The sequence below is a fragment of the Arvicanthis niloticus genome, chromosome 1, assembly GCF_011762505.2.
Source record: "Arvicanthis niloticus isolate mArvNil1 chromosome 1, mArvNil1.pat.X, whole genome shotgun sequence".
Classification (NCBI taxonomy): domain Eukaryota; kingdom Metazoa; phylum Chordata; class Mammalia; order Rodentia; family Muridae; genus Arvicanthis; species Arvicanthis niloticus.
In genome coordinates, this window is record NC_047658.1 from 114468531 (window position 1) to 114602995 (window position 134465).

Genomic DNA, 134465 nt, shown 5'->3' on the forward strand with positions numbered 1-134465 from the left:
TATTAATTGGTCATGTTAAAATTACTCTTGTTTCTTCTATGGTATTTAATGTAAGATATACTGATTGTACACTTTCTAGTTACGTTACTATATTGAAATTTGGCAAAAACAAAATAAAACAAAATGCCAGGCAGTGGTGGTGCATGCCTTTAATCCCAGCACTTGGGAGGCAGAGGCAGGTGGATTTCTGAGTTTAAGGCCAGCCTGGTTTACAGAGTGAGTTCCAGGACAGCCAGGGCTATACAGAGAAATCCTGTCTCGAAAAAACCAAAAACAAAACAAGAAATCTGGCATGTCTGTTATGGTGGTCTATCAACCAGCTTTTGTTTTACTACCTATGAGTATAACAGGACACTGGTATTCTGAAAAAAAGCTTACAAATATTGGAAGAAATGAGTCAGGCTTTAAGTACCAGCAAGGGGGTAGTAGGCTTGATTATTGCCAGTTTAGCAGCTTTGATTACATTAATAGCTAGTGCCATTGCTTCTGCAATTGCCTTGATGGAAGAAGATAAGACAGCCACTTTTGTAAATCATTTAGCAAAAAAAAAAATGTTATTAATGTTCTTAGTATTCAAGAGGACTTAGGCATTTGGAACAAGGAATTGATGCTCTTTATAATACTATTCAAATTATTGGAGAGGAGGTTCAGAGTTTCAGAGTAAGAAGTCATCTCGAGTGTGATGCTAAATATCAATAATTTGTGTCACTTCTAAAATTTACAATGACAGTCACTATAATTTGGAGAAAACTCAGAGACACAGGGTATTTGACATAATTCTAATGCCTCTCTGGATATTTAAACTTTGCATATCAAGACTATGAATTTAAAGAATGCTGCTCGAAGCTTTGATGCTGTGGATATTGTTGTTAAATTATTCGTGGCTTAAGGTCAGTATTTTCATCTTGGTCAAGCTTCAAGAATGGCTTATATAGCTTGATCATCTTGGTCCTTCTTGTCCTGAGAATACTTTTTTTTTTTTTTTTTTTTTTTTTTTTGATTTTGAGACAGGGTTTCTCTGTGTAGCCTTGGCTGTCCTGGAACTCACTCTGAAGACCAGGCTGACCTTGAACTCAGAAATCCGCCTGCCTCTGCCTCCCAAGTGCTGGGATTACAGGTGTGCGCTACCTCTGCCTGGCCTGAGAATACTTTTATTCCTGCCCATTTTGATAAAACCTTGCCTTTAACAACATCAACATGTTAGTGGCCAAAATTCATGGCTTGACACTTAAAATGGATCCCCAGACAAAGACATCAATTTAACAGGCTGGCAGTCAATGATGGGTAAGATCCTGCACAGAGCCTTACCAACCTAAGACATAAATGCATCGCCTTTGATAATGCATTTCAGTGGTAGGTATGGAAGGCATTCTTATCAAAACAACCTAAGATAGCCACACCTTGTTTACAAAATAAAAGGGGGAGACATGGAGGGCTTTTGGTGCCACTTCTAAGAAATTGTCAAGAATATTTAACATTGGGCTAGGACAAGAAAGTTATACAGTTGAGGACTGTATTCCTTATATCTTGATCATCTTGATAAGTCACTAGAAACAGTGATCTCAGAACCTTTGTTTATCCTTGTTTGTTCCTTGACTACTTTATTTATGCCTTCCAACTGGCCATATTCTTTGCATGTACCTAGAATAATATAAAAACAAACTGGAAAAAATAAACTCAATTCAGCACTTGCTGGGGTCAAACTATAATGTTGTCTAATTCCCTATTTTTTTAAAAAAATTATTTAATCCTTGCTCCCTCCCTGAAGACCTGGTTGACTGACTGAGCTGGTTTGTTTTTTTTTTTTTTTTTTTTTTTTTTTTTTTGATTTACTTAACTATTTATTTAAAAGATTTATTAAAAAAAATTTAAAGGGCTGGTGAGATGGCTCAGTGGTTAAGAGCACTGACTGCTCTTCCGGAGGTCGTGAGTTCAAATCCCAGCAACTATATGGTGGCTCACAACCATCTGTAATGAGATCTGATGCCCTCTTATGGGGTGTCTGAAGACAGCGACAGTGTACTTACATATAATAAATAAATAAATAAATTGTTTTAAGATTTAAAAAAAAATTTAAAGATTTCCCTTTGAAAGATTTAATACCTTTATTAGATTTTTAAAATAATTTAAAATTACTTATTTAAATAGCTTTAAAGAAGTATACATTTATTTAAAAGTAGATACATCTAAAGATTTATTTATTATGTAAAGTGTTCTGCCTGCATGCCAGAAGAGGGCATTGGATCCCATTATAGGTGGTTGTGAGCCACATGTGGTGGTTGGGAACCAAACTCAGTACCTCTGGAAGAATCAGTGCTTTTAACCTCTGAGCATCTCTTCAGCCCTATTTCTTTTATTCTTTTTCTTTTTTCTTCTTCTTTGACAAGGTCTCACTGGCTGTCCTGGATTGATATAGACCAAACTGGCCTTGAACTCACAGAGATCTGCCTGTCTTATAAGTGTAATGTATTAAGTTGTTTTCGGCTCAGAAAATGGCTTAGCTTGGTAAATGCTCCATGTGCACTTAAGAAAAACAGGGCTCTGGGTGGTGCACACCTGCATTATGGCCTGCACGAAGATGAAGCACAGGATGGGTTCCAGGCCACACAGGGCCTGATGTCAACAGGAGTCTGCAAGCTCAAGGTCACACTGAACCACAGAAAGGGTTCCAGGCCACACATGGCTACCAAGTGAAACCTTGTTTTAAACCAACAACACAGCCAACTGTTGCAAGATATTGATTACACTGTGATCCCCAAGATTGTGTTATTTACAAAAAAAAAAAAAAAAAAAAAAAAAAAAAAAGCCGTTTCTAGTTGTGGTGTGGCTCAGTCTTAGCACATACCTTTAATCCCAAGCAATGAAGGTAAAGTTTGTTTGTTGAAGGAAGTACCTGTGTTTGAAAGTGATTTCTAATAGAATGGCAGACAAAGTGACAAATCAGAGAAAGATTTGATAGAATAGGGTACACCCACCTCTCACAAGAAGAGAGAAAAGGGAAGCTACTTAAAGAAGAGCAGGGGTCGGAAGGCAGTTTCCCCAGGACAGGTGTACAGAGGCAGCTTGCAGAAGGGGAACAAGCTAGACACAGGTGAAGACAGAGTGAGCCAAGAGAATGAGAAGGACCCAGAAGATTACAACAGACTTCCAGAGTTAGTTTGAGGCCAGAATTATCAGTCATAGGCTGAGAGAGAGAGGCCAGATTAAATCAGTCAGCTTGAAGAAGAGTTTGGGCCAGAACAGCTGAGTTGAATCAGTCAGGCAGAGCTCAGAAAGAACTACAAAAGGGTGAGCTTATTCAGCAGTAAGTCACAGAGGCTGAAAACATCCTAGGCCTAGATTAGCTTAAATAGTGTCTAGAAACTTCCAGGACTAGGCTTAGATTATCAGAAGGAGGCAGTAAGCCTCAGGAGAATAAAGTTACTTTTATGACCAATTAACTAGAAAGATGAAGACATTTAAAGAAATCATAGGGCTGGAAAAGATGGCTCAGTGGTTAGAGCACTGACTGCTTTTCTAGAGGTCCTGGGTTCAATTCCCAGCAACTGCATGGTGGCTCACAACCATCTGTAATGGGATCCAATTCCCTTCACTGGTGTGTCTAAACAGAGTGACTATGTATTCACATATATAAAATAAGCAAGTGAATAAATTAAAAAAAAAAGGGCCGGGCGGTGGTGGCCCACGCCTTTAATCCCAGCACTTGGGAGGCAGAGGCAGGAGGATTTCTGTGTTCGAGGCCAGCCTGGTCTACAGAGTGAGTTCCAGGACAGCCAGGGCTACACAGAGAAACCCTGTCTCGAAAAACCAAAAAAAAAAAAAAAAAAAAAAAAATTAAAATTAAAAAAAAAAAGAAACAATAAAGTCTGCTCTTGTTTGGTGGAGCAGAGTATTAATGTCAGGGATGCCCGACCAGGTTGGTCATGTTGGTGTTTTCCCAATTGTTGGGGAAGAACAATGGAAATATTTGTTCAATCACATTTATTTATTTATTTATTTATTTATTTATTTATGGTTTGAAGCTCATTTTCAGCAAATATTTAGGATTGCTATAGTTGTGTGATTACCATTATCATCATTATCATCATGGGTTTTAGAGACAGAGTTTCTCTGTGTAGCCCTGACTGACTGGAACTTGCTCTGTAGACCCTACTGGCCTTGAACGCACAGAGATCCACCTGCCTCTGCTTCCTGGGATTAAAGGTGTGTGCCACCACTGCCCAACACATTTTTACGTTTAAAAGAATATCCTTATTTTTTTCTGGCATGGTGCCAAATGATTTTAATCCAAGCACTCGGAAGGCAGAGGCAGGCAGATCTGAGTTTGAGGCCACCCTGGCCTACAGAGTGAGTTCTATGATGGCCAAAACTACATAATAAGACCCTATATTGAAAACACACACACACACACTTTTCCCGGTATGGGTGTTTTGCCAGTGTCTGTGTGTGTGTACCACATACATGCATGATGCTCTCAGAAGCCAGAAAAAAAGCATTGGATCTCCTAGGATTAGTTGTCAGCAGCTGTGAGCCACCCTGTAGGTGCTGCTATGGTCCTCTGCAGGAGCAAGGAGTGCTCTTAAGCACTGAGCTACTTCTCAGCCTGTGACCTTCTTCAACACTGGTATTCTTTATTCAGAATCCTATTTGTTGGTTCTGTTTGAAAACAAAACAAAGCAAACGCACTGTGGTTCCCGGTCTGTGTAAGGTAGTCTGAGGTCCATAGCCAATTCCAGCATGTTAGGGAATTCCCGTGGTGCAGTTTGACAATGGGCTTTTCAGTCATGTAGCTGCCACCTGTACTCCAGGAAGCTCGGCCCTCACCTGTGCTCCTGCAATGAACCTCAATAAGCCCGCTGGTTCAAACTAGATTATTTCTTTGCTCAGTGGTTGCCCCATCTGGAGTGAACAGGCATCTTCATGCATCTCTCTAGGAAAAACGGCACAACGAATCAAGTTGAGTGTAGGAAAAGAGACTGTTGCTTTCGGCCTGGCCTGTGAGGTCTGTGTCAGTGCAGCCGTGGAGGAGATGGCAAGAAAATGCGACTCTACAGATGCTGAGGCTGTAGGCTCCAAAGGACTTCCTCTCTTGCCTAATGCATGGCAAAACCTCACTGCTGCCACTCTTGCTGCCCACCCCACCAGGCTCTATTCCCACAGAGGCCCTGGAGAGAGCCCTTTAGACCCGAGTCAAGCATCTCCCCCTTTACCTCCTCCGGTGGGCGCTCAACTTCAGAGTAGGGGCCCATGATGTAACCCTGGACCGACCGAACCCTCACCTATTAGCCACTCTTCACTAACCTTCAACAAACCAGAACCTGTGTCCCTGCCACTGGAGCTCTGCCCAGACACCCATCTGCTGCACCTTCTCAGTGTTCCCTCTTCAGTGAGGCCTACCCTATGCTAACTGATTATCCCACCCTGAAGCCAGCACCTCCATATGCCTGGTATCTTTTCCATTTTTCTTTGTGTGCTCTAAGTGTCTTATCCTATGCTGTCACTGTGTACCCTATTCTCTTGAGACCTGGGGCTTTCAAGGAACCTGGAGCAAGGCTGGCAGCCTGTGAGCAGAACCTCCTCTCTGTCTTCCCACAGAACAAGGATTATAGGCTTGTGACTACACCCTGTTTTTTTTTTTAATTTGGTGCTGAGGATTTGAACTTGGGTCCTCATGATGGGGCAGCACACACATTTACTTCCTGAGTCTTCTCCCAACTCTCCAGTAGTCTTTCTTTCCCTTTTCTTTCTTTTTTTTGGGGGGTGGGGTGGGGTGGGGTGGGGTAGAGTTTCCCTGCATAGCCCTTCCTGTCCTAGAATACATTCTGAAGACCAGGTTGGCCTCGAACTCAGAGATCCACTTGCCTCTGACCCCAAATTTCTGGGATTAAAGGCATGTGCCACGCCTGACCAGTAGCATTTCTAACCTCCTAATTTTTAAGTAATTCACTAACATTACTAATATTAAGTTCCCCGGGGAGGCCTTGAACATTTGATTGTCCTGCTTCAGCGTTTAAGGGGAGATGGAATTACAGGCTGTACTGTCATGCCTGGCATTGCTTTTAAAGTTACATTTGTGTGTGAGTCTGCTCATATACATGGGAGGAGCGCCCTCTAGCTGATAAACTTGAGTAGCAAATGGTTTACTAAGTTGTAGAGGTCAGAGAACAACTTGTGGGAGTCGGCTGTCTCCTTCCACCATATGGGTCTTGGTGACTAGATTCTTGTCATTAGACTGAGAGCAAATGCCTTTTAACCCTCAAGACATAGAGATCCTGCCCCCCCCCTTAAAGATAGGCTCTCACTCTATAGCTCTAGACTATTTAAATTTATGGTGATCTTCATGCCTCCCATTTTTCTGGGACTACAGGAGCGGGCCACTATGCTCTGCTCACTACATGATTTCAAAGGTCAAGTAGACCTGAGCTGAAGACCAGACAAGGGAGCCCTCGCCATCTTGAGGCCAGGGAAGTTGAATCTAAAGGAGCAGAGGAGATGCTGCAAGAAAAAAAGGCCGAGAGGGACACAGAATTTAATAAAATGATGGACAGAGGAAGTGAGGCAGATACACACCGGGGGCGGGGGAAACTGCCACAAAACTTAGGAGATTTTCAAGAATCGGGGAGGCTGAGTGTGTAGGATTCAAGGTAACCAGCAGAATGGGAAGAAGTGGAGAGCCAACTCAGGACTGAACTGTTAAATCAACAGGTGGTGCTGAAGAGGGCTGAGACCAAGCGCACAGGGACTGAGGGGCAGACAGTCACTCACTCGGTGACCCTTTAATACAGTTCCTCATGCTCTAGTGACCCCCACCCATAACATCATTTCGTTGCTGCTTCATAACTGTAATTTTGCTACTGTTATGAATTGTAATGTAAATATCTGATATGCAGGATATCTGCTATGCGACCCCTGTGAAAGGGTTTGATTCCCAAAGGGCTTACGACTTCTGCCTTAAAGACTCCTAGGACCAGTTTTCTTAGGCCTCTGAATTCGAAAATGGGAGGAGCACCCTCTAGCTGATAAACCTGGGTAATGAGGTGGACGCTGTAAGTCTCCATTCTGTTTGCGACTATACTGATTGCCTAAGTCCTACCAGACAGAAACAGCTCTGAACAGAGGGTCTGGCTCTCTCAGGGATGAACTCGCACGCTGACTGAGCTTTTGGGGTGTTGAAAAGTCAACGTCTTCGCACAGAACTCTCCACCCAAACCTTGCAATAACTGGCTCTCTGCTTCATGTCAGTCCAGACACACCCAAGCGCTGCTCCTTTTGCGGGCGCGGTAAGCGTTCCCCCAGGCGGGATAGGGATCCCTGGCCTACCGACTGTGCTTTTTGTGCTAGCTGGGGTAGGTGGCAGTCCAGGGCAACTCTGCCTACTGACCCTAGTAACCACTCACCTGCTCTTCTTTCCCTATAGGCCAGAAATTTTTCTTTTCTTTTCTCATTGGTCCGCGTAACTTTATCGCAACCAATCAGCGGTAGCCACGGGAACAAACTCACTCCTACACAACCTGCGTTGGGGGGAGGTGACCTGGGAAGACATATATCTGATTTCTGCATCGTTTTTTTTTTTTTTTCGAGAAGCACTTTACTCCTTACCGTGTCGTAGCTATCCCTGGAATGAGGCGCCTACACATTTTATTTCTTTCATGCCTGACATAAAGTCTGGCCCTTGCTTGTTCCTGCCACCCCTCCAAATGACTTGGCCCGCGGAATGCCCCATCTTCTAGGCACTTTAAGAGCCGGAGTCTTAGAGGAGTTTAGGGTGGTGATTCTACAACGGTGACTGGCAAGTGGGGGACTTCAGCCCTCCTCCGCTGCCCTCTTTGTCGCGACCACACATCACGTCTCTTGATCGTCCCGGCTGCCTCCGCACGGGCCCCAGTAGCGCGGGCGAAATCGGTGCGCGCAAAGCGTACTTGGTACAGTCCACTCCGCCGCGCCCCGCGCCGCCGGAAGTGAGGTGTCTTACCCCCGAAGTTCCGGTTCGCAGGGGGTGGGGAGTGTTGTTAACCAGAGCGGCTGCCGCAGTCGCGGTGATTGAGTGTGCTCGCGGCGCTGGGCTCCTGGTGAGTGGTCCGAAGTCTGGTCCAGATTGCGGTTGGGGTTGGGGGGTCGGCGCCTAGGACCTTGCCCTTTGGAGTCACTGAGATCAGCCCGCACCCCCCTGCGTTCCGCCGCCAGTTTTCGGCCTGTCAGATGGCTGGAGACCTCAGGCGGCGGCGCGGCCACGGTAACAGAGGCCGGGCCCCGCCTGCGAGGTTCGCAACTCCTAGCGTTCACAGGTGCGCGAATGTGAGGCAGCCTGAGTGGTTCTCGATCCCACCGCTGCACCCTGGCGGTCGGCCGTTTCTCCGGTTCTCCGAGTGGACACTGCTGGGGGGCCGCCAGGGTTCCAGACTGACGTACCCCGCTGGGCGCGCGTCTGCGCTGACCACCCTGGCACAGCTGCCACTGGTGGTGCTGCCTTCTCAAGTTGTGCCCTCTGCACCTTGCCTCCTCCACCCCTGGTGGGCCCAGCGTTCCCGCCTCTAAAGCCTATCATCCCAGCTTCTTCAGAGGGTCAGCGGACGCAGCCCCCTTCCTCTCAACATTGCTGCTTTGCCTCATTGACTCCCTAGAGGTGTCTTGGCAGGCGCGTGGAAAGATTCCTAGATTTGAAATGAGACCGACCCAAGTTCTAAGCCTTGCATCCGTGTGAGCCTCTAACCCCTTTGAGTCCCAGTTTCTCGTTTGTGAAACAGGGAGTATATGCTGCTTTGAATCTAATGGCTGTCACAGTGAAATGAGTGTTTACCCTTACACTCAGCCAGGTGCTAGGTTTACACAGTATGGCTATCACAAATGTCATTTTTCTTGTGCAGGTCTCTGGGCCAGGGCAATGTTCCGCACCGCAGTGATGATGGCGGCCAGCCTGGCACTGACCGGGGCAGTGGTGGCTCACGCCTACTACCTCAAACACCAGTTCTACCCCACTGTCGTGTATTTGACCAAGTCCAGCCCCAGCATGGCAGTGAGTTCAGGGCTCAGGGAAGGAGGACTGCCCAGGGAGGGAAGGAGAAGTCTACCTGGGGCAGAGATGGGGCTCCATGTCATAGAAGTAAGGGAGAAAGAGCCTCTGGCTGCCTAACTTGGAACACTCTGTGACAGTCTTGGGGACCTGTCAGAATGATGAGCCCCAGACAGAGGGAAGCAGAAATGACCTCCAACCACGGCCTTTCCTCACCCTAGGTCCTGTACATCCAGGCCTTTGTCCTTGTCTTCCTCCTGGGCAAGGTGATGGGCAAGGTGTTCTTTGGGCAGCTGAGGGCAGCAGAGATGGAGGTAATATGTTGGTGGCCCCAAAGGACAGTGTCCAGAGCCAGGCACACAATGACTGGGTTCCATATCATCCCCTGCTCACTCCACAGCACCTACTGGAACGGTCCTGGTATGCTGTCACTGAGACTTGTTTGGCCTTCACCGTTTTTCGGGATGACTTCAGCCCTCGCTTCGTGGCACTCTTTACGCTCCTTCTCTTCCTCAAGTGTTTCCATTGGTTGGCTGAAGACCGTGTGGACTTTGTAAGTCAGGAGTGGTGGATGGGCACGCCCTTGGATTGGGTATGGGGCGACCCAACCATCTTGATGGTCTCCTCTCCGCTCTGCCTCAGATGGAGCGCAGCCCCAACATCTCCTGGCTCTTCCACTGCCGCATCGTCTGTAAGTGAGGCTCGAAGGAGAAGGGGCCACTGAGGAGTGGATGTGAAAAGTGGACACCTTTGAGCCAGTACCCAGAGCCCTGCTGCCCCTCAGTCCACAGCTGCACAGGAAAGATAATTTAAGAAGTTAATTTGCATAGTCTCTACCCTGTTCCACTCCAGAGCTTCTTAAATGCCTGGGCACTCAGCTCTCTGCCTTCTCCCTGGGCCTGGGTAGCCCCAACACCCTGCCTGGGCAAAAGTAGTTCCCAGGGGGCTGATTCCGCTCGGTACACATCTAAGTAGATGGCGGGGTCTGTGGCCATGATGCACATGAGGGTGGGACTGTCCTAGAGCAGGAAGCCATTGTCAGACCTTGGCTGACCTCACGTTCCTCCCTTTGGGGTCTCTACAGCTCTTATGCTCCTCCTGGGTATTCTGGACTTCCTCTTCGTCAGCCACGCTTATCATAGCATCCTGACCCGTGGAGCCTCTGTGCAGCTGGTATTTGGCTTTGAGGTAAAACTGGTTTGGGGGAACAAAGCTGAGATGGTACTGCATGTGCAGTGAGCAGTCCTACAAGTGCTTCCTGAGGACCTGCTATGTCTCCACCCCCTTACTGGCCACCAGAGAGTCTCTGCCATTTAGTCCCGGCCTCCCTCATATACTTCTAGGCTATTGCAAAAGGATACAAGTAAAGGCTGGAATGGCATAGAAGATTCTTGACCTGAGCACCTTAGCAAGCAAGCCTTCCTGGAGGCTGATGTCACAGCTGGCTGTGAATGGAAAAGAGAAAATTGCTGGGTAGATCACCCAGGAGACCTGGCCCAGCTCTCATTTGCTGAGTGCTCGGCACGTGCTGGGCCCCGTGCTGTGCTCATGAGTCACATCTCAGAATCAACAGTGTGTTATAGATGACAGTTAATGCATTGGAGGTTGAGTCAGTTTCTTTGGTCCCAGGCTGGTAGGACCCCAGCCGTGTCGGTGGGTGTTACTGCACCTGCTGTACTGCAGTCCGGGCCTGGTAGGGCAAGGGGAAGCTGGTGCTTACACTGTCTCCTATCCCTCCAGTACGCCATCCTGATGACCATGGTGCTTACCATCTTCATCAAGTACGTGCTTCACTCCGTGGACCTCCAGAGCGAAAACCCCTGGGACAACAAGGCCGTGTACATGCTCTACACAGAGCTGTTTACAGGTGACAGGGTCCTGGGCCGCTCCTGATCCACACCTGCATCCCTCGGTGTGTCTGCCGGCCCTGTGGCCAGCTGCGGTCTCCCTTTGTTCCTCAGGCTTTATCAAGGTCCTGCTTTACATGGCCTTCATGACCATCATGATCAAGGTGCACACATTTCCGCTCTTCGCCATCAGGCCCATGTACCTGGCCATGAGGTGAGTCCAGCTCGTACCTTTACTTTCTCAGACTGATCTCTCCCATGTCTTACACTCACTGACTTGTCTCTTCAGGCAGTTCAAGAAAGCTGTGACAGATGCCATCATGTCTCGCCGAGCCATCCGCAACATGAACACACTGTAAGTGGGCTTATTCTGGCTACTCTCCCAAACTCCCTTTGCTCCCAGTTCTGGTCTTGACATGCATTCTGCCATCTTAACTTAGGTACCCGGATGCCACCCCCGAGGAGCTCCAGGCAATGGATAATGTCTGTATTATCTGCAGAGAAGAAATGGTGACTGGTGCTAAGAGATTGCCTTGCAACCACATCTTTCACACGAGGTGGGAGAAGGTCTGGGGGACCTGCATCGTGGACATAGGCTCATGGGGACCTGCTGACCACTGCCTGATTTTACTTCCAGCTGCCTGCGCTCCTGGTTCCAGAGACAGCAGACCTGCCCAACATGCCGAATGGATGTCCTGCGGGCATCATTGCCAGCCCAGTCACCACCACCTCCTGAGCCTGCTGACCAAGGACCACCCCCTGCCCCTCATCCCCCACCACTGCTGCCACAGCCCCCTAATTGTAAGTGGTCCTTCATTTGCCCACAGAGGACCTTCCTTGTCCTCAGGTACTTGTCCTGGGCTAAGTACTGACAATGCTGGGGAGTCCCAACTGTCTCCTCTGCAGAAGTTCATTCTGGGTGGGAAGGGGCGAGAAGATGGGAAATAGACAGATGATGAGTGGTAAGGAGGGCCTGCCAGAGCGGAGGACAGCTCCTAGTAGCCAGCACCCTGCCTGGGGTGGGACCGTCAGCCCACCCCTCTTCTCACTACTGCTTTTATCTCTGCAGTCCCCCAGGGCCTCCTGCCTCCTTTTCCTCCAGGCATGTTCCCACTGTGGCCCCCAATGGGTCCCTTTCCACCGGTCCCACCTCCCCCAAGCTCAGGAGAAGCTGCGGCCCCTCCATCCACCAGCGCAGGTGAGCCTTTTGCATGCCAAGGCAGCTGGGGGTGGCAAAGTCAGATCTAGAGACCTGGAGACTGACTTCCTTCTGTGTTTTGCCAGCTGTTTCTCGGCCCAGTGGAACAGCCACCACCACAGCTGCTGGCACCAGTACTTCTGCCCCAGCGTCTGGCTCTGTACCTGGGCCAGAGGCTGGTCCTGCCCCTGGCTTTCCTTTCCCTCCTCCTTGGATAGGTATGCCTCTGCCTCCACCTTTTGGTAAGTGGGTCACTCTCTGGGATGTTTAGGCTAAAGAGGTGAGGCCCAGGTAGCTCATACTGACCTTTGTATCTCCTGCCAGCCTTCCCCCCAATGCCTGTGCCACCTGCGGGCTTTGCTGGCCTAACCCCAGAGGAGCTGCGGGCGCTGGAGGGCCATGAGCGACAGCACCTGGAGGCCCGGCTACAGAGTCTGCGTAACATACATACACTGCTGGACGCTGCCATGCTGCAAATCAACCAGTACCTCACTGTGCTGGCCTCCCTGGGGTATGCCTGCCAGATTCTAGTAGAGCTCACAAAGATCCCTTGTAGTTTTTGACATTTGTCTTCCGTGTACCCTGTAATACATTCTGCTGCCTCAGGCCACATGTCTACAGGCATGCTCAAGAGCTCTTAGCCATGCCTGCTGCTTTCATCCTTCATTCCAGGAAGTGCATCACAGCCATGTAGGATCAATTTATTAGCAAGTTGATTGTGAAACTTACTTGTTTTTTTCTAAGCTCAAATTATTCCTGACATTCGCTGCTATAGCTCATCACTTCACACGTCTGCCAGTGCTGACACTGAGGGAGGGAGCAGAAAACAGTCACCTGAAGCCAGCCTGACCCATGTTCAAGTGCTAGTGTCATCACTTGCTTGAAGTCTTCCTGTACATTAGGATAAATATCAAATTCCTAGTCATAGGTGACATGTGCAGAGGGCTGACAGGAAGCTGGAGTCTAAGGCTTGAGTGTTCTGACCTGCTCAGTAAAAACCCTCTACAGTGCCCACCTCTCAGTGGAGATGGAAGAGTAACAGCAACGTGTCTGCTGTCTGCCTGCTAGTGACAGACTCCACGGGGCTGAATCACTTGACCCACTTGATAATCCAATCCACCTATTCACTTACGCCTACTCCTCACAAGGACTCAAGGACAGCTTGCCTTAGCACCTGTACTGCAGGGCTCATGGTGGTGGGTAGAATCTGGGCAGCTCAGGATGCCAAGGTCAGGCCTCTTGTCCCTTCTCTTGGCCAGGCCCCCCAGGCCAGCTACTTCAGTGAACCCCACTGAAGAGACTGCTTCTACAGTGGTATCTGCTGCCCCTTCCACCAGCATCTCCAGCTCTGAGACTCCTACCCCATCCCCAGGAGCTTCCCCACCAATTCCTGAAGCTGAAAAACCTTCTGGTAAGTGAGTAACCTTTAGGGGTGGGATGAAGAGTTCTCTGGGCTTCACCTCTGTTGTCTCTTCCTAGCTCCCGAGTCAGTGGGCACTGCAGAGGAGTTTCCTGAGGATGGAGAGCCTGATGCTGCAGAACTCCGCCGGCGTCGCCTACAGAAGTTGGAGTCCCCTGTTGCCCACTGACACTGCCCAGCCTGGCCCTGCTCTCGAGTGGCCCTCACTGGAACATGTCCTGCCACCAAGTGCCAGCTCCCTCTCTGCTTGCACCAGGGAGTAATAACCCCAGTTGAGAAAGGCAGGATCTCTGAGGATCAAGAAGTGTCTGGGCTTCCAGTTGATCCATCCCCAGCTCCCCTGGCAGCCATGGGGATGCTGGTCAGCTCTAACCTTCCTCCTCCACTTCTGCCATGTTCTACTGGGGCCTTGAAAGTAGAAGCTGAATCTCTGGTAAGCCTTTTCTCCCATGCTTTCTGGGAGAAGGTGAAGCCCCTCCAAGCCCTGCTTGTGAGTATGGGACCATGCTGCAGTGCCGAACAGTATTAGCTTCTGTTCCCAAGTGTGGAGACCCAGAGGGGCTGAAGACAGACCAGGACCTGGCCCCACCCTCCTGCCAAGACTGCTACGTCTCTTTCCTCTACCCCAGTCTTCCCAGACCCCCCCTTTGTGATGGTGGCTGTGCCCCCTAAGCCCTGTGGCATTTCCATGTCTTACTGGCAACCACACAACTCAGGGAAAGGAGTGCCGGGGGTGGGGCACAGGCGGGCAGCACTGAGGGACCCTGCCCTGCTCCTCCCCAGCCCCTTTCCCCATCTCACCCAGCAGCCACTGCCTGGTGGGCCTGGCTGAGGGTGTATGCTGCTCCTTAAACCGCTGTTCCCCAGAACCCAAGGCAGGCCACCTCCAACCTGTGGGACTTGAGTTCAGGATTGGAACTATTTCTGCACCTACTGGCTTTGGGCTTAAATTTTGTCTTTTGAATTTGAGTGCTTGATCCCAGGAAGGAGGAGCAGGTGTGGGGCTAAGTACCTGGACTTTCTAGTTTAGAACATGCTCTGGGCCAGGCAGGGACCATGGAGCCAAGGCCTAGCTGCTTCTTTCTTTTGGTTTTGTGTTACAGGAGTTTCTGGAGAGTTTCAGATGATTATTTAATTTGTAAATATTGTATAAATTTTAATAGCTTAAATTGTATATACAGCTAAATAAAAACTTGCATTAATGACTGGTGGAACTTGTCACTTAGCTTCAGGGCTGGGCTCTTTCCTTGCTCAGTCTGCAGACTTAGGAATGGCTTGCAGTTTCTGGGATTAGAATGCAACAAGAGAGCACTGGGAGGTTGGTGCCTCTACCTTAGATCTGAGGTCAAACAGGGTAGCCAGGTTCTGAACACACTGTTTAACATTGTTTAGCCAGTTTAATGGTGGGTTGGACATGTGGCTGGTGGGGTGGGCCCCGGAAGGGAAAGGTCTACATTTTTGTCTTCGAACCCTTGTGTAGTTGATTCCCCAACCCTAAGATATCCTTCTGTCTCATCCAGTCCATATCATTGTCCTGTATTGTGTCATGTTTCCCATAGCTTCCACCACACCCCATCTACAGCAAAAGCTCCAGGCCAAGAATAGCTTCCCTGATGGGTCTTTCCTGGGAAGCCCCCAGAACAGGCTTGGGTGGTTGCTTCCAGAATGGTTGACATAAAGAAATATACCAGTTTATAAAGGGACAGCAGTTTGTAATCCTGTACTTTTATACTGGCGTCCCAGTTCCCGAATTATGACTTAAAGGCTCTTTTGTATGGAAAATGCTTACAGCCTTCAACTAGGCTTGTTCCCACTAGTCCATTTAACCCGTTAAACTATATTATATCTGCCACATGGCTGGTTAGTTACCTCTCCTCAGTTTCATACATCCTGCTTCCTCAAAGTCCAGGGCGAATCTCCCTGTCAGATTTCCCACAATCTAATCCTGCCTCAGCTCACCGGCCATCAGCTTTTTATTGACAAGTGATGCTTCCACATAATGCACAAGAGGATTATCTGCACAGCAGTTAATGTCTGCTTTTGTTAGCTGGAGTGTTGCTGTGTCCTCCCATGTTGGACAGCTCTCAAGTGGACACTTGTACATACACGTCTACTTCCCCTTTAAGAAAGCAAGGCCTTATCTCAAAGCCCTTTCATCCTAAGTACTCAACCCTGTTCTTTGTGTCCCATTCCAGAGACTCCAAATCCACTTCTCTGGATGCCAATCTGTGGAGAGCACTGCCACATGGGCTGACCATCAGGCCTCAGAAGCCTTTCTCAAGAAGCCAGGCTTTAAGCTGCTCATCAAAGTAGCCCTTAATTCGAAGAGTACCTGTCACCTCATTAACCTGGGTGACAGGTGTCTTTCCCAGCAGTGGGCTCAAAAATTCTTCCACATCCTTCTGTAGAGCCTGGGGAAAGATAAACTCCAGTCATCAGTTTCTAATTACAGGACCCCACTCCTTCAGCCCTGGAAGAATCAGGTACATACCCAAGCCACTTACCCAGATGTCACCTTCCACCTTTCGAATCAAGGTCATCTGTCGGTTGCCGTGTGTGATCGCCTTGTAGACAGGGATGTTGTGCATCCGAGAGCGACGAACAAAGTAGGGCAAGCTGGGAAGGGGATCTATAAAGCGATACAGTATAAAAAGCCAGCTTATTATAGCCTCGTCCACCTGAACCAAGGCCTTTCCCCTCACAAAAGCTGAAAAGGGCTCTGTCGGGGTTTGTTGGTGTCAAACTCTTCATGGAGCTAAGACCTTGAACTTGCAATCCTCCGGTCTCCACCTCCCAAGTTCCAGGATTATAGGCCTACTGCACCTGCTATAGAATGTATTGAATCTTACTGGACAAGACTGCCTCAGATTTCAGATCAGAGCAGCTCCTTTGCCCTTCAGTTCATAGAGTCAAGGCTGAATTTTCACCTTGGTCCTCTAAGGTCCCACACAGACCCGCTACCATCTAAATGCTCAAGAAGAAAAAAGCTGGGCACAACTATTCATGCCCAGAAGTCAGAAGCTGAGCATGTTGGCTTACACCTTTAATACCAGCACCCTGGAGGCAGAGGCAGGTGTTATCTCTGATCCCAGCCTGGTCTACAAAGTGAATTCCAGAACAACCATAGCTACACAGAGAAACCCTATCTACAAACAAGCAAACCAATGAAGGCAGGCATGGTGGTACATTCCTTTAATCCCAGCAGAGGAATTTCTGAGTTTGGAGCCAGTCTGATCTACAGATTAAAGTCCAGACTAGCCAGGGTTACACAGACGCTTCTTTAAAAACAAATAGAAACAGTTTACTAGAGTGTATATATCTCTGCATCTCTGGGGACTCCCCCCACCCCACCCCCCACTACTCTCTCCTTTCCCATTGACCCAGTGAGACTGACAACTTCTGGAACAAAGAGATGGGAGTTAAAGGGATTCTTTTTGTTTTTTATGTGAATTACTGGTTTGCCTACACATCTATGTCTGTGTGAGGCTGTCAGATCACCCGGAATTGGAGCTACACATGATTGTGAGCTGCCAAGTGAGTGGGTGCTGGGAACCGAACCTGAGTTCGCTGGGAGAGGAGCTAGTGCTCTTAATCGATGAGCCATCTCTTCAGCACCCTTGGTTTGTTTGAGACAAAGTCTCTCTGTAGCTCCAACTGTCCTAAACCTTGTACTGGCAATGAGACTACAAACATCACACAATGGACTCTGTTAAGGTTTTACATACTGAGCACATGATACCCACTTTGCTGAATTTGAGGTTAGGAGAAGCTACATGTCTAAAGAAGTCACACCAACAATGAAGGACAGAGGCAAATTCAAAACAGGTGCTCCAGAGCCTTACCTGTCTGCTAAGCTGCATTCTGTTACACATGGTCAGTTGAACTGAAAGAAGAGAACTCCAAACACAATGTCTTCTTCTTCTTTTTCACCACAAGAGAAGACTTCACCCCAGGAACTGGGGGTACTAACCCTCCTACATCTTAGAATTTGTACGCCCACTGGAAAATCCAAAGCCTCTATCGTTCAACTCACCTCTAGGAGGCTGCCAACCACTAGGTGTGGGATAATGTTTATGCTTTGGTGGCTCTGGGATTCTGGTAGGGGGCAGCAGGCGCTCCACAAACTGGTATTCATCCACAGACTCCACAAAGCCGGGGTTATCAGGAGGCCTCTGGGTCTGGCTCTAAGGTAAAACAAACAAACCATCTTTCTTTTAATCAATACAGATGAGCTTTAGTTTAAAAAACTAAAGACTTGAACTGGGAAAGCACCAGACTTCGATTTTTCCATTGTGCATGATACCGGGGGACTAGGAAGGGGAGAGGACTGTAAAAACAACTCTCAGTCATAATCCCAAGACTTCTTCAAGACTCAAATGGCAAACGTGCAAATTCCTGAAAAGCCGATTAATCATACGACTGACCAATACAGTTTTCTTCAGTAATTTTCTCTGAAACTCTTAACTCGGCCGGGCGGTGGTGGCGCACGCCTTTAATCCCAGCACTTGGGAGGCAGAGGCAGGCGGACTTCTGAGTTCGAGGCTAGCCTGGTCTACAGAGTGAGTTCCAGGACAGCCAGGACTACACAGAGAAACCCTTTCTCGAAAAACCAAAAAAAAAAAAAAAAGAAAATAAAAAAAGAAAGAAAGAAAAAAGAAACCCTTAACTCCGAATAACGTGCTTAACCAACCAGGCACCGAGCGGGGACATATAGCTAGCTGCTCTCGGTCTTAACCAACTAGAGGGATGCAGCCGCCACATTCCAAAACCCAGACTCTGCAAGTGCAGTCCAGGCTCTGCACCTGCCCTCTCCAGCCTGCATGTATCCTACAGACAAGTATCAAGTGGAGTAAACAGGAAAACTAAGGCCTCGTGAGGGAATACAAAGTTCAAGGTGGTCATGATTAACAGTGAGGCTCGCACACAGCCTTTTGTCCTCCGGGCTCTCACCAGCTGCCGATGCCCGTAGCTCCAAAGGACGCAGCGCCTCCAGTGCTGCAAAGCGATCCGGAACACAGTCGCTGCCATCTTGGACAGGCAACTGAGTATCGTCTGCGCGCGCAGCCGGATACGCCCGCCTCGTAAAGCGTAAGGGGCGGGCTAGGACGGCGGTGGGCGGTACAAACAACCAGCGATCCGCGCGGTCGCGCAGCAGTGACGTAACACGCAGCAGGCGGTGAGGACGTGCGCGCCCCCGCTTCTTCCTCTTTCTTGACTCCATCTTCGCGGTAGCAGCAGCGGCGTCCGCGGGTTAGGTGAGACGCGGGGAACTGCTGGGTCTGGAGCGGGTGGTAGCAAGCTGTCTTCGGGCTCAGAGGGGGCGGGGAAAGCAAAATGCAAGAGCGGATCTGTGGCCTTCTCTCTCTCTTCATCCGGGTCCCTGGCGAGCCCGGCCTTTCGCATGTGAGACCGCGCAATCCCCTGCCCCCATGCCCCGGCCTTTCTTTTGGGATAGTCCCTATCTTCACTCACAAGGCTTTCTTTCTTCAGTAGCCAACATGCAGCTCTTTGTCCGCGCCCAGGAACTACACACCCTCGAGGTGACCGGCCAGGAGACGGTCGCCCAGATCAAAGTAAGTATGTAATGATCCTAACTCTTCTCCTTTATCCCTAGGCCCACGGGGAAATTTTGTCTACTTATAAACATTGCTCCTTTTTTGCCTTTAGGCTCATGTGGCCTCACTGGAAGGCATTGCCCCCGAAGATCAAGTCGTGCTTCTGGCAGGCTCGCCGCTGGAGGATGAGGCCACCCTAGGCCAGTGTGGTGTAGAGGCCCTGACCACTCTGGAAGTAGCAGGCCGCATGCTGGGAGGTGAGTGCTTTTTTTCAGTGTGAGTTAATGGAATGTTTGTAGTTAAACCATTTCTCTGATAGTACACTTGTGCCTTCTAGGGACTTTAGATCATAGTGATGCTTCAGTCTTTTTAACCAGACTCTGGTTCTCAGTGTCCTCACTAAAACTTTGAAACCTGGTGGTAGCCTTCCTTTAATCTTACTACTTGGGAGGCAGCAAGGCAGGCGGATCACTGTGTGTTCTGCGACAACCAGGGCTACACAGAAGCTGTCTAGTAAAAAGGCAAAACAAAAGTAATATAATAAAGTCTGGTTTATTAGATTCTCAGTGTGATCCTGTTTCTGTTCTGTGTGTAGGATATAGCTAGGGGTGTGGGTTGGTTTGTACAGTCCTTGCCTTAGTGTCTGTCAACCCTGCATAAACTGTTTGGGACTTGAAGTGGGAGACAACCACAGACAGCTATTTTGTGATCCTGTCTCTAAATCTGTGCACTTACATTTCTTTGTTGGGCCCAACTTGTCTGAGAGTTGAGGGAGGAAGAGTTGCTCTGAGTGTGACCTTGCTGCTCACCTCCTGCCTTCCTCCCACCCCCAACACAGGTAAAGTTCATGGCTCCCTGGCTCGTGCTGGAAAAGTGAGGGGTCAGACTCCCAAGGTAAGCCACAGGATTGGTGTTTGGACTTTGTTTCTTTCTATCACAGCAAAGTGAAGACCTTTGGATTCCCTGTTTGTGTTCTCTGTTATGGAGAGGAACTGGTGGAAAAGATGCCAGGGGTGGGAGAGGTCAACCAGGGTCTGATCAGTCCTTCCTTTTCCCAGGTGGCCAAACAGGAAAAGAAGAAGAAGAAGACAGGCCGGGCCAAGAGGCGAATGCAGTACAACCGACGCTTTGTCAACGTTGTGCCCACCTTTGGCAAGAAGAAGGGCCCCAATGCTAATTCCTAAGTCCTGTTGTGACCCTGCCACGTAATAAAGCCACTTTGCCCAGGCTTCTTGTGCTTTCTTTATTTGTAAGGCGGTAGCCAATTTGAGGCTGGTGAAGTGCCTTGGTCATCAGGAAGGGTCATCAGAGTCAGTCAGCACAAAGGCCAGCTTCAGGTGATGACAGCGCACATGCCTTCTAGTTCCAGCATTGGGAAGCTGAGACAAGTAGATCTGAGTTCAAGGCCACCCTAGTCTACATAGTGATTTTAGGAAAGCCAGGGCTATGCAGAGACTTTTCAACCAACCAAACAGACTTAGTGACAAGGCTTTTGTGTTGTAGGGGCAACAGTGGAAGAGGGAAGGGTTTGGGGTAGAAGATCTTCCCTGAGTTCCAGCTATAGTCCAAAGTATGAGGGACTTCAGAAACCAGTACAGCCTGACTACCGTTTCAATCTTATCCGGCCTCACTTAGTCACCACTGTGACAACTGATAAATGGTTCCACTCCTGGACGCCATTTTGCTCATCTGTTTGCAACCTACTGCTTCTTGGAATGCAGCATAACCATGGAGTAAGGTTAAGTTTGGATGCTCCATCCATTTCAGCCTCTGATGCTTTGAGACCTGTGTCTGGCCCATTGCAGATGTGACTATGTATTTGTTGTATAATGGATGTGGATATGTCCTATATTCATGTGAGGGTTAGTGCATCTTTCAGTATGTATGGAACTAAGGTTGTCAGGAATTAGAGGCAAGTTCATGATTGGTATTTATTTTGAAACTCAAGGCCAGGCTACTTTTGAACCTCCAAAGTACTGGTGTGAATAAAACCAGGCTTCAGTGCTACTCAAGGCTCAAACGCAGGAGCTCATATCCCCAACTCAGGTTCTTTGTAGAGAAAAAGTACAAAACTAGAGTGAGCCAGGAATAGTGGCACATTACCTTTAATCCTAGCATAGGGAAGGCAATCAGAGTTTGAGGTCAGTGTGGTCTACATAGTTGAGCCAAAGCCACACTGAAAATCAGCCTATGGCTGGGCTGTAGTGGACTTGAGTCCCAGCACTGGATCCCAGGAGGGGAGGCCTGGAAGTTGAGGCCAGCTTGGTCTACAGAGAGTTCCAAGACAGCCAGAGCTACACAGAAAAACCCTAACTTGAAAACAGTTAAGTGTGGTAGCCCGAAAACCCCGAGGGCTGTACTGGGTTGGGTTATTGGCCTTTGTTTTCGGAAGACTGTCCCTAGGAAAATCTTAGTAAGCCTGTAATCCCAATACTGGGAAGGTGGAGCCAGGAAGTTGAAGTCAAGATCATCCCCTGCTATGGAGGCAGTTTGAGAGGAGCCTGAGTTTGAGACCTTGTCTCACAAAAAAAGCAAAGTCCTTAGAAGGTCACAGAGGATGTTATTGAGACTGGAAAACCAGAGCTGAACTGAACTATAGAAATCTTGACAAGTGGTATTGGGAAGTTACAGATCCCACAGGCTTCACCAGACAGCTTTTGAGTTTATGTTGGTCCATTTTCCATAATGACTGGACATACAGTGTTTCTGTCACAGGCACGCCCTACTAGTTTATGAGCGGATTATCCACTAAGGCAGAGCATTTGACCCATCTACCTCTCAATATGCCTCATAATATTTATCAATACAAACTGAATTTCAACACAACTTGAGGGAGATTGTTTTGTTGTGTTTTTGTTACGTTTGAGACAAGATCTTAGGTAGGCCCAGGCTGGACTCAATTTGATATGCTTACGTTATGTATTTTGAACTGCAGATTTGTTAAACATGTCTGGTTTATTAATTTATTTTTGTCTGTTGTTATTTTGTTGGCCTTTTGTTTTGTTTTGTTTTCAAAATAGGGCATCACTATGTAGCTCTGACTATCCTGGAACACACTAACTCAGAAATCAGCCTACCTTTGCCAACCCAATCATGCGATTAAAGAAAGAGGTGCGGCGCGCCTTTAATCCCAGCACTTGGGAGGCAGAGGCAGGCGGATTTCTGAGTTCAAGGCCAGCCTGGTCTACAGAGTGAATTCCAGGACAGCCAGGACTATACAGAGAAACCCTGTCTCGAAAAACCAAAAAAAAAAAAAAAAAGTGCGGCGCTATGCCCTGCTAAAACCCTGGTGTTTTGTTTGTTTGTTTGGTGGTGGTGGTTGGTTTTGTTATTTAATAGGTAGTTTGTTTTTGCACAATTTGATAGAACAACAAAAAACAAGCTGGTATTAGCGACACAATTTTTCTGAACTCCGCTAGCCGTCGTGTTGGGAAGTGCTTGGACGACTTCTGCGCTTGCTCAAAGAGGTACTCAGGAAACTAAAGTTACGGAGAAGTCTCGGAAATGTGCCGAAAGGAGGCTACGCCTCCCTCCGCCCCAACTGTACATAAAAGCGGAAATAACCAAAGAAGCGCCGGAAGTGGCGGAGCTGGTACCGGACAAGCGGCACCAGTTTCCATGGAGCCCGTAGGGCTGTGCGGCTTCTGCCCGGCCGGGGAAGCGCATCCAGCGCGTTACACCTGCCCGCGCTGCAACGCTCCCTACTGCTCGCTGCGCTGCTACCGGGCGCACGGCGCCTGCGCCGAAGACTTTTACCGAGACCAAGTGCTGCGAGAGCTCCGTGGCCGAAGCGCTTCGCCCAGCCGTCTGGCGGGCGCATTACGCCGGCTGCGTGAACAACGCGAGGCCGAGGATGAGCCCGAAGAAGCAGGCCTCCGGCCGGGCAAAAGACCGGGCGGTCATTCTGGACTTTGGGACCGTTTAGCGCCGTCTGAGAAGGCGGCATTCGAGCGGCTGCTCAGTCGTGGCGAAGCCGGACGCCTTCTGCCTCCGTGGCGGCCCTGGTGGTGGGGCCGCGGCACCGGCCCACGTTTTCTAGAGGAGCTAGATCATGCGGGGAACAGTGACCTTGCAAACCCAGAACCCGCCCCTGCGAGGACCGCGCTGGAGTCCGTGGACGATGCCGCCGCTGCTGAGCCACTTGCTGAAGACTCCAGTGTCTTCAGACCGCCCGCATTCCCTGCCCGCATCCCTGCACTGGCCAGTCTGAGCTGCAGCCCGCCATCGCCACTGGTGCGCTTCCAGCTGCCCAATGTGCTATTCGCCTACGCTCATACTCTCGCCCTGTATCATGGAGGGGACGACGACGTGCTACTCTCTGACTTCTGTGCCACTCTGCTCGATGTTTCTGGGGCCCTGGGAGCCCAGCAAGTTTTTGACTCTACAGAGGAAGCCCTGCAGGCCGCAGCCCACGTTCTGGAAGCGGGCGAGCACCCACCTGGACCCCTGGGTACGCGGGGTGCTATGCAAGAAGTTGCCCGCATCCTGCTGGGCGAGGGTCCTGTCAATCAGAAAGGCTATACGCTGACAGCACTGGGGCACCTGGCTCAGACCCTGGGACGAGCCAGGAAACAGGCTGTTGATGAAGAGCGAGATCGTCTTTACCGGGCTCGGAAGAAGTGCCAGTTCCTGCTGGCTTGGACCAACGAAAATGAGGCTGCCCTCACACCCCTGGCTCTAGACTGTGCCAGAGCCCACCGAGCCCATGCTGTGACAGCTGAGGAGATGGCAACCCTTACTGGGGAGCTAGAACGGCTTTGGGGAGGCCCAGTACCACCCTCTCCAAGGACTCTCATTGAGGAGCTCCCTGGCTGAGCTGGGTATCCATGTCATTAATAAAGATGTGTCTGGTCTGCCCAAATATTGGCAGTGCCTTTCTTTTTTTTAAAGATGGTGTCCTGTCCTAGGCTTCTCTTGAAGTTGATGTGTAGTTGAGGATTACCTTGAACTGATCTGCCTCCCACCTTGACAGTGGGAGGTTACAGGTGTTAGCCACCTTGCTAATATACACGGTGCTGAATAGCAAAGGCTTCCTGTGTGCTACACAAGCACTCTGTAACTGAGCTACACCCCCAGGCCTGAAGTGCCCATTTCTGAAAGTAACCTGTTGTCTCACTCAGATGTTTGGACCCACAACCCACTTTTGGCTTTCCTTAGTCAACTAGTCATCCCCAAGCCTCAAGTCACTGACTGCAGGATAGAAGAAAAACTGCAAAGGTTGGAAACATTTATTCCATAGGGAAAAATAATTTAATTCTGGGAGCAGAGTTCCCTTTGCTTTAAACCCCTTCTGTGAGGCTGAGCAGCCTGCTGCGCAGAACTGGTTAGATGGATCTCTGTCAGTACACATAGGGCACGATTCGGTAAGGCACGCGCTTGCAGTACTCCTGCCAGGCACGGCCATACTTTCGGAGACACTGCTGCTCATCTCGGGCCTCGCGGTGCACCAGCAGTGCAGTGAAGTAGAGGACGTAGAAGTAGGGCAGCATATGGGATAGCCCTGTAGGGAAGGGGCTGCATGGTCAGGCACCAGCTCATACAGCTTTCAGAGCTAACAGTATACAGGGTGTCAGGGTTCATAGGCCCTGGATCCCCACCAGGCACACCGACCCACTCCAAAACCCACTCACCACAGGGCAAGGACCAGGCCAGAGCCATGATAAGGTCTCCCAGGTAGTTGGGGTGTCGAACCATACCCCACCACCCAGACACCAGCAGCTGTCTCCCTGTGGCAGTAGGAATGGTCTCAAGACCTAGAGAAAGACAGCTAATGAGCCACAAAGCCTTGCTGTTTCATCTCACCCGTAACCTCTAAGAGACCCAGCTTACCAGCCACACTGGGGTCAGAAGGATTCTTTCTGAATGTGTTTTTCTGGGAGTTGGCCCCTCGAAAGATGTAGTAACCAATAGCTGAGGGAAAGTATGAGCAGGTGGTGAGGTGGGAGTCCCAGCCTTTTGCCTAATGCTGACCAAAGCCTATCCAAATCTCTGGCTGCTATGATACCCAGCAGCCAGCTCCCAGCCTTAGAGGAGCATCAGAGCCTGGGACCTACCTGATGGGTACTGAATAAAGTATGAATGAAGGGGAAGGGGAAATGAAGGGCCCTCCTACTGACCCTTAATGAGGCAGATGAGCAAGGCCATGGGCAACTCCAGAGGCTGTGGGTGGTACAACAGGAACTGGGCCTGCAGGCTGTAGGTGAATGGTACCCAGGCTAGGTCTCCAAAGACCAGCATGAAGCCAAACCCATCATGTACTATGTCCATGGTGGTGAGGACAGACTCCTGCAGGAACATGCCCAAGACACTGGCTTAGTCCAGACGACATCCTCAGGATCCCCTACTTGCCTCCCACTGTCCAATCTAGCCTCACCTCATACCAGAGGGCATCACCCACATACAGCAACTGGAAGCCATTGACCAGCCACATAGCCAGTGAAGGACTCCCCCGAAGCTCTGCCTCCTGCATCAGCAGGGCCAGGTTAATGAAGACCTAAGGGAAGGGAGGGCCATTGTCTGAATGGGAGCATCTGAGTAGAACAATGCCAACCTTTCCCCTCCTTTCAGCTGTCCACATGTTGACTGAATCCAGATCCTGGACACACAAAACACTGGATTGCATACAACTCTGCCTTAACTTAAAACTCCTGCTTTTGAACATGAACTTTGTCGTTTGGGCAGAATATGTATCTTTGCTAAAGTTCACTTCCCCACTGCCATGTGAAAAATAGGAATAAACAGGGCCCTGCCTTGAGTTCTTATTTGAAAACTAATATGTTTGTACAGCTAAGGATTGGCTTATTATGAACCTAAACTTTGCATCATCTTCTTCCTCTTCCTCCTCCTCTTCCTTCTCCCCCTTTTCTTCTTTTTCTTTATGCGACAGGGGTTCTTTGTGTATCCCTGGCTGTCCTGGAACTTCTGTAGACCAGGCTAGCTTCGAACTCACAGAGATCCATCTGTCTCTACCAAAGTGCTGGATTAAAGGTGTGCACCGCCACTGCCTGGCTTTGCACCCTTATTTTATTAGCTCCAGTGGCCTGAAGAATGTAGCTTCTTCAGTAATACTGATGTGGTATTTTCTTTAAAAAAAAAAAAAAAAAAAAAAAAAAAAAAAAAAAAAAAAAAAAAAAGTCTCACTAAATAGCCTTGGTTGACCTGGAACCATACAGACCAGGCTGGCCTTGAACTCACAGAGATCAATGGAGTTGCCTGCCATTGCCTCTGGAGTGCTGGGATTAAAGGTAAGGCCCACTACGTGCAGTCCACATATGCAATCTTAGAAGAAAATTTCATCCCATCCTGTTTTACGAGTGAAAAATAACCTTATAGTCTTGAACATAAGTGGGCAGGCCAGTCTCCAGATTCACGATGGGACTAGGCCTGGTGGGATTGCAGTAACTGTAATCCTAGTTACTTGACTAGCTGAGAGAAGTAGAAGGGACCTTGATTTTGAGACTAGTCTGGATTATCCTCGTGAGACTTGTTTTAAAACTAAACCAAACCCAAACTCAGATTCAGCGGACATTGGCACTCCTGCCACCATATAGGATCTCTGTGGTGAATGCAGGAGCCTGCCTGAGTCCCTTTGGAGCTCTCCGGCCACCACCCATGTTTGTATGATCTTTTTTTTTTTTTCAATCTTTTTTAAAATTTCTCTCTCTCTCTCTCTCTCTCTCTCTCTCTCTCTCTCTCTCTCTCTCTCTCTTCAGATCTGAGGACTGAACCCAGGGTCTTGCGCTTGCTAGGCAAGTGCTCTACCACTGAGCTAAATCCCCAACCCCATATGTGTGATCTTAATACAAGAAGAGCTGGTGTGTTGTCAAAGCCACCAGTGACAAGATCTTAAACCCCATAATCCCTGGAGGCAGATGCCTGGTCCTCAAGCCTTTCCTTAGCCATCATTGAAGTCAGGTTTGTCTTCAATGAAGGTTTGGCTGCTACATCCAAAGCTGCCTGTGCTCGTCCAACTCCCTGCCTGCTGTGCTTCCCCCACACAACCTGTCATCACTGTCATGCTGTATAGATTGTTTTGTGGTGCTAGGGTTGGAACCTAGGGGCTTTATGTGTGCTAGCCAAATGTGTTTTCTCTCTCTCTCTCTCTGTGTTTCTCTGTCTCTCTCTTAAAGATTTGGTATTAAAACCTCTCTTGGTCTGAATGTTAAAGCAAAACCATGGGTTTATAGCAAAGCAACATACTGGCAAGTGGATGAATGATGATTGGATGATTGCTGTGCACCCAGCAATGCTAACCCACTCTGCTCTTCACCTGGCCCAAGACCAGCACAGTTAAGCCCAGTATGCCCAGCATACCCAGCCGATGAGGCCAGGTCTCAGCTCACAGAAATATTTCAAGTCAAAGGAACCGAGGCGAGGGTTCAGCTCCCGTCCCAGAAAGAAGTCATACACAGAATTTCCTGAGGAACAATGGAGAGTGAAGGCACAACAGGTAGGCATCCCACCCACCTCACCCCTACCTCACTGGGACCCTTCTCACCTGAGTTTCCCCCAGGAGCCAGGGCCGAGGCAGGAGCTACCAAAGCTTTCGCATAGAGAAGGAGGCTGAAGATAAAGCTGGTGAGAGTGGTCGCAAAAGCCAAGGGCAGGAGCATTCCAGGGAGTGCTCCCAGGGGCAGCCCAACTGACACTCCCAGCCCCACCAACAGGGCTGTTAGCACCAGAGCCTGGAAGCCTGAACCACAGCAGAGTGAGCCCTGGGTTGGCTTGCATACTTCCACAGCCAAAACACCCACCCACACACGCACACAGTTCTGGGAGGACATTGGCCTGGAGCTGAGTAGCATGTCATCAGAGCTAGTCCATAAACCTCCCACTACCCTTGGAACCCACCCCAACCCATGTAACTCCGAGTCAGGGAGGAGGGAAAACCCCAGGCACCATTAATAGGGTAGCGCAGGCGACTCTTGTCCTTCAGTTCTAGCCCTTCGGCCACCTGCGGGTACAGGGCAGGTTTTATAAGGGATACGGAGGCCTTCCCCCTGGTCCAGCCCTCCCTGCACCCTCCTCCCTGGTGCATTAAAACAGAGCGCACACACACCTTGCGTGCAGGCAGCAAATAGAGCGCCACCTGCAGGCCGAGCCAGATGAACAATAGCAGCAGAGCCTGTGGACTCCATAACTCGTCCAGCCCAGGCAGATAGGCCGGTAGGGCCAAGAGGCGCGCCGGAACTGAGCGGGCCGCCAGGAGCAGGTGGAACATGGTGGCAGGTAGCAGGATCAGCATCGCTGTGACGCCTGGGGAGAGGGTCATTGTGTCTTGTGACTGCTCCCCAGAGCTCTCTCAGGTCCTCAGGCGCCTTGAGTCACCTGCCTGTTTAGCGGGTTCCCAGCGCCATACTCCTACCTTGGTTTTCACCTTGGTCTTCTGCCCTCTTGTCATTCCCATCCTGCTCTTCCAACTGTCTTTCACTAAACCAACTCCCTGCTGTGCAGCTGTCAGCACCGGTCCCTCCTCTCCTGCAGACACCCGGCCACCCATGCACCGATCCTTCTGCCAAACTTCCCCAAAACCTTCGATAGAGCTTGTCTCCTACCCCGCTCCCGTTAAGTAGCATCGGTTCAGCCTTCATCCCAAACATTCCCATTTACCCAACGGCCCCCCGAATTCCAGTGGGGCCTGGGAGGCCTCACGAAAAGTCATGATCTCTGCTTTGCCGGCGAACGAACAATGGTTCACAAATGTCGATCAAGAAAACACAGCCCGCCCCGTGCCGATAGCCTGGTTAAGCCTCTGCATCAGTCTGGACACCGAGGTGGGGAATACTGCTCTTGTTCAGTGATCTTTAAATGGACGCGCCCTCTGCCCATCCTGGGCCCAGCACAGTAGCCAATCAGCGCTGGGAGGCGGGCCCTGTGCTGGGGACTCAGAAGCTTCGGCATTGAAACCCAACCCCAGGCAGGTCCCGCCCCTGTAGGCAAGAGGAAGGAGGAGGACACATAACTTTATTACAAGGATCCATAAACCCGCCAGCGGGGAAGGGTCTCCAGGGTGAGAACAGGGCACAGGGAGGACAGGGCGATACGGCTGCTACGGGACTCGTCGGCGGGTTCTAGCCACGCTCGCAGATGACCTCGACAACACTGGGTTCCATGGGCACTGGGTCGGGACAGCGCAGGGCAGCTGAGGCTACTACTTCGTCTAGCAGCAGGTGCACTAGCTCCTCGTCAGCCACAAAGCGCCACAAGTAGAGCTGCAGGAAGTGGCAGTCCACCTGCACCTGCTGCAGCCCGAATCGCCCAAACGTGCGTAAACGCACGCACTCCAGTAGTGTCTTCAAGCTGATCTTAATGATGCCAGTCAGCACCGACACCTGCAGGTGAACACATATGGATACAGCTGTGACTGCAGGCTTTGGGGGAGGGGCATACTTCCAAATTTTGAGCAGAGGCAAGGGAGATAAAGACAGAAATTTCTAGGGCTCAGGTAAGGAGAGAGCAATCCTCCTTCATGTTGCCACCATGAAGGAGAGGGGCAGATAAGTCCCAGTGGTCAGATCAGAGATGGGGCAGCATGAATATGACGGGCAGGAGTCACCACTGACTACAAAGTAGAAATGAAGGAAAAAGAGATCTCTGAGTTTGGGCTGCGGTGGGGCAGAGATCAAGATTTGATTGGGAACCCCTGAAGCCTCCCTGAAGCCTCAAGACTATTTTGGAGAATAGAGTTGAGAGCAAAGAAGCCTTGAAATGAGATCCAGATGGACAAGGTGGCTATGCTCTGGATCACCTAGAGACGGACTAGATAGAGTGACCACTGGTTAAGTTCAGATGGGGTCCTAGGACTCCCTGGATGGATGTGGAGCCAGCCTTCCCCTGAGATCTAGAGGAGAAGGCGCTTCAGACCTTATTGAACTCCACAGGGCTGAACACATCAATTCGTTCAGAGAACAGCTTCTGAATATTGCTCAAGAGGTTTGTGTCCATCGGAGCACTGCAAGGGGGAAGGAAGGAGTCAGAAACCACTCTGCCCACCCTCCCTCTTTTGTCTATCTCAGGGAGGTTCCCTCCTTGCCAGACCTGGGTGTGTAGCTAGGTGCATAGCGGCCCTGCTGCCGGGAGCTGCTGTATACAGAGAAGGTCCTTTTGCTGGAGTCACTGCTCTGGGCCTTGCGGACACCCTCTTCATACAGGAGCCCCACCTGGTGGAGAAACGAAGTGCTGCAAGGCCAGAGCAGGCCTTACTGACAGAACTTCCCTTACCTGTTGTTGAAGAATCATAGGTATGGTCACCACTTACACAATCAGGGGAGGAGAACAACGGCAGAGCAAAGCCCAGTCTGAAACCCAATTTTTTAGCTCATCCTTATTTCAGCTTTTTGGGTGACTTTGGGCCTGCACATTCCCATAGGTATGAAATAGGGGTTCTAGTGGCACAACATGGGTACAGCTAGACCCCTTTTATCTTGGGTTTTGGAGAGCCGTTACCTAGGAACCCAACATGTATTAGGGTTCCACCAGCTAGCCTGTGGCAGCACCTGTACATCAATAGCTGTCGTGTCCTCCACCACACGCTTCATGACAGCTCGCACATTCCGGGGCTCCAGAGTACTGAGCCAGTCCCGTGTTTCCACACTCTTGCGTAACATCTGCGATATGACCAGGCCTTGCACCTTCACATAGTGAGTTAGCAGCCGCCGCGCTGTCTCTCTGGCCTCTGCACACAGTGTACTCACAGGTGTAACGGGAGACTGATCCTGAGCCGGGAAAGCAGAGGACGAGGGTTGGAGGCACTAGAGCTAGACTACCAATGAGAGGTAAACAAAGCTTGGGAAGCGGAGGCTGAGCTGGGTGCAGACCACCAGTCTCCTTCTGGCAACAGGAGACTGACTATCAGCCTCTGGGTTACCAGCATTAGCGCCCTTTCCCCTCTCCTGAGCCATTTTACCTGCACCAGAAACTGTTCATCAGTGAGTGTGAGGATGTAGGAGATGGTGGCTGTCTCATAATCCAGGCAGAGGCGAGAGAGCAGCAGGAGCAGGGCAGGGGGCGTGGCACCTCCCTTTTCTCCCGGGCTGTCGCAGAAGCTCTGGGCTGTCTGGCACATGGAGCGGATGAAACCCACGATGAGGCCCTCACGGACTCCCTGGCTGCAGAACTCGCCCTGTGAAGGGAAGCCCAGACACACTCCCAGTCCTTCCTCCTATGCTGGAGAGGTTCAGCCGTCAGGACACAGGACTCTTCCGTGCTCTTTGCCTTAACCTACTCTAAGGGCCAGCCCCACCCTGCTTCCCTGCCTAGCAGTGGGTAAGGCTGGCAGCAGTGAGGTCCCTGCTACCCTTCTATCTTTAGCCCAGCTACATAGCATCTTCTCCTCCAGACTGCCTCCTGAGAATGTAAGTCCACATGCAGAGTACTTGGGATAGCACTGTGTGAGGCTGGTAACATGTTCCCAGGTTCCCCAAACACTAGTAAAAGGGTGCTGGGTGCCAGTTAGCATAACTAACCAAAGCCCAAGGACAGACATACCCGGAAGTAGGGCTTATTGGAGAAGGACACTTCCTTGGCAGTGAAGAGATGCACAGAGGCCAGTGAGGCCTTAATGTGGCTCAGGATGGAGCTGGCCACATTGGCCAGCAGCTCAGCCAGGCTGGGGCCCTCCTTCCCGGCTAGGCGAGGTGCTGCCAGGGCCTGGCGAACATCAGTCAGGCAGCTCAGGAAGGCAGCCTTCAGACCCTGCAGATGGTGGCTCAGGCGTTCCCGGGCCACTCGCTCCACAATCTCTGTGGCCGACTCTGAAAGCCCAGCGGTGGCCAGCAGGGCCCCAGGTGCTCGCAGGCGGCGGTGGAAGCGATCTAGTGCCCGCACCAGCAGTGAGTTGTCACTACCACCTTGCTCCTGTGCCAACCGCCGCTCAACCAGTGCAAAGTAGCGGCCGCCCAACTCTTGCGCAAAGGCTGCCAGCTTCTCTGCACCAGCAGGGCCCTGAGCAGCAAACAGTTCTTGGTAGGCTGCTGCCACCTGGCAGAGGCCACCCACAAAACCACTGCCACCACGGTCAGTGAACTCTAGTACATCAGGCGCTGGAGGAGAGGGCCCCAGCTCTGACTCCAGGCTGCTGAGTTCTTCCTCCAGCCGTCCCCGAGCATGTGCCAGAAACTCCTCACACAGCTCCTCAGCCGGCTCACCTAGGGCCAGCAGCAGCTCCACGCACTCTGCCTGCTCTGGGGCACCTGAGCAGCCTTCCCTGTGGTGACAGAGATACAGTGAGGAAAGCTTCTGGGCTTCGGGGGAGGAAAAAAGGTGTGTGTGTGGGGGGCGGGGGGGCACTTGATATGATTGGAGAACAACGACCAGACCCGGAAACCACACCTGAAGCGTTGCCGCAGCTGCTGGGCCAAACGGGCTGTGATGACCTGGCAATCATCCTGGATGGCGCGGAAGGAGGGCAGGTGCTGGTACTGCTGCAGCACGGCCCTGGCACGACCCTGGTAGCGCACAGCCTGCCCATAGGCACCTAACTCCACGCACTTGGTGAGGCGCGAAGGCAGCTCAAAAAGGAACTGTAGCTTCCGCAGTAGCGCATGTACCCCTAGGTGACAGGAAGGGCATGTGGGCTACAGAGCTCAGGGTGGTTGGCTGCAGGACCTGGCCAGGAGAGAGCCTACCTGCCAGCTTGGTGAGACGCTCATGTCGGTCTTGTAGTGTGGCACTGATCCGTGCGCTGAAGTTGGTGATTACTGCCATGTTGGTGGCCAGCCGGTCCATCTCGTCTTCCATCTTCCGGAAGTCATTCTTCATCTTTCTAATGGTGTCTAGAAGGGCAAGAGCCGAGAGAGGGAAATGGAGACAACTAAGGCGGGGAAGTGCAACTCTCACTGATACCAGTGATGTGACTGAAATGGACTGGGTCCCCAGCATCAGCATGTGTGGGCAAGAAGGTTACGATTGACTTCACTTTGTCCAAGTTTGCTCTCCAGTTTTCTTTTCCAGCTCATTTTGTTTTAGAAGTGAACTGGTCCCTGGTACCGTCAGTACCCAGCAGACCTGAACCTATATGTGCATCAGAGCTCCGGGCCCTTAGCCTGACAGAGGTTGCTGCTTTTGTCCTCTCATATATAATCCTGGAGTTACCGACTAAAACTCAAATGTGGAAGACCAGCTCTCACCCAAGCTCAGGCAAACGGAGAGTAAACTCATTTCACTTTCCTCTCTGTCTTCATTCTCTCAGGATGATGCGCTCCAAGCTACTCTTTGAGAACCCTTAGAAGTGAACCCAGGAACAGACTTCTGGTACCAATCTCTCCCTCAGACAGTATCCAGATCCCAACAACAGCCAGAAACACTTTGCACTGGCCAGAACTCCTTTTGATTCATTATAACATAAGCTCTGCAGAGGCAGGGACCACCTGAGCATTCACTTCTGGGACATCCTCTGCACCCAGCAGGTCAGACAATAAACTCAGACCTCCTTCCAAAATGGCCCAGATTGTCAGTGGACTTCTAGAACATGCTGCATCTTCTGTAAAGTCCTTCCCCTTTCAGCCAGACTGAAATCTGTGTTAGAAGGCTATTTTTCCTTGCAAATGCCTCAGGGCCTGGCCCCTTAATGCTTCTAACTGTCTCTATGTCTTGTCTCTGCAAATCCCATTTTAGAAGACCACGTCTCACCCTTCTGTTGCCAACCCTACTATGCCACGCCCACTGGCCTCCTCTCGCCTCCTTACTATCACTGCCTGCACATCAACAATTTGAATGAGCCTCTGGCTATTCTTGACTGGTCACCTAGGTCACCAATCCCACCTATTCTTGCCTCTGGTCCACATCTCTTGACCATCATCCAACTACCCCTCAACCTCAAGCCCTGCCCCATTCTATAATCCCACCACAATCGTAACTCAAGCTGAACATTTATTTTATTCTGGCTTTTTGAGACATGGTCTCCCAGTTTAGCCTTGGCTGGCCTGCTACTTGCTATTTAGACCAAGAAAGTCTCTAATTTACTGTGATGTGCTTGTGTTTACCTCCCAAGCAAGAACTGGAATTATATTCACACATCAACAACTCAGTTTAACTTTTCTTTCTTTTTTGTTTTAGTTTGTTTTTGAGACAGGGTCTTATTATGTAGTTCTGACCTGGAACTTACTCTGTAGACCAAACCAGCCTTGAACTCACAGAGGTTCTTCTGCCTCTGCCTCCCAAGTGCTGGGATTAAAGGTATGAGCCACTATGCCTGGCTTGAACTCCTATTTTTGACTTCAAAAACATGAAGAACATGGGGCTGGAGAGATGGTTCAGCAGTTAAGAGAACCTGTGGCTCTTACAAAAGATCTGGTTTTCTAACCCCCACATGGTGACTCACAACCATCCATCTATAACTCCAGTCCCAGATTATCTGATGCCCTCTTCTGGCTTCTGCTGGTACTACATGCATGTGGTACATAGACATAACACTGCACTGCGGGCAGTGGTGGCGCATGCCTTTAATCCCAGCACTTGGGAGGCAGAGGCAGGGGGATTTGTGAGTTCGAGGCCAGCCTGGTCTACAGAGTGAGTTCCAGGACAGCCAGGGCTACACAGAGAAACCCTGTCTCGAAAAAACCAAAAAACCAAAAACCAAAAACCAAAAACCAAAAAACCACTGCACTGACAGACAGATGCACGCATGCATGCAATGCACCCACCCACAGTATTTTTTAAATAGCAAAAACAAAGAATAAATTAAAAAACCTATAGACCTAACACTTGCAAAACAATGAGATTTTAATTTTTTTCCACAAAGAAGTTGGTTATCAATAGTGAAGGGAACTCTTTACATCAGCCACATAACACATGAAGCAAAAACACTCCTGCTGCCCCCTTCCCATACATACTGAGCTTGAACCCAAGGCCTCTCTAATGCTAGGTTAGTTCTCTACCACTGTGCCACAGCCTTAACCCTCACCATTCTTACTAAGTTTATGGTTCGACAGCAAGGATGGTTATTATAAAATAAAAATGCCAGATGTAAGTTACATATGAGCAGCAGAGCTGGGAGAGGGGCTGTCCTGAGACAACCCAGCCCGAGAGTATCAGCCTGACAAGTTATTGTAAACACTGGTCCCAGGTAAAGTCCCAGGCCAGTCAGGACTACATAGTGTGGTACTGTCTCAAAAAACAACACAGCCAAGTGTTGGTTATGGTGGCAGCAGAGGTGCACGCCTTTAATATCAGAGCACTAGGGAGGAAGAAGCAGGCAGATTTCTGAGTTCGAGGCCAGCCTGGTCTACAGAGTGAGTTCCAGGACAGCCAGGGCTACACAGAGAAACCCTGTCTCAAAATTTGGCTCCCTAACCATGCCCCTCAAAAAGAAAATACCATAATGAAACACATCCCTTCACATGCTAACTTACTACTTTTTAAAAAAGCAGACTTCAAGGCTGGAGAAATGGCTCAGTGGTTAAGAGCACTGACTGAACCCAGGTTCAATTCCCAGCACCACATAGCAGCTCATGACTGTCTGTAACTCCAGGATTTGACACTCTCACACAGACATATACTTAGGCAAAACACAAATGCACAAATGCACAAATGCAAAAACAAAACAAAAAAAAAAAAAAAAAACCCAAAAACACAAGGCCCTGCAGTGCAGTGGTAGACACTCCTTCAATCCTAACACTAAGTGGACAGAGACAAAGTGAGTTCCAGGAGAAACCCTGTCTCAAAAAAAAAAGAAAGAAAGAAAGAAAGAAAGAAAGAAAGAAAGAAAGAAAGAAAGAAAGAGAAAAAAAGAAAAGGAAGAAAAAGAGAGAAGAAAAATCAATTCAACACATTCATTTTCTCCTCTGACCTTTTTTCTTTTTGAAGTAGCATCTCTCTATGTAGCTCTGACTGGCTCAAAACTCCACCTGCCTCGGGTTTCTTGAGTGCTAGGGTTAAAGGCGTGCACCACCACACTCAGTCTTGTCTGATGTCTTTTCTTAACTCAGTCCATCTCACTTTTTTAGGACTGACTAACACTGTTGCTGGGTCACATCACTTATTTATCCATTTACACAGTTGACAGCTATTTGGATTGCTTCTACTTTTTGGCTACAAAAATTGTATATGAAGTTCTGTGGGAACACGTTTTCAGTTTTTTGGTTTTTAAAAATTTGTGTGTGTACACATGTGAGCATATACACAAAGACATGCATAGCATACGGATCTATGCACATGTGTGGGACGTCCTCACCACACATACACACATGCAAGTCAGAGGCTGACGACAGGTGTCTTCCTCTTTTGTGTGTGTCTGTGTGCAGGTATGTGTGCAAGAAGCCAAAGGGGCCAGACAGAATCCCTGTAAGCCAGAGGTCCAGGCATCTGTAGGCTGCCTAGGATCTGAAATGCAGTCCTTTGATAAAGCAAACTACTGTACCATCTCCCCAGCCTTCTTTTTACAGACAGGGTTTCTCAGTGACCTAGATGTTCTCATTTCACCTCAGCTGGCTGGTCATCCAGGAAATCCAGGGACACACCTGTTCCACCTCACAGACTGGGGTTTCAGATGTGCGCTGCTACACTATTTTCTGTTTGTTTGTTAGAGGCGGGGTCTCATTACGTATACCTGGCTGGCTCAGAACTCACTATGTAGACCATGTTGGCCTCAAACTCATGACAACCTTCCTTGCTCAGCCTCTAAGGAGCTGGGATACAGGTGTCTTGTAGCCAGTGCCAGCATATTTCTTGAGTAAATGTAAAACTCTGTAGTGTTTGCAGATTGACAATCTCAACTCTCCTAACATTCACTTTATGATTTTCTCCTTAGAAAAAAGTTCAAAAAAAATCAAGCCATCTCTATTAATCAACAAATAAATGTTAAACACTATACATATTCCAACAAATGAGAAAGTATAATACTGGTAAAATTCCTATGGAAAATTCCTCTACACAGAAATCACTATCTCTTTACATCTTGAAGCTAGCATTAACAGATGAACGCTTACTCACTGAATCGGGTTCACATGAGAGAAAAGAACAGGGAGGATGTGTTACCATGGCTGCACTGTGGTTCTGGCAGAGCAGTACGCCCTGTGAGAACACAACCCCAGATGTGAACATTCTCTATGGTCTGCCTCCTGGACATGGGGTTTAATGTTACTACACAAACGTCACGGGCATCATCTGAAAGGCAGATAGACAGCAGTGTGAGGAGACCTGAACTATCTAGTAGTAGGGCTGGAGAGATGGCTCAACAGCTGAGAGTGCACACTGCTCTTGTACAAGACCTGAATTTAATACCCAGCATCCTGTTTGCAGGCTCCCAACTGACTCCAGCTCCAGAGGATCCAGGACATCTGCCTTCACATGGCCACACCCCATACACATAACTAAATGCTGCTGCTGCTGCTGCTGCTGCTGCAGCCTGCTTCCCTGCCCTGATCCTTGGCATAACTATAGCCATTTTGCTTCAGGCCTGCCAGCCATCCCATATTGCTGACATAAAAAGTAGACACAGTTTAGCTCAGACTGAGGTCAGGCTGATCATATATCCAATTCTGAGGTTTATTACTCTTCTTGGAAATCCGCCAGCCGTGGCCTTCAGGCAAAGCCAAGCTAGATTCCCCAACCATGGCCTTCACTCAGAGCCAAGCTAGAAAAGGGTTAGTTTGACCATTATGTCTAAACTACTAACAAGCTTTGAAAAAAGGCAGAGCACCCTGCAGCCAACCTTGTATCTGCTTATGAGCTCATTATGTTTTTTCCTTATATAAACTGACCCTGGGCAGTGTACAGGTCCACAGCTTTCAGCTCCTGAATCTGTGGGCTGTTGCCCTAATCAATCAGTCTTGGAATGTGCATTCAATAACCACCCCTATCCGACTGAGATTGGTGTTCATGTGGTTTTGTGGGGCAACTTCTGGTCCCTAAAAACTGCTATTACTAAATTTTGGAGAATGAACCGGGCAGTGGTGGTGCACGCCTTTAATCCCAGCACTTGGGAGGCAGAGGCAGGCGGATTTCTGAGTTCGAGGCCAGCCTGGTCTACAGAGTGAGTTCCAGGACAGCCAGGACTACACAGAGAAACCCTGTCTCGAAAAACCAAAATCCTGGAGAATGAGGATGCAGACAGAAAGGAAAGGAGTGACAAGTCTGCTCTCAAGGCAGACTGACAAGAAACAAAAGTTACCACTAATAAGCATTTTTAAAATTTTTTCATTGACTGTGAGACGGCTTAGCAGCAGGTAAATGTGTCTGTCATCGAGCCTGATAACCTAAGTTCAATCCCTGGGACCCTCATGGTGGAAGAAAAGTAGACTCCTGAAAGTTGTCCTCTGACCCACACACAGATGTTGTGGCCCCCACACATACATGTACATAAAACCAAAGCTAAAGCTTACTGAAATGCCTTAGTGCTTCCTAAGTGCCGCAGCTCTGGTCCTTAGGACAACCCTCCCACAGGGGTCATCACTTCAGCAGCAGTGGATTAAGATTGGGACCCAACTGTAATCTGGGTCTCTTTCCTCTAATCCCTGTTTTTCTCAGCATGGATTGGGAGTGGGGGTGTAAGCCTGTGAGGAGTGTGTCCCAGTGAGATCACCTGTAGCTGAGATGAACTTGTTGTAGTTCTCATAGACCAGGGTCTGCATGTCGCTGTCTAGAGCCCGGATCTGCCGCACCATGTCCGTCTCACTGTCCATCAGCTGGGCCAGAGGACATTCTCTACGCAGCTAGAGAAGCAGGTAGTAACATTCAGTGTTAGTGCTCACTCATGTTCCCCTGCCTTGCTGTAGGTTAGTTGGCTTTCCGTGCAAGACAACCCTGATTCCACCCTTACCAGGAATTCCATATATGGAACCTTTAAGTGGCATACAAGTCACTAGATAAGATCCAATTTGGGATTTGTCAGCTTTTAAAGTCTTCAGGCTTAGTTTAAAGCCCAGCCTAACGCCTATCAGAACATAGGCACGCCCACTACCCCGGGTCTATCAAAACAGCATCCAGAACTCAGACCCAGTAACACCTCAAGTCAACCCTAACTGGCCCAGGCTTCCTTATCCTCCAGATCTGACTCTATTGCCTAGTAAGGACTGTTTTTCTCTTATGAACCCTAGGTCCCGTCACCACATCAATGAAATTGAGAGTATGATCAAGGGTCTAGTATATTTGGGGTCTGGACCAGCCCCACTTCACACACACACACACACACTCACACACACACACACAAACACACACACACACACACACACCTTGTCCAGATAAACTTCACACACACACACACACACACACCTTGTCCAGATAAACTTCACACACACACACACACCTTGTCCAGATAAACTTCACACACACACACACACACACACACACACACACACCTTGTCCAGATAAACTTCCGGGTCGAAGTGCGCCCCGTTGAGATCTGTTGGGTCTAGAGGGTCAGGACCCGCGGTGTGCCCCGTCGCCTCCCCCTCCGAAAGGCCGTAGTAAAGCTTCAGCATCCCGTGAGCCTTCCGCCGACGCTCTGGAGCGTCCGCCTCAGAACCTTCTGGGGAGTCCCCAGGCCCGGACCCTAGGCCAGGACCCACAGATGCCGCGGCCGCCATAGCTCCAACCTCAACACTAGGGGGTGAGGCAAGGGAGGGGAAGGAAAGCACTTCCGGGGACCATAAACTTGTTGAAACCAGACGGTCCTTCAAGTGAAACATTCCTCCGCAGCTGTAGGATATGTGAAACTAAAGTTCCGTCTTGTGCTCCTCCTTCTGGAGCACAGAGGTTTTGTTGAGCTTCCCGCTCGTTGAGCATCTGTGATTTTGCTGTGCTTCATGGGCGAATCGTGGCATCTGAATCCTGCATCCGCACAGGAAAGAGACTGGCGGAAGATCGAATATGCGTCACAGGGGGTCTGCAAGGTTCAAATGTCTACTCAGTAGCCTGCAATATGGCTTTAACGCAGTGTTTCCCAAGGTCCTGTCTCCAAGGGGTCATTCAATATAGGAAACTCTATTCTACTTAGAGAACAGATCCTGTTAGTCTTAAGAAGTTTCTGGAATGTAATATGAACAGTTGGGATCGTAGATAATTTGTAAGTTTTAAAGATACAGGCATAGAGACGAAGCTCTTAAGAGAGTGAATGAGGTCAGATTGGTATATGCTGAGTTAAATAGAATGACACTTTACTAATGATGTAAACGTTACCGAAGATAGTCTGGTAGGATGCTGGGCTGCCAGGAGTTTCAGCAGACCAAACACTATCATCTGTTTTTATCTGAAAACTAGGATTTTTAAAAAATCTAAATAGAATAATTTTTATTGTTTTTTCAAGACAGGGTTTCTCTGCTTAGCCCTGACTGTCCTGGAACTGGCCCTGTAGACCAACCTAGTGTGGACATCTGCCTGTCTCTGCCTCCTGAGTGTTGGGACTAAAGGCATGTGATACCACTGTCACCAGCTCTACTGCCCAGATAAAAACAGTTCTGAATGGTATTAAAATTAACTTGCCATCTGTCCAGCCCACAGAATTTATTATTTTTAATTATGTATATTTGTGTGTGCAGAGGCCAGGGGCCAGAAAAATGTTGGATACCTCAAAGCTGTAGTTACAGTTGGTTGTGTGAGCTGCCCACCATGACACTGGGGACCAAAGTGCAAGAGCAGTGCACATCCTTCACCACGAGCCATCTTTCCAACTCAAACTCCTCTCATCTTTCTTTCTGTTTCTTCCTCTTTGAGATACGGTCTCACTGTGGAACTCTGAGACCTGAAACTACTGTAGACCAGACTGGCCTCAAACTCAGAGATCTAACCACCTCTGCCTCCTTAGTGCTAGGACTAAAGGTCTATGCTACCATGCCCAGAGCCCACTTCTTGACCTATCATTTACGGCTGCTTTTGTCACAGACTAAGTGGCTCATAAAACTTAAAGCATTTATTCACTTGGTTGTGGACCAAAAAAGTTTCTTGACTTCTTATTCAGTGAGCTATTTAGAACTGTACGTATGAGGATCTCACCCCACAAAGCTTTAAGAAAGTGAATTTGAGCTGGAGAGATGGTTTCACAGTTAAAAGCACTTGCTGCTCTTCCTGATGACCCAGGTTCAATTCCCAAGCTCACAACTGTCTAACACCCGGGGGATCCACTGTCTTTTTGGCCTCTATGGGGAGCAGAAATACATGTGCATGCAGGCAAAATACTCAGACATAAAGGAAAATTTTTTAAATTTTCAAAATAAAAAAGATAAAGCAGGCATGGTGATGTGCACCTGCCTAGAACATTGTGGGCAGATGATCAGGTCAAGGTCATCCGTGTGAGCCTGAAGCAGCCTGGGCTGCTGAAGGATGTGTACTGCTCTTGCACTTTGGTCCCCAGCATCATGGGTACTTTTTGGGAGACCAAAAGCTGAATAAACAACAAATGGGCTGGAGAGATGGCTCAGTAGTCAAGAGTGGATTCCTGAAAGTTGTCTTCTGACTATCACATATGCACTGTGGCACTGCGAACACTCACTTCACCCACACTAAAATAAATGAGGCTGGGCATGGTAGCACAATCCTTTGATCCAGGCAGGTAAATCTCTGTGAGTTCGAGGGCAGCCTGGTCTACAAAAATGAGTTCGGGGTAACCAGGGCTGCCTAGTGAGTCCTTGTCTCAAACAAAACCAACTCTGGGTTAATTAGAATTAAATGTGATCATCTTTTAAAACCCTGTTTATCTTTCATGCTATAAAAATACAAGGGCCTTGGGAGGATACAAACCAGCACTACACAGAGACAAGGAAGGAAAAGCACAGGACCCAGGTGACAGGAAGCACCAACACCACAGGACTCAGACAAGGCTGACTGCCCAATCAGAGGGAAGACTACATTTTGCTCTTTCTGATTTCCTATGATATCTGGTGGCCAAAACAGAGGGGGAAGGCAGATTTGCTGGGCTTGGGGGAATTAATCTGTAGTCATCCCAGAATACTATCTAAAGAAAGGGGCAATTTAGATTCATTTCCTGTCTCTGCTCATTGAAGTTTGTGGTAACAAGCCGAGTTAACTCTAGTGATTCAACTAGAGCCTAGGATGTGGCCAAAGCCTTCCTTTGCTTGGAAACCTTCAGCTATTCACCTAGGCCCTAATCATCTGCCTAAACCTTGCTTGTGGAGCTAGGACATACCCCGCTCCCTTTCTGAGCCTGGCCTGTTCCCTGTACAATGTCCCCTGAGGAAATACTGAGCTGCCCACAAAGTGCAGAGGATGGAATGCTGTCCCTTCTGTACACCACAAGTTTCTGCAATTCAGCACATTTTGCCCACCCCTCGACAATGGAACATCCTCAAATACCCAGACACATTCTAGTTGTTGGAATCAGGCTACATTCTAGAACCTTGCCCTCTCCAATTCCTTCCTCACTCTGGAATACACTGCTGTTTCCAACAGAACACCCTAGCATGGCAGGATTTTGCTGGCCCTGGACAGTGACCACTTGCTCCAGTTCCTGGGTCTGACTTGAGAGCAGGTTGTAAGCAGGATGCGGTGGCGGGACCGCATAGCTGTGTTATACTTCCCTCCAGGCCTGATGCTCACTGTAGCTGCACTCATACTCCTCTTCATACACTTGGGTGTCTTTGCTAGTGATGTTCACAACTTCTGTGTCATCCACCACTACGACCGCATGAGCTTCCCTTACACGGTTGTACTGATAGTAGGTCTGGGGTGGGGCTCAAGGGCTGGCTGGGAAAAACTGAAGGGCTGATGGGAGTGTTTGTTATGTCAAGGGGCCACTCTCCCATTGGATTGGTCTCCCAGTTCTCCCAGGTGATCAGCATCGGCTGGGCTGCTATGGGGTCACTCTACGCAGAGATGACTGGTGACAAGATTCTTAGATGCTTTGCTTTGACCATCCTGAGTGAGTGGGGAGGTGTGCTACAAGGAGGGGGAGTTTTGAAACCCTGAGATATGGCAAGGAGGGGACAAAGATGTTGAGCTGATGGGCTCTCTCCTCTACCCAGTCCTCAATGGAGCCATGTTCTTCAACCGCCTGTCCCTGGAGTTTCTGGCCATCAATTACCGAGAGGAGAGACACTGAGGCTTGGGGATTGGGGACAGGACTAAGAAGGGAGATGGAAAAAGCTGCTTCAGATGTTTTAATAAAGTCTGTTGTTTATTTGCACCTGTCTGCTCCTTTGAGGGTTGAAGTAGGATGGAGACCCAGAGGCAAGCAGGTGAAGACCAATTTGATCCAAAGGGCTACACACCTGGCCTTACAGCCTCAGCCTCCAACTGACTTGGCCCAGGGGATCTTAGTGTCTCAGGACTGAGGGAGAGGAGTAGAGAAAAGCCCTCGAGCCTTCCCACCTTCTCTCCCTAGGACTCCAGGTCCTAAGCTGGCCCAAACACGATCGAGCAAGGGCTCAGGAAGGACCTACTCGGATGTGAGGGTTCATGAGCGGGTCCAGATTGGGATCACTGTCCGCTGCAGCCCGGCCCAGTCGAGACATGAGGGCGAGGAGCGCCAGGAAGCCCAGCAGCCCCAACAGGAGCAGCAACCCTGCCCGCTGGAGCAGAGTCAGTGGCCGCTTCCGGGACCCAGCCCGGCTTCTAAGAGAAATGAGAGAAAAGTCAGGTCAGGCCTTGGGTCCCTGCCCTGGCACAGAGAACAGCCTTAGTCACCACCTTTGTGGACTGGGACTGGGCACCCTGTCTCCTGTATTCGCCATCCTACTGTGTTATTATGAAGCTTTAGTTGGACACATCATCCCGGAAGCCTGAGTGTGTTAAGCATGAGGGGTACTTAGAGAAATCAGGTGGAATCACAGCAGGAAGAAACCTCCGAGCCCAAGTCCAAACCTCCTATAGGAGGAAAGGGCAGAGTCCCTGGGGAGGACACAACACACTAAAGCTGCCTGTCAAGCCAGGGCCTCACCGTGGCCCTGGTACTGAGTGCTGTTAGTCCCCAGAACAAGTTCCACTGTCATCAAATTGTCCATTGTGGGGCCTCTCCTTCCTGACATCCCACCCTTGTGTCTCTGTGTACCTGAGCAATTGGGCCAGCCAGCCCAGAGCAGGCCGGCGGCGGTATTTGTCATCATCGCAATCTCCATGAATGCCTGCTGTCCGGTTATCATCCCGTGTGTCATATACTTTCCTTGGGGCTGTAGAGACAGAGACACCAGCATCAACATGCTCAGACAAACTGCTGCTGTAGCATGGCTGGAGGTGGCAGCAAAGATCTCCTGCCCTCCCAACCTAACAAGGTACCTTAAGGAACTGTGGGAGGCAATATCTGAACTTGGAGTGCGGAAGAGCTATTCCACATGGGGCTCCTGACCTCATTCCACCCAAATCACCCACTGTTTTCTATTCTCTAACTGGGAAAATTCCCCAGCTCACCGTGTGTCAGGGCTTCAGTACTTCCCATGTGTATGACCGTGTGCTGCTCGGGACGGCTTGGGGAAGGAGGAGGGCGGGGAGCCTGGCTGTAGAAAGCTGGAGCAGCTGGAGTGCTATCTCTCTCCTCTTGCACAGGGGTAGTGGTGGCTATGGAAAGAGAGAAAGCTCAGTGGAGCAGGGAGGCAAGGTTCAGACAGTAGATGGAGGCCACCACTTACCATTAAAGCTGGACCAGTCAGAGAAGTCTGAGGAATTGAGGGGCTCGGGCTCTGGGCTTATCACCTCATCAATCTGCAGAAAGGAATCTCAGTCAGTAGCCTGCCCACTCCTGCTGCTAACCCATCTGATCTGCCTCAGAAGAGGCCAGCACAAACAGATGTTAGACAGACAGAAAGAGAGACTCTCACCAGAGGGAGGCCCAGTCCTGCCCGGGCCCAGTTGACTGTGGCTAGCTTTTCTCTCAGTGCTGAAGCCACTGGGCCAGCGAGGTTGGCTGGGGGGAAGATGGGGCCATTACAGCTGGGGCACTGGTAGCCTGCAGGCGCTGTGTTTCGTGGTAGCTGGGCAGCACGTTCATTGATACAAGCCCAGTGAAAGAGATCTTAGGACCCATGAAATAAGAAAGGACAGACATGAGAGAGGCAATTCTTTGAGCTCTTATCCTTGGCCTAGCAGTCCCATACCCCAGAGGCCCAGTTCACTGCAGGAATGAATTTTGGACATATGTGTGGATGCCCAGGGCTATTCCTTTTCTTCTCACTCCAGGTCCCTAATGCCACTGAACCAAATCAAGGTAGAGTCTACCAACTTGGCCAGCTCCTAAGAACTGGTGTGACTGGGAAAGGAGAAAATACCTTCTACCCTTTTGCAAGTCTTCTCTGGCCTAAAATCATACTCCTTGGGCTAATGACTACACAGCAATAGTTTTTGGCTGGGTGTGGTGGCAGTGCCTATAATAATTCTAGCACTTGGGAGGTGAAGGCAGGAGTATTAAGATTTCAAGGTCAGCCCCATGAAATCTCAGTCTCAAAAAAAAAAAAAAAAAAAAGGGGCTGGAGAGATGGCTCAGTGGTTAAGAGCACTGACTGCTCTGCCAGAGGTCCTGAGTTCAATTCCCAGCAACCACATGGTGGTTCACAACCATCTGTAATGTTATTCGATGCACTTTTCTAGTGTGTGTCTGAAGACACCTCCAGTGTACTCGTATAAATAAAAATAAATAAATAAGTAATAATAATAATAAAAAGACTACATACAAGAACACTTTCAGGAAAGCTTCTCAGACAGACACATGCAGATATCCGAAGGCACAAATACACATGAACTTATAAATACACAAGCAACCCAAGAGCCATTCCCTCAATGTATACTAGTACAATGTACTAGTAGTGTAAGATGTACACATCTGAACACTCATGTCCCCTAATACTCAACCCCCCACCTTCATGTCATGAATTCCATGGGCCATGCGCTCATATATACTCACTACCCAGCTACTCACCCACAGTTACTAATCCAGGTATACATTCGTATGAGTGGACACAGAATTTCACATAAAGAGATACAGGTGAAGCTGCCCCTTTTGGACCAGTACCTTGGAAAACTTAAACTGAGGCTTTTATACTAGGCTGACTACTGACTCCAAGCTTAATGTAATGGCAGCTTCCACTCTGTTCAGTCTTAGAGTCAGCAACGTTCCCTAAAATGGATCTTGCTCACAGCCACTGCTCATAGTCATATCTAGCTCTGCAAGACTAGCAGAGCGGGAAGGGGCTTTAACTTTTAGGGAAGATTCCAAGGCCTAAGGAGGGAAACAGCTTGCAAAGAATCAGGATCTGAGGCTCTGCCCTCCAGACTCCAGGGGCTCACTGTCTTGCTGATTGAAAGGTGCTATCAAACCAGTCTCCAAGCTGGGTCCCAGGGCTGCCCTGACCCCTTCCCAGGCCTCACCATAGCAGACAAGACGGGTGGTCTCCCGACTGGCCAGGGGTGTGTTGCACAGGCGGCAATTGGGGTTGTAGTCACTATCTTGTAGCCACTGCAAATAGGACTGCACGATGCACTGGAGTGGGAGAGAAATGTCACAACTGGTGCCCCAGGCTCCACGATGAGCATACCACTCCAAGGCCTAACTGCCTTGTTTCTCTCATCAAACTCATCATTTCTTTTTTTTTTTTTTTTTTTTTTTTTGGTTTTTCGAGACAGGGTTTCTTTGTGTAGTCCTGGCTGTCCTGGAACTCACTCTGTAGACCAGGCTGGCCTCGAACTCAGAAATCCGCCTGCCTCTGCCTCCCAAGTGCTGGGATTAAAGATGTGCTCCACCACCGCCTGGAAAACTCATCATTTCATCTGTTCAGTCAATGAACATTTATTGAGCAGCTACTGAAGGCATAGCAGAGAGCATTATACACCAAGTTCTTGCCCTGTGGAGCTTACAGTGTAGCATAGGGCATGGATTAGGAAGTAGCCAATTTTGTCTGCCCACCCACCCTGCTCAGACACTGCTATAAACGTCCCACCTTGGCGTGATTGGCTACCAGGCAGTGTTCGCAGACGTTAACTCGGTGTTCGAAGCAGAACAGGTTCGTCACCTTCCTCTTGGGGCACTTGCAAAGTCCCATGACCGATTCTAGGGAGAGGAAATCAGTTAGCAGTAAGTCAGGTTCTGGTGGCTGCCACTTTGTTCTCGCCAACGCAGTTCGTTTCTTCTTTTAAATCTCCCAGTCCCGTTCCACACCAAATTACAGCATACTGCCTCAGCAAGGGAAAAGCCACGTCCCTTGTACATGTAGTACCACAAACGACCGATCCCTCATTCCATCAAGACGCAAGCCTTAGCCAGATCTTGCCACAACGCCAATAGCACCAGCCCCGCCCCCCAGACCCCACCCCCTCTTGACTCGCCACCAGCTGGCAGACCACATTCTGGATGTCAGCGAACCTCAGCGATGCCGGTCGGGACCGGTGCGTACAGTAATGGAAAGCGCCAAAGGCCAGGGACTGCGCTCGCCAACTCCGATAGTTGCAGCTCCGCTCCCTTCGGCTCCGGCCTGATTATTCCCTCCGCTGCCACGTCTCTTCCGGGTGCGGCGCACGCTGATGACGCCACAGCGCCGCCCGGACACGCCTCTGCTTTACGCTAGTCGTAAAACCTGTAGTGACAAAGGATTACACGGGTCGGCCTCCTGCCTTGCGTCACTTCCGCTTTTTCAATAGCCAGGCGGGTAATTTGAACGTTTGAAGACACAAACTTCCCAGTTGGCGCGAGCCTTAGTAGGCGACTGTGGCGGATCCTGAGCTCGACCGTAGACATGTCGGAGCGGCGGACACGATCCGGAGGGGCCGCCCAGCGGTCTGGTGAGCGAAGGGAGCGCGGGAGCAGTGGGGCTGGGTTTGGGGAACAAAACTTGGCTCCCGGTGAAAGATGCCCCAAATGGGTAGATGGAAAACGACTTTTGCTTTTCCGAACTCATCAAGCATCTTGTTTGGTTTGGTTGTTGTCTTTTCTTCGAACAAAGTTTTGCTCATTATTAAACGTGTTTTCCTTTCTAGGGCCCAAGACTCCACTTACTAAGCCTTCGAAGTCGTCCAAGCGGAAATCTGGCTCAGATCTCCCGAACACGTTCCCAGAAGTCTGGCCGAGGGTAAGTTCCTAGTTCCTCAGGTGGTGGGGTTGGTCTTGTGCACTGTGTATTCAGATGCTAATTTCCATGCCCCGCTGTCTGTAGTCAGGCTAACAAGGTCAAGGTCTCACTGTTTTCTGTCATCTGATTGGTTGATAAGGAGCTTATCAGCCTATGGCTGGGCAGGAAGGACAGAAGGCGGGGACATCTGAGCCCAGTGAAGAATCCCAAAGCTACCAGAGAGAGAAGTGGAAGATGGGGAGACAGGGAAGGACCAGATGGCTTCACTATGAGGTTGAGAGGAGAGAGCAGTCATGAGGACACACATGGACAAGAGTGAGTTAGGGCAAAACTCAGATGCAGGTAGAGGACCATGTGGTTGGTCGATAGGGAGGCTGAGAGGGTTAGAGTAGCTCAGAACCTGCCCAGCATAATGCCAGCACCTTTTAATAATACCCCTGTGTCATTTACTCGGGAGGTAGAGCGGTAGAGGAGGAAGAGATGCTCTGCAGTTATTTGGGAACAAAGGGGTCAAAGAACTCCCCACCCAGTGCTTCCACAGATGGTGCCCAACATGGAGCTAGAACTTACACAAAATAAAAACTTAGAACCAGGCTTAGAGCCCGAAAGAGCTTGGGTAGAAAGTGAGGAAAGCTTTTCTTAGCAGGCTCCCCTCCCCCCCAAATTACTTTTACACTGACCTAGAGGGCTTTGAACTAATGTAAAGCTTGTGGATAATACTTTTATTTTTTAGACAACTCCAGCAGCTCCAGTCAGAAAGGCCATCATCTTGAAGAAGATCGTAGCTCATGCAGTAGAGGTGAGGGGCTGAGGGAGGATTTGGGAGTGAGATGTCAAAACTGGGCTTAGCTATTGATTGATCGGCTGATGTTATCCCTGCAGGTCCCAGAAGTCCACACGCTTCGCAGGAGTCCTAGGGTGAGTTCAGTTCCATCTGTTTTTTTGTGTAGGATTTCATTAGTTCGCCTTAGCTGGTAGGCATACTAAACACTCACTTCTACCTAGGCAGTGACTTCATGGCTTGTCAGTTTAGGTCTCACTGTGTAACACTGTTTTCTGAACTGGAAGTTACCACAGACCAGACTGTCCTCAGATTCACAGAGATCCACCTAGATTAGTCTCTGAAGATTGATTTAAATATTAGAGATGGGCATACTACCAGTACTGGCTATAATTATATAATTACAATTCTTGTTTTCTGCCTGCTGGTGTCAATTAATTCTTAGTTCTTTATGCTCCGAGCATTTTCATTCTTGGTTTTTCGAGACAGGGTTTCTCTGTGTAGCCCTGGCTGTCCTGGAACTCACTCTGTAGACCAGGCTGGCCTCGAACTCAGAAATCCGCCTGCCTCTGCCTCCCAAGTGTTGGGATTAAAGGCGTGCGCCACCACCGCCCGGCTTCACTCTTTTTCTTAAAAAGTTATGCCTTGACCACTGGTCTTCTGTAAACTGTTTTGCCTCCAGGTGGTTGTGGTACACACCTTTGATTCCAAGACTTGGGAGGCAGGGGCAGGCAGATCTCTTGAGTTTGAGGCCAGCCTGATCTACAGAGGGATTCTAGGACAGCCAGGGCTACTAAAAGGGGGCATCTAAAAAAAACAAAACTAAAAGTTTGTTTTGTTCTTAGCATTTGTATATGGTTCTAGAATGCATTATGTTTAGGGGCTAGAAAGATGGCTCTGGGTAAGAGCAGTTTTCAGATTATACCAGATGGTTCCTAAACACCTAAAGCTTCAGTTTTAGAGTATCCAGTGCCCTCCTCTTAACCTGCATGAATACATTAATACACAACGTAAAAGATGCTGGGTGGTGATGCACACCTTTAACCTCAGCACTCAAAAGGCAGACAGATCTGTGTTACAGGCTAGCCTGGTCTACAGAGTGAGTTTCAAGACAGGCAGGGTTTACATTTGGCCTAGTCTGGCCCTGAATTTAGTATGTGCTTAAAGCTGGTTTTGAATTCCTGATTCTCAATCTCCCAAGTGCCGGAATTACAGGTGAGCACCCTGTGATATTTTGTTCTTTGAACGGGGCTGTGTTGTTGTAGCTGGCTTTGGTACTCTGAGTACCATATGCTGGCCTTGTGCTCAAGGTTACCTTCCTTCCTCTGTCTCAGTGCGCTGGAGAGGCAAAGTGCCCAGTTTGGCTTGTTATTCTGATGTGTGTGGTGCTGAAGAACAATCCCAGGACACAATCCTAGGTCCATACTAAGCAGGTACCCTGCTGGTGAGATAATCCCAGCCATCTTTTTTGGGGGTGGGGTAGGTTCAAGACAATGTTTTTCTAGGTAACAACCCTGTCCTAGCACTTGCTTTGTAGACCAAGCAGGCCTTAAGCTCAGAGATTCACTACCCCCAGCCCTGTCCTAGTGCTAGGATTAAAGGCATCCATCACCACGCCTAGCTTCCCAACCAGCTTTTAACCAGAGTACTGACATAGTAAAGCTGGAGCACTATAGAGAGATTTTTCTGTGAATGATTTCACTGGAATCCTAGGAGCAAGGGGAGAGTTAAATGGTGAGGGCCCAAGTAAGATCATGGTGGGGTGAATATCTTATCACATCTCCCGGAGGTCTTCCTGATCACCTCATTGCCACCACTGACACATTTCTCTGCAGTGTCTTTATCAACATCTAGTATGGTACTTATTTACATGTTTGATGTCTTTCCCCTCTAAATATAACCTTCAGAGCAGGAACTTCTGCATTCAAGGCCAGCCTGGTCTACATAGAGAGACCATGCCTCAAAAATAAAAATCTGCTGACTTGAGCTGCAGAGGATTGAAGTAGTGGTCAGGGGTTGCCCCTCTTCTGATTAGCATCCCTTTGTTAAGGTTTTCCAGAGCTTATGCCCAGGAAATCTCTTGATGACTTTTTTGTTTGTTTGATTGTTTGTTTTGTTTTTCAAAACAGGGTTTCTCTGTGTATCCCTGGCTGTCCTGGAGCTCACTCTGTAGACCAGGCTGGCCTCGAACTCAGAAATCCACCTGCCTCTGCCTCCCAAGTGCTGGGATTAAAGGCGTGTGCCACCACTGCCCAGGTTGATGACTTCTTTGTATTAAAGCACAAGTGTCCTTAAGTTTGTCCTTTTACTATTTTACTAGGTCTCAGCCTCTAGAAAACTAGGTGCCAAGTTTCATGTCCATTAATTCAGTAAGCCTCTAGTATGCATCATTCTGCTATGCATGCTGGGCACTGACAGAGTTGTGGGCCCTGAAGCTTCCCTGTCTGGATGACATGACTGAATTAACCCGTCAACAGGCCAACTTGAGATAGCTAGACTGTGATAGTAGGAGTAAAGGAGTATCGTGATGGTCTAGTTGCAGATAAAAGGCTGGGCTGGGCTGGGTCTCAGTATGAACAGTTCCCTGAGCAGGAACTATTTGAACAAAGAGTGGGGGTATGAGTAACGATACATTAGCCTCAAGAACATAGACCAGGGTAAGCTTTTGCTGTTGACAGCTTTGCCATGGCTCCACTGGCCTTGGGCCAGAGTCCTTTCTTATGATGGCCACATACATATACATAGAAGTGGTATTGTAGTGTGCTGTGATGCCACTTGTGTTATATCTTCATCTTCGGTTTCTGGATCATTATTTCCTGACCTCAGCCACACTGGCCTCTATTGTTTCTTGACCCTAACTGAAACACCTCGTCCTCAAGGCTTTTGTATCTCCTCTTCCCACCCACTACCTAGAACACAGTTACTCCAGATGGCCACACAACTCTGCTCCATACCTTCAAACCATGGTTCGTGTCCCCTTCTCAGTGATATTACAGTCTCAACCTACCCCTAAGTTTTGTTCTGCAGCCCTAGCTGGCCTGCAACTCAGAGATCTGCCTGCCTCTACATCCCATGTGCTGGGATAAAGGCATGTGCATGTGACACCACCACTGCCATCATCCAGCTTGTTCTGTTTCTCTCTCACACACACACACACACACTCCACTCGTTTTCCTCATTGTGTTCTTACTTTTCTTACTGCTACACTGGGAGCACTGAAGTGCTATGGCTTTTCCTTGATGTATTCACAGTACCCAAAACAGTCCCTGGCATAGGACAGGTCACCAATAGATAATTGGCCAAATGAACATTTTTGAAAAATCTTTAGCAGTTATGTAGCTGATGGCCCGTAAAGGGTGAGCCTGGCTGAGCAGTGGTGGCGCACGCCTTTAATCCCAGTGCTTGGGAGACAGAGGCAGGCGGATTTCTGAGTTCAAGGACAGCCAGGGCTACACAGAGAAACCCTGTCTTGAAAAAAAAAAGGGGGGGGGGTGAGCCTGGATGCAGGCAAAGTAATTCAGAGGCTATCATATCAAGCCAGTCTAGATATATTGAGATTTTTACATCAGCTAAAAAGTGGTAGCTATATACCAGGGTTCAGCTGGTGGTAGCAGCAGCAGATAGCCTCGTCACAAGTGCAGCTCCTCAGGAACAATGTGATCCTCTTTCTTCTGACAGTGGGCCTGGGACCCAGGGCTTATGCACTGTGGGCATGTGTTCATGGCTCTGTTTGTTGCTTTAAATCTCATGGGCTGGGGGTGAAGCTTTAAATTTAAAGCACAGTGTTTGCTGAACTTGGACAAGATCCTGGGCTCCATCCCTACACCATGAAGTACAAAGAAACAGTAGAAATCGTGTGTCCTATAGGCAGTCTTTGCATCCTGAGTCCCCGAGCTGACAAGACTTCTCTCCTGTCCTGATACAGATCTCTTTTATCTTGGAAAAAGAAAACCACCCTCCGCTCAAGGTGCCCACTAAAGAGGACCTCTTCAAGACTTGTACTGTCCCTGGTACCCCCTCCAGTACCCCCGTGCTATACACTCAGAATGCTGACTCGAACTCTGGAGAAGTGGAGCTGGACACCAGAGACTTGGAAATGTCTCAGAAAGTCAGGCGGTCATACAGTCGGCTGCAGAGCCTTGGATGTGCCCCAACCTCCACCCCTGGCCGCCGATCCTTTTTTGGCTTTGAGGGACCTGAAGACTTGCCTGGAGTTTCACCTGTCGTATGTTCAAAGTTAATCGAAACCCCAAAGGTACCTGTGAAGCACTTGGTTCCAGATAGAACGCTTCCTGGAATCTCTCCTCCAGTTGTGAAAGAGAAACGAAAGAAGAAGGTTCCTGAGATAACGGTGAGTCAACAAGCAGGGGGTGTACAGGGTGTGAGTCAACAAGCAGGGGGTGTACAGGGGCAAACGGTTCTGGCCCTTGAGGGAAGGCAATGCCTAAGGGTATGGTAGAGTGCTCTGGCCAACATGACTGCTCTTCCCTTCCCGCTCATGTGCTCCATTTCTTTCCACCAGAAATCAGAGCTGGATAAGTGGGCTATGGCCATGAATGCTGAATTTGAAGCTGCTGAGCAGTTTGATCTTCTGATTGAATGAGATGAGCTGGGATGCCAGTCACTGAATGGGATGAGCTGGGGTGCCAATCATTGAATGGGATGAGCTGGCTGCTTCTCCCCTCTTGCTGTACATATTGCCCTTTGAGTAGAGCAGGACATAGAATCCTCTTCAGTTGCCTTGTTACCCACGAAGGTGTGGGTGGCCCCTTGTGTCTAGTTGCCCTGGACTTTGTACCTCAACAATGTTGGATGAGAAGCTACTTGTGCTGTGAGCCGGAACTTTGAGAAACAGGTTTAGCCATACATAGGCTGTCTCTGCTGTGGCGTCCAAGACACCGACCTAAAGAGGTTTTGTGCTGTGCTTTGGAGTTTTTCGAGTTGAGAGAACACAAAGGCCGGGGAGACAGTTGATGCTTGAGAGTGGATCATCTAGACATTGAGTCTGTGCAGTCCAGGATATGAAAGGAGAAGGGAGGCATAGATGGTTTTTAACACAGTGACTGTTATGTGGGAACTGGTCCTTGTCTGTGCTCTGCTGTTGACTTTTGTGAATGGGGTACACTTGATAGTGTGGGTCTCAGATGTACCATCATCGGAAGGTTTATATTCTGCTTGAACTCTTTCCTCACCCACGTCTGTCTCTTTAAACACAAGCTTCGTTGTCTCAGCTCTGGACATCATGTCACAACATCTCTCAAGTGCTAGACAGAGCACTGATGGCAGCTTTGGTTGTGAGCTTAAAACTACTGAGACCATTCCCAGGGGCTTGCTGGGAACAAAAGTGGATGTATCATGGTTTCTGAGGTTCCTTCCTGCCTACTACCTCCTCTCAATTATGGTAAAAGCTATGGTTTAAAGGCCATTGGACTTCCAACATTTACAAGTTCATGGGAATAAAAGCTGTGGCAAATGAGAACTCAAGTAAGCACCTGTTCTACCAGGATGGTTTTAGTGGAACACCCCTGCAGGATTTGTCCTCACCTATTCTGCTGAATTGCTACCATCACTACAGACCTGTCTGCTGTTGAGGATTTAATGCACAGCCTTAAGGAAAAGATGGCTTAATTTCAAATAAACTTTTTAGAAGTTTCTACCTGTTTGTAGACTGCTTTTTATTTGGTAGAAGATAGAGCCACTGCTATGAAGCCTTAGATGTCATGTGTTTGGGCTATATCACCTATACACGCTGCCAGCCTGGCCTCCTTCCAATGACTCTGGTCTCAGTTTCTTCCTCCAAGCTAGGGCTTCCTCAGGAGAGAAGAACTTGGCTCTAAGTAAAGCTGCTGAGCTTTACTGGGAAAGGCATATGGAATCAACTACAGCTAGCCCATCCAATGGAGGAGCCTATGGCCTGGGTATAATAGCCCCTCCTGGATGTTACCCAGCAACTAGGCTTTGGCATCCCTGAGAAGCTGACCGAAGATATGGGACTCCTAGGTCTGTTGTGTAGCTGTGTCTATAGCTCATCCTCTGGTGAAACCTAGGCCATTAACATTTTCTCCAGAGCTCTTGGCTGAACCTAGAATACCATTTTAGCTATTACCTCTTCCCCGGCTCTAGGGTTACAGATAACATGCTACCACATCTGGCTGCTATGTTTGTGTTGGGAACCTGAACTCAGATCCTCATGCTTGCGCAGTAAGCACTTTATTCACTGAGTCATCTCTCCTTTGCCCCACCATCATGTTGCATGCTTAAAATACATCCGCATTGTCATAATTTAAAATGACACTGGTCAGATGTGGTGGCACACACCTTTAATCCCAACACTAGGGAGGCAGAGGCAAGAGGATCTCTGGGTCTCAGGACACCCTAGTTAGTCTTCATAGTTCCAGGTCAGGCAGAGCTACATAGGGAAACCCCGTCTTATAAAACAAAAAAGACCCAGTCCATGGTGGTACATGCCTTTAATCTCAGCACTTGAGAGGTAGAGACAGGCAAATTTCTGAGTTCAAGGCTACACAAAGAAATTCTGTCTTGGAAAAACAATAGCTGGACACTGGTTGGAGCTTGGTCCTGTAAGGACCTGGCATTGGCCCCTCTTTAGTGTTGTTGATGTTCTTGAGAGATCAGCCAGCCCATTCACAGGTATGATTATGACAGTACTGAAGGAAGGGAGAACAGGTAGCAGGCAGCTTCAGGCTGTGACTTGAGGAGATGTTTTATTTCCATCCCAATAGACAGGACACCTGTACAGAGTAGGAAACAGCCTTCAAGTAAGCCCACTATCATAGACAGGGTCTTCAGGGAGAGATGTTTGCTCAGCAGGGAAAAGTGCAGAATAAGTTGGCAGAGTGGACAGGAAACTTGTAGAAACATTGATTGATAAGCACAGGGTACTGGGACAAATTTGCAATTATATTAAAAAGAAGCCTTGTTCTGAGCGAGAAAATTATGTGAAGTTGAAAACAATGTCAGTCAGCTGTAGTGGTGCATATGTGTAGTCACTGCTCTTGTGGGGTTGGGGGAGGAGCTCCAAGCTGAGACCAGCCAGGGCTACACCAGACTTTCTCAAAAACAAGAACAAAGACAAATCTTTTTAGTGTAAGTGCACCCCTGTCCTGTACGTTTGAGATGTGTTTATGTGCTAGGAAATCCTTCTGCAGCTGGAGCTCAGAGGTAGATTGCCTAATCAAAGGCCAAAACACATGGGCCTTTGGGTTTTGTCTCCAGTACCATTTACATGAAATGATTCAATATCTGAAACTAAAATGCCCTGCCTGCCTGCCTTCATTCTGTTTTTCGAGACAAGGTTTCTGTGTACCCCTGGCCTCCCTGGAACTCAATTCAGTAGACCAGGCTGGCCTTGAACTCAAGAGATCTACCTGTCTCTGCCTCCTGCGTGCTGATGGGATTAAAGGTGTGTGCCACCACCTTGCAAATATCCTGAATTTGGTCTGGTGATTTTTACCAACGTTTCAGGAAGCAGAATTTTGTCAGGTACCTTCCATCAAAAAAAGCAAAACCAAAAAACAACCTTCCAAAAAAACCTACCAGAGCTGGGAGAAAGAAGGAAGGGGTGATAATATTTAAGGCAACCCTACTGTTGTATGAATGGGGTATCACCTTCATTTGCAGTATCAGGTGGGCACTGAGGAACAAGGCAAAGATGGCGCCTGAGCCCTTTTGTTCCAGTGCTTTGTTTCATATGATCGTTTTCTGTTTTTCCAAATAGGGTTTCATGTAACCCAAGCTGGCCTTTATGCTGTTATTTACCTGAAAGGTGGCCTTAAAGTCTTTATTCTCCTGCCTCCACTTCTAAGTACTAAGACTACAGCTGTGTCTAAAATATTCACTTTTGGGGTATAATTGAATATATACCCTGGAGATGGTTGTGGACTCTGGAAATGACTCAAGGTGTATAAACCTCAACCGAACAAGCCTAACAACCCCAAATTTGTTCCTTGAAGTCAATAGTGGAAGAAAAAAAACGGATTCCCGAAAATTTTTCTTCTGATCTCCACATATGGGCCATACACACATGCACCTGCACTCACAGTGGTAATAAAGATTTTTTAAACACTGGGTGTATTGATTCCTTTTTTTTTTTTTTTTTTTTTTTCCCCTTATGACAGACAAAACAGGTCAGTAAGGAAGAGTTTATCCTGGCTCACAGTCTGAGGGTATAGTCCTTCGCCCAAGGAGCAACGGCAGCAGGCCTTGAGGAGTCTGCTCGCATAGCATCTGAGATGCAGGGACAGATGAGGGCCGGTGTGTTGTGGTAAATCTCTTGTCTATAGGGAGTCCATAGAATAACGACACAAGTCAATAAGTATCAAATGAATGTTGTATGTCTAGATTGGGCAGATTTACCATTAAACTACACTATTTCCCCGGCTAAGAAAGCTCTTAACAACTTGTGGTTTCCTAGGTCAAGGCCTTCTTCGTCTTCTCTCCCTCCACTTCGACCAACTGATATGTTGGGCGCCAATTTGTTGTGGTAAATCTCTCGCCCATTGGAAGTCCATAGAATAACGACACAAGTCAATAAGTATCAAATGAATGCTGCATGCCTAGATTGGGCAGATTTACCATTAAACTACACCATTCCCCGGTGAACAGTGAATTGAGGGCTCCAAACCAGATAATTTTTTAATATTAAAAAAAACATATTTTGATAAAGATGACAAAAACAATGGATATCTTTTGGGCTTTATATGATGATATTTCAAATGGTTTGACAGAAATCAACTTAGGAGAGAGAGGAGGGAGAGAGGGCGGCGTGGAGTTGGCAGTTGGTCGAAGCCAGAGGGCAGTTGGTGGAGGGAGAGAAGACGAAGAAGGCCTTGACCTAAGAAACCACAAGTTGTTAAGAGCTCTCATAGCCAGGGAATGGTGTAGTTTAATGGTAAATCTGCCCAATCTAGGCATGCAGCATTCATTTGATACTTATTGACTTGTGTCGTTATTCTATGGACTTCCAATGGGCGAGAGATTTACCACAACACTGGTGCTCAGTTCTCTTTCTGCTTTTCATTCTGTCCAGGACCCCAGCCCATGGAGCAGAGCATCCTCCAGCAGGGGTCTTCCTCCTCAGTTAACTTACTCTAGGAACTTCTTTATAGGCATGCCAGGAAATTTGTCTCCTAGGTGACTGTAGATTGTCAAGGTGACAATATTAACCATCAACACTGGGCATCCAGTATTTTACTTGCTGTGGGCCTTACCATCTGGGCTGGGCTTTGGGCTGGCAACACTAGCTCTGGGGCCGCTGGCTTGCTGAATATTACTGGTAATAGGCTCTAGACCATTACAACTGAGACCAATTACTATCCATCCCAAGGAAAACAAGCTTGTTAGAAAAGGCAGGGAAATAAGATATGGGAAGTGGGTCACCAACCAGGTCTGTGTCTCCTTCAGTCTTCCACAGGCAGGCAGAGTGCCCACGCCAAGCAGGTCTTGAAAACAGCCATGCAGCCTGCTGAGCCACAGCCAGAAGAACCTAAGGACTCCGGGGAGCCTGATATGGAGGTGACAGCAAAGCCCTGGGAGCTCCCCCATCTACTGTTGACCCTAAGGCAGAAGACAAGGGAGATAGACAGGCTGCAGAAATTCTTCCTTGGCCTGGGTCAAGACTTGTATCTCTGATCCTTAGACTCCCTGCTATGGGGCATCTTGGGTCCTTCTCCAGCTACTCTTCAGTAGCTGGAGAGCCTCCTCTGGGAAACAAATCTCAATCACTCTGTCCTTTCCACTGCTTCTTCCCCAGAAGCTGAGGGGTACAGAGATCAAATCCCTGTAGAGAAGAGAGGTGGAGAGAGCAAGAAGGGGAAGGAGGGCTGGGCTCTTGGGTTGGAAGCCTCATGCTATTTCAGTCACCAAGGCGCCTTCTCTGCAAAGCCATCTTCAGAGCCAACGTTGGACGAGCAGCCAGAACCCACTGTCACATTCCTGTTCACACTCCTGAACACTCCTGAACCCAAAGACGATGAGACGTAAGGTTGCCTGAATGGTGTGTCTGAGTGGGTATTGCTTGAGGGACTTGAAAGGCAACCCCCACCCAAAACCATTCAAACCTGTGCTAGGATCAGGCTTTGGGCTGAACAGCAGGAAAGTCCATGTGTGACTGATGGGGCTGGGTCTCAAGCTGGGGACACACAGCTGGCCTCCAAACCCTGAGGTCTGACTCTTACCTTCCCAGGGACACAGAGACACTGGAGAGTCAGTATGTGGATCAGGATGACTGGGGCCCTAGGCGGACCTCACAAGAAATACAGCTTTTGCAGAGGGACTGCAGGAGGTGAGTTTCAGGGACAGACCAGTGGGGCAAAGTTTGTAGGACAGGTTGGTGAAGCCAGATCTAGCTCTTAGCTGAGGGCTTGGGCTGCTGCTGTGGCTCTGGGTCTCTTAACTTGCCCTGAGTTCTCTGCCTGTCTTTTCTGTTGTCTTTATTCTGTCAGAAGTATCCTACAGAATCAGGATCTGTCCCACCCGTTAGTGACCATAGCCATGGCTGAGTGGCAGTAGTCTAGTATATTGAGCATTCTTACCTTTAACTGTCAAAGAACTAAATGGGTAGCTGGTTGTGAGGGGTTCTGTTCTGTGATGTCAGCCAATGGAGCTGGGGTTCTACTGGATTCCTCCTGGCAACAGAGGTCCAGGGATGGGAGTGATTTCTCTCCTTCAGTGCTCCATGCCTTTGACCCTGAAGCAATGCCTGTTTACACTCACAGGCTGCTGGCACTGAGCTCTCAGACTGGGTTGATTCAGACTAGAAACTTTCAGAGTCCTGAACCAGGCCTTATAGAGCTCAAAGAGATGGCCAGCCTTCTGCCCTGCTCCATGGAGACTGCAGCCCAGGGGATAAGCAGTCTGCTTAAGAAGAGTTGGGTATGGGTGAGTGGCTGCAATCCCAGCATCTGGAGATAAAAGCAGGAAGATCAGGGGTTCAACATCATCCTCTGAGAATTCTAGGCCAGCCTGGGCTACACGAGATCTTGTTATGAATAAATGAATAGGGTTGAGCATGTAGTTCAGTTAGTTGAGTATTTGCCTCTCAGGAAGCTATGGTTCGAATCTCAGTATTGTATAAACTAGGTGTGACTGTGTGTACCCAAAGTCAGCAGTGGGAAGTGGAGGTAGAAGAATCAAGAGTTCAATGTCAGGCTGGAGAGATGGCTCGATTAAGAGCACTGGCTGCTTTTCCATTGTTCTTGAGTTCAATTCCCAGCAACCATGTGGTGGCTCACAAGCATCTGTAAGAGGGTCTGATGCCCTCTTCTGGTGCACAGGTGGACATGCAGATAGAGCACTCATATACATAAAATAAATTAAAAATAAATATTTAAAAAAAAAGAGTTCAAGGCCATCCTGGTCTACATACTAAACATGAGGCTAGCCTGGGCAACATGAGATTCTATCTCAAAATTAATTAATCACTTGAAATGTAATAAAAGGGCTGGAGAGATGGTTCAGAATTTAAGAGCGCTGGTTGCTCTCCCAAAAGGTCCTGAGTTCATTTCTAGCAACCAGATAGTGGCTCATAACCATCTATAATGGAATCTGATGCCCTCTTCTGTCATGCAGGAATATGTGCAAATAGAGCACTAATACACACTAATATACATGCATAGATACATACATACTTTTAAAATGCAATAAAAATAAAGAAAGGGGGCTAGAGATATGGCTCAGCAGTTTAGAGCACTGGCTGCTCTTGCAGAGGATCCAAGTTCAGAACCAGCATCCACACAGAGATTCATCTATCTATAACTCTAATTCCAAGGAGTCTTGACTGCCTCTTCTGTCTTCTGAGGGCACCAGGCACAGGAACAGACAAAACACTCATAAACTAAGTAAATCTTTGTTTGCTTTTCAAGACAGGGTTTCTCTGTGTAGTCCTGGCTGTCCTGGAATTCAATTATGTAGCCCAGGCTAGCCTGGAATTTACCCCTTGCCTCTGCTGGGATTAAAGGTATGCACCACCACTGCTCAGCTGGAATAAGTAAATCTTAAAGAAAATGCTGGCCCTGGGAGGCCATACTTTAAATCCCAGCACCAGGCGGCCGAGGCAGGCAGTTCTGTGTGTTTGAGGCCAGTCTTGTCTACATAGTGAGTTCCAGGCCAACCAGGGCTACATGATGAGACATCATCTCAAAAACAACAAAAAAAAGGGGGGGGGGAGGGGAGATGGAGAGGGAGAGAGGGAGAGCAAGAGCAGATTGGTTTTCATGGGCTGTTAATACAGGTTATATGGGAGGACCAGTTCCCTCTGCAGTGGTGATGTGAGAGGACTCCTATGGAGGCACCAGCCACAGAGCTAATACAGGAGATGTGTGTATTGTGAGGGTGACTGGGAAAAGACGGGGCTCATGGAGCTTCTCCTTTACCCTAGGCTTCAGGAATCACTGTTCGCTAACCAAAGGGAAAACCTGGCCCTTGAGGAGAAGCTGGAAAACTTGGTGAGACCTTCAGCCCAGGAGCCGTGCTTTGCCTCGGCTCCTCCCTGGCCCAGCCTGGCCCCTTTGCTCCTAAGGCTGAACTTAGTCCTGCTGGTTAGCCACCCACTTCAGGTCCTGTAACCCTTTGTCCTAGCCTACCGTGTTGTACGAGGACCTGGAGGACATTTTGACCATGCCAGAGGAATCTAGGGTCACCCAGGAAACAGATGAAGACTCCCAAAACAAAGCAGAGGACATTCAAAAGGAAGCAGGGGTCACCCAGAAAGAACCAGAAGACACCCAGAAGAAAGCTGAAAACACCCAGGAGGAAGCAGGGCTTACCCGGGAAATCCAAACTCTTGAGCAACCGAAGAGGGCTTCTGGCCTGCTCTGCTCCTTTGACACCCCCACACCTTTGCCAGCAGCCGCCTTCTTCCCAGATTCTCACAGGGATGCGCCACCAGTCAGCCCCTCTCTAAGCCCCAGCAATAAAGATCCCCACTGAGTTGCAGAAGCAAGCATCCATGCGCGTTGGGTGAGGTGGACATCCAGCCGATCCAAGGCGAGCTAGGTCTCTGGACCTTCCTAACCCCCCTATAGTGCTGCCTTCAGAATAACCTGTCAAGGATCTATGATAACTAAGTTCTGGGGTGGGACAGAAAGGGATTGTACTCTCATCTCTGAGGATGAAGGCCGTCATTTCAGTGTACAGACTAAGAAGGCTGGGAAGAACCTCTTTTGTAGGTCATGGGGTGGGGGGGCAGGAAGACGATGGGGATTCCTAAGGGCTTAGAGATGCATTGAGAGTTGGGCTGTGACTGCTTAAGGGCTTTGCCTTTTAGTGTGTGCTCAGCCTGGGGAGCCCCAGTGGGCTCCCACAATTCCTAAAGTGAGAGACATAAAATGTGTGTGTGAAGGGAAGTCCTACTTTCTAAAACCAGGGAGGTAACTCAATTAGTGAATCCCTTGTCACTCAAGCTGAAGTACCTGAGTTGGAATCTCCAGAATCCACATAACAGACACAATAACATGACTGGCCATCATCACAGCACTCCCAAAGAGAGATGGGAGGTGGAGACAGAAGAATCCCAGAAGCTCTCGGGCCAGCTAACCTGCCTGGCCTATGCAGTGTGAAAATAGCAAAGATACCTGTAGTGAGAATTTTTGGATGTGGTTTCTTTAAAAAACACAGAAATAGTATAAGAATATATTTTCATTTTAACCCCAGATGTGGGGTGTGGGGCTGCTTCAGACTGTCCACAGCAGCTGACTATGATTTGCCTCCTATTATAGCAGGAGCATGAATTTGCCAGCTGCAGATAGTTTCTGAGATTGTGTGATAACATTTGAAATTCTGGGGACTTTTCGGAGGGTATATAAATACTAGTGGGTATTGAGAGGTAGGGTGGGTGGGTGGGTGGGTGGTGTTTGTTGCTATTTGTTAAGTAATTGTGAGCATAGAAGAAACAAAAAGAAGAAATTAGATGTCCAGTGAATGTCATACTTGCCTCAGGGAACTTGACTCTCCTAATCATCAGGAAGTGGCCTAACTCCTGACTTTATTCAGGGATGTCTCTCTTCACTTCTATCCTTCTCTCTCTCCTCTCTAGTGTTAGGGAGTTGAAAGGCTGTTGGAAAGGGGATGTCGAACGGTGGAAGAAAGAGGAACCCAGAGAGTAGCCAAGACAACTACAGATGCCTGTCTAAGCTGACAACATGGCCACCATGGTATGGTGAAGAGAAAGCTTTTATTGAAGAGATGGGAGAGAGAGAACAGCCAGAGGCATCTGAGAGTCCAGAGCAGAGAGAGAAGTAAATTGCACATGGCCAGGGTATCTTTGAGAGAGGGAAACTAGCAGGGAATAGAGAAGAGGGGAATCGGAATCATAGTGAAGGGAGAGTTGGGGTGGGGTGGGGGGGAGAGAGAGAGAGAAGAGCACATCAAATTAGCAGGGTTATAAGGAGAGTGAAAAGCTGGGGGAGGGAAGCCTGTGGTAAAAAATCAACTGTATCCTAATCTAGTTTCGGTAATAATCTCTTAATTTTATGAATAATCCTCGAAGAACGCTTACTGAGGACAGGAAACCCTAGAAAGAATGAGGCTGGGAGTCAGGCCACCTCTGCCTGTTCTTGGGCCAGCACACACCATCCAGAAGGAGTTCCCTGCTTGCGGCTCCTCCTCCAAGCAGGCTTGGGTCTCCAGCCACCTGCACTGTTGTGAATCAAATCCAAGGCCCCACTGGACTGGGCATTGGGATGCATCCCCAGCCCCTCTTGCCTCTATTCAACTTTGAAGAACCCTGGGGACTGTGCCAAGAACAGTAGCTGAGGGAACATTTGAGAGGGCACATTTGACCCTGTCTCAGCTTAGGCTGAGCAGAACTTAAACCTTTAATTCCACAGTACACCTCTTCTGAGACCCCATCTTCATCAGATGGTTGGAGGGGTCCCAGGCATCCCCTGTGACCGCTTCCTGCCAGCCTGACCAGTGAGTGGCCCAGCGGCACAGTGAGCTGTCTTACACTTTCCCTAAGGGAATCATGCAGTCACGAAGTTGACCAGGGAGGTTTTGGCCAACAGTTAAATGATGAACCCGCTTGTCTGTCAGACTGAGTACCTCCTCCCACATTTATCAGAGACTATCATTTGTTGTATATGAAATATTTCTCAACATATACAAACTTTACCCAATTCTGGTATTAAAGTTATTCCCACCTTCTTTGTGTCTATGTTATTCTATTTAAATCGGCTCAATCTTTAAGTATAGTCCAGTAGCACTGGAGACTGAATACTCAGGGTTCCGAACAAAGAATAAACAGCTCATAGGCCTTTGGACCCTTGAATTGGTTGATATTAATAAGGAAGAAATTTTCTAGAAGTTCTGGGTTCAATTCCCAAGCAACCACATGGTGGCTCACAACCATCTGTAATAGGGATCCAATGCCCACCCTCTTCTGGTGTCTGAAGACAGCTACAGTGTCCTATTATAAAGAGTCTTTAAAAAAAAAATAAGGAAGAATTTTTTTAAAATATAATTTAACAGTTGTTTTTCTTTTCTTTTTAGATTTATTTATTTGTTTTATTTATGAGTATACTGTAGCTGTCTTCAGACACACCAGAAGAGGGCATCCAATCTCATTACAGATGGTTGTGAGCCACCATGTGGTTGCTGGGAATTGAACTCAGGACCTCTGGAAGAGCAGTCAGTGCTCTTAACCGCTGAGCCATCTCTCCAGCCCCAGGAAGAATTTTTTTTTTTTTAATTAAGGGGGAAGCATATATACCACAATGCTTGAGGAGGTCAGAAGACAACTCTGTGGAAAGTTTTCTCTATTCACCTTTATGTGGGCTCAGGGAACAAACTTAGGTCCTGAGGCTTGTATGGCAAGCTGAACCATCTCTCTGGCCTGCAACCAATTTCTGATGTAAAAGAAATACATTTGTCTCCAATGGTGATTTCAAGCTTTTGTCAGCTTAGGAGGAGTCCAACGCACATCGTCTTCTGGGATTTCACGGTCAGCAACTACAGATTATTCCACCCCACTTTCTATGCAATCAAGCTCTTTTTCTGCCCATGACATCATTTTTATAATTGTTGCTATTCAAATATCTCAGTTTCCCATTAGGTGGGAACTCAAACTCCAGAAACTCAAGATCAAACGCCTTGTTGTGCAAATAAAAGTTACTTTCCTTGCCTAGTAAGAGACAAGATGGAACTTAGGAACAGATGACTGAAGTGGTCTGTATCTTGCTTTCTCTCTTTCAAAGCAGAGTGAATATAGATTAAGGAAAACTCTGGAAAAGGTCGAGGGGTTCCAGGGAAGAATACCTCACCTTAAGGACTTCCCTCAAGAGCAGACATCATTGTAACCTGACTGTCCTGTTCCCTCTGAAAGGCCTCAGGCCTGGGAACTCAGTAACATGGCTCTTAGGCACTACCAAGGCTGCTAGGTTGCTAGGAATCAAGTGAGTTAGAGAGCCCCAGCTGGCTCTCAGGCACGGGAGTATAGGTGTCCCTAATCCACCTACCCCTGTAGTCCCCACCTTCACTTTGTGCTGTTCTAAAGTCAGTCCCTATGGCCACTCCTGTTGACACTGCCTGGCAGTACCAGCCTAAAAGTCTTGTCCAAACCTAAGTCCCATGGGGAAGCTGTGCTGGTTTTCCGAGGCCTCTCAGTTCACACAGGGCTGCCCCAGATTTGGTAGTCAAAAGGAGGTTTTGTGTGTCCTCCAGACCCCTCTGTCCTCAAGACACTGGGCTGAGTGACAAACCTTCCTGGTCCCATCTGGTGCCATCTCCTGGGAAGTGCAGAGCCAGGAGATGCTTTCTATCTGCGGAGTGAGCTCGCAGCTGCAGCCTCATCCCTGCTCTCTGTTCTAATCACAGCTGAGGTTTCTGCAGCTATGGAAACATGACTGGACAGACTTCGTTAGCAGCACAGTTGATGACAGTGCCTGCCTCAGAGGCTCCTGCTGGGTCAAAGGATTCGGTGTAATGAATCCTAGTGAATTATGGTTATCTGCCCTCTGCTTGACTTGAGAGGCTCAGGAGAAACAAGTTTGTGTGTGTGTGCGTGTGCGTGTGGTGTGTGTGTAGGATATATGTGTTTGCATATCGTGTACATGTGTCACACATATGTGTGGGTGCTTGTGCACAGGAGCAGGAGGGAGTAGGACTGACTGAGTCACACCCTTGAGTTATTATGGGGCTGTGCTCCAGATCCCAGGGTGGAGGCTGACCTCAGATGGGGTCATGGAATGCTTGCTCTGCAGTGATACCACGAGGGCAGGACAAGGGGATGAGCCAGGGCTAGGACTGGGCATCAGAGCAGTGACCTGAGAAGCAGTGGTCAGCTGAGGGCTGGGCAGGGAGAAGGCTGTGGGCTTAAGAGAGGAGAGGGAGCTGGCAGCATAGCTCAGAGAATGATGGAACTTTTACCAAGAGTGATGGCCTGCATTTGATTTCCAAATGAAAGGAATAAACAGACCACCAAAGGTTTTCCCCTGAATATGCTTGCTGTCATATGAACACATACATCATCTAAATAAGTGAGAAAAAGTGAGTTTTTTGGGGGGTGGGTGGGTTTTTGTTTTGTTTTGTTTTGTTTTGTTTTTTGAGACAGGGTTTCTCTGTGTAGCCCTGGCTGTCCTGGGACTCACTCTGTAGACCAGGCTGGCCTCGAACTCAGAAATCCGCCTGCCTCTGCCTCCCAAGTGCTGGGATTAAAGGTAACCAACCAATCAAAAACCAAACCAAAACCAAAAACCAGGGTTTCTCTGTGTAGCTCTGGCTTTCCTGGAACTGATTCTGTAAACCAGGCTGGCCTCCAACTCACAGAGATTCACCTGCCTCTGTCTCCTGAGTGCTGAAATCAAAGGTGTATGCCACCACTATTTAACCCAAATAACTAGTATTTTAACAGCAGAGAGGAGAAGGTATAAGAGCGTGCCCTGGGGTTGGGGATTTAGCTCAGTAGTAGAGCGCTTGCCTAGCAAGCGCAAGGCCCTGGGTTTGGTCCTCAGCTCTGGAAAAAAAAGAAAGAAAAAGAGCGTGCCCTGTGGCCCAGCTACAACAGCGTGAGGGGGCTGTTTTAGGACTTGACAATGCTTAACGTGGTTTTCTGGTTGTGCTCAGAGAAACCATGGGGAGTGGAAAGCAAGATCCAGCTGTTGCTGAGATCTAAGCAGACATTCCCACATGTGAGGCTTATTCCGTACATTCTGTGCCTGCTGCCCTCAGGGTCATGTGATTCCTGCACAGGCTCTGAGTGTAACCAGCATGTGTGTTTCCCATAGTTGGTGCCTGAAGCAAAAAGAAGGAAGGGTCTCGGGCTGGACCAGGAAGCAGAGAAGGCAGAGGAGCTCGGTGGCTCTCCTACCACAGGGAGGGAAAGACAGAGGAAGGGAGGGAGGGAGGGAAGAAGGGAAGGAGGGAAAGACAGAGGGAAGGAGGGAGGGAAGGAGGGAAAAACAGAGGGAAGGAGGGAAAGACAGAGGGAAGGAGGGAAAGACAGAGGGAAGGAGGGAGGGAAGGAGGGAAAGACAGAGGGAAGGAGGGAGGGAGGGAGGGAGAGAAAGACAGAGGGAAGGAGGGAGGTGTTGAGGCCTAAGCTGGCCCACTTTGGACGGCCAAAAAATGTTGAGAACCTCACTAGTCCCACGTTCGGGAGGCCAAAAAATGTTGCGGCCCGAGCAAAATGTTGAGGCCCCGCTGCCCTGCGTTTGGCGGCCATTGTATCCCGGTCCAAGCTGCCGCTCCGGTCCTCGGGTCGGGGTTCAGCAAGAGAGAGAGTGAGGATGGAAGAATGGAGACCAGACAGAGTGTGTTTCAATCCCGTTTATTCTTCAGTCTCTCTTCCTCTAAGTGTCTCAAGTCCTAAGTTCCTAGTCCCTAGTGCCTCCAAGTTCCAAGTTACTTCTTCCAAGTTCTCTTCCAAGTGCCTGCTACCTAATGCCTAATTCCTACTCCAAGTTGTACTCCACCTTGTACTCTCTGAAGTGTCTCATTCTCTGTCTCCTCTGTCTGATTCTCTACCGTCTGCCTCTGCCTTTTATGTCTCACTTCTAAGCCATGCCTTTTGGTCACACCTTTAATCATGCCCTTAGGTCTTATCTCTAAATCTGATCTCTACACTTCTAAGTCACTCTCTTAAATTACACACCTTTAATCTCACACACCTTTAAATTCACACACCTTTAATCTCACACACCCAAGGTATCTAAACCAAGATTATCGGAGTGTGCTCAGCTGTTGTAGGCTATTGTAATCCAAGTCTCATGTCAGGGTATATGGCTCAAGATGGTTGCAAAGCTGATAGCCACTTTCTGCTAAAAGTCGGCCCCCAACAGAGAGGGAAGGAGGGAAAGACAGAGGGAAGGAGGGAAGGAGGGAAAGACAGAGGGAAGGAGAGAGGGAAGGAGGGAAGGAGGGAAGGAGGGAGGGAACTCACATGCTTTAGCTCTGATCTCTACCATTGCTCACAGTCTAGAATGTTCAGAGCAGGGCTTATCATGCCTGTCAAGCCAAGGTGACCCAGTGTCTACGGAAGTGTGGACACCAAATGATTCCAACAGCTAGAGCTGATTTCTTTCTTGTTTAGAGTATTGTATATGCATCAGTGAGTGTATGTGTGCAGATGAGTGCGTGTGTCTATGTAGGTCAGAGGTCAGTATCTGCCAGGCGGTGGTGGCGCACGCCTTTAATCCCAGCACTTGGGAGGCAGAGGCAGGTGGGTTTCTGAGTTCGAGGCCAGCCTGGTCTACAGAGTGAGTTCCAGGACAGCCAGGACTACACAGAGAAACCCTGTCTCGAAAAAACAAAACTAACTAATTAACTAACAAACAAACAAAACCAACAGAGGTCAGTATCTTCCTTTATCCTTCACCTTTATCCAATGTGTATGGGTGTTTTGTCTGCACGTGTGTCTGTGCATGGTGTGCATGCTGGTGCCCACAGAGGTCAGAAGAGAGAATCAGATGCTCTGGAGCTGAAGTCAGGGTGACTGGTTGAGAGCCACCATTTTGGTTCTGGGAACTGACCCTGGGTTCTCTACAAGCTCAGTCAGTCACTCCATCATATTTTTTGAGATAGGGTCTTTCACTGAACCTAGAGCTACCTGATTCAGTGATATTAGCTGGCCAGCAGACCCTGAGGATCCTTTCTCCACTTTCTGAACCCTGGGGTAGGGGTTATAGACAAAAGCTACTATGCCCACCCAGGCTTGTACAGTGGTACTAGGGATAAGACTCAGGTCTTGATGCTTGCACAGCACTTCACTGACTGAGCCTTCTTCCCTACACTTCTTATTTTAGGCAGGGTCTCGTGGGGCTGGCCTCAAACTCACTGTTTCCTAGGCTGGTCTTGAACTTCCGATACTCCTGCTTCCACCTCCAGGGGGTTGTGATTCGAGGTGCCACCATGCCTGGCCGGAGTTGATTTTGCCAGTGTTGCACATACAGAAGTGGTTCACCATGTTCTGAGGCACAAGCCAGACTCAAGCAAAACTGCACACTCATCCTTGTCTATGTGTCCGGCTGTGGCTTCAAATGTTCAAAGAACTGAATCTTTCCAGGGCAGGGTGTGGCTATGCTCTCAGGGTCTTTGGAACCAGCTTATCAGCTAACGTTAGCAATTGTCCCCTAGTTCCTCTTTAAGGAAGGTATGTGCTCTCTAAATTGGCAATCTTCTGATAAGACCCAAGGCCCTGATAATCATCAACCCCGTGTATCTCTCCTGCTGGACTTTGCTTCCCCAGGGCCGGCCATGGAGCTGGCCCAGAGCTGAGGAAGCGAGAGTAAGAGCCTAGGAGGCATGCAAGCAGATGGACGGAGGGGTGGGTGGGATAAAGTTGGTAAGTGGAAGAAAGGAAGGGGAAGGTGACTGCATGAAAGGAAGATGGATAAGCAGTGGGATGGTGGAGGAAGAGGAAGAAGAAGAGGAGGAGAAGAAGGACAATGAGAGGGACAGACAGATAAGATGAATAAGGGCAGACATAGTGGAAAAGCCTCCAATTCCAGCAAAGAGGGGAGAGCCTGGCAGGTGTCTGTGAGTTTGTTTCTAGCCTGATCTACAGAGTTGTAGGCGAGCACAGGCTACAGATTGAGATTTTTGTCTTTGGAGAAAAACAAAAAAAGGATGATGGGTAAATTCCACATCTGGGGATGTTGAACCTTGCTTTGCTTGGGCGATGTGGGTTTCCTGATTTAGCTTGTATAGTAGGCTCCCCCTTTAAGAGTCCTATCTCCTCCCACAAACTGGAACATCTGGGGGACAGAAACAGACAATCCTGCCAGGCTTTCCCTCCTTTCATGCTCTGACTTTGGGTTAAACATCTCTACAACGACATCTTGCTTCATGAAGACAACAGCATGGTTTTGTGAAGAAGGTTTTTATTGCCACCCATTTTCTAGCAAGAAAAATGGGCTCAGAGAAGCTAAGTGAATTGTCTAACATCGCACAGCATGTCTAGCAAAATGACATCATTTGAACTAAACAATTAGCTCAGGCCAGCAAGATACCAGAGTCAGAGACTGACCGACCCCAGTGAAGACTCAGCAGGTAACCATGCTCACAGTAGTGCAGCCACAGGTCCCTGTATGCACTCAGGATCCTGACCTCCGGGCCTGATATGGTATCAGTTTTGCATGGAGACCCTGGAATGGACCATTCCCTTTGCTGACAGTGTGTTCCTGCATTGCCCTGGTTCCTTCAGAGAAGGGCAAAATGTGGTCCAGGTGTCAACTCCCTGCTGGCCCTGCAGGATGTCTAGTGGCTCTTCACCATAGGGGCAAAAGAACATCACCACCCATAAGTAATGGTTAACTAGCCAGACACCTCATAAATAAGGAAGCCCAGCAGGGACTGCAGGGCAGTTTCCACAGGATGCACTGGGCAAAGATACTAGGGGTGGCCATCGGTGCTGCCGCCCTCTTGGGGCTGGGGATCATCCTGGGGCACTTTGCCATCCCCAAAGCAACTGACCCTCTGGCCTCCAGTACTTCAGACTCCCAGGACCTTGACTTGGCAATCCTTGACTCCGTAATGGGACAACTAGATACCAGTAGGATCCGAGAGAATCTTCGGTGAGAAGAAGGGCTGCTCAAACAAACCCCTGTTAGCCAGAGGCTTTCCCTAATACACTCCATTTTCCCCTGCCCACCCTACAGAGAACTCTCCAAGGAACCACACGTGGCCACCAGCCCCCGGGATGATGCCCTGGTGCAGCTGCTGCTGGAGCGCTGGAAGGATACGGCGACTGGGCTGGACTCAGCCAAGACCTATGAGTATACGGTCCTGCTCTCCTTCCCCAGAGCAGAGCAGCCTAACAGCGTGGAAGTCGGTGAGGTCAAGTCCAGGAATGTCGGGGTGGTAAGAGCTGCTGCTGGGAGCAGTGCTGACTCTGCCTTCTCACTCAGTGGGCCCCAATGGAACGGTCTTCCACTCCTTCCAACCCTTCGAGAAGAATCTGACTGGGGAGCAGGCGGGGCCCGGTGTGTTGCAACCTTATGCTGCGTACGCTCCCCCTGGGACCCCAAAGGTGAGCTGGGACCCCCTACACACACACACACACACACACACACACACACACACACACACGGATATTCTAGCTCTCTCTCTTTGGTTCTCTCCCGCCCCACTCTGAAGCAGAGGCTTCTGAGTTCTTCAAGTGGAGCCTTGACCCCCGTCCACTGCTTACCTATCCTATCCTATCCTCCATTAGCCATACTGGTCCCTGCCCAAACCCTTGTATAGGACACTAGATAGACAAGAGGGTAACCATCTCTAAGATACATTCAGCTGTGGGTAAATCAGGAGACAGAACCAAAATTCTTGTTGCTGCTACTCCATCTTTGTACCTGACTTTGGGCAAACCTGGCTACAGATCTCTCCTTTCTGTATCAGGGCCTCCTTGTGTATGCCAACCGAGGCTCAGAGCAGGACTTCAAGGACCTAGAGGCTCAGGGCATCAACCTTGAAGGCACCATCGCACTGACTCGCTACGGGGGCGTGGGACGTGGGGCCAAGGTGAGTAGCATTCACCATGCAGGCAGGGATGTAGGTGAAGGACCAGCAGTGGACAGGAAAACAGGAAGAAAAGGACAGAGAGGAAGCAGTTGGGAATGGAAAAAGTCGGAGCATTAATGTCACCTGAACACCGATACCACAAGGGACAACAGGAGAGGCAAGAACCAACGATCTTAGGTGCCCCCCTCTCTTTTTTCTTTCTTTCTTTTAAGACAGGGTCACTATCTGTAGCCCTGGCTGTCCTAGGACTCTGTAGACCAGACTCAGAGAGATCCCCCTGCCTCTGCCTCTGGAGCACTGGGATTAAAGGTGAGCACCATCAGGATTGGAGTTTTTTGGATTTTTTTTTGTTTTTGGTTGTTTTTTGTTTTTCTTCAACACAGGGTTTCTCTGTGTACCTCTGGCTGTCCTGGAACTTGCTCTGTAGACCAGGTGGCTGGCCTTGAACAGAAATCTGCCTGCCCTTGCCTCCTTAGTGCTGGGTGCCTCCTTACCACTGGTAAAATTTTGAAAACATTTTAAAAGTTCTTCTTAAACCTTTTCAAAAAGCATTTATTTATTCATTTTATTTGTTTAATTGATTAATTAATTAATTTTTTGAGGGGAAGAATATTGTGTGTGGAAACAGAGGACAACTTCCTTAGTCAGTTCTGTGTCCTAGGGTTGGGTCCTCAGGCGTGGCAGCAAGCAGATTTTACCTGCTATGCTATCTCACCAGGCCAGGAATCAAATCCTTTTTTTTTTTTTAGATTTATTTATTTATTTTATGTATATGAGTACACTGTTACTGTCTTCAGACACATCAGAAGAGGGCATCAGATCCTATTACAGATGGTCATGAGTCACCACATGGTTGCTGGGAATTGAACTCAGGACCTCTGGAAGAGCAGTCAGTGCTCTGCTGAGCCATTTCTCCAGCCCCAGTAATCAAATCTTTAAATTGTGTTTTATTCAGAAACTTGGTGATCTGTGAAAGCAGCAGACTGATGCCAGTTAAAACCTGGCATTTCCGGGTTGGAGAAATAGGTCAGCGGTTAAGAGCACCGACTGCATCGGGCAATGGTGGCGTACACCTTTAATCCCAGCACTTGGGAGGCAGAGGCAGGGGGATTTCTGAGTTTGAGGCCAGCCTAGTCTACAGAGTGAGTCCCAGGACAGCCAGGGCTACACAGAGAAACCCTGTCTCGAAAAACAAAACAAAACAAACAAACAAACAAAAAAGCACTGACTGCTCTTCCAAAGGTCCTGAGTTCAATTCCCAGCAACCACTTGGTGACTCCCAACGATCTATAATGGAACCCAATGCCCTTTTCTGGTGTATCTGAAGAGAGCAACAGTGTACTCATATAGATAAAAATAAATAAATCTAAAAAAACAAAACAACAACAACAAAAAAAAAAAACAACAACTGGCATTTCTAGCTGGGCAGTGGTGGTACATGCCTTTGATCCCAGCACTTGGTAGGCAGAGGCAGGTGGATAGGACAACCAGGAATGCACAGAGAAAAAAACAAAAGAAAACAACTGTCATTTCCTCCTCAGCTAGGAGATTATATAGTGAGAAGGCAGAGACACCAAGGCAGGTAGTTACTCTGGAGCTCAGTGGGCCTGGTCCCTCTGCTAAGGGGAGCAGCTACACTTCTGAGACATTTTTGTCTCTCCCTACTGTGTGCTCCTTCCCTGGGTGCTGAGTTCAGGCCCTGAGTCTGTTTGGTATCTGCTAATACCAACTTTGATTCTGGGGCTTGGGGCAGGGTTAACTAATAACATGTCCTATAGGCTCCTTCTGCTGTACAGAATCCTGGGGCTCAATGGATGGCCAGCCAGTCTAACTGAATTGGCAAGGCCCTCCCTAAATTCTATTCCCAGTAGCTCTTAAAACCGGATGTTCTAGCATTTGCCTGTAATCTCAGCACTGGGGAGGTAGATGCAGGAGAATCAGAAGTTCAAGGTCATCTTTGCATACTTAAGAGAGTTTGTGGTCAGCTGGATTATATAAAACCCTGTCTCCAAACATATATACCACTTCTTATTTATTCATCGTACAGGGATGGACTTTTGGGCTGTTCGAATTTTGGATGTAGAGACTAATGCTGCTATGAAGAGTGTACATCTTTTTTATTTGAGACTGAGTCTCCCACTGGAGTCCTGGCTAGCCTCAACTGCACAACAATCCTTTTGCTTCTGCTTCCTGAGTGCGAGGATTGCAGGCTTTAGCCACCACAGATGACTTACATCTCATTCTTTTGTATGCCTGCATAGTATTCCACCACAGGCTCCCTAGTAGCCCAAGTAGTTCTACCATAAATATTTTGGGCCAACATTACTATCTTGCTCATGGGAAGTCAGCAGGCATAGGGCATGTCCCCCTCTGTCATGTACTCATAGCCTGCTCTGCCTTCTGCAGGCCATCAATGCTGCCAAACACGGAGTTGTCGGAGTGTTAGTGTACACGGACCCGGGTGATATCAATGACAGAAAGAGCTTGCCTAATGAAACCTTCCCCAACTCCTGGGGGCTGCCTCCTTCTGGTGTGGAACGAGGCTCCTACTATGAGTATTTTGGGGACCCTCTGACTCCCTACCTTCCAGCCCACCCCTCTTCTTTCCGCCTGGATCATCACAACATCTCAGGATTTCCCCCAATTCCTACCCAGCCTATCGGCTTTGAGGATGCGAAGGATCTGCTCTGGTGAGCCTGTGCCTAGTCTGTCCTGACCCTAGACACCCAAAGACACCAAACTTACCCTCACAGATGCTGTCTCCTCCCCAGTAACCTCACTGGAACCTCCGCCCCCGACTCCTGGCAGGGAGCACTGGGTTGTCAGTACAAGCTGGGGCCTGGCTTTGAGCCTAATGGAAGATTCCCTGCTGACAGGTGAGGCAGGGCATCTCTCTTCCCTCCCTTCCCCCAATTCCCTCCTCCCCTTGATACCCTCTTACCCAACATTCCTTCTTCCCTCTTCAAGGCGATCTCCCAGCCTTTTCCAAAATGGCTTAGTCTTTGGGGGAAGCTCACTGAAAGGAAGTGACTGACTCTTCCCTAAGGAAGCTTCCACAGAGCACTTCGCTTACTGCCTTTCTTGGTTCTGCTGGGCAAGTGACTGATGGTGTCACCTTCCCTTTCTTGGTCTCACTTTTTTCTGAATCCGATAGGACGACAGGAGAGGGTTTAAATTCTAATCATACCCATCATCTCACCCCTAGTGAGGTGAAAGTGAGTGTCTACAACAGGCTGGAGCTGAGAAACTCCTCCAATGTCCTGGGCATCATCCAGGGGGCTGTGGAGCCTGGTGAGCCTGTTTGTACCAAATCCCACCACTCCTGGGTCCTGCCCTGGTTACAGCCCACCTTGGCCTGCTTGCCCTCTGCTGTCCCCTCTCTGCCCCTCTGACTTTGGTCCTCCCTTCAGATCGATACGTGATCTATGGAAACCACCGGGACAGCTGGGTACACGGGGCGGTAGACCCAAGCAGTGGCACTGCTGTCCTCTTGGAGATCTCTCGAGTCTTGGGGACCTTGCTAAAGAAGGGTAAGGCCATGTTCTCCTCTGGTCACTCCTCCAGAAGCCCTAGAGTCATTTCCTGCCCACTTCTTTTATTTCCTTTGTCTCCAGGGCTCACTTGAACCACGCATGAACCCTGGCAGCATTAGTACCTGTGTGCCAGCCCCTGGCCTTGAGAGCCTCAGGACTCAATAACAGATTATTGGTATATGCAGCCATCCCCAGGAGTCTCCTATGTGTCCTGGGAGAGTCAGGCCCCACACAGGCTGTGAACATGATCTGTCCTGGCTCTGCTTTTTTTAAAGAGAATTATTCATTTATTTTATGTATATGAGAGTACACTGAAGCCTTCTTCAGACACACTAGAAGAGGGCATCAGATCCATTACAGATGGTTGTGAGCCACCATGTGGTTGCTGGGAATTGAACTCAGGACCCTTGGAAGAACAGTCAGTGCTCTTAACCACCGCTGAGCCATCTCTCCAGCCCCAGGCTCTGCTTTTTAAGCCAAGTCTATCCATTCTGCTGACATTTCAGCACTGGAGACCCTCAAGGGAAGGAGTGCTGGATCCTCAGAGCAAGGGATCATAGCTAGGGAGGAAGCTGAGCAACCAGGGTCAGTTAAGGTAATAAGAGGGCAGAAAGGAGGTCGAGGGCTTCTGTCTCTGGACTGAAAAAGATACTTGTGAGATGAACTGGAGGGCTGTTAGCAATGATGGAAGGTCAAACAGATGTCGCAGAACCCAGCAGAGTAGGGCTGGTTGTCAGCTGGGAATGTCAGGTAGATCCCTGAAGGACTGTGGCCAGCCAGGCCACACCTGAAACTAACTAGGGTGAGTTTCAGGCCATGGAGCCTTCATCTCAACAAACAAACAAACAAACAAACAAACAAAGAGGTTACTTGGATATAGCCAATCTTTTTCTTATGCCTTTATTATAACAATCTCTTAAGTATAGGCAGAATCTAAATAGTGCATTTTCTATGTAGAGTGTCAGGAATTACTAATAAATAGTATGGAGTGTGGCCCAGAAATGAGAAAAGAAAACAACAGAACCCCTAACCTGTGGACTGTACACACAAGTGCCCTGGCATGCACACAGAACCTTGGCGATCTAACCCGGGACACAAAGTCTGTCCCACTGTGTCCCTTTGTCTCTACAGTGCCCTAGCTGCTCTTTGTCTTTCAAGATGCTGGCATTTGTTGTACTTCCCTCAGTCTGGTCGGCCTGCTTGCCATCAGGCCATACATTGCTGGCAAGAAAAAGTCTGGGGATTTGTAGCTGCAAACATGTAATCATGCTATATTTAATTTTTTTTTCTTCAGCCAAAAGTGAGTGTTAGGTGTGATGGGTTATGTCTGCAAGCCCGGTCCTCATGAGGCTGTGGCAAGAGGAACAAACAGTTCAAGGACAGCCTGGTCTACAGAGTGAGTTTCAGAGCAGTCAGGGCCACAGAGTGAGAGCCGATCTTGATGAATAAATACATTAGTGAATAAATAGGATCTGGGGTTGTAAGTCAGTTGGTGAAGCGTGGGTAAAGTCGTAGGCCTAACATATAGGAGGCCCTGGGTTTGGTCCCAGAACTTGGCAATGGGAGCAAGAGAATCAAAGTTCAAGGTCATCTCCAGATACACAGGGAATCTGAAGCCAGGCTCTGATAAAAAGGACGAGCTCCCGAATGGTAGCACACATCTGTGATCTCGACACTGGGGAGGCTGAGGCAGGAGAATGGTGAGTTTTAAAACCATTCTGTGTTATACCGATGGTTCTGGGCCAACCTGAACTATATAGCATGACCCTGTTTTAGAAAACAACAAAGTGCCAGGAGGTGGTGGCGCACGCCTTTAATCCCAGCACTTGGGAGGCAGAGGCAGGCGGATTTCTGAGTTCGAGGCCAGCCTGGTCTACAGAGTGAGTTCCAGGACAGCCAGGGTTACACAGAGAAACCCTGTCTCGAAAAACAAAAAAAAAAAAAAAAAAAAAAAAGAAACAACAAAGTAAGAACCAAACAACACTGATCAGATGATCCAGCTGCAGCCAGAGGTGCAACACAACAGGAAGCATTTGGAGCTGAGGGAGCATGGAGTTGATGAAGGGGCAAGCATTAGAATCTCAGGGGTGTGGCTGGGGACTGTGGGCAGGTAGCCTGGAGATGGAAGCCAGGCTGCTGGGTGCTGTAGGAAGCAGGGTAGGGCCCTGGGTAAATCATATGCCTCTGGGACCTATGACATCTGCATTTGACCCTGGCTATCCTGCCTACTGGCTATGACCCTGGGCAAGGCGTTTAACTTCTCCGTGCCTATGTTTCTTCAACTGCAAAGTGGAAAGACACTTTCTTTTCCCTTTATTTTTATTTTATGTGTATGGGTTCTTTCCTTTTGATTGTCTGTGTACCATGGGCATACGGTACCCTTGGAGGCCAGAAGAGAGTGTTACATCCCCTGGAACTGGAGGTTGGAAGCCTCCATGTGGGTGCTTGGAATAGAACCTGGGTCCTCTAGAAGAGCAGCCAGAGCTCTTAACAGTCGAGCATCTCTCCAGGCTCCCCCCTGCCAACCCCACCTCCCACCCCCATCAAGATACTGTTGTAAGGGTTGATTTGGGATAAAACTATTCAGCAACTACCAATGTATTATCAACAAATGTTTCCTGGGATGTTTAGAGACTGAGGATAGAGGATCAAATTTTCTCAAAGCAGGTCTACTATGGACCAGAGAGGAGGTAGGACATTCAGGTCAAGAGACCCGATGACCCAAGGACTCCCAGGGTACCGTGTGTTGAAGCTGGGAGGCTAGAGAGAGGATTGTCTCCTGCAAGGCTGGCAGAAGGCGTGGTCTAACTATCTTTTCTAGCTCCTCCCTTCCTTCCATGTCCCCAGCTGACTCCCTAAGTCACCCTGGGTCAGAGGACCCTGCGGTCCAACCCCTCATGGCTTCTTCCCTCCAGGTACCTGGCGACCCCGCAGATCCATCATATTTGCCAGCTGGGGAGCAGAGGAGTTTGGGCTCATTGGCTCTACCGAATTCACAGAGGTGAGTGAGCCCCACAAAGGAGTGGGTAGTAGGAGTCTTTGGATGGGGCAGCAATGGACTGATGTCACTTCTCCTCTCTCCCACCCTCCCTTGGCACAGGAGTTCCTCAGCAAGCTGCAGGAGCGTACAGTGGCCTACATCAATGTGGACATTTCTGTGTTCTGTATGGGTGGCTCAGGCAGCTGGGAGTGGGCTGGGAAAGGAAGGGACTGGGTCTGAACAGGCCTCCCTGCTCCTTCCACAGCCAATGTTACCCTCCGGGCACAGGGGACACCTCCTGTACAAAGTGTGATCTTCTCTGCTACCAAAGAGGTGCAAGGGGGTATGGGGGACTATATAGTATAGGGTGGGCAGGACTGGACCCCTTGGATCACAGTTGACCTGGAGAGTGGGGTCTACTGGAGATCATCTGGTTGTTGAGGCTCGGTTTCCTAAGCCATCAGGTGTTCCTCTCTGTACCAGATCAGTGCACCAGGTTCCAGTGGCCTCAGTATCTATGACAACTGGATCCGATATACTAACCGCAGTAGTCCAGTATATGGAGTGGTTCCCAGGTAAGCACAGAAACCAGACAGGTAGGGGGTCTATAGGCCCAGCATGTCCACCTGCCACCCTCCAGAGCCTTTCTTCTCTCCACCTCTAGCCTGGGCACACTGGGTGCAGGCAGCGACTATGCCTCATTCATTCACTTCCTGGGCATCACTTCCATGGACCTTGCCTACACCTATGACCGGGTGAGTAGTTTTCCACGCCATTCCCTCCCCAGCACTGCTGCATTAGACCTCAGAGGAAGATCTAGTCCAGATAGGATCTGTCTGGCTCATTCACTAAGCATCTGTCAACTCTTAGTTTTGTTTCCTATTGCTGTGAGAAAATACCCCGACAAAAGCAACTTTGAGGAAGGATTTATTTTAGAGCAAGTCTAGGTCCTAGTCCATTAGAGCAGGGGAGTCACAGTGGTGGGAGCTCCAGAGAATTGAGTACACTACACCCACAGTTAAGAGTAGAAAGTAATGAACAGATGCCTGGTTACTAATGCTCAGGCAATCGCTCCACCCCTGACCTAGGAATGGCACTGTCCAGTGTGGTCCTTGACAGAAGTATCAACTCAGGACCCCCAGACCAAGTTTCCAGCACAGAGATTTATTTGCTCCAGAGGGACAGAGGGCAGGGAATAAGAGACAAAGACAGGAGATAGAGGATGAAGAAGAATGGGGAGAGGTATTTAGAGGACAAACGACTGTCTCTGTATAGAGAGGAGACATATATGGCCCATAGGCAATGGCAGTTTATAAATGTAAAAGGGGAAACCCCGTGTTAGGATGAGATATTGAATTTTAATTGGGCATGTTAACTAGGTAAGCCAAAGGGGCCTTTTGATTGCTGGATTTCATTGTTTTGAAAGCTGGACAACCTCAGAAGGAAGGACTGGCCAAATAATAGGATACACCCTGGTGGCTAGCTTTAGGAATGTAATCTAACAGTTTTTAGCAAGGCAGAGCGAATCAGGGAGAAGGGCAAGGCCTGCTCAAGCTGGCCAGAGTCCCTTTGGTCCTCCCACCTCAATAAACGTAATCAAAATAGACCCCCACATGCCCATAGGCCATCCAGATTAGACACTTCCTGAGACTCCTGCCCCAGACCTTTCTAGATTGTATCAAGTCTACAGTTAAATTAGCTCAGGCTACACAGGCCGGCTTTTCTAGGCCTCCGAGCATCTGTTTCTGCTCATCAAACACTTACATGGTTATATCGATTTGTAGTTGCTCTACCTTACTCATGCTAACAATGCTCTCACGTCGTGTTACACCTTACTCAGGACAAGAAAAAGACTGTTGTCAATCATAGGATGGCAGTGACGAAGCAGAACTTAGTGTGGAGATGCTTGTACGGGTGTCAGCACTGATCAAGAAATGTTAGGGAAATTCATGCGTTGTGGGGACTGAAGTGGGACTCCAGTGCATCTAGCCTGTACCTCTTAAGTGGATGCTCTAAATCCATTTCCCTCTGGCTCTGCTGCCCTTGGGTGGTGGAGCTCGGATTCCCACAGCTGACTCCAAAGCCCCAGGCTTCTCCTCCATTCTATTTGTGTAATAGCAAGCAGCTTAGTCCCTGACCCTCAGCCCCTCCTCTGGAAGTAGAAATTCTGAAGCCCACACAGCTCACATTGTGGCCCACTGTGGGTACCCAGATTTCCCACCCCAAGTCTATCTCTTCCTTATTCCTCTAGAGCAAGACCTCAGCCAGGATCTACCCGACCTACCACACAGCTTTTGACACGTTTGATTATGTGGAAAAGTTTCTGGACCCTGGTGAGGAGGGGACAGGGGCATTTTGAGGCTGACAGAAGGATGGGCTGATGATGCAGCCCTGGCCTTGTGTCCCCTCCATAGGTTTCAGCAGCCACCAAGCTGTAGCCCGGACTGCTGGGAGTGTGCTTCTCCGGCTCAGCGACAGCCTCTTCTTGCCCCTCAATGTCAGTGACTATAGTGAGACATTAAACAGTTTTCTGCAGGCTGCTCAAAAGGACCTTGGCACCCAGTTACAGAAGCAGAACATCAGCCTGGGTATGGACACCCCAACATGGAGTCTTGGGGAGCCCTGTATCCCCAGGCAGGATACACCAGAGCTAAGCTATGTGTTCCCCACCCAGGGCCCTTGGTAACCGCAGTGGAGAAGTTTAAGACAGCAGCTGCAGCCTTGGGCCAGCGCATCTTGACACTGCAGAAGAGCAGCCCTGAGTGGGTATCAGCAGTGGGCAGGTGTCTGGGAGCGGGCACTTGGCATGCATCGGGCTAGCAGCTGAACTGTTGGCTTGCACAGTAACGCACATGCTCTCCAGTCCTCTGCAGGTACGGATGGTCAATGACCAACTAATGCTCTTGGAACGGGCATTCCTGAACCCGAGGGCTTTCCCAGAGGAGCGATACTATAGGTGAGCCTATGCCAAAGCTCTGGGGAGGAGGAGGGGTGGAGCCATGACTTCCCACCCTGAGCTCCGTGTCAGTGTCACTGCACAATCCACTTCATTGATGGCTGGGGAGTACGGCCTACCCTGCACTTCTCTAAGCCCTTGCTTTCAGAGACTGACAGTGCTGAGTTGCAGGTGACCTCTCACTAACCCTCAGCTTGCCATCTCTCCTCAGCCATGTGCTCTGGGCACCCAATACAGCCTCTTCTGCCACATTCCCAGGTCTGGCCAATGCTTGTGCCAGGGCTCAGGAAATCAACTCCGGATCTGAAACTTGGGCTGAAGTACAGAGGCAGCTTAGCATTGTAGTAATGGCCCTGGAAGGTGCAGCAGCCACCCTGACACCTGTGGCTGACCTCTGACCCCAGCCCTGTCCCTTGGGCTTTTTATCTTGCTTCTCACACCTGTTTCTCTGGGGTATGTCCCAGTCCTTTCTGAGGCAGGAGTGGGCAAAACCAGAAAACACCCTCAAGCTTTTAAAGCATCAGGGAGCTCCCTGCAGTTAAGGACACCTGCTCATGGTAGTGGGTGAAGCTTGGGCCCAAAGTAGGGTAGAGGCCAGGCCCTTGCTCAACCCGCCTTCCTCTTTGCCTGCTCTATCTCCCCTCTTAACTCTCAAATAAATAAAGTCTAAAAGTTTCTGTTATCATTTGGAAATCATAATGAGTTCCTTTTATTGTTTGGGAATCGTGAGACAGAGCCCTGGGTGCTCTGATCCAGGCCTTGTGGGAGATGAAGCCCTCTCAGGCTGGAGACCCAGGTCTGTGACTGTCCTTATCTTCCTCTGCCATGACCACCTCCTCCAGGGTGTGTCCCTGCAGCTTGCTTCCCACTAGTATGTAGCACGTACCAGGGGGTGGGAGTCCTTCCTCAGAGTACTGACCCCTCAGGAATACAACTCTGTCTTTATCCAAGGTCAGCCCATGGGCCTGGCACAGGTCCCGTGCTTCCTGGAGTCCGTCCAGGGCCAGAAAGTGTACTATGAAGTCCAAAGGCAAGGTCTGTCCTTTAGGAGTGCTCAGCGCCCGGGCCAGGCGGGCCAGGGCTTTGCGGCGGGCATGGCCAACGTGTTCCTGCACTGCGCAGCTCTGTAGGTAGGGCAAGGTGCGGAGCAGGCGAAACAGCCGGGCATGGTTGTCTTCACGGAAGGCAGCATCAACCGCCAAAGCGGTCTGAAGGGGTGGGCAGGCACGCAGGGCGGCAGGCAGCTGCAGAACCTCCTGCAGGGCTTCCACAGAACCTGTGAAGGCAAGCAGCAGAAAGAAGCACGGATGCTGATGCTTAGGTACGCCTCAGTCCTGCCCTCTCAGGCCCAAGCTATGTAAATAAACCGTGAGTCCCAGGCAAGCTCATTCCCAGAGCTTGGTTCTGTCTACCTGCCATCTCTAGTCACGTGGCTAACCACTTCCTCTCTCCTCCAAGAAAGATCCAGCCATCAGATCCTTCTCTGGTCTTCTTGAGGTGCCGCAAGACCAGACCTCCTTCGGTCTAAATCCTTATAAGGCAGAGGTGGGCAGTGTTCTACCTTTATATAGGGACACAGGCTCAAATACTGTAAAGGCTTTCCTGAGGCTGTCCTAGAGCACAGGCTATTATGCTAGACCCAGACTGAAGATTTCTGACTTAGGGTTCCCACTGCTGCCCACTTGCAAAAGGATTCTGGGTGCTGGCTTCGCTACACTTTCCTCTCTATCTGGAAGGGTCAGTTTTTGAGGAAGACTCTGCCCTAGTTTCCTTTCAAGGAAATCTTGGCCACTGGAACCTTAAGCCACTTTTGTAAATTAGTGAATTTAAGAGTCACTGTGTATGTGTGTATGATCCAAATATATTGTATCCACATATAAAATCGGGCTGCTTCTGCCTCCAAAGCGTTCCAAGGCACCCATCACCACGTCCACCGGACTTTCCTTTAATTAAATAAACCGCCCACAGAAGGGAACCTTTTAGCAACTCCTTACAAATATATTTGTGGGGCAGCTTACAGAGTACATCTTAAAAGTCTGGAAAGTGCCGGGCAGTGGTGGTGCAGGCCTTTAATCCCAGCACTTGGGAGGCAGAGGCAGGTGGATTTCTGAGTTCGAGACCAGCCTGGTCTACAGAGTGAGTTCCAGGACAGCCAGGGCTACACAGAGAAACCCTGTCTTGAAAAACAAACAAACAAACAAACAAAAAAAGTCTGGAAAGCACTTTCTAGGTCAACTCTCTCAGTACTATCCAACCTCCTTCCACCTCTACTATGCAGAAAACAGCCCAATTTGAGAATGACAGTCCTGAGGTCCCACATCGGGACTCTTACGAACTGACTTTTCCAAGGAGAAGCTATTGCTGAGGGATGGAAGTTAAGTACTCCCAAGCTACGGTTCGCCGTGGCTGCTAGAATTGCTTCTCCACCACCCCAAGCTCCTCAGGTCCCCGCACTTTGTGCTCTGGGTTCCGACTCACCCAAGTTGTAGAGCAGAAAGAGGCCCTGAAAGGCAGCCTGGCGGGGATGCGGGGTTCCGCCCCGCGCGTAGCAGCGCCGCAGCGAACCGAAGCCTTCCTGCACCTGAGTCTGAAGCAGCACCGGGTCCACGGCTCCGCGCGTCTCTTCTGGCCGCACCTGCGCCACAACGGCCAGCAGCGTGGCCAGCGCAGCCTCCAGCACCGCCGCCGCGTCAGCGTCGCCCACTCCCTGCAGCGACAGATCCATCCGCACTGCGCGCAGGCGGTCGGCCACGAAGCTCGCCACCTCCGCACACGACACGTCGGCGCGGCCGGCCACCTCACCGGCCAGGTAGCGCACGGTGGCCAGGAGCACTGGGGGCGGCCGCAGCAGGCTTGGCGGGGGCCGGGGTTTGCCCGCTGCCGGCCGACTGTACTCCTTCACTGTGCGCCTCGGGTCGGCTCGAGGAGCGTTCCCACGGCCGCCCGGCTCCACCTCCAGTCGGTGCAGGCGGTGCTCGCGCTCCCGTCGAGCGCGCTCGGCAGCCGGGCACATATCTGGGCACAGGCCCATGGGGAGTTTGCAGCCGGACATGGCAGGGCTGTGGGTAGAGGACGCACACTCAGCATTGCTGGGCCAGCGGAAGGGCGGCACTGCATCCTGCCGTGGGCTCGGGGAACAGGCTTGGGCCCCAGTCCGGCTGGCCCTTCCCCCGTCACCCGGCTTTCTCGATTTGCCGCTCCCGCGGCCTTTAGAAACGCCTCCCATAATCCACCGCGCCTGGCTTCGGTTTTTCCCCTTAAATCGTCCCATGATGCATCGGTTTGTAGTCCAGCGATGAGGCCACACCTCCCCAGGTCTGGGATTTGTTGATTTGTTTAATTTTTTGTTCTTTGGGCTCTCGAAGTAAGTAGTCCTACTTTGCGTATGTGTCCATCATTTCTTTAACACACTAGCGCTGCGTGTCTGTCATTCTTCATTGCTTCCCTATGCATTTTGTTTTAAGACAAGATCTCACTATGTAGCTCTGGATGGTCTGGAAGTCATTATATAGACCAGGCTGACTTTGAACTCAATAGTTATCCGCCGGTCTCTGCTTTCCAGTTCCCGGATTAAAGGCGGAGGCCACACATTCATAGGTATTGTTAGCATTCTTTCTAAGCTCCACCTCACAGTTACCTGGCAACAGTCAGGTAGGACGACCCACTAAAAAGGGGGCTGCTTGCCCCCTCCTCGCTCTCGTTTGTTTCTCTCTTGCTTTTTCTCTGCTTTCCTTCTGCCCCCCATGCCCTTTTCCCCTCCCTCCACGTGCTCATGGACGACGGCCTCTTCTCTCTCTCTCTCTCTCTCTCTCTCTCTCTCTCTCTCTCTCTTCTTTCTCTGCCTCTACTGCCCTCTTAACTCCCCTCCCCATTCTCTGAATAAACTCTATTGGTCCCTCAGGGGGAAGGGATACCTTGGCATGGGCCCACTGAGGCTCTCCCTTCCCCCATACCTCACCACACCTCCATAGAACATATTCCCTTTCTGTTTATCTTTTTATAAACACAACAGGCATTGTTAGCATTCTGTTCTAAAGTCCATCCCCCCCAGTTAAACGTGGAACCATTTGGCCTGGTATGGTCTGTCGTGAGCCACATGAGTCAAACAACAGGTCTGATTTGCTAGATAGAGTTTTTTAACTCTGTTGGTACGATGTAAACTCAACCACAGACAATAATAAGCAAACGGACCTGGTTGTGTTCAGACATATGTTTTATTCACACGTATTTACTTTTATGAAATTTTCACTAGTCAAAGAATCCTTTTCCTTCCAACAAGAAAGAAAGAAAAAGAAAGAAAGAAAGAAAGAAAGAAAGAAAGAAAGAAAGGCAGATAGACTCTTGAGGGCCTTACAAAAAAAGGCAGTGGGCCAGGTCTGGCTACAGACCCTGGCTCTAGATGGGTGAACTGACAGATGAGTGGCCAGATGCCACTCACATAATACAGATAGGCAGGACCAGAAGTTCAAGTCTGATTCCAAGGAGGCAGGCAGGTCAGAGCTGAGAAGTCTTTGCTTTTCTCATACTTGATCCATTTAACACAGATATGACCCCTGGGGTTACAAGAGGAGGAAACAAGGCCAGGTCCCAAGGAGAGGAGTGGAGGAGTCTGGCAGTGCTGGAGCTGACATCCTAGGAAGGGTCCACTCTCAGGGCAAATGAGCATGAAGGGTCTCTGCCCGCTTCAGGTACTCTGCTGCCTTCTTCTTCACACCTTCCCGGCGGGCAGGGGATGGGTCACCTGTAGAAAGCAGATGGTCCACCTACATTCAGAGGTCACAATATGTCTTTTTCCCTCCCTGGATCCTAGTGTCTTTGCCCCATTTTATGAGGCTATTTTAAAAATGAAGGGAAATTGTGCCCAACGTCTCCAGCTGACCTATGAGAAAGAGGCTCACAGTCCCTCTTTCTCCTTCCTCCCTCCCTCCCTTCCTTCCTTCCTTCCTTCCTTCCTTCCTTCCTTCCTTCCTTCCTTCCTTCCTTCCTTCCTCTGTATGTGTGTGGATGAGCAGGTGCGGGTCAGCGGACAACCTTGGGTGTAGGTCTTCTGCTTCACCGTGTCTGAGATGAGGTCTCTTGGTTGTTCTCTGAAGCCTATGCCAGGCTCACCTGCCCTCGAGTTTCTGGGGGTTCTCCTGTCCCTGCCTCCCATCTTGTCACAGGAACTCTTGATTTCCTGACTCTGCTGTTGCACACCATTTTGTGTGGCTCTGGGCATTCTAGTTGAGGTCTTCCTGCATGCACAGCATGCACTTTCCCGGCTGCGCCAGCCCCCCACCCCCACCCCAAGCCCTTTGCTTTCCACTTTGCCCTGCTCCTTACTGCCCTACCCACCTGAGACTCCCTGAAGCAGGATATGCACCCCATCTTGGTAGCCTTGGAGAGCAGCAGCATAGGCGCCAGCCTTCTCATTCCGCAGGGCTTGAGTGATGAGCTCTGTGGCCTGGCTGAGGTAAGCTGGGGCAGGTTCTCCATCCTCAGCCTCTTCCTCCTCCTGTCCACCTGGCTCCCAGGGTTCCTGGTCCAGTCTTTTGGACTGTACCTCCATGGCTGCGAGCTCACTTGTATGGGTAGGGCTGGGGCCTATGCTTTCTGTAATAAAACAGGGAGGAGTCAGGACAAACTGGCCTGTTTCCCAGGGCCTGTTGCCCACCCAAGTGTCACCAGGACACCAAACTGTCCCACTGGAGGCTGGACAACCCCGAATTCATTGGAGTAGGCAGAAGCGGCTGGGATCTGTTTCCTTGGTTTGGCTCAGGAAGTTCTATAAAGGCTGAGTTGATGACTACTGTCTGTCACCTGCATGAGTGCAGGTGTGAGTGTGCCATGGCTGGAGGACAGGATCTAGGTCTCTTGGTTTTTAATCATCTGGTGGAATCTGGGGATGGAATCAGGTTGCCAGGCTCACAGGCACAGGCTTTCACCCTCTGAGCCTTCTTGCTGGCCCATGACCTTGAACTTCTGGTCTTTCTGCTTTTGCCTCTTAAGCGCTAGGATTCAGGTGGGCGCCACCAAGGCCAGCTGCTGCAGGTCTGTGAGCAATAGGAAGGACCCTATGGTGAGGTGCTACCCAGAGTTTGCTCAGAGAGGACTCAGCTCCATCCTCTGTGGCTCCTCACAGGGCCTCTCATGGCCATGGAGGTTCTCACTTCACGCCTTAGTTCCCACAGCTGCTCCTTACCCTCTTTGGAGTAAGGGTCGAAAAGGGCAAGTTCAGCCTCAGAGAGGGGACCTGGAGCTGGGGAACTGGGAGCCTCCTCCGCGCTGTCACAGCTGAAGAGAAGATCCAAGGCCTCCTGGGCAGGGCTGGATGGGAGGGGATCCACTGAGGAGAGACAGAGGGACATGGATGTCTGCACTTACTGTTTCTCAGCTTTCAAAATAGAATCTCCATCTTGATTAACCCTTGCAGCAGCCATGGGTATTGACAGGGCCACTATTAGGTTGCCAAACCCTGTTTAAGAGATGAGCAAACTAAAGCTCAGAAAAGAAAATGACCTGTTCCCAGGCCCTCCCCCGGGGATGGTAGAAAATGACCTGCAGAGGCCCTGGGGGGGGGGGTAGGATGGCAGAACTGCCCGCCTCTATGCTTTTCCCTGAGGTTCTTGAGGAGGGCTCACTCCTTCCCTGACCCGGATATACCTGGCACCTCCAACTCCTCCTGGCCCCTCCTTTCCACAGGCAGTGGCTGGAGTAGCCGGGCCTCATCGGGAGGTGGTGTGGGGATGAGAGGGGGTGGCAGGATTTGCAGGTCCCTGGACACCTCAGAAGGCCGTGTCACCTCCCCGCCCTGTAGGAGACAAAGTCCAGCAGGGGAGGGGTGAGGAATTTCACTGGTAAGGAGGGAAGTTGTACAGAGGAGCTTTACTGGGGAGGGGAGCAGACACTTACCCGGAAGAACTCCTTGAGCTGGGGGCTGTTGTTGAGTGCGGGGATGGGCACCGTGAAGCGCAGCAGGTCCTCTGCGCCCTTGCGCCTTTCCTCAATCACAGAGGCTTCAAACCGACCTGCAGACCGCAGGACAGGAGAGCAGCAGTGTCACAGGGGCTTCTGGTGCCACACTTCCTGGTTCTGCCTCTAAGCACTGAGCAGCCTGTTGGAGTCCCCATCCTCCCATTAGTCTTCCCTGGCTCCTCCTCCAGATGTGTAATGACACCTGCTTCCTGCTGGCTTCAGGTTCCTGAGAGAAACCAGCTCCCTGTTCTCAAGGTGTCATACTATAGCTAGGGAAACAAGAAATCTCTGCCTCTGTCCTCTCTCTGTTCCCTCCCTCTCTGTTCCCACGTTTTCTCTGTCTGTCTGTCTGTCTCGTTATGTAACTGGCTGGCTTTCGAACTTGCTATGAAAATCTCAAACTCGTGGAGATGCACCTGCCTCTGCCTTCTCTGTGCTGGGATTAAAGGTGTGGGCTATCACGTCTGACAAGAAAGGCCATTTAAGGCTTGAATATGATCAGGATGGAAGTAAAGCTCAGAGAAGGAGGTGTTTTGCCCAAGGTCACAGAGCAAAAAGCTGTTTGAGTGCTGGGCATGGTGGAGTACACACCAGTTAGCCCATATTTGGGAGGCTGAGGTTGGAGGATCATTAGAAATTGAGCCTGGCCTGGACTACATTCGAGATGTTGTCTTAAGAAAATCAAAAAAACAAAAACCAAACCAAACCAACAGCAAGTGCAAAGCTACATGTAGTATAGTTTAGCTCCACCTTAGGTGTTGTGCTGGGGCAGCCTGTGCCCCAGCCTACTCTCCATGATGGTCTCATTGGCCCAGGTGACTTGCCAACAACACAGGGCTCTGGGAACTCCCGTAATTAACGGGTTCTCTGCTAGAAAAGCTAGCTTGGTCTGTCACTCACGTCATCCCTGACTCTCTCCTCGTGTGATGCTCCTGCCACCTTGGCTCTGCCAGCAATAGAGCCAGCAACAGATATGGCCTCTGAACTTGGACCAGAGCCATATGTCAAAATAAGCGTCTTTTCTATAGTAACTGGTGCATCCTCTGTGCTATGGCAACAGAGAAACAGACTAAGGATCCGACGAGACCTTTCACCCTGTTGAGCCTCGTCTTGCTGGACTGTTCACAGCCCAACACACAATAAGGGGAAGGTTGCTCTGAGTCTCAGCTTCCCCATATTTCAGTGAGATCATCTCAGAAGGCCCATCCAGTTTTCCAAAGATGTCTGTTAGGGTACAGGATCACGCGCTCAGCCCCCACCAGACCAGGTCCCCTTTGCCGAAATCTACCTGCACACTGGGCAGAGGCTCAGATTCAGTACTTACCAAATACCTGGGCACGGGGGAAAGCCGGAAACTCCTCTAGGCGACGGAAGAGGTTTCGGTGAGTATAGGCCAAGTCCCCATGCAGCTTACGGAAGTCACTGTATCGCTTCCAGACTACTACCTGTGAGGCAGGCGAGAATTGACCTGGACCAGCATGGGTGGAAAGTGGCCTTCCCATGCACAGTATATCCTAGAGACTGAGAAGGACTGCACTCATCCTCAGCACAGGCCAGGGAAGAAGGCAGGTCCTTGAAGTTACCAACTAGTCCATTACTGATGCCGCGCCCTCGTTCCTGGGAGTCTTACCTCTTTGATATCCTCCGGGTCCTTCTTAGAGATGAACTGAAAAGGGAGCAACAAGAGCCAGGTGAGACGCACAACACCTCAACACCTCAAAAGCTCCCCTCAGAAGAAAGCGCCCGCCGGGATAAATGGGTCCTGGATTTAAGGTTTTGAGCAAGTTTTCTTTTAGATTTCTGCACACAGGGTTTCGTGTAGCCCAAGATGGCCTCACATTGACTCTGTAGCAGAGGATGGCCTTACACTCCAAGTCCTTCTACCTCTGCCTCGAAAGTGCTGGGATTACAAAATGCACTACTGAATTAAGCTATTTTATTTATTTTTGGTACTAAGGATTGAACTCAGGGCTTCTTGAGATCTGGGCTAACGTCCTCCCATTGAGTTACAGTCTCAGCTCCTGGAGAACATTTTCTGTTGCCTACCTGTATCTTCATCTGGTTAAAGTAAGGATACAGAATATCTGTCTAGATAGCCCTAGACTCAATATTATTATTAAATTTTTTAATTTATTATTATTTTTAAATCTAGGTGCGCTGTCTGCATGTATACCTACATGCCAGTAGATCTTTTGTAAGCCGAGCCACCACGTGGTTGCTGGGAACTGAACTCAGCAGCTCTGGAAGAGCAGCTAGTATTCTTAACCACTGAGCCATCTCTCCAGCCCAACTTTATTATTTTTTATTTTTAAAAAATTTTTTGAGGGGTGACAAGGCCTTCCTATGTAGCTCTGGCAGGCCTAGAACTTGCTTTGATAGTTAGGTTGGCTTTAAAGTCACAGAGATCTGGCTGCTTCTGCCTCTGGTTGGGAGTAAAGACATGTACCACCAGGCTTGGCTCTCAACTTTTATTCCAGTTCCTTCCTAGGGGCAAGTCCTGGTATTCAAAAAGCAAAAAAACCCCTATACTTCTCAAGAAATGAGAGTCTAGGGGCTGGAGAGATGGCTCAGCAGTTAAGAGCACTAGCTGTTCTTCCAGGGGACCCAGGTTGAATTCCCAGCACCTGCAAGGTCGCTTACAACTGTAACTCTAGTTCTGGAGGATCCAACAACCTCATACTGACATAAATGCAGAAAAAACACCAATACACATAAAATAAAATAAATACATCATTTAAAAAAAAAATGAGAGTCTGTCCCAGGATCTAGTTCTTCCTTAAGAGAGGAGCTATGAAGTCTCATATCCATGAAGACAGAAGCAGTGAGCACTCTAGAAGAACAGGATTGGCCTGAGACAGAAGTAACACTTTTCACTATTATGCTTATAGAAGTTTTACAGTAAGGTTGTAGAGTTTGGAATCATTAACAGTTTCCAAAACATCCTTTTCTTTTTTCTTTTTCTAGATCTCAGCAAATCAGACATGATTAAGATGCCCATTTAAAAGCTAAGGATGGGGACTGGAGGGGTAGTTCAGTAGTTAGAAGCATGTCCTGATCTTCCAAGGACTACGTTCAGTGCCCAGAACAGCACCCACATTGTGCGACTCACAATCTTTCGTAACTCCAGCTCCAGGGGATCGGATCTGATGCACCTTCCTCTGACCTCCACAAGCATCCACGCACAGTTGTGATTCACATTCACACAGACATAGACATCAGTAAGAAATAAGGAGGCTGGAGAGATGGTTCAGCAGGTAAAAGCACTCGCTGCTGTAGCCGAGGACCTGGGTTTGGTTCCCAGCACTCAGATGGCAGATGATTGAATACCTCTTCTGACCTGTGAGCTCACCAGGCTTGTATTTGGTGCATATACATACATAAAGCCAAAACATCCATACACATAAAATAAAAGTAAATAAATCTGGAGCTGGATAGATGGTGCACAGGTTAAGAGCATTGGCTGCTTTTTAAGAGGACAGAAGTTCTATTCCTAGGGATCTACCACCCTCTTCTGGCCACCTTGGGTATTGCTTGGATAGTGCACAGATAAGCAGATAAAACATGCTTTAAAAAAAACAAAAAACAAAAAACAAAAAACAAAAAAACTACGTTTTAAATCTTTAAGTAAATAAGGCAGGTGGGGTGGCACACACTTTTAATCCCTAGGGAAGCGACACTGGGGAGGCAGAGGCGGATCTCTGTGAGTTCGAGCACAAGTTCCAGAACAAGCAGGGCTACACAGAAAAACCATGTCTCGGAAAAAGACAAAGAAAAGAATAAGTAAATATATAAAATAAAATAAAAGGATCATCCTGTAGGGTGCTGTGGCAGGAGAGATATACTTCCATATACTTCTTTAGTATATGGAAGGCCCTGAGTTCAACCCTAGCATTGAAAAAAAAGAAAAAAAAATGCATGTGTAAGGCATGTGACTAGATCTAAAAAGCTAACAGGAAGACATAAAAGTTATAAATGCTTTTTCATTCTTTCTACCCTCCAGCCATCCTCCTAGAGACAATTATTATATTTGTTGGGTTGTGTGTGTGTGTGTGTGTGTGTGATGGGAAAAAAGCATGCTTATTGTGCATAAGCACACTCTTGAAGTATCTAAGATTCTGACTTTGATTGCTTTGGGAGCGACTTTTATGTCTTTGCTTCCTTTTAACAGTTGACAAGTGCACTAATCAAACAGTTGCCTAGTTGAAAAAAACTTAAGTACAATAAAATATACAGTCAGTCTTCAGGCAGCAACCCGGTTCCTCCTGCTGGAGGCCTCCATAGTTACAGGCCCTTGAGTAAAATTCTAAAAGCATTCTTTCGTGCCGATGTCCCTATGAGCTCATTTAAGTTTTGTTGTTACAAACATCAGTTTCAGCCTATTGATTTCCTTATCTGTGAAAACCAGTCTTTTAGAATTGCGTGAGTTTTAAAAACCACACAAATATTATATATATAAACATGTATATATAATAATACATAGAAAATAAAATGTATATATAATTTTTAAAAGTGCTTTCTATAGTCAGGCATGGTGGTGCACACCTTTAATCCCAGCACTTGGGAAGCAGATGCAGGCGGGTCTCGGTGACTTCCGGGCAAGTCTAGTTTACAGAGTGAGTTCACGACAGCCAGGGCTGTCTCAAAATAAGAAAAGATAAATAAATAAAAGGTGTGGGGGGGGGGGCTTTTACGTATCAAGCAGAAAAAATTACCAAAAGTTACTTTAAGCAATTAGAGAAGGGATATTTGGGTTAATATGGAGTTTTCTTGCTTTTGAGAAATTCGTAGACCGCGTCTAGACACTACCATCAACGGGGGTGGGGTGTGGGGTGGGGGGGGGAAGGAGTTACTGGGGGACGGTGTACCGGGCCAGGCGCAGAGCAGTGCTCCACAGACTAAAAAATGACCCTTAGCCCCGCCCCAGGGGTGAGGCAACTTAACTCTTTTGCCTCATACTCGTCTTAAAGGGGAAATCCATTTGTGTAGGCCAAACTGCGACCTCCCTGTCGCTCTTTGCCTTTAAGGTACAACAGGGTTCCGGAGCTGCTTAAAAGGGTAATGTTCCCCGCTGGGTCCCACCTCACCTGAGCGGTTACTTTGTATTCTGTGTAACCCTTGGGGTGGGTCCTAGGGTCCGAGACTGTGTAGTGTCGCAGGAAGTCATCCTTTGCCTGACGCGACATGACAACGGAGCTGTCCGCCGGCTCCTCCTCCTGCACGTCGCCCCCGCTCCGCGTGTTCAGCCTGCTGCCACCGCCAGGATCCGGCCTGCGCCCTTCTTCAGGCCCAGGGACCTAGTCGCAAGTGACACAGCCGTTCTTGGCTTGGGGGCGTGGCTAAGGGAGTGTCTGACAAGTTCTAGGTCATTGGTAAAGCGGAGTTCTCGGTAGAGACTAAGGATTGGTTGTTTGGGAGAGGATTTACCAGCTGGCTTCGTGTCGTGTGATTGAGTCCACCTCACCACAACGTAAACTCTCCTTGCAGACCTCCTAAACTTCTCCCTTATTTCTCTTCTTTACTCCCATCCAGCCTCTTATTTATGAATTATTTTGTGCTATGGTCTCTGCTGTGTTGACCAACTTCTGGCCTTAAAATATCCTCTTACCTAAGCCTCCTGAGTATATGGAACTTCAGGTGCTTGGCATAGGGCCTAACCCTTGCAACTTTCATTGTGTTTAAAATGTGCCTGGCAGAGCCGAGTTAAGTTCCCTGCATCCCTGTGCAGGAGTGGCTGGGGGGACTGACATTTTCTGATGCTGAAAAAGCTGGATAGTGACAGAGGCTCTGAAATCACAACACTTACAGCTATTTGAATTCCCCTTAACTGCTTCAAATTTGGGTAGGTGGGGCGTTGAGATGATCTCCTGTAGCCCAGGTTGGCCTCACACTCTTTATGTAGTTGAGGCTATCTTTAAATTTCTGATCCTCTGTTTTCCTCCTCCCAAATGCTGAGATCACAGGTAAGCATCACATTTCCCCCCTGTAACTGCATGCTCCTAGGTTTTCATCTATGGAAAGGGGTACTTGTCATAGAGTCATTCTGTAACAGAGCGGATCAAGGGGCATGCTGGCAGAACACAGGTATAGTGAAAACCCAACACTAGATCAAGGCGAAATTGGTGAGGAAGATGTTATCAACAGTGTTATCACTAAACATAGATTCCAGCACATTCCACCACTACCAGAAATCCCATCTTCAAATGGGAAAAAATGGATAAAAGAACCATTAAAAGTCTGAGGAGATGTTGGCTGTAGTGGTGCATCACGCCTTTAGTCCCAGCACCAGGGAAGCAGAGGCAGGTGGATCTCTGTTTTGAGGGGGAAAAACAAGACAAACAAACAAACAAACAAAAATAAACCATTTGTTATGGTTTGTATATGCTCAGCCAAGGGAGTGGCACTATTAGAAGGTTTGGCCCTGTTGGAGTAGGTGTGTCACTGTGGGTGTGGGCTTTGAGACCCTTACCCTACTTGCCTGGAAGCCAGTCTTCCACTAGCTGCCTTCAGATGAAGATGTAGAACTCTCAGCTCCTCCTGAACCATGCCTGCCTGGATGCTGCCAGGCTCCTGCTTTGTTGATTCTGGATTGAACCTCTGAACCTGTAAGCCAGCCCCAATTAAATGTTGTCCTTTATAAGAGTTGCCTTGGCACTGGAGAGATGGCTCAGTGATTAAGAGCACCAACTACTCTTCCAGAGGTCCTGAGTTCAATTCCCAGCAACCACATAGTGACTCACAACCATCTGTAATGAGATCTGATGCCCTCTTCTGGCATGTCTGAAGACAGCGACAGTGTCCTCACATACGTGAAAATAAATAAATCTTTAAAAAAAAAAAAAAGAAAGAAAGAAAAAGAAAGAGTTGTCTTGGTCCTGGTATCTGTTCACAGCAATGAAATCCAAGACAGAAGTTGGTACCAGGAGTGGGGTATTGCTGTGATAGGCCTGACCATGCTTTTGTTTGGAAGAATGTAGATTTGGGGACTTTGGATTTGGAAAGCAGTGAAATGCTTTAAACGGGGCTTAATGGGTATCCTAGTAGGAATATGGAAGACTTTGTTACTAAAAGTGATTTGAATTGTGCAGACCTAGCCCAAGAGATTTCAGTGGAGAATTTCAATATGTGGCCTAGATACTATTTTTGTGGTATTTTGATGAAGAATCTTTTGCCTTTGTCTGAAGAGTCTGCCTGAAGCTAAGGTGAAGTGACTCAGATTAATTGCATTGACAAAGGAAGTCTCAGAAAAGCCCATCATGGACTTTGGACTCTGTTTAAGTCTCATGAAGAGCATTTTAAAAAAGATTTATTTATTTTATTTATATGAGTACACTGTTGCTATCAGACACACCAGAAGAGGACATCTGATCACATTACAGATGATTGTGAGCTACCATGTAGTTGCAGGGAATTGAACTCAGGACCTCTGGAAGAACAGTCAGTGCTCTTAACCACCGAGCCATCTCTCCAGCCCATGAAGAACACTTTAAAGAAGCATAGCAAGCTGAGAAAGGAAAAATATAAAATATATGGTTCCAGTGTTAAAGGGGCAGCAGAGAGCTGAATTAAACAGAGCTGAATCCTGTGTTCTAGGAGATAACAGATTAAGGGAGCAGGACTTGGGGCAAGATCCTGCCCAGCACAGTGGTTGAGCATGCCTCTAATCCCAGCACTTGGGAGGCTGAGGCAGGCGGATTTCTGAGTTCGAGGCCAGCCTGGTCTACAGCGTGAGTTCCAGGACAGCCAGGGCTACACAGAAAAACCCTGTCTCGAAAAACCAAAACCAAACCAAAACAAAACAACAACAAAAAAAATCTGACCCAGCTAAATTTAGATCCAAGCATGGTGATACACACCTTTAATCCCAGGAGATAAACCAAGCAGATTTCTGAGTTCAAGATCAGCCTGGGACAGAGCAAGTTCTAGGTAAAGAAGAGAGTAAGTCCAGGTGTGGTGGTCCACACCTTTAATCCCAGGAGACAGAGCCATGTAGACCTCTGAGGTCAAGGTCAACCTACAGAGCCAGATCCAGGACAGCCAAGCTCATGCAGTGCAGGAGCTGGGAAACAAAGCTGGTGATGATGTCATAGAATAGGGAAGCCATGTTCCAGCTCCTGCAGGCTGCAGAACTCAGCAGCTTCAGCCATGTGGCTCTGGCTTTAGAGTCCAGAATAGAAGGGACTATTGGGATAGTTGATGCTGGTGACCTGGGGCTAAGGAATTAGCAGTGATTAAGAAGAGAGCAGCATCACTGAGGTGAAATCATCTGGGAAGTGTTTTCTGAGAACACAAAGAAGCTGGGTTCCAGAGATAGCCAAGGCACTTGGTAATGTGTAAGAGTCGCCCAAGTGGTACTGGTTTTGAAGGCATGAAGAGGTCATGAAGAGCAGCTGAGGCTTGGCACTGTGAGAGGCCAGGGAAGGCCATTGGTGAAGGTGCAGCCTCAGTTGTAGTTGATGGCTCAGGATTGAAGCAGTCATGCAAAGGATTTGAGGATTGGCACCATGAAGAGAGCCTATGAGAGCCTATTGGTGAAGTCTAGTTGCAGCGGAAGACCTCAGTGTATTTGAGATGCCAGTACCCTGGGCTGATCACTAAGAACAGCAGCAGCAGTGGAGTGGATCAACCTGAGCTTAGAGTGCTACAAAGGGCAGAGCTGGAGAAGTGATGCCAGCCCTTTGGAGGAGCCCAGAAGATCATGTGTGGATCCCAGACACTGAAACAAGAAGCTGTAACATTGAAGTTGCTTTGGAGACCACAAGATGTTCCAGATGCCAGAGCTGTGGGCTATCTGCTGAGGAAAGCTGCTAACAGGGAGTGGAACCAGCCTAGGAGAAAGTTTGTAGTCAACAAGAATGAAAAAGGAGCCAGGTGGTGGTGGCGCATGCCTTTAATCCCAGCACTTGGGAGGCAGAGGCAGGTGGATTTCTGAGTTCGAGGCCAGCCTGGTCTACAGAGTGAATTCCAGGACAGCCAGGGCTACACAGAGAAACCCTGTCTTGAAAAAAAACAAAAACAAAAAAAAACAAAAAAACAAACAACAAAAAACAAACAAACAAAAAAAAAACAAAGAAAGAAAGAAAGAAAGAAAGAAAGAAAGAAAGAAAAAGGAGTTGGAGATCTGAAGACTGCTTTGACACCAGACATGGAGATGCAGAGTTTGGAGTTTGCCCAGCTGGTTTCCTGTCTTGCTCTGGGGATTACAGTTAAGTGATTGGATGATCTAAGAAGAGTCTTTGAACTTTGGACTTTTAACATTGTTGAGACTGCTATAGACTACGGGGCTTTGGAAGTTGGACTAAATGTACTTTTTAAATTATGTCATGAGTAGGTTTGGCCTCCATAGATTCATGTGTTTGAACAAGCCTATGGGGGCCAGGTAGTGAAATATTATGGTTTGTATTGGCTAGACCCAGGGAGTGGCACTGTTAGAAGGTGTGGCCCTGTTAGAGTAGATGTGGCCTCCTTGAAGTAGGTATAGCCCTTTTGGAGTAAGTGTGTCACTGTGGGTGTGGGCTTTAACACCCTCATTCTAGGGCCTGGAAGTCAGTCTTCCACTAGCAGCCTTCAGATGAAGATGTGGAACTCTCAGCTCCTCCTGCACCATGCCTGCCTGGATGCTGCCATGTTTCTGCCTTGATGATACTGGATTGAACCTGTAAGCCATCCCCAATTAAATGTTGTCCTTACAAGAGTTGCCTTGGTCATGGTGTCTGTTCACAGCAGTAAAACCCTAACTAACACACCATTTAATTGGGACTTGTTTATAGTTTCAGAGGTTTAGTCTGTTATTGTCATGGCCGTACAAAGTCAGACACAGTGCTGGAGATACAGCTGAGAGTTCTACATCTGGACCCATAGGCAGCAAGAAGAGAGAGACACTGGGCCTGGCACAGGCTTTTGAAACCTCAAAACCTACCCCCAGTGATACACTTGCTCCAACAAGGCCACACCTCCTACTCTTTTAAGTAATGGCACTCCCTAATGACTAAGCATGCAACTATATGAGCCTAAGGAGGCCGTTCTTATTCACATCACCACAGGATGTAGAGTGGAGGCAGGGAAAACCCAAGGACTTGGTTAAACACAAAGCTGATGTCCCCTGTGAAAATTAGACATGTTTTCCTCATGACCATCACCTGTGCTCAGGACACAGAATCAGTGCTGCCTCTGTTCCCTACCCTCCAACACACACACACACACACACACACACACACACACACACACACACACACACAGAGAGAGAGAGAGAGAGAGAGAGAGAGAGAGAGAGAGAGAGAGAGAGAGAGAAGCATACATCCCAGCCCACCCACCTCAGGCTGACCTGTATCTGTGAATTTGAAGGAACTAGGGTGTGAATGGTCCCTCGTTGCTTCAACAGGATGGGTTCCACTGAGCCACTCATTTTTTTTAAGATACTACAGTTAATTTATTTTGTATGAATTACAATACATATTAACATTATTTAAAATGCTATTTTTATTTATAAATGATCTCATGAACAGTAAGATACAAACCATTATCACTTTCTGTAAAAAAAAAAAAAAGGTTTTGAGAAAAACATTAAAAGTGGTTAATTTCTTTTCTGAAATTGGTTCTTACATGCAGCAAATAACTCCATGAAAGAGAGAATGAGTATTTTGATATTTAGTCTTTTAAAACCTCCTACTACCTTTAACTTCTTTCCTAGCAGGCAAATTCCCATCAGAACCACTGCTGTCCTCACTGTGTGGCAAATAAATCTGTTTCCTTTCCTAAAGTCCTTCCCCAGTAACTCTTCCTGTGAGGGAAAACACCATAGATTTTCATTTAGAAAATAACATTAGAAGTGGCATACGCTCCAGAGTCTGTGTACTGAAGATACATTTTAGAGATGCACAGAAGATACTTAACTCAACAAGCAAACATTTATTCACTGCATGTAAGACATTCTTGTTGGATGTGGGCCACCTCCAGTGAACAAGGTAAAGTGTCTTCAAGAACAGAATGCAGTAAGAATGATCAGAGTGTTTATGAGCTGACAATTACAGGAACCCAGGAAAGAGAGCACAAAAAGTCTAAGAGGAGAATAGGACCCCATCACTGGGAAGTGTCATATAACAAGGGGCAGAGCTGGACTGACTGACTGAGGACAAAGGAAATGGTATGAGCAGAGAAAGGCTGAAGCAGGCCAGACTGCTGGGAATGCCACTGAAGTTCACAGGAATAAGGATAAAATCAGAATTCTGCAGTACACAGATGGCTTTGACAGTGCCTAAAACAGACTACACAGAAGAGGGGTTGAAATCAAGAAGGGAGAAAAAACGATTGTTTTCCTGAATAAGGGCTTGAACCCAGGGCCTCCTACATAGGAGGTGAGTGTACTAATGGGACTCAGAGGGAAAGCTGTAGCACACACAAGGAGATGTAACAGCAGAAGAATGAAGATGGTGAGGACAAGAGAGACTCAGAGTCACAGTCCAGAGGTCTAGGTGATGTCCTGAAGAAAACAGACGTCAACGGGGAGAAAGCTGGGTGCTAGTCTTGCCATGAATGTGGGCTTGCAGGAGGGTGAGCAGAGTGGATCAGAAGTGCTTTGGAGACTGCATCAGTGGTAGCTGAGTCTTGTACTGAGTTAGACAGGGTGATGCCCTGAAGATGAGGCAGCAGGAGCAGCCTTGGGAAAAACAGTGAGATTCTTACTCAAAGCAAAACACCTTGGAAAGCCTGTCTTCAATGTATTCAACTAAAGCTGTGAAGATCCCAGAGAAATGCACAGACTAAATATGGCATCTTTCCTTCAGGCTTGTGGAGTGCAGTGAGGTAGGATTTACTTCTGGAAATTCCAGCATTTTGACTACAATGAGCACAATGGAAACCTACTATGTATCTGGCTAACAAAAACATACTTTCCAGTTGTTTTCAGTACCATTCCATTGTGTTATAAATCAAAGTGGGGTTGTCTGACATCATTTTTAAAAAAAGTGAGTAAATACTCAAAGAATCAAGCTTCTTACTGCAGAAAACAAGGGCCATCCGAGAAAACTGATCGATACAGATTACATTGAAAATGGAAAGAGGTTCAGATATGTGGGATGATGTAACAAATGACCCTTTTCATTCATTCTCTTAGGAATTTGGGATGGGTGTCATCTTCTGTTTTAGCTGCTGCAAACAGAGGAAGAGCACTGTTGGGGACACTGGGAATGTCCCCTCTCCCAGCTCAGTTTGCTATCTTGTCTTGATTACTTTCCATAAGCTACTCATTTTGAGAGCAGAAGGAATTGTCAAGAGGCTGGAGACATCATTAAAAAAAAAAAAAAGTCAGTAAATACTCAAAGAATCAAGCTGGGAGACAAGACCCAGTGGTTAAAGAGTGCTTGCTGCTGCTCTAGAGGACTAGAGTTCAGAACCCAGCACCCATGGATGGCAGCTCACACTGCCTGTAACCAACACCCTATTCTGGTCTACACACACACACACACACACACATACACACACACACGCACACAAGTATAAATCTGAAAAGAAAATTGGAGAGGAAAGAAGTGTGATGTGGTGGCCTTTAATCTCAGCACTTGTGAGGCAGAGGCACACTGATCTCTGCATTCAAGGGCAGCCAATACCTCACGAGGTGGTGAAAAACTGTAGGGCCTCAAAACAAACATAAAACCCCGAAATACCATAAACACACACACACACACACACACCACTACCACTATCAACAACAAAATAAAACCAAAGGAGAGATGCCTCTGAGGGTGAAAGTTCTTGCCGTCGAGCCTGACAACCTGAATTTGATCTCCAGGACTCAAAATGTGGTCCTAATATCATTTTCTCTCTCTTTTTCAATTCTTTTTATTGGATTGGTGATGGAAGAATAGTAGTCTAGCATGCACAAGGCCCTGGGGTTGAGCCTAAGCACAATAAAATTAAGATGTTAAATACACACACACACACACACACACACACACACACACACACACACACACCATTTCACACAGCTCCAGCTGGCCTCAAGCTCTCTGTGCAGCTGAGGGTATGCCCTGCTCCACCCCCAAGTGCTGACTGGGATTACAGGTGTGCACCACTATGCCTAACTTCCTGGTTCTCTCTCCCTGTCCTGGCTAGGGTCTCTTGTCTGCAGCGGTGTAGTTCCTGGCCTTGAACAGATTTCCAGGAGCACCAGATGCCAGCAGGAGCAGTAGGGAGAGGTGTCAGCTGCTTTGTGCCCCGTGTTTCCTGCCCATTGACCATGAGGTGAGGACTCCAGCTCAGCACTCTGCTCTCTCTCCTCAGTCCTGTGATGACTGTAACCTTGCTGCTTTCTGCTCTCTATGCCTAATTCACTTCTCCCTACTTACACGCACACACAAATACACACAGTACCAGGAGCACTGGCACTGGGGTGACTCCATTGTATCAGTGTCTGAATGCATAAGCTCCCATTGTTTCAAATCACAATCAGAGCTGACACTTACCCAGTGTTCACAGTGCCCTGGATATCAGTTGATTCCTCTCTATAGCAGGGGCTCACACTATCTTTTGCCATACAGACAGAAGCCCAGAGGAATCAGGCAGTTCTATCAGCATTAACACGGGTGGAGCAGAGCCGTGGGTGTCTCTGGGGCCTGGGTTTTATTCATGTTGGGCTTGAGAGCACGCAGACCTCAGGTAGTGGAGAAAAGGCCAGCTGCTGTTGCCACCTGATAAAGCTGAAGACTTGAGACTTATCTCAACACACACAAACACAGTGCAGGGGTTGGGGACAGTGCTGTTTTAAATAACAAGCCAGAGTGGAAGATGGGTGCCACTGCCCTTACTGTCATGTACTTAAAGTGTCTTCTGGGATTTTTGACAGAACAGATGAAGTTTCCAGAGGTTGCGCTGGCTAAGGACAGTGAGCATTATGCGGATCTAAAAGAAAATATCACTGATCCAAACAAGGCTGTTTGCTGGTTTCTGGTTGTATTGTGACCAATTTCTTCTCCATGCTCTGGCTGCCATCACTCCTGAGTGACTTTCCCTGGGATCCTGAGACAACAGTGTGTTCCTAGATGCCTTGGTATGCAATTTAATCAGCACAAAGAAAGCTGCGCTTGGAGTGGTGGTGTAAACCTGTAATCCCAGCACTGGGGAGACTGAGGCAGATCATGAGTTCTAGGCAACCTGCATTACACAAGGGAGCTCCATCTTAAAAAAAAAAATTGAGGAAGATCAGGGAGAGGGGAAAAGGAGAGGGGAGTGTCTTGGGAGAGCTGAGCCTGGTGTCTTAGTTAGGGCTTTGCTTCTGTGAACAGACACCATGACCAAGGCAACTCTTATAAGGACAACATTTAATTGGTGCTGGCTTATGGGTTCAGAGGTTCAGTTCAGTATCATTAAGGCATGACAGCATCTAGGCAGGGATGGTATAGGAGGAGCTGAGAGTTCTAAATCATCTGAAGGCAGCTAGAATAAGGGCATTAAAGCCCATCCCCACAATGACACACCTACTCCAACAAGGCCACACCTCTTAATAGTGCTGTCTTACACCCTGGGCCACAGTCCACTGGGCTTGGTGGTATGAAAACCTTGTGAGAGATTGATAGGGCCTCCAGCTAACCCAGCCAGTTTCTGCCCTGGGCATTTCAAGTGTGAGCAATGACAGAAGATAGCAAGGTCTAGACTTATACACAGGTGGCTGGGTCAAGTTTCCCTATGGAAGGGATGTTCATAGGTCCACTATGCAGCAAGGTGGACCCCACACTGGGCCTTGGAGACAGCCTGGCTAGGCAGCTGAGGCCTTAGAGTGGCCCTGCTAGTTGTTGTCACCCCTGACTGCCATAGCCGAACTTCTTCCCACTCTCTTTACACCCCAGTCCGTTATCAGTCTGTCTGACCCACCCTCCTACAGCTGTGCAGGTTGCCCACTGTGCAAGTTGTCCTGGTTGAACTGGCAAGCTAGGAACTGAACTTAAAGCATTCACGAGCCCAGGCTGGGACTGCAAGAAGTCTTGGGTTGTTTTTGTTTGTTTGTTTGTTTGTTTTTTTTTTTGTAATTCATACCAATAAAGGCAGGTGTTCCTCTAAGGAATTGGCAACCTCTTCTCAGAAACCTTTCTCTTCCTCCTTGACTCCCTCTTTTAATGTCTCCTCCTGTAGGAAGGCTGCTTGGTCACTTGAGATGGACCCAGCAAGCCCTGCCCTGAGCATGCTCTGCCCATTCTGACAGGGGAGGACTAACCCAGTTAGTCTCCTGCTCTGCTCTGTCCCCCGACTCAGCATTCCAGGTGAGGCTAAAGTCAGTGACTCAAACGGCTCAGCCAGGAACTGGGTGAGGAGTGCTTTATTCTCACTGCTGGACAGAGGCGAGGCGACACCCAGGACCCTGGCAGCAGCCAGTAGTCCCACCCAGCCCAGCCTTTCCTTTTGGCATGGCAACTGCAGGCCACTTTGGGAGACAGGATGATAGCCCCACCCGGGGGGAGCAGCAATGGGCAGCAGCAGCAGCAGCAGGTCACGGTGGGTTGTGTTAGTCTGGCCAGCTGGTGCTCATCCCTCTGGCTAGTGTCTGAGGAGGACAGGGACCTAGACAGTGAGCTGGGGACACTGAAGAAGCTCAGTCGGCAGTAAAGACACGACTGGAAATGTCATCGAGGAGCCAGTCGATGCCAGGCAGCAGATCCTCCCCTGTGACGGCACTGCAGCCCTGGATGCGCCAGTGGTGGCTGCGGATGGAGTCCAGATCCAGGGCCTGGGGACAGAAAGGACCGGTGGAACCAGCAGGCCTCAGCTTGTCCTTTCCCAGTCATCCAGTGGGTGACTCTGAAGCTAGACACTAGTGCCACCGTCGTCAGTGCCATACAACCAGCTTGGGCTGCTGAGTATGTGACAGGAGCCAGGCATTTTGCAGGGACCACAGAAATAATTTCATCTCTTGCTAAGGCATCCTGATCCAGGGAAGGTGTGGTTCATTTTGCCAAGGAGGGAATCCAATTCAGAGGCTCTGCAACCTTCCGTACCACATAGCTGGTTAAAAGGTGACAGTCAGACTCTAAAGCCAGGTGTGGTGGTGGGCACACCTATAGCACAGTAGTACACTGCAGGGAGGGGGGTAGGGAAGAGGGATCAAACCTGTATCAAACAAAAGTCAAGATTCTAAGCTGGCTGGAGTGACAGTTGTGCCATGCCCCAAGGCTGGGTCAGCATGACCTGGCTTGTTTGCCTACTATGTGATGTTGGGCAGGCTACTTGTCTGCTGCACCCTCTGTAAGGAGACAGATTCTCCCTCATGAGATTGTTGTACAATGGGGTGAGGAATGAAACCTGTGAACCCACACAGGGACCCCGGCGTGGGAAGACTCCCTGCAGTCTGGCTGGAGAGTCCTGTGAAATGATCTAGTTACAGGCTTGTCTTCTCCCAGACTGTGGGGCACTCTATGTTATTAATTATCAAATCCCAGTGCCCTGCCTAGGCCTTACCACATAGCAGGAGCTAATAATGGCTTTTAATACCAATTATTAGCCAAGCATGGAGGTGCATGCTTGAAATTCCAGGCAGGAGGACTGCTGTTGAGTTTGAGACCAGCCTGGGCTACATAGTGTGTTCTAGGACAGCCTAGGCTACAGAAACTCTCTCAAAAATAAATAAGAAAATAAGACTGGGGGTGTAGCTCAGATAGGTGTGTGGTGCACACCTGTAATTCTAAGTACTTCAGAGGTGGAGGCAGGAGGATCAGGAAATATGTCCTCCTCAGCTTCCTAGTAAATCTGAAGCCTGCTATGGCTACCAAAACCCAGTTTCAAAAAACCAAAAACCATTAAAATTAAAAATAATAAAGTTGGCTGGGCAGTGGTGGCACACGCCTTTAATCCCAGCACTTGGGAGGCAGAGGCAGGCGGATTTCTGAGTTTGAGGCCAGCCTGGTCTACAGAGTGAGTCCCAGGACAGCCAGGGCTACACAGAGAAACCCTGTCTCAAACAAACAAACAAACAAACAAACAAACAAACAAAGTTTCCAAAGTTTTTCTATCTGCTCTCTCTTATGCCATCCAAACCCAGACGACCCCCTGGTTCCTGAAATTTCGAAGGTCTACTGCAAGGATTTAAAGCAGTATGATAGATTGGCTCAAGAGTGGACTGAGAGATATGCAATGTAATTTCAGCATATTATGGCCATAATAATAAAAACCGGTGGTTCACTTAAAAAAAATAAAGTACTAAAGACCCTTCAGCTTTACTCAGCTTCACTTCAGTGGGCCTGCCCCAGGGCCTGACTCACCTCCTGAATAGCATTACAGGCCAGTGCTCCAGGCAGGTCCTGCTTGTTGGCAAAGATGAGGAGGGTTGCTCCAGCCAGGCGCTGGGGAAAGAGAAGATGGGTTGGGGGTCGGGGAGGCTTAACATACAGCTTGATCCCTTCCATACAAGCCATGAGGTTGGTGGTCAGCACACAGGGTCAAGAACAGAGCTCCAGGTGGTGGGGGAAGCCCAGATGGGGTAGGCAGTGGACAGGGCTACTGATGGTATCACATGGTGGCCATCTCTCTCTTCCAAGCCTCAGTTTTCTTCTGTAATCAGGGAGAGGGTGTTGCCCACAATGATCCCGAGCCCTCTGTAGCTCTGGCCATGTGCAGAAAGCATAAGCCTGCTGGGGGCTGCCCCGGGGGACTCTGGGAATAGGCACCCACCCCCTCCTCCCAGTTCACAGAATCCTTAAATTGTACTTCCAGCAGACTGCCCTGTTGGTGTCTCTCTCTACTTATTCCCCTTGGTGTATTTGTCTTTGGGACCTCTCCTTGTGCAAAAAGAAATCTAACTTCTGGGCCTAGCCCTGCTGGGCCTTGACTCAGCCTCCAACAACAGTGACCTCTCTAGACCTGTTCAGTACTCCAGGAGGGGCTGAAGTCATACCAGTGGCATGTGTCTCTGTGAACGTACAGTCCCATGTACCCCTGTGATGCCCACACAGCCATTAACAACTCCCTCTTACCCTCTCAAAAGAGCCCTGGCCTTCAACTAACTTAAATGCAGCAACAAGATCCAAGTTCTGGGACAGAGAGAGTACACTGATGGAGAAATGGCAGCATCCGAATAAAACTAAGAGCTTAAGATAGTGGTGCCCAACTAATGCCAGCACTCAGGAGGCTAAGGCAAGAGGAGAGAGTGTGGAGCCAGGCTGGACTACATAAGGAAACCTGATCTCAAACACCTACCCCAACCCTGCTGCCAAACAAACCCAAAACAAAAAACAAAACAACAGACAAAAAACCCTGCCAAGATAAATAAGTAGCCAATAGTGAAGGAGTGTGGTGGTATACAACGATATGTGGGGAGTTCAAGGACAGTGTCAGCCAGTTGAGTCAACAAAACAAGTCTTTGGTCCAGACAACAAATGGCAAGGCTAGCCTAATTATTACTTTAGGAATGTGAAAGCTAAGGCTCAGGGAGGTTTATGTGTCTTCCTGTGCAAGCTTCACTGCCTCCTTGAGCTTTGCCGGTGCCCTAGCCTTGAGGCAGCCCCTGCAGCAATGGGACTGAAACTCAGGGTGGCCAGGTCTCAGCCCAGGGCCCAGGGAGTACATGGACCCCCTCCCTCCTCAAGTGTCCCAGTAAATCACAGCACTTGTGGCAGGTGTCTGGCCTGGCTGCAGGTGGAAGCCGGGGCACACCTCCTCCACCAGCAGGCTCTGCAGCTCTCGCTGACAGTCCTGCATGCGCTGGCGGTCGGCGCTGTCCACCACCCAGATGAGGCCGTCCGTGCTCTCAAAGTAGTTTCTCCAGTAGGAGCGCAGAGACTTCTGGCCACCCACATCCCAGATGTTCAGCTTGAATCTGGGAAAGAAGGGGCAATGAAGGTCAGGCTACCCCTGCCCTCCCGGCCTCCTCCCAGCCCCACAATGGCCCTCAGTGACCCCACTCACCCGCGGTGCTCCAGGGTCTTGATGTTGAAGCCCAGTGTTGGGGAGATGGTGTCCACATCTTCTCCATTGAACTTCTTGAGGATGGTTGTTTTGCCAGCATTGTCCAAGCCACTGGGGCACACAGGCTAAGGAGAAGTCCCCGAGCTCTGCTGGAGGACATACCATCACACTACCACCCACTTGGGGACGAGTATTTTCCTACTGTATGTTGGAGCAAGTTGAGAACATGCCTAACCTGTAATTGGCTTGAGGTAAATGTGGAAGTATGAAAATGGAATTCTATCATGTCAGCCAACTCAGAGTAACTTATGCATCAAATATTGAGTGCCTATTAAATGCCAGGCCCCCTCAGCTGTTGGTGGACAAAGTCACCACCCTTATGAAACTTAAACACTAGCAAGGCTGGGCTGGAGAGAGGGCTCAGCAGTGAAGAACACATGCTGTTTATAGAAGACCTGGGTTCCGTTCCCGTCACCCCCATGGTGGTTCACAACCAAATGCTGACCTCTGTGGGCACCAGCCACTCAATACACTATACAGACAGACAGACAGACAGACAGGCAAAGTTCTCACACGTATAAGTAAGTATTAAAAAAATTAAAGACTAAATAAAGCAGAAGAGAAAGTTGGGTACTTGAAATGAGTGAAGGACATTCCTGGAAAGAATGGCTTTCAGCTTAGGTACCAGATAAGCCTCTGTGGGGGTCTTGAGGCCCAAAACAGGTGGGCCCAGGCTTTTGAAGGACCAAATAAAGTGCAAGTGTCTAGAGGTGCAACCACCTTCATCTGGAATGATCCACCACCTCTGTTGCAGAGGACAAACCAATAGGTGAGCTCAACAGCAAGTAAGAACGTGGGGCAGCCACTGCCTGAACTGAGGTGAGAAGGAAGGCCAGGCTCTGCCTTTAGGACCTCTTCCTGCTCACTGACCCTGGCCAGGTGATTCGCACCTTCGAGAGGCATGGGTGAGCACCAATCACCTCTGCAGCCCAACTCTTGACTTGGAAAGCCAGTTGCTTATCCTGTCAGTCCAACACCCTCTGCTCTTCCCTGCCTGCTCCTCTCATCACCAAACTCCCACCTCACATGCAGCCTCAGAACCTGTCTCCACCCACTCCCTCATCATCTGCTAAGTCAGCCACAGCTTCTCCAGTGCAGCCTGGGAACAGGTGTTTACACTCAACTCACCAACCTCCATCTTCCATGTTATTGCTTGTACTTTTTTTTTTTTTTTTTTGGCCTGGAACACCATGTAAAGCAGACTGGCCTCAAACTTGTGGAGGTTCTGTAGACTCTGCCTCCTGAGTGCCAGATTTATAGGCACTTAACACTGTTGGACCTTTCCTGGATTTTGCTTGTTTTATTTTATTTATTTATTCATTCATTCATTCATTCATTTATTTATTTATTTATTTATTTTTCTGAGACAAGGGCTATGCAGCCCTGGCTGGCCTGGAACTCGCTCTGTAGACCAGGCTGGATTCAAGCAGGCAGATTCACCTGCCTCTGCCTTCCAAACCCTGGAATTAGAGGGGTCCGATACTATGCTTTTTTTTTTGTTTGTTTGTTTAAAATAATTTGAGTTTTTGCCTACATGCCCACTGAATCAAGACAAGGACACGAGGAGCTCAGGACTGAAGTTACACAAGGCTGTGAGGTACCAAGTGGGTACTGGGCACTGAACCCCATTCTCCGGCTCTTCACTGTCTTTACTTAGCCTCTTGCTTTCTGTAGGTCTACTGTTATTAGACTGGCTCCTGATGCTTCCCAAAGCCTCATCTTGCCAGGTAGGACTCCAAAGACCTCCTCACTGCTCTGTGCTGGCCAGGTAGCCCATCACCTGCTTCACCCCGGCACCGCTGCTCTTTACATGGTCCTCTCCCAGATCCCATCCCTGTACGTCTCATCGGACTTCACACAAGTGTCTACGCCTAGGTCTCAGCACTCCCCAACTGGGCCATCCCATAATCATTTCTAGGCTGATGGCTGCTACCTACCTGCCCAGTCAGGGTTGGTGTCTTCCCAAGAACATGCTTCTCTCATCTCAGCAAGTGGCTCCTTGTCCTTCTGAGTACTCTGGCCGGAAGCCAGCGCATGCTTGGCTTCATCTCCCTCATACTGTCCTTCCACCCAGCAGCAAGTCTTGCAAGCACCACTGTCATAAAACCCTGCTACTTCTACCCTTGTCTAAGCCACCATCCTGCGCTCCTTTCATAGTACTGCTGCTTAAATGGTCCCAGTGCAGGGCTCTCCCTCTCTTCAGCCCTGTCCTCCTCGACTTGAACATGCCCACCTTATCTTCCCCCAGGGCCTTCGCACTTGCAGGTCCTCTGCTTAAGTTTCCCCAAATATCTCTACCTCCCTTAAGCCTTTGTCCAACAGTTACTATCGTGGCATGGTCTTTGACCACTTGTGGACTCTATTCTCTACCCACACTACACATTTTATTTGCTCTATCCCTTTCATCACAGGATAGCTACACATTTTATTTTCTCTCCCCTTTCATCACAGGATATCCGAAATGAAGGCTTTTTCGTTTCCCTCTTTTCCGAATTCCCTAACAAAGTAGGTGCTCAGAGGTCATCTAATTCTTTCTTAGAATTGTCTAAAACAGGCGTGAGTAGTAAAGTTCTAAGTGCACATTAATTTTCCTTTTCTCTGACACTTTGTGGACCACAGATGCCTAGGTGGCCTGGCACAGTGCAAGACGGGTGATGCAGGTGCCAGTTAATGCAAAGAAAGGTCGGTGGTGGCCCTAAGTGACAGTTGGAACTGTGGCCAACGAGTCCACGCCTACCCGCAGGAGTCTAGGCGGTCCTCACGACCCTGGGATTCCGACCCTAAGGGAACCTCCAAGGCCTACACCCGTGGATGAAGGGGAGGGGGTCAGCGCCAGGGAGGAGCAGGGCCCACGCTCGGGCCAGCCCGAGGGAGCGTGACGTCCGAGTCACCACCACTGCATCGCGCCTCGCCGTGACACTGGAATCCCCCGTCTAGGCCGGGCCTTGAGACCACCGGGCTGACTTTTGCACGCCACCTCCCGTCCCGCAGAGTGGTACGGCCCGCCCCCGCCCCGCGCCGAGCAGTGGTAGCGCCGCGTGCGTGACGCACCACCGGCAATGGGTACTCACGGCGGCCGCGCCCCCGCGCCCGGCTCCGCCCACCCGGCGGCCCCCGCTACCCTCGCGACCGCTCTAGCGCTCGGAGGATACAGCATGAGCAGCCGCAGCTCTCGCTCTTTCTGCTTCATCTTCTTCAGAATGGTCAGAAGCCCCATGATCCCGTAGCCCCCTCCCGGCCGCCGTTTCTTCTAGTCCCGGGACCCCGCTCCCGTTTTCTATTGGCTAGTCTGGTGCTTGGTTCCGCCTTCGTTGTCACGTGACTACAGGAGTGTGGGGCGTCGCCCCCTAGAGGCGCGGCGGCGAATTTGCGGCCTGCTGCGTTAACCCTTCTCCGGAAGGCGGCGGATTGGTGGACAAGGGAGAAGTCCCTAAGCCTTCTGAGGCCTCGGTCGGGTACCAGAAGCTGACTTTCTCAAGCTGTATCTCGTTTGGGTAGGGAGTACCTGCGAAGAGATTCTGAGCCAGGAGTCCGAACCTAGTTCCACAAAGAGCTGACGAATCATCCGGGGACTGTAATACGGTTCCCACAAGTGCATCTTGTGATTTCCATTATCCATAGTTGCCAGTGGGAAAAACGGTTGATCCTGGTCCAGGACTCTGTCGGAAATGGTTCTGTGCGTTCAGTTCAGGGTGATGACTTCCCCTAGGGGCCATGTCTAAATGTGCGGGCAGTATGGCCTGCTTATGGGTTGTTTAGAGCTCTAAGCTCCCCGCAATGCAGGGATCAGACCTGCACAAAGGATTGATTCCGTGTCTAGGACCCTATCAGGTTGAGAAGCTTTATTCCAACTGTTAGGATAAAACTGGCAGGGCATGGTAGTGCAGTCAATCTCAGCACTAGGAAGGCAGAGACAGGAAGATCTCTGAATTCAAGGCCAGCCACGGCTAGTAGACAGACAGTAGAGAGACCCTGTCTTAAAAAACAAAGAGATAAAAAACCTGAAGCCCACCTGGTGCTTGCTCTCAGGGCCGCTGGCATGTAATAGGTGAACAGGCAGAGTATCTTCAATAAATGACTTTGACCACGAGTTAGTTCTTTTTTAAAAAAAATTTTTACTTTACTGGTTGTAGTGGCACATACCTTAATTCCAACACCTGGGAGCCAGAGGCAAGTGGATCTCTGTGAGTTTGAGGGCAACCTGATCACTATATATAGTGAGTTTTAGGACAGCAAGGGCTACACATACTGAGACCCTGTCTCAAAACAATCATCATCATTGTGTGTAAACTGTGTGTGTGTGGCTGCACATACCACTGGAGGTCAGAGGACAACTTGGAGCTGATTCTCACACATTTATGAGGGTTCCAGTGAACTCAAAGCATCAGACTTTCTCAGCAAGTGCTTTTTAATTGGTGAGACTTTTTTTTGTTTTGTTTTGTTTTTCGAGACAGGGTTTCTCTGTGTAGCCCTGGCTGTCCTGGAACTCACTCTGTAGACCAGGCTGGCCTCGAACTCAGAAATCCGCCTGCCTCTGCCTCCCAAGTGCTGGGATTAAAGGCGTGCGCCGCCACCACCGCCTAGCGGTGAGACTTCTCACTGGCCCAAAGAGTTAGTTTCTCTTCTTAGTCCTCCCCAACCCTTATCTTTTTGATTTGTTGTAACAGGGTCTCAGACAGCTGAGTCTGGCCTTAAACTCACTGCGCAGCTGAGGAAATCTTCATCCTCTCCCCACTTCCCAAGTGCTGGAATTTATAGGTTGGTCCACCATGCTCAGCCCATTTTATAATGGGGTTTACTTAAAAATTTTTTTTTAATTTACTGTTTCATTTTTACTGAGAAGGTTAGGCTGACTCCATGATAGTCTTTAAATGGCTGCTAAGGAGAGTAGGCCTAAATCTCTGTTTCCACAAATTGGGCAATTCCAGGTAAGTCTAGGCCTCAGAAGCTGTCCCACCACCTGGCCTCAGGCAAGGACAATGGGTCAGCAGCAGTTTCCAGACTTCCTCAGCTACTCCCCAGCAAGTTTCCAGCTCCCACACCCTAGTAATAGAATGTCCATAGAGATGGACCCCACAGATTAACATAGAAGACACCTACGCCAGAATTCCCCAATGTGCTTTAAACCAAGCCTGCAAACTCACTTGATGGTCTGTCTTGATATTGGGAGATCCCAGCATGCTGAACTTCTGTAGAATAAAACAACTCTTTGAGTTTACATACTGTTTGAGTCTGGGGTATCATTCTTTGGCGAATCATGGACCCTTACATTATGTATAAAAATGTTTGCTTGCATGCATGTCTGTCTGGGCATCATGTGAGTGCCTGGTGCCCCTAGAGGCCATAAGAGGGCATTGGAGCCCCTGGAACTGAAGATATGGTAGTTGTGACCTGGTGTAGGTGCTGAGAATGCAAGTCAGGATGTTAACTGGTGCACCATCTCAGTACCCTCCCTTTGTTGTTGTTTTGTGAGACAGGGTCTCCTGTAGTGCATGCTGGCCTTGAGATCCCTGATCCTCTTGCAAATCTGGGATTGCAAGTGTGTATCACTACCAGTTAAGCTTTCTGGGGTACTAGGGATGGCACCCAGGGCTTCGTGAATGCTAGGCAAGCATTCTTAACAACTGAACTACACTGGAGTAGACCTAGATTTTCTTTTAAGACTGGGAAGAGGTGTCTGGGAGCAGCTGGAGGGGCATAGGTAGGGGTTAGATAGGAATTCAATACAATATACACACATACATACATGAACATCACCACCACCACCACCAAGGTTGGGGTCTAACCCAGGCTGCCTTTCCATTTGTCCCATGGAAAGGAGAAAAGAGTATTCTTGGAACCCTCTGGAAACATCCTAAAGAACCGGGAAGAAGCTATGTAGAGCTGGGGTTCTATTTAATTGTGACCATATATGTGCTCTTAAATGTTTATACATGTGTGTTTATGCATGCATGCATATGTGTGTGTATATGGAGGTGGGTTCATCCACAAGAAAAATTGCAGTGAGACTTTTTGTTTCTTTAAAAAACACAGAAATATTATGGGAATATGTTTTCATTTTAATCCCAGGTGTGGGATATGGGGCTGCTTCACAGCAGATGGCTATGGTTTGTTTCATGCTCTAGCAGGCTGTGGTTTTGCCAGCTGTAAATAGTTTCTGCAAGTGTGTGATGCTTGGAATTCTGGGTATTTTTTAGAGGGTATATAAACTACCCAAGAGTGGGTTGTTAGTTGTTATTGGCGGGTTGCTATAGTCGTGCACAAAGAGACAACAAGAAATTAGCTATTGTGATAGGACAAACTTGTCCTCAGGAACTCGAAGCCCCTAATCAGCAGGAAGTAATCTATATTGTTGCTTCCTTTCCTACCTGACTTTATTCAAGGATTTCTTTTTCTCTCCTTCCCTCCCATCCCTTTTTCTCTCCTACCTAGTGTCAGGGGATTGAAAGGGTGGAAAAAGAAAAGTGAAAGAAAAGAGAACCCACAAAGTGGCCAAAGTCCAGCTACAAAATAATAATAAATAGTAAACATGTTGATTTTTTAATTTGGTTTTCTAAGAGTGCTGACACTTAAGGTGTGTGCCACCGCTGCCCAGCTAAAATGTTGAAAGTAGAATGTGGCCATGTGTGCCTCCAGTCCCAGCACTGTGGAGGGGATTAAGGATCAGGACAGGGTCCATCCTAAACTACTTAGAGAGTGAAGAGCTGCTACTGTCTTACGGTTTCCACTGCTGTGAAGAGACACCATGTTCAAGACAACTCTAATAAAGGATAGCTGACTTACAAGTTCTGAGGTTCAGTCCATTATCGTCATGGCAAGAAGTGTTGCAGAGTCCAGGCAGGCATGGCGCTGGAGGAGCTGAGTTCTACATCATGTTCCAAAGGCAACAAAGAGAAGACTGACTTTTAGGCAGCTAGGTGAAGGGTCTCAAAGCCTACCTCCACAATAACACCCTTCCTCCAACAAAAGCCACACCTACTCCAAGAAGGTCACACCTCCTAATAGTGCCACTGCCTGGGCCAAGCATATTCAAACCACCACAGCTACACCAGACTATTGGAGACTTAGTTTCAAAACACAAAACAAACCAGTCTAACCAAATCTCCACAGTTGTGAGGGCTGCCTTTGAAGAGAGGAGGACTCCTTAAGTGGACTGTGACCTATGGCTTAGTTCCTGAGGCTCTGTGCAGGGCTCAGTTGACCCAAGGAAGGAAACAACTGAGCTTGACTTTTGCTGGGACCCATGGCTGGTGCTTGCTAAGGCTAGAAGGTGGCTTGAACCAGAACTGTAGGGCTAGCAGGGAGACAGAGTGAGACTGCTCCCAAAACTATTAAGTAAAGCAAGTGTCACCTTCCAAAGAGCCGCTCCTCTCCCTGTCACCTTCCAAGGCAGTAGTACACATAACCAACTTTTTATTCTGGAACAGAAATGAAAACTAGGACTCAGGGGACCCCTGTTTAAATGAAAATGCTAATCAGTAAGCAGTAGAAGTCCATTGAAATATTTGCACTCATTTTCTATTTCTAAACATTTTAAAGGTGACTTTAGAGAAATGTTCTGCCGGGCGGTGGTGGCGCACGCCTTTAATCCCAGCACTTGGGAGGCAGAGGCAGGCGGATTTCTGAGTTCGAGGCCAGCCTGGTCTACAGAGTGAGTTCCAGGACAGACAGGGCTATACAGAGAAACCCTGTCTTGAAAAACCAAAGGAAAAAAAAAGAGAAATGTTCTATTTTATTCTTCTTAGAACTGTAATGTTGTCTACAACCATAGCACCTTGAATGTCTGATCTCTTCTGAATTTGGAAGCTAAGCAGGGTCAGGTCTGGTTAGTCCTTGGATGGGAGAACTCTGGGGACAGGCTTGTACAGTGTTGGAGTTCCTACATTATGGCCTCTGATTGGCCACCAGCATCAAAATAAGTACTAAGTAAGGGGGTGAGGAGGAAGGAAGGAAGGAAGGAGAGCCTGATCTCTCTGGTAAGACATGATGCTAGTCTTATTTTTCTTGTCACACACCCATAACAGAGGCACCGACAAGCACTTGATGGCAGCATACTCAAATAAAGGGTTTTTTCCTGTCAAGTAGCAAAGAAGGCAGATTGTACAAACCGAATATTGAGACGATTACTATGCACAGACCAGTTCTGTCCTGGCCTCCTTAAAGAGTCCCACCTTTCATCTCCCAAGGAGTCTCCGAGGGCAAACCCTGTCCCCAGGGTTTGTTCCTGACTGTTGAGTGGGTGTGTGCAGCACGTAGGACTCTGTCAAGGATCTCAGAAGACAGGTCAGAGCACTCTTCATTCCAGGCCTCAGCCCAGCTGCCTCTCACGAGTGGCAAAAGCAGCGTCTTATCCAACTTGCAGGTGATATGAGTAGTGATTGATTACTGGCCCTCAGCAGGGCACTGGCAGGCATGTGCCAGCCTCGGGCCTCACCAGAGCTTTAGGAGTTGCTAGCAGCCACTTCTGTACCTACTTTATCTGTTGCCATGGTTCCCTTAAGAACAAGACTGTAAAGGGACAGTATTACTCATATTTATAATCCTAGTACTTAGGAGGCAGAGGCAGGAGGATTGACACTAGTTTGAGACCAGCTTGAGCTAGGTAGTAAGTCCCAGCCCAGCTTCGGCTCAGGAGTGAGACCCTATTTCAAAACAAAGTGTGCTGGGCATGGTAACCTGCACCTTTAGGTCTAGCACTTGAGAGGCAGAGTCAGGCAGATCTCTGTGAGTTCTAGGGCAGTCTGGGCAGTCTGAACAGTCTACATAGGGAGTTCCAGGACAGCCAGGGCTACAGAGACCCTGTCTTAGAAAAGAAGAACACATATCCAAAACCCAACAACAGAAGAAACAAATAACAACGGTTCCTCCCCCAGAAAAAGCTATCACAGAGTCTCAGTTGCTTATGATTCCAGATGATGACTGAGACTGGGAATGGCTATGTGTTCCAGGTGTCCCTCCTTGCTGGGCCTGACTTGGCAACCTGAAAGGCTGAGGCAGTTTTGGTCTCCACCCACATGGCCGCTGTTGACCTGGAGAGCTGCAGCAGCTCCTTCTGGCTGCTCTCTCTGCTCCTGTTTCTTCAAGGCCTAGGCTGTCCTTGAACTTATGACCACCCATCTTGCTTCAGCTTCCTGAGTGCCAGGATTCCAGGTATGGCCACTGTGGCTGGCTCTATAGGGTTTTTTTTCTCAGTTTGTGTCTCCAGAGCTTCCATGTTTGTCTCTTAGAGCTTAGATCAGTCCTAGTCTACTGCTCCCTGCACAGTGATCCCACCTGGGCCTTGAGCACACTGCCTCCTCCGCCTGCCACCCAGTGCTTCTCCTTTCTTCTGTTTTTCTTTGCTCAAATGGCCAGTGTCTTAAGATAAACTATATGTTTTTGTGCAGGCATTGGTTGGAACTTTAGCTCAGTGATCTAGTGCTTGCCTGGCATGCATAAGGCCTGTCAGGGGTAAGTCTCCAGCAGCACAGTCAGTCAGCCAGTCACTAAGTATCTTTTTTTTAATACTTTTTATTTTTTTAGCAGATTTATTTATTTATTTATTTATTTATTTATTTATTTATTTATTTATTGTGTGTGTGTGTGTGTGTGTGTGTAACAGAGCCCTGGCTGTCCTGGACTTCCTTTGTAGGTCAGGCTGGCCTCAAACTCATAGAGAGCCACCTACCTCTGCCTCCCGAGGGCTGAAAGGCATGTGCTACCATATATATATGGTAGATTATTTTTTTTCTTTTTCAATTTTTTATTGGATATTTTATTTACATTTCAGATGCCATCCCCTTCCCCCATTTTCCCTCCCTAGAAAACTCCTATCTCATGCCCCCTTCTCCTTTTTGCTTTTATACAATTTTTAAAATGTTAACCAAAGGCTTTATAAGTTTGGTAATGCTCAATATCAATCAGAAGTGTAACCCAATACCCAACCTAGATATATCAGCTATCTTTGACTGGTGGAGACATGTGAACATCCACCTCCATGTTTCTCCCCCCACCCCCCACTTTTCTCTTTCTCATCACCTAGATCCTCCTCTCCTTCTCCTCTTCCTCTCCATACTCCTCCCACCTTAGCTCCTCCTACATATCACCCTTACTGTTAAAATAAAACTTTTCTCTCAAAATACAGTTAGAGCATAACTATACCAATTTGTGTCAGTAAGGTACAAGATAGACCTAATACCCAGACCATCATTTTGGTGACTAACCAGAACCTCTGTCATCTTTCCTAACTAAGAGACTTAGTTCTGAACCTGGCTTTTTTCTTGGCTTTAGAATGAATGTCAGCTGAAAACCATCCACTCAGATCTTTTCTCTCAAAGTAAATAGCCAGGATTGGCTATGAGACTATAAGTTTTCAACCCCATCAGAAATCCAGAATGACTGAGTTAACTGAAATTGTGGGAAGCACAAAGCGTAGCTTCTAAAACTTAGCCAATTTATAGAGACCGCTGAACACCTGGACAGTCCCTATACTACAAAACGTTGGAGCATCCAATCTTCAGCCTTCTGGCCCAGGATCATCTGACAGACCTAGTGATGCAGAATTATTAAGGGCTGATTACTCTGTCTTGGCAGATATAATCAGTCAACTATTCTGCAAGTGTATCCTTTTCTGGACAGTAATTTGTCTGTAGATGGAAAGAGGCAATTCTTGCCTAGTGGCTGACTCACCACATTTGGAATAACTCCAAAGATGCTCAATTTCTTCTTAGAATCCAAGACAGGAAGCTATCAGGAGCAGACAGGTCTCTAATCAAAATGAACATTAGTACAGAAATATTTGTAATGTCAATTCTGTGGACTTCTGATGTTTTTGAAAACCAACTATCCATGTAAGGTAATCTGGACTGTTGTCTGTTAACTCCTCTCAGCTATTTCTAAATAAAATATAGAAAATACCCTAACAATAAACTCAAAGACATGAATATGCTATAGGCCCTTGACTAACAGTCTAACCATCTCAAATCAGTTAAAAAAGTTAAAGAAGGACTGGGTCTAAACCTTGTATTCCTAAATGTGTTATACAGGCACAATGCCTATGAGAGTAACAATATTCATCTCACTTTTATATCAATAAGAAGCTTGTACCAATGAAAACCTTAAATTTGAAATCAAAGTAAATTTTGTACCATTTAAGAAATTATAACTTCATCTTAATAACAATTATACATATCTCTACCAGTAGGTTATGGCTATGCAATAAATCCTAGCTAATCCCCCCTGTTCCAACAAAACCTCTACTTTCCCCTAGAAAGACAGCCCAATATTAACCACCTCAGTCCCCAAGCCCAGGGAATAGGGGCATCGACTCTTCATTAACTTCTTCAAGCTGATTATGGGTGTTGAGATATTAGAAGGGGAGAAGGTGAGGGAGAGTAAATTGATAAGCCTCTGATGCTGTGTCTTCACTGCATCCAGCTGAAATTTCAGGACATCATAGGTTCAAGCAGGTCTGCTCAGCTTGCTTGATGAGTAGATACACCAAGGCTATGTGTTCTGCAATATACAATTCTCAAAACAAATTTTAGTATCAAGATAATTTTTTGTTTGAATTCTGGAATCCAGTCTTCTGGTGGCCTGCCTCTGTCATGTCTAAACCATGTAATTCTGGGAGTTCCTATGGGAGTGTCTCCTACCATCCTCCCGTTTTCATCTCCCTACTCTCAAATTCCTCAACACTAGAGAATCCAAACTTTCAGGCACTAAGGCCCTCCACTTCCACTGATGCCTAACTGTAGGAAGCCGTGGTCAGCGGTGATACATCCGCCATTCCAAGATGGCGTGGACATCGTGTCCTCACTACTAGTAAACAACTAACTGCGCAGGTGCAAAAAGGCAAAAGTGTGCCAAAAGTCACTGCCCATCCCGGGGCGTAATATGGGTAATGAGTGAACAGCCAATCAGAAGTGAACACTCTAGGGTACATAAAGCAGCACCTCTTCCTGTCTTTTCGCCTTTCCGCTTCTGCTGTTACAAGTAAAGCCTCGTCTGTGGTAACCACCCGAATATTGCCTCACGTGTCTCTCTTCCATGGGCGAAAGGGGACACGGGAGGCGCGCGGAACACCTAACCCCTTACCCCCTCCCCCCTCCTCCAATTACTATGAGGGTGTGCTCCCACCATCCTCTCATTCCCACCTCCCTGATCTCAAAATCCCCCAACACTAGGGAATCCAAACTTTCAGGCACCAAGGCTGTCCACTTCCACTGATGCCTGGCAAGGCCACCCTCAACTACCTATACAGGTGGAGCCATGAGTCCCCCCGTTTGTGTTCTCGGGCTGGAGATTTTAGAATGGCTACTCCAGGACCATTTGCTTGAAAAATTGTTTTCCAGCCTTTTACTATAAGGTAGAGTCTGTCTTTGTCACTGAGGCAGGTTTCCTGTATGCCGAAAAATTCTGGGTCCTGTTTATGTATCCAGTCCATTAGGCTATGTCTTTTAATTGGGGAATTCAGTCCATTGATGTTAAGAGATATTAAGGAACGGTGATTGTTTCTTCCTGTTATTTTTGTTATTAGAGGTGAAATTATCTTTGTGTGGCTCTCTTCTTTTGGATTTGTTGGAAGAGGATTACTTTCTTGCTCTTTCTAGGGTATAATTTCCCTCCTTGTATTGGAGCTTTCCTGCTATTATCCTTTGTAATGCTGGGTTTGTGGAAAGATATTGTGTAAATTTGGTTTTGTCGTGGAATATCTTGGTTTCTCCATCTATGGTAATTGAGAGTTTTGCTGGGTATAGTAGCCTAGGCTGGCATTTGTGTTCTCTTAGGGTCTGTATGACATCTGTCCAGCATCTTCTAGCTTTTATAGTATCTGGTGAGAAGTCTGGTGTAATTCTGATAGGTCTGCCTTTATATGTTACTTGGCCTTTTTCCCTTACTACATTTAATATTCTTTCTTTGTTTTGTGCACTTGGTGTTTTGATTATTATGTGACAGGAGGTATTTCTTTTCTGGTCTAGTCTATTTGGTGTTCTATAGGCTTCTTGTATGTTTATGGGCATCACATTCTTTAGATTAGGGAAGTTTTTTTCTATAACTTTGTTGAAGATATTTATTGGCCCTTTAAGTTGGGAATCTTCACTCTCATCTATACCTATTATCCTTAGGTTTGGTCTCCTCATTGTGTCCTGGATTTCCTGGATATTTTGTGTTAAGAACTTTTTGCATTTTATGTTTTCTTTGACAGTTGTGTCAATATTTTCTATTGTATCTTCTGCACCTGAGATTCTCTCTTCTATCTCTTGTATTCTGTTGGTGATGCTTGCATCTATGACTCCTGATTTCTTTCCTAGGTTTTCTATCTCCAGAGTAGTCTCCCTTTGTGATTTCTTTATTGTTTCTACTTCCATTTTTATGTCCTGGATAGTTTTGTTCAATTCCTTCACCTGTTTGGTTGTGTTCTCTTGTAATTCATTAAGGGATTTTTGTGTATCCTCTTTAATGGCTTCTAGCTGTTTACCTGTGTTCTCCTCAAATTCTTTGAGAGTGTTACTTATGTCCTTCTTAAAGTCCTCTATCATCATCATTAGAAGGGATTTTAAATCTGAATCTTGCTTTGCTGGTGATATGGGGACTTTCTTGTGTGGGAGAACTAGGTTCTAATGATGCCAAGTACCCTGGGTTGCTGATGCTTATATTCTTGCGCTTGCCTTTTGCCATCTGGATCTCCTTAGTGCTACCTGCCCTGTCTCTGACTGGAGCCTGTCTTTCCTATTATATTTGTTGTATCAGAACTGTGTGGGGTGGGTGTTACTAGTGGGGTAAGAGCTGGGGCCCAAAATCTACTCAGTGCTCAGGCGCAGACAGGAAAGTACCAGTACTCCTGGCCAGGAGTGACTTCCTGGGTCCTAGTGGGTCTCAGTTACTCCCAGTTTGGGGCAGACTTGCTGTCTGCTTACCTAAGATACTGCCCAGGTTAGAGCTCCTGGGAGCCCTGCTCACTCTGGGTTCGGTGAGATTGGGGGCAGAGCTGCCACCCAAGATCTTCTCAGTATTCAGGCCCAGACTGGAAGGACAGTATTCAGTATTTTTTGTTTGTTTGTTTGTTTTTGAGACAGGGTTTCTCTGTGTAGTCCTGGCTGTCCTGGAACTCACTCTGTAGACCAGGCTGGCCTCAAACTCAGAAATCCTCCTGCCTCTGCCTCCCAAGTGCTGGGATTAAAGGTGTGCGCCACCACTGCCCAGCGTCACTAAGTATCTTAATTCAAATAGTTGGGAATGGTGGTATAAACCTGAAATTCTAGTAGTTGGGAAATTCAGTCAGGAGAATCAAGAGTTTAAGGCCAGTTGAATTCTGGAACAGTCAGGGTTGTACAGAGAAACTTTCTAGAAAAAGAAAGCTCGAGGTCATTGCCAGCTACAGAGCACATTAGAGTGGAGAGGTCAGTCTAGGTTGCAGGAGACCCAGTCTCATCCAAGAACAGTAACACCACCACCTCAAACCCATATGAGTTCAAGGCCAGCCTGGTCTACAGAGCAAGTCCCAGGACAGCCAGAGCCACATAGTGAGACCCTGCTGCAAAAACTCAAAGTAAATAATTTTTCATTTATTTTTATTTTGTATGTATGGGTCTTTTCCTGTATATATGTCTGTGTACCATATGAATGCCTAGTACCTGTGGAAGCCAGAAGAGAGAACTGTGTCCTCTGGAACAGGAGTTAAAGGCAGTTGTGAACTCCTCTACGTGACTGCTAGGAACTAAACTTGGGTTCTTTGGAAGGCCAGCACGTTCTCTTCATTATGCTCTAAGCGATGGACATCATAAAGTCACACCATGTGACACATCTCATGTAGGAAGTTTATTGGGGAGAGGGTATACAGAGGCTGCCACTGGGCAAGGGTGGAGGGAAAATGAGGGGAGAGGAGGGACTGGCTTATGCATAGGGTAAGGATATGTGACTAGTGGCATCAGTAGAAATGTGTTGCATCTTGGCAGGTAGTGAGGATGCATCCTGCTATTGCAGGTTCCAGGGCAGGTGGTAAATGCCAGATTGCTAACATTCCTCCCTTTGTTTCTTATAAAGGAAGAGAACTAGAAAGGGGCGATGGTGAGGCAGGAATGGGGATGCTGTGCTCTTTAGGCTGCTTCCTGTTGTCTGGGGCATCCTCATCTTTGGGGCACTGTTGATCCTCACTATCAGGGCACACTCAAGTCGTGAGCCTCAGGCTCTGTGGCCAGTGGTTGGTAGGCCTGTAACAATAACTGTTGTTTGATTAGAGATTTATTTAGATTTGCCATTGGAGAAATGCAGAGAAGAAATTGATAAAGTAGGATGAGATTAGTAAAAGCAGAAAAATGAAAGGGAGAGGGGCCAGGAAGGCCAATATCCACTTCCATATGGAGTTCTCAAAGGCTGGGGGTTGGTTGGAGGCATTGAGTTATTCCTTCCCCTTCTGGAAGTCTGTTTGAAGTTGTTGGATTTTGTATTTTACTATACCCGATGGTTTGACATAGAAGCACCATTTGTCTCGGGGGAAGAGGCAAAGGCCCCCTTCTCCAGCTGTAAGATCTATTCCCTGTCGGTTTTGGAGTACCACTACAGCCAGGGAGTGAGTGTGTCCTTGAAGAGTGAATACGGTTTGGGCCACCTGCTGGAGGTCCTGGATGTGAGAAAACAGATGATAACAAGGTCAAGGTCAAGGGTGTGGTCTATCCTGCTTTCCCAGTGGTGACACCAGCCCTTATTCCTGTGACAGCCAGGAAGGGCACAATTTGAACTGCCCTTTTATTAAGTTAGCCAGGTATTGAGTCCATGACTGGAATGGGTAGGGCCTCCTCTCCATGTATCACCCCAACTTAAGGAAGAAAAATACTAGCATGCAAACTCCTGAACAACTAGCAGGTAGGTGATAGTAGACTTGAGTACCACAAAAATCAAGGTATTATGATAGTCACTGGGGCAGAGATGAAGTATCAAGGCTTATGGTTTCTTTCGTTACAATCTAAGAAGTTTAATGCTCCTACAAAATGTCTTACTGTTGGGAGCCGCAGTGAGCGTGTCAGCATTCGACATTACAAGATGACGCAGGGATCCTGTCCTCCCACTAGTAAACAACTGACTGCGCAGGTGCAAAAAGCAGAAAGGTGCCAAAGTCACTGCCCATCCCGGGGCGTAATATGGGGTGATGAGTGAACAGCCAATCAGAAGTGAACACGCCACTCTAGGGTACATATAGCAGTGCCTTTCCGGGGCTTTGGGTCCTTCCGCTTCTACTTATACAAGAAGTAAAGCCTCACTGTGGTAACCACCCGAACACTGCCTCTCGTGTCCTTGTTCGCGGGCGAAGGGGACTCGGGAGGGGCTCGGAACATCTTACCATTTGCCATTGCCAAAGAGGGTGTTAGGAAAAAGGTAGGGAGTCATGGCAACACTGGGCTCAGGGCAGTTGAAAAATGGCAAGGTAAAGTTATTTGACAGGGTCATGGGAGGAGCTGTAAGCAGCAGTTGTTAGTTCCAAGAGCAACACAGAGCTAGCAATCCCTAAAGCGGCCAGGTTGGGTGACATGAAGAAGCTGGTAGGCTGAGGTCAGAGGCTGAAGCAGGACATGAAATGACAGGTTTGTGTTATTTTGGGGGGGGGGGGTTGTCAAAGAGGGAACGACCTTAGAGGAGTGTTTCATTACCTTTTATTTCCCCTATAGCTGGGGGTTGGTGATTGGGATATATTTTCTCTAGATATTAATCATGCTTACTGGGAGTCTGGAGTTGAATCAACTGTAGAATTTATCAGCAGTGTCCGTTTCCCACCTGGAGCCCATGATTCCTGGATATAGAGGTAGAGGGTGTTATCTCAAAGACAGAGGAGGGGATCAGAGTGGGTTTAATGTAAGTGGTATTGGCAAGACCAGAATGGGCAGCCTCCATTTCTGTCTGGCAATTCTTTACAATAACTGTCTGGTCAAAGAGGAAGCCGACAAAAGTCATTAAATGAAGGAGGTAGGGTTGGACTTAGGGGTGACAGGAATATTAGTTGGTTCCTGACAGCCTACTATGGAACAGTTTCTCTCTCTCTCTCTCTCTCTCTCTCTCTCTCTCTCTCTCTCTCTCTCTCTCGGTTTATTTATTTATTTCATGTATGTGAGTACACTGTCGCTGTCTTCAGACACACCAGAAGAGGGCATCGGATCCAATTACAGATGGTTGTGAACCACCATGTGGTTGCTGGGAATTGAACTCAGGACCTCTGGAAGAGCAGTCAGTGCTCTCAACTGCTGAGCCATCTTACCAGCCCCTATGGAACAGTTTCTTGATACCATTTGAAGGAACTGTTTGTTATAAGTGAGGGTTTGAACCTCAAATCTCCATGTGTAAGAGTTATCCTGGACAGAAGTAAACAAGAAGAAATGCAGGAACAATCCATGTCCACTCCAGGAGAGTCCAGCATGGCTGCAGGAGTGAAGCTTCATTCTTCCAGGACTGGGGACAAGGTGGTTGATCTTGGCATCCTCTGTAACTTAAGGAACAGAGTCCTGCTGGGGTTGATAGGTAGGAAGGGGAATTATCTTGAGGTGGGAGAGTAAAGGGCTTGAGGTGGGATAGGTGAATCCAGTGAGGGAGGCCCAAAGGGGAGAGAAGGACCTGCTCTCCAGTATTAACTGGGGACAGATAGGAGTTGGCAGGTGGTTGGGGTAGTGAAGTCCCACAGGAGGGAGTGGAGATGACCGAATAGCGGAGTGATTAGGTGATCATGGAAGAGAGGCAAGGGTTTGGGTAAAAGACTGGGAGTCAGAGCTGGTCATCTGTACATGAGCTCAAACAGTGAGATGGAAAGATGCTGCTTGGGGCGAGCCTGTAGCCTAAAAGGGCCAGTGGCAGGAGCTTCACCAATTGAGGTGAGGTTCTTGTGACAGTTTGACAAGGTTGGTTTTTAAGGAGCTGTTAATTTGTTCTATCTTTCCCGAGGACTAGGGTTTGTATGGGATATGAAAATGCCAAGGGATATTGAGAGCTTTTGATAGGGTTTGGGAAATATGGGAGTTGAATTCAGTACCTTTAATCACGCCTTTAATCCCAGCACTTGGGAGGCAGAGGCAGGCGGATTTCTGAGTTCGAGGCCAGCCTGGTCTACAGCATGAGTTCCAGGACAGCCAGGACTACACAGAGAAACCCTGTCTCGAAAAAACAAAACAAAAAACAAACAAAAAAGAAATGCAAATATGCAGGGGTGGGGGCAGGTGGGCCTTAATACAGTGAACAAGGCCTGGCCATTAGGATAAAAGAGCTGGTGTAGATAGGACAGAATTTGTTGAGTATCAGGGGGTGACAATGGGGATGTGGGTTGTAGTGTGAGAATGTCCTGTGGTGGGGAAGACAGGTCCAGGCCTCCAATGGCTACAGCTTTAGCTGCCTTATCAGCTTGATTATTTCTCTTAGCCATGATGGAATTGTCAGTTTGGGGGCAATGGCAGTGGACAATTCCAATAGCCACGAGGAGGTGGGAGACTGTTAACATGACCATAATTTGGTCTGTGTTGGTTATCAATCCTCCATTTGTTGTGAGTGACCTGCGTTCTTTCCAGATGGCAGTGTGGGACAGGAGGATATGAAAGGCATATTTGAAGTCTGCGTAGATGTTTAGGGATTGTGCTTATGCCAATTGGATGGCACAGGTGGGAAGCTATTAGTTTATCCTTCTGAAGTAGTGGTGTGGGAAGTGGGGGCCTGAGCCTCAACCACCTCAGTATCTGACACTATGGCATACCCAGCTTTTCAGGCTCCCTCAAGTACTGGGTATAGATGGCCCAGAGGCAATGTGCCTCCTGTCTGTTGTGAGGGGTGGAGCAGTAGCTCCTCTGAGGTTTCAATGCAACAATGAGATGGGGAGTGGTCTGTGTTTGGTCAGGGAAGGAGATTTAAGATGTTGGGAGGTGGGCAAGTAAGTGGAAAGTAAGTGTGGAGTCTTCTTCTAATGCCACCTGGAGAGAAAGAGCACTGGAGGGAGGTAGAGTTTATAAGCCTTTGTAAGTTACGAGCTGGGACATGTTTGAGAGAAGATAGTGGTAGGTGACCCAGAAGTTGGCTTTTTGGATGCATAAATGAGGAACACATGCAGGGTGCCCTTGCCTGGGTGGTAAGGTAGAATTTTTTTGACAGGTATGCCATGGGTGCAAAGGAGGTCCCAATTGGTAGCCTAGAAACCTGAGGGCATATTCCTCTTTTTCTTCTAGATATAGGGAGAAGGGACAGATTAGGTCTGGGAGGTGTAAGGCTGGGTCCTGAAGGAGGGCCTTTTGGAGTTTCTGAAAAGGCTTGGTCATAGGTGTGATAAGGGGTTCATGTGAGAGGCCAAGGGCTGCTTTATATAGGGGACAGGCAAAGAGGGAAAAGGAAGGTATCTAAGAGCATAAGAAACCATCTGTTTGGTGGGCAGTGGTGGTGCATGCCTTTAATCCGAGCACTTGGGAGGCAGAGGCAGGTGGATTTCTGAGTTCAAGGCCAGCCTGGTCTACAAGGTGAGTTCCAGGACAACCAGGACTATACAAAGAAACACTGTCTCAAACAAACAAATAAACAAACAAAAAAGGAAGAAAAACAAACCATCTATTCCTAGGAATGACAAAATCTCCTCTTTGGTACAGTCCTTAGACACACCAGAAGATGACATCAGACCCCATTACAGATGATAGTGAGCCAGCATGTGGTTGCTGGGAATTGAACTCAGGACCTCTGGGAAAGTAGTCAGTGTTCTTAACTACTGATCTGTCTCTCCAGCCCTGCATTAGATGTTTTCTATCCAAGGTAATGACTTTGTGGGTTGGAGTAATTGTTAGTCCCAAGTAGGTGACCTGAGAAGTAGACAGTTGAACCTCAGATGACTCTATAGCCCCAGCTGGACAAGAAATTTAGAAAAGCAGAGGTGTCATTGGCTAATCTGTAGGGATAGACTACAGCAGAGAATGTCACCTACATACTGTATAAGTTTTGGGAAGAGATAACGAGAATAGATCAGAGACCAGCCTGGCCAAATAGTTGTGAGCTGTCTCAGAACCCCTGAGATAGGACAGTCCAAGTAAGTTGGGTAGAGAAGTGGGTATCAGAGTTAGTCCAGGTGAAAGCAAAAATGTTTTGTGACTGGGTGTCAAGGGAGATAAAAAAGACGGCAGTCTTGAGACCCAGGACTGAGAAATGGGAAATCCCTGAGAGAATAGTGGAAAGGAATGTGTAAAGGTTAGCCATGACAGGGTAGAGGGGGACCACTGCAGAACTGAGGAGTCGGAGATTTTGGACCAGATGTATGTTTCACTGGCCTTTTTGATTGCAGGTATAAGGGTGTTAAAGGGGGAAGATGTGGGGCAAAATAGAAGTGGGGGTCCACCTGGGAGGCTGGCAAAGGAATGACATGTTGGAACTAGTACGTGGGTGGCTAAGAGGAGAAAAGGGGCTGCTGGTGAGCTTGGGGTCAGGTGAATGGGGGAACAAAGGAAATAGAGGCTCCTACGTTGGCTAGAGGAGCCCTTCCCAATAAGAGGATGGGACAGGTTGGCACCACCAGGAAAGAATGAGTGAGAGGAACACCCTTAAAACCACAACTGAGAGGTAGGGTCTGGTGAGGTTGGCAAGGCTGTCCCCCTACGCTGACGATAGGGAAATGAAAAGGAGAATGGGTCCCCAAAACTCCATCAGTACCAAGTAAGTAGACTCCTGGTGTCCAGGAGGAAGAAGATGGGTCTCTCTGATACTGTAATGACTACCCAGGGCTCCCTGTCAGAGTTGACAGTGGTTGGGCCAAGGGAACCTGGGCTCCCTCAGTTGTCTTTGGCCAGGTATAGGAGATTGGCTGGAGGGCAATCTGGGAGTGATGTCCCTGCCTCATGAGGGATATGGGGGCAGTCAAGAGCCCAGTGTCCCTCTTGATGGAGCTTTGGACATTGCAGGTGGGTGGGGGTGCAGAGGTTAAGGTAGGCCTCGACTAATGACCCCCTGAAGTGGAAACTTGTGGTTTCTTTGTAAAGGTGGTTATGTCAAATGATGTTTTGCTGGGGCACACAGGTAAAAGGATGTCTTGCTAAAGCAGACATGTGAAAGAATGCTTTCCTGAAGCAGACACAGGTGAAGGGATGTTTTGCTATAGCAAACGTGTGAAGGGATAGATGATGTTCAGAAGGAATATAAATATGACCCCACAGACAGTGGGTGCTCAAGCATGGATTTGCTTTGCTCACCCAGCTATTCCTAACTAATAACACACATGTGTTGGTTTGCCTTACGTTGCATTGTTGAGCTCTGCTTGAGGTAATGCTTTAGAGAGAAACTAACCAAAGAACTCATGAAGTTCCTGTGGCATCTTGCTGATTTCACAGTCTAGAGTTGACTGGCAGCCTTGTAGTTTCTTCTGGATTGAACTGCTCTTGCTGGCTCATGTGTGGTGACTGCCGAGTGGACTGGACTGCAGCTGCTGACTCATGTTTGATGAGTCCAGTGGACTGGACTGAACTGCTGATATCCTGACAACGAAGATTGAACTCACCCACAAAGAACTATTTCTAAACAGGTCTGCTTCCTCATGTCCTAATAACTCTTCTTTTCCACTACCTCTATGGTAGGCTAGAGGGGAGGTTGAATGTTTATTAAAGTAGATGAGAAAAAAAAGGGGTGGGGAGTCAATATATAATATTGGAAGGACATGTTCTGTTGTTCTTGTTACTTTGTTTCTATGATGCTAGAGACTAAACCCAGGGTCTCACACTTGCTAGACAAGAACACTTCCTGTGTCCCTAGCCTGACCTGAGATGATCGATCAGAAGGGTATTGGAAACTCCCCCTGGGGGCAGGAGAAGTAAGAGCACAGCCTGCTCTTCCAGAGGACCCAGTGCAGATCCCAGGATCCACGCCAGGCAGCTGTAATTCCAGTCCAAGGATCCAGTGCCCTCTTCTGGCCTCCTTGGGACCTACCTATACAGGGTAGTATACACTCAGAGACATACACACACAAAAATAAAAATCAGTCGTTTTAAAAATAAAAGAGAATTCCTCCCTCTCCTGAAATTGTCCTTAAAACTTTAGCTGGCAGCTGAAGACTTGACACTTAACTCACCCACACTCCTTGAAGACCAGAAGCTGTGAGGATCAGGAAGCATGTGTGACAGCTGTGGGGTCATATGTGTACACAGAAAGTGTGGGAGAAAGACAGAGGTAGTGGGGACAAGGCATACAGATCTACCTCTGAACTATCAGCTTACCCAAAAAATAACCTTTGTGAGATTTCATGTCTTTGTTTGAGACAATCTCATGTAGCCCAGGCTGAATGTAGCTGAGGATGACCCTGGAGCCCCTGTCTCCAACCTCCTATGTGTTGAGATACCTGTGTCCCACCATCTCTAGCTAGATTTTAGTATCTTAAATGGTGTCCCCAAATTCTGAAACAGATCATTTTAACATGAGTGAATCTTATAAACAAAACATCATTTGACATAACTGATTTTCCAAAGAAACCAGAAGTTTCCACGTCAGCTGTAGAGTTATGGGTCCTGTGTCTGCTCCACCACAGGGCACAGCGCTCAGGGAGGCAAGATGTGGGAAGTTTGACTGCACTTACCCCACACTGTCGCCAGGTGGGTGTTGGGCTGTAGGAAAGCCCTGGGACACCACTCTGGGGGTGGGGAAGCGCATTCTGAGGTGTGGGACAACCAGGGCTGGCTCTGGGTCCCGGACCTGTGATGAGGCTGGGGCTGTCTGGTTCTCAGGCTCTTGGGCACCACTGGGAGCCACAGAAGAGCTGAGAACAGAGTAGGGGTCTGCTGGCTGGATCTACCCAGGGCCAGGGGTGGGAGAGAAAGGGGGGAGCTCCAGCTTGTCCCGCAGGGATGGGAGGAGCCCTTGGCTTGACGGAGGCAGTGGCCTTGAGCTTGGCTGGGAGCAGAGAGGCCTTCTACTGGATATTAGATGGTGACTCTATAGGTGAAAGCCTTCTCCATGGCTCCCATGGTGGATCCCGATGAAGAGAGGCAGTCCATGGTTTTAAGGCATTTATTGTCCTGGTGGAAAGAGGATGAGTAAAACCGTACCCAATTCTCAGGGTGGGCCTGAGATTAAATACCTTTTGCAGGGAGGAATGTCTGGGAAGGAAGGCTTATTTGCTAAGCCTCCAGGCCTTTAGGTACCTCATTAAAATGGAGATCTGTCTTGAGCCTACATGATCATAGGTCCTCTACCTATGGAGGGGCTTGGGGTGTTGGCCTTATGTGACTGATGGCCACAAATCTATGGGGGGCTGTGGCTAGTGACAGGGGCCTGGTGCCTGGGAACAGGAGAACCGCCTACCATCCCTTCAGGATCTCTGGGTTTCAAGCCTTAGCTTAACCAGGGAAACAAGCTGCCTTTCATGGTCCCACAGTCAACCCTCCCGACTAGATTTGAAGTAGGGACCCCTTCAGATCCTTGATCCTTAGGAGGCAAGGGAGCCCAGGCTGGTTGGACAGGGAGTCACCGAAGCTGGTTGAATAACCTTGGCCAACATTTGGTATTTTTGCCTGCAGGCTTTTTCATCTTTCCCATGGTTCACCTTAAAGGCCAACACTAAGACTTCTGCGTGTGGAGTTAAGGGTCCTCTCTCTAAGCACTTATGCTTGGCCCTTAACTCTGGGAAAAGAAATAGGCCGTGAGGAGCTGTTTGCCCTCTGGGTTTTCGGGGACTAGACTGGCGTACTTACTGTAAGAGGGCCTTTGTGAATCATTCTAGGAACTGAGGCTGGTTTTCATGTGTGTCCTGGATGACCTTTTGGAGTGTCTCAAGGTTTAAGGACAGCTTTACAGAGACCAGTCAGGAGGCAAGTTGTGAACTGATCTCTAGTCAGAATGTCTCCTGGGTATTGTAATTCCACTGGGGATCCTGGTCGGAACTGCCTCACATTAATTTGGCAGACTTCATCTGTATGTGCTCTCACCTGTTTCCAGACTCCCCTGCACTCCTTGGGAAGTAGATTGTTAGTATATATGTCAGTGACGGTGAGGCTATAGGATTGGGTAGTATATTGGAATTCTTTAATGAAAGTACAGGAGTTAGAGGTATAGGCCTCCAGTTCTTTGTATTTGAGAGAGTTCACTAACTGAAAAGGGGACATGTACCTTAACCAGGCCATGCACCCCAGTGACCTCCCGCAAAGGGAGAACTGAGCCTGGGTTAAGCCAGGTGGGGAGAAATGGAGGGGTCCCACTGTAGAGTGGGAGAGAGCAGTGGGGTGGGGGGACTGAAGGTGAGGTGAAGGTGGGTGTCAGAGTGAGACAGTCAGAATGGCCTGCTGCTGGAGAGGGAGGGAGGAGTCTGAAGAAGCCAGGGGAGGAGAGGGGGCAGTGGGTTACTGGTAAGGGAAAGGAAGGGGTTCATTAGCAGGGTCAAGGGGAGTGGAGGTTTCCTCTGGTTGAGACTTCACAGCTAGGAGTTGAGTTGGGGAATAGGAAGAACAGAGGGAAGGCTTGGAGCGAAGATCAAAGAAAGCTTGGACATAGGGAGCTCCTCCCATTTACACGATCGCTGGCAGTAGTTACAAAGGTCCTGTAAAATATCAAGATCTAAGGTACTATTAGGTGGCCATTTGGATTTGGTTACCTAAGGGATATTGGAGCCAAGTTCAGCTGCAAATGCCTTTTTTGTTTGTTTGTTTGTTTTGTTTTGTTTTGTTTTGTTTTTGTTTGTTTTGAGACAGGGTTTCTCTGTATAGCTCTGGCTGTTCTGGAACTCACTTTGTAGACCAGGCTGGCCTCAAACTCAGAAATCTGACTGCCTCTGCCTCCCAAGTGCTGAGATTAAAGGTGTGTGTCACCACTGCCCGGTGCAAAGGCCTTTAAGTCAGGCACTAGAGGTAGTCGTCTGAGGTTCTCCAAAAGACATCCCAGTGGGGAGCTTGGAGGTATGGTCAAACACACAGCTCCCACAGGTGAGGAGAGGAATCACAAGCCCAAGATGTCCCAAGAACACAGGGAGAACTGAACTGAGAAGGCAGAAGCTACTGGGCATGTGGTCATAGTGCTGGGCAGGGGCTGGGGCTAAAAATCTGGACATGGTCCACTTAGAGAGAGGGGTGGGGAGGAGGAGGGAGGGAGGAGAGGAGAGCAGAAGAGAAGAAAAGAGAAGAGAAAAGAGGAGGGACTTACCAATGTCTAGTTGCATGGTGTACCTAGCAATCAGCCAGGAGTGAGCCTGTTGCAGGCTGGGAATAGGGTCCTGGTGTGTTTCAACCCACGGAGGGGAGCACAAACACCAGCAGAGCCTTCTAAGTCACTTAGCACCAATGTTGTACTCTAAGTGATAGACACCATAAAGTCATACCGGGCAACAGATCTCGAGCGGGAGGTTTATTGAGGAGGGGTATACAGAGACTGCCTCTGGGCGATGGTTGAGGGAATTGGGGGGGGGGGAGGGCCTGGTCTTTTATGAGGAGATATAGCACATGTGCAGGGGGAGGATATGGGACTCACAGTGACAGTAGGAATATGTTGCATCTTGTTGGCAGGTAGTGAGGACCCATCTTGCTGTCGCTGGGTCCCAGGAGCAGGCGGTGGAGATGCTGATTCCCAATACACTTAACTGCTGAGGCATCGCTCCAGTCACAACTGTTTTGTTTTCTCAAGACAGAGTTTCATGTTGCCCAGATGGCCTCAAACTCCTTTGTAGCCAAGGATGAGCTTGGATTATTCTTAAATAGATGCTTCCAGTTGCCTAGGACAGGACCTGCCATGTAGTAGATGCTCAAAGAGTCTTTGCTGTGTGATAAACATAGGGGCTGAGGGTTTGCATGCTCCCAATGAGGACAGGAGAGAGAAACGGGACAGGGATGGGTGAGTAAGGAATAAGATGACAGCAGTCGAGGGCTGGGGACAGCTCACGGCTTGCAGTGCAGGTGTGAGGACTTGAGTTGGATCTGCACAGCCCACAGCAACGAAACAAAACAAAAAAACTGTAGCAAACTAAAACCCCATAGGGCCTGGTGACACTTATCCAAAGGCCCACTGCTCCTCTAGCTCAGCCTGATGGGCGAAGTCCAGTCTCAATGAGAGACCTGTGCTGAGACCAAGGTAAGACACCGGAGAGATGGCTCAGTGGTTAGGAGTGTTTACTGAACCCACAGAGTTTCTGAGTTTGGTTCCCAGTACCCATGCTGGGTGGATTATAACCACTTGTACCTCCAAATCTGGGAGATCTGACCCTTTCTTCTGGTCTCCACAAACACACACATACATACATGGCACATACACATATAGTGGGGTCAGGGGGAGAAATAATCACGTATGTGCTTACACAGGAACGTTCACACACACACACACACACACACACACACACACTGGCAGAACCTGAGTCTCTTTGGCTTTTCCATTTTGACTTGACTGTCCTCTCCTCTGAGCCCCAGTTTCCTCAGTTATAAAGCCAGGAGATTTTATAACTGGTCCTTCCTGGGTTATGTCCCCAAGAGTTGCTTCCCTAGTTGCTGACCAGCAACCAGCTGCCTAAAATGGTTCCCTTCAGCAAGCCTTTGCCTTCCTGTGTTTAGATGACTCTCAAGACCCTCGCTTCCCAATTCTAGCTGGTGGCAAGGAATGGAAAGAAATGGGTCAAGGTCAGGATAAACGTCCCTGCAGGGGCTGGACAGACAATTTCTAGGGTCCTCTGGTTGTGAGCACCTCTCCACCAGCCTAGCCCAGGTGCTTCCTGGTCCATCCCTATACTAGGTGCCATCTGAGGTGCTAGGTTGGCCGATGGCAGCTTCTTGTGTTGGGCCCTGGGAATTGCTGGCCTCCCTGGAATGAACAATCTTCATTCTACCCCAGCCAGGTCTCTGGGTGCTTGTTCCTTGCCCCTTGCTGGCTGCTCTACAAGGACAAGAACAAGAAGACTCGCCCTTCCCCAGTTCACTGGTGATCATCGTCCATGTGTAGCTGCAGTCATGATGATAGCTCTGGCAAAGAGAGGAATTTCATTTTATTTGTTTGTTTGTTTGTTTGTTTCTTTGTTCGTTTGCAGGCTGGTTGGTTTTTCCAGACATGGTTTCTCTGTGTAGCATTGGCTGTTCTGGAACTCACTCTGTAAACCAGGCTGGCCTTGAACCCACAAAAATCTCCCATGTGCTGGGATTAAAGGCATGCACCACTTCTGTCTGGTAGGATTTTCAATTTTATAGACATGAAAACTGAAGCCCAGAGAAACCAGGCCTTGACCAAGGTCACAAAGGCAAAAAAAGCTTTGGGAGAGAGACTGTAGGAGCTGGGGTCCCAGCTGCCGCCTCCACAGCTCCACTGTTTACCATGTATACTTCCTGCCCTCCACCAGAGGTTCCAGTGAGCTTCCTTGAAATCTGCGAGATTTAGGAAAACAAAGTGTAGGCAATGCTTCCCAGGGAGCAGAGGCTCTGCCGAGAACTCAGCTCTGCTGAGCGCCCGGATGTACCATCT

At 48.6% G+C, this 134465-nt stretch overlaps 13 protein-coding genes across 22 annotated transcripts; 6 read left to right on the plus strand and 7 right to left on the minus strand.

Moving 5' to 3' along the window:
- The first annotated feature begins 7589 nt into the window (after positions 1–7589).
- Syvn1 (synoviolin 1) lies at positions 7590–14680 on the plus strand. 2 transcript variants are annotated; one of them, XM_034503074.2, is made up of 16 exons: positions 7590–8069; positions 8865–9013; positions 9232–9324; positions 9411–9563; positions 9653–9701; positions 10095–10198; positions 10751–10877; positions 10972–11071; positions 11147–11212; positions 11298–11414; positions 11495–11658; positions 11927–12055; positions 12142–12297; positions 12380–12566; positions 13315–13466; positions 13535–14680. In XM_034503074.2, the coding sequence occupies exons 2-16, from the start codon at positions 8882–8884 to the stop codon at positions 13642–13644; spliced, it is 1839 nt and encodes a 612-aa protein (XP_034358965.1). In that variant the 5' UTR covers positions 7590–8069; positions 8865–8881; the 3' UTR covers positions 13645–14680. The 2 variants fall into 2 exon arrangements, with proteins under 2 accessions (XP_034358965.1, XP_034358973.1); XM_034503082.2 differs by having other exon boundaries at positions 12142–12273.
- A 172-nt stretch (positions 14681–14852) lies between these two features.
- On the minus strand, positions 14853–18575 carry Mrpl49 (mitochondrial ribosomal protein L49). Its single transcript, XM_034503096.2, has 4 exons — positions 18426–18575; positions 17509–17659; positions 15980–16104; positions 14853–15886 (listed from the first exon to the last, which is right to left on the minus strand). The coding sequence occupies exons 1-4, from the start codon at positions 18501–18503 to the stop codon at positions 15740–15742; spliced, it is 501 nt and encodes a 166-aa protein (XP_034358987.1). The 5' UTR covers positions 18504–18575; the 3' UTR covers positions 14853–15739.
- A 7-nt stretch (positions 18576–18582) lies between these two features.
- Fau (FAU ubiquitin like and ribosomal protein S30 fusion) lies at positions 18583–20258 on the plus strand. Of its 3 annotated transcripts, none has more exons than XM_034510013.2 (5): positions 18583–18730; positions 18966–19048; positions 19143–19287; positions 19869–19924; positions 20089–20258. In XM_034510013.2, exons 2-5 carry the CDS (start codon positions 18974–18976, stop codon positions 20212–20214), a joined length of 402 nt encoding a protein of 133 aa, XP_034365904.1. In that variant the 5' UTR covers positions 18583–18730; positions 18966–18973; the 3' UTR covers positions 20215–20258. The 3 variants fall into 3 exon arrangements, with proteins under 3 accessions (XP_034365904.1, XP_034365913.1, XP_076772108.1); XM_034510022.2 differs by having other exon boundaries at positions 18657–18730; positions 18969–19048; XM_076915993.1 differs by lacking the exon at positions 18583–18730 and adding an exon at positions 18857–18878.
- Positions 20259–22596: 2338 nt separating this feature from the next.
- Positions 22597–23891, plus strand: Znhit2 (zinc finger HIT-type containing 2). Its single transcript, XM_034494363.2, has one exon. The coding sequence runs from the start codon at positions 22649–22651 to the stop codon at positions 23843–23845; it is 1197 nt and encodes a 398-aa protein (XP_034350254.1). The 5' UTR covers positions 22597–22648; the 3' UTR covers positions 23846–23891.
- Positions 23892–24237: 346 nt separating this feature from the next.
- Positions 24238–28843, minus strand: Tm7sf2 (transmembrane 7 superfamily member 2). Its single transcript, XM_034506093.2, has 10 exons — positions 28640–28843; positions 28089–28285; positions 27929–27983; positions 27528–27722; positions 27344–27447; positions 25404–25523; positions 25147–25315; positions 24860–24940; positions 24661–24783; positions 24238–24530 (listed from the first exon to the last, which is right to left on the minus strand). Exons 1-10 carry the CDS (start codon positions 28689–28691, stop codon positions 24370–24372), a joined length of 1257 nt encoding a protein of 418 aa, XP_034361984.1. The 5' UTR covers positions 28692–28843; the 3' UTR covers positions 24238–24369.
- Positions 28844–28976: 133 nt separating this feature from the next.
- Vps51 (VPS51 subunit of GARP complex) lies at positions 28977–39596 on the minus strand. 2 transcript variants are annotated; one of them, XM_034506071.2, is made up of 10 exons: positions 39325–39596; positions 38550–38679; positions 32656–32802; positions 32360–32579; positions 31517–32234; positions 30936–31151; positions 30526–30744; positions 30068–30189; positions 29894–29981; positions 28977–29361 (listed from the first exon to the last, which is right to left on the minus strand). In XM_034506071.2, exons 1-10 carry the CDS (start codon positions 39550–39552, stop codon positions 29101–29103), a joined length of 2349 nt encoding a protein of 782 aa, XP_034361962.1. In that variant the 5' UTR covers positions 39553–39596; the 3' UTR covers positions 28977–29100. The 2 variants fall into 2 exon arrangements, with proteins under 2 accessions (XP_034361962.1, XP_076772119.1); XM_076916004.1 differs by lacking the exon at positions 39325–39596 and adding an exon at positions 38787–39322.
- Positions 39597–42323: 2727 nt separating this feature from the next.
- Catsperh (catsper channel auxiliary subunit eta) lies at positions 42324–43073 on the plus strand. Its single transcript, XM_034487888.2, has 3 exons — positions 42324–42635; positions 42740–42839; positions 42943–43073. Exons 1-3 carry the CDS (start codon positions 42462–42464, stop codon positions 43017–43019), a joined length of 351 nt encoding a protein of 116 aa, XP_034343779.1. The 5' UTR covers positions 42324–42461; the 3' UTR covers positions 43020–43073.
- Positions 43065–47410, minus strand: Zfpl1 (zinc finger protein like 1). The gene is made up of 8 exons (XM_034487875.2): positions 47265–47410; positions 46843–46952; positions 46274–46385; positions 44731–44924; positions 44542–44614; positions 44324–44470; positions 43968–44085; positions 43065–43531 (listed from the first exon to the last, which is right to left on the minus strand). Exons 2-8 carry the CDS (start codon positions 46942–46944, stop codon positions 43345–43347), a joined length of 933 nt encoding a protein of 310 aa, XP_034343766.1. The 5' UTR covers positions 46945–46952; positions 47265–47410; the 3' UTR covers positions 43065–43344.
- A 134-nt stretch (positions 47411–47544) lies between these two features.
- Cdca5 (cell division cycle associated 5) lies at positions 47545–61808 on the plus strand. Of its 4 annotated transcripts, XM_076916021.1 has the most exons (11): positions 47577–47680; positions 47876–47967; positions 48701–48766; positions 48850–48885; positions 50083–50181; positions 52674–53099; positions 58172–58282; positions 58652–58746; positions 58953–59051; positions 61146–61212; positions 61346–61808. In XM_076916021.1, the coding sequence occupies exons 6-11, from the start codon at positions 52845–52847 to the stop codon at positions 61694–61696; spliced, it is 978 nt and encodes a 325-aa protein (XP_076772136.1). In that variant the 5' UTR covers positions 47577–47680; positions 47876–47967; positions 48701–48766; positions 48850–48885; positions 50083–50181; positions 52674–52844; the 3' UTR covers positions 61697–61808. The 4 variants fall into 4 exon arrangements, 3 of the variants coding, with proteins under 3 accessions (XP_034371666.1, XP_076772142.1, XP_076772136.1); XM_076916027.1 differs by lacking the exon at positions 50083–50181 and having other exon boundaries at positions 47560–47680; positions 61346–61807; XR_013104968.1 differs by lacking the exons at positions 50083–50181; positions 61346–61808 and having other exon boundaries at positions 47545–47680; positions 58662–58746; positions 61146–61190.
- An 8742-nt stretch (positions 61809–70550) lies between these two features.
- Naaladl1 (N-acetylated alpha-linked acidic dipeptidase like 1) lies at positions 70551–81583 on the plus strand. 2 transcript variants are annotated; one of them, XM_076916041.1, is made up of 18 exons: positions 70551–70773; positions 70858–71030; positions 71107–71228; positions 71594–71716; positions 74123–74406; positions 74488–74592; positions 74871–75007; positions 75127–75246; positions 78165–78250; positions 78350–78413; positions 78495–78562; positions 78713–78804; positions 78894–78984; positions 80481–80562; positions 80644–80817; positions 80904–80991; positions 81093–81185; positions 81397–81583. In XM_076916041.1, exons 1-18 carry the CDS (start codon positions 70574–70576, stop codon positions 81581–81583), a joined length of 2289 nt encoding a protein of 762 aa, XP_076772156.1. In that variant the 5' UTR covers positions 70551–70573. The 2 variants fall into 2 exon arrangements, with proteins under 2 accessions (XP_076772156.1, XP_034374491.1); XM_034518600.2 differs by having other exon boundaries at positions 74922–75007.
- On the minus strand, positions 79374–84471 carry Sac3d1 (SAC3 domain containing 1). Its single transcript, XM_034518609.2, has 2 exons — positions 83664–84471; positions 79374–82461 (listed from the first exon to the last, which is right to left on the minus strand). Exons 1-2 carry the CDS (start codon positions 84454–84456, stop codon positions 81965–81967), a joined length of 1290 nt encoding a protein of 429 aa, XP_034374500.1. The 5' UTR covers positions 84457–84471; the 3' UTR covers positions 79374–81964.
- A 909-nt stretch (positions 84472–85380) lies between these two features.
- On the minus strand, positions 85381–93446 carry Snx15 (sorting nexin 15). Its single transcript, XM_034496894.2, has 8 exons — positions 93224–93446; positions 89770–89805; positions 89464–89584; positions 88077–88192; positions 87828–87975; positions 87367–87510; positions 86520–86777; positions 85381–85926 (listed from the first exon to the last, which is right to left on the minus strand). The coding sequence occupies exons 1-8, from the start codon at positions 93320–93322 to the stop codon at positions 85835–85837; spliced, it is 1014 nt and encodes a 337-aa protein (XP_034352785.1). The 5' UTR covers positions 93323–93446; the 3' UTR covers positions 85381–85834.
- Positions 93447–103427: 9981 nt separating this feature from the next.
- Positions 103428–110396, minus strand: Arl2 (ARF like GTPase 2). 2 transcript variants are annotated; one of them, XM_034517905.2, is made up of 5 exons: positions 110234–110396; positions 107022–107132; positions 106770–106932; positions 105380–105460; positions 103428–103851 (listed from the first exon to the last, which is right to left on the minus strand). In XM_034517905.2, exons 1-5 carry the CDS (start codon positions 110296–110298, stop codon positions 103717–103719), a joined length of 555 nt encoding a protein of 184 aa, XP_034373796.1. In that variant the 5' UTR covers positions 110299–110396; the 3' UTR covers positions 103428–103716. The 2 variants fall into 2 exon arrangements, with proteins under 2 accessions (XP_034373796.1, XP_034373804.1); XM_034517913.2 differs by lacking the exon at positions 103428–103851 and adding an exon at positions 103890–104126.
- Positions 110397–134465: the final 24069 nt, after the last annotated feature.

What these genes read in the sequence shown, in the direction of transcription:
- Naaladl1 (XM_076916041.1), top strand. Translation starts at nt 70,574, where the DNA reads ATGCACTGGGCAAAGATACTAGGGGTGGCCATCGGTGCTGCCGCCCTC. An exon ending in GGAAGATTCCCTGCTGACAG is followed by an intron (nt 74,593 to 74,870) that starts GTGAGGCAGGGC and finishes TGAATCCGATAG; the next exon opens with GACGACAGGAGAGGGTTTAA. An exon ending in CCAGGGGGCTGTGGAGCCTG is followed by an intron (nt 75,008 to 75,126) that starts GTGAGCCTGTTT and finishes TCCTCCCTTCAG; the next exon opens with ATCGATACGTGATCTATGGA.
- Tm7sf2 (XM_034506093.2), bottom strand. Translation starts at nt 28,691, where the DNA reads ATGACTTTTCGTGAGGCCTCCCAGGCCCCACTGGAATTCGGGGGGCCG. An exon ending in ATTTGCTGCCTGCACGCAAG is followed by an intron (nt 27,984 to 28,088) that starts GTGTGTGTGCGC and finishes CTGTACCCGCAG; the next exon opens with GTGGCCGAAGGGCTAGAACT. An exon ending in GCTCATCTGCCTCATTAAGG is followed by an intron (nt 24,941 to 25,146) that starts GTCAGTAGGAGG and finishes ACTTTCCCTCAG; the next exon opens with CTATTGGTTACTACATCTTT.
- Sac3d1 (XM_034518609.2), bottom strand. Translation starts at nt 84,456, where the DNA reads ATGGGACGATTTAAGGGGAAAAACCGAAGCCAGGCGCGGTGGATTATG. An exon ending in CTTTCTGCTCTACAACTTGG is followed by an intron (nt 82,462 to 83,663) that starts GTGAGTCGGAAC and finishes TTGCCTTCACAG; the next exon opens with GTTCTGTGGAAGCCCTGCAG.
- Snx15 (XM_034496894.2), bottom strand. Translation starts at nt 93,322, where the DNA reads ATGTCGCGTCAGGCAAAGGATGACTTCCTGCGACACTACACAGTCTCG. An exon ending in ACCCGGAGGATATCAAAGAG is followed by an intron (nt 89,585 to 89,769) that starts GTAAGACTCCCA and finishes CCTGCCTCACAG; the next exon opens with GTAGTAGTCTGGAAGCGATA. An exon ending in AGCTCAAGGAGTTCTTCCGG is followed by an intron (nt 87,976 to 88,076) that starts GTAAGTGTCTGC and finishes TGTCTCCTACAG; the next exon opens with GGCGGGGAGGTGACACGGCC.
- Cdca5 (XM_076916027.1), top strand. Translation starts at nt 47,635, where the DNA reads ATGTCGGAGCGGCGGACACGATCCGGAGGGGCCGCCCAGCGGTCTG. An exon ending in GAACCCAAAGACGATGAGAC is followed by an intron (nt 58,747 to 58,952) that starts GTAAGGTTGCCT and finishes TTACCTTCCCAG; the next exon opens with GGACACAGAGACACTGGAGA. An exon ending in TTGCAGAGGGACTGCAGGAG is followed by an intron (nt 59,052 to 61,145) that starts GTGAGTTTCAGG and finishes CCTTTACCCTAG; the next exon opens with GCTTCAGGAATCACTGTTCG.
- Zfpl1 (XM_034487875.2), bottom strand. Translation starts at nt 46,944, where the DNA reads ATGGGACTTTGCAAGTGCCCCAAGAGGAAGGTGACGAACCTGTTCTGC. An exon ending in CACCCGTCTTGTCTGCTATG is followed by an intron (nt 44,925 to 46,273) that starts GTGAGGCCTGGG and finishes ATGGGTCCTAAG; the next exon opens with ATCTCTTTCACTGGGCTTGT. An exon ending in TGGCTGGCCCAATTGCTCAG is followed by an intron (nt 43,532 to 43,967) that starts GTACACAGAGAC and finishes CATTTCTCTTAG; the next exon opens with AAGCCGGGCTGGGTCCCGGA.
- Arl2 (XM_034517905.2), bottom strand. Translation starts at nt 110,298, where the DNA reads ATGGGGCTTCTGACCATTCTGAAGAAGATGAAGCAGAAAGAGCGAGAG. An exon ending in AAGACCCTGGAGCACCGCGG is followed by an intron (nt 106,933 to 107,021) that starts GTGAGTGGGGTC and finishes CTTCTTTCCCAG; the next exon opens with ATTCAAGCTGAACATCTGGG. An exon ending in CCTGTAATGCTATTCAGGAG is followed by an intron (nt 103,852 to 105,379) that starts GTGAGTCAGGCC and finishes TTCTGTCCCCAG; the next exon opens with GCCCTGGATCTGGACTCCAT.
- Vps51 (XM_034506071.2), bottom strand. Translation starts at nt 39,552, where the DNA reads ATGGCGGCCGCGGCATCTGTGGGTCCTGGCCTAGGGTCCGGGCCTGGG. An exon ending in CGACAGCTATTGATGTACAG is followed by an intron (nt 30,190 to 30,525) that starts GTGCTGCCACAG and finishes TTTCTCCACCAG; the next exon opens with GTGGGGCTCCTGTATGAAGA. An exon ending in GCCCTGTGGAGTTCAATAAG is followed by an intron (nt 29,362 to 29,893) that starts GTCTGAAGCGCC and finishes GTTCACCTGCAG; the next exon opens with GTGTCGGTGCTGACTGGCAT.
- Syvn1 (XM_034503074.2), top strand. Translation starts at nt 8,882, where the DNA reads ATGTTCCGCACCGCAGTGATGATGGCGGCCAGCCTGGCACTGACCGGG. An exon ending in AGCTGGTATTTGGCTTTGAG is followed by an intron (nt 10,199 to 10,750) that starts GTAAAACTGGTT and finishes CTATCCCTCCAG; the next exon opens with TACGCCATCCTGATGACCAT. An exon ending in GCTGCCACAGCCCCCTAATT is followed by an intron (nt 11,659 to 11,926) that starts GTAAGTGGTCCT and finishes TTATCTCTGCAG; the next exon opens with TCCCCCAGGGCCTCCTGCCT.
- Fau (XM_034510013.2), top strand. Translation starts at nt 18,974, where the DNA reads ATGCAGCTCTTTGTCCGCGCCCAGGAACTACACACCCTCGAGGTGACC. An exon ending in AGACGGTCGCCCAGATCAAA is followed by an intron (nt 19,049 to 19,142) that starts GTAAGTATGTAA and finishes TTTTGCCTTTAG; the next exon opens with GCTCATGTGGCCTCACTGGA. An exon ending in AGCAGGCCGCATGCTGGGAG is followed by an intron (nt 19,288 to 19,868) that starts GTGAGTGCTTTT and finishes CCCCCAACACAG; the next exon opens with GTAAAGTTCATGGCTCCCTG.
- Mrpl49 (XM_034503096.2), bottom strand. Translation starts at nt 18,503, where the DNA reads ATGGCAGCGACTGTGTTCCGGATCGCTTTGCAGCACTGGAGGCGCTGC. An exon ending in TGGTTGGCAGCCTCCTAGAG is followed by an intron (nt 16,105 to 17,508) that starts GTGAGTTGAACG and finishes ATCGCTTTATAG; the next exon opens with ATCCCCTTCCCAGCTTGCCC. An exon ending in AGGTGGAAGGTGACATCTGG is followed by an intron (nt 15,887 to 15,979) that starts GTAAGTGGCTTG and finishes ATCTTTCCCCAG; the next exon opens with GCTCTACAGAAGGATGTGGA.
- Znhit2 (XM_034494363.2), top strand. Translation starts at nt 22,649, where the DNA reads ATGGAGCCCGTAGGGCTGTGCGGCTTCTGCCCGGCCGGGGAAGCGCAT.
- Catsperh (XM_034487888.2), top strand. Translation starts at nt 42,462, where the DNA reads ATGCGGTGGCGGGACCGCATAGCTGTGTTATACTTCCCTCCAGGCCTG. An exon ending in CTTACACGGTTGTACTGATA is followed by an intron (nt 42,636 to 42,739) that starts GTAGGTCTGGGG and finishes TTGGTCTCCCAG; the next exon opens with TTCTCCCAGGTGATCAGCAT. An exon ending in CTTTGCTTTGACCATCCTGA is followed by an intron (nt 42,840 to 42,942) that starts GTGAGTGGGGAG and finishes TCCTCTACCCAG; the next exon opens with TCCTCAATGGAGCCATGTTC.